At 43.4% G+C, this 144,179-nt stretch overlaps 3 protein-coding genes and 1 long non-coding RNA gene across 10 annotated transcripts in view; 2 read left to right on the top strand and 2 right to left on the bottom strand.

Annotated features, from left to right (window-relative positions):
• The first annotated feature begins 2,970 nt into the window (after window positions 1-2,970).
• On the top strand, window positions 2,971-34,217 carry ZNF131 (zinc finger protein 131). 2 transcript variants are annotated; one of them, XM_054031517.1, is made up of 10 exons: window positions 2,971-3,546; window positions 7,629-7,792; window positions 9,975-10,143; window positions 10,532-10,670; window positions 12,186-12,287; window positions 12,869-13,013; window positions 16,360-16,723; window positions 16,826-17,048; window positions 25,417-25,547; window positions 32,412-34,217. In XM_054031517.1, exons 3-10 carry the CDS (start codon window positions 10,138-10,140, stop codon window positions 33,078-33,080), a joined length of 1,779 nt encoding a protein of 592 aa, XP_053887492.1. In that variant the 5' UTR covers window positions 2,971-3,546; window positions 7,629-7,792; window positions 9,975-10,137; the 3' UTR covers window positions 33,081-34,217. The 2 variants fall into 2 exon arrangements, with proteins under 2 accessions (XP_053887492.1, XP_053887491.1); XM_054031516.1 differs by having other exon boundaries at window positions 16,360-17,048.
• Window positions 34,218-38,876: 4,659 nt separating this feature from the next.
• On the top strand, window positions 38,877-116,725 carry NIM1K (NIM1 serine/threonine protein kinase). Of its 2 annotated transcripts, none has more exons than XM_054031522.1 (4): window positions 38,877-39,151; window positions 95,704-96,866; window positions 110,217-110,485; window positions 111,855-116,725. In XM_054031522.1, the coding sequence occupies exons 2-4, from the start codon at window positions 96,575-96,577 to the stop codon at window positions 112,602-112,604; spliced, it is 1,311 nt and encodes a 436-aa protein (XP_053887497.1). In that variant the 5' UTR covers window positions 38,877-39,151; window positions 95,704-96,574; the 3' UTR covers window positions 112,605-116,725. The 2 variants fall into 2 exon arrangements, with proteins under 2 accessions (XP_053887497.1, XP_053887498.1); XM_054031523.1 differs by lacking the exon at window positions 38,877-39,151 and adding an exon at window positions 95,508-95,539.
• HMGCS1 (3-hydroxy-3-methylglutaryl-CoA synthase 1) lies at window positions 112,630-135,805 on the bottom strand. 4 transcript variants are annotated; one of them, XM_054031520.1, is made up of 10 exons: window positions 135,718-135,805; window positions 124,348-124,805; window positions 123,693-123,818; window positions 121,246-121,410; window positions 120,387-120,555; window positions 120,080-120,250; window positions 118,601-118,707; window positions 117,933-118,058; window positions 117,245-117,408; window positions 112,630-116,826 (listed from the first exon to the last, which is right to left on the bottom strand). In XM_054031520.1, exons 2-10 carry the CDS (start codon window positions 124,793-124,795, stop codon window positions 116,734-116,736), a joined length of 1,569 nt encoding a protein of 522 aa, XP_053887495.1. In that variant the 5' UTR covers window positions 124,796-124,805; window positions 135,718-135,805; the 3' UTR covers window positions 112,630-116,733. The 4 variants fall into 4 exon arrangements, with proteins under 4 accessions (XP_053887495.1, XP_053887493.1, XP_053887494.1 ...); XM_054031518.1 differs by lacking the exon at window positions 135,718-135,805 and adding an exon at window positions 127,651-127,737; XM_054031519.1 differs by lacking the exon at window positions 135,718-135,805 and adding an exon at window positions 126,976-127,220.
• Window positions 135,806-140,888: 5,083 nt separating this feature from the next.
• LOC128839208 (uncharacterized) overlaps window positions 140,889-144,179 on the bottom strand; it is a 17,074-nt gene continuing 13,783 nt past the window's right edge. For both annotated transcript variants that reach the window (XR_008445382.1, XR_008445383.1), the window contains one exon: window positions 140,889-141,224. This is a non-coding gene — a long non-coding RNA (uncharacterized LOC128839208). The remainder of the gene's footprint in view (window positions 141,225-144,179) is intronic.

The raw sequence follows: 144,179 nt of genomic DNA, 5'->3' as shown, positions 1-144,179 counted from the left end.
TGACCACGGAACGTAACCCCAGCGTAAGATGAGACAGACCTGTATGTAAATTGACATAGCTCCAGTAACTTAAATAAAATTATGCCAGTTTACACCCAGCTGAAGATCAGGCCTTTCTGTTTCCCTATGACCACATTTGAAAAATTAATTAGTCAGAGTTTGATTCTTCACTGCTTTCCACCTTGTCTGTCATTTATATCTGGGACAAGTGAGTGCCCAAAGGGTATAAAATACTCCACAGTGAGAACTGCATGGACACTGGTGGTGATATTGCACCAGCATAAACAGGAGTAATTCTACTGAAGCCAATGACAATGGTGTTAAATATATATGTTGAAATGGTGTTAGATCAGAATCTGGCTGTGGTGGAAGTGGGGATGCGCTATAATAATTTATGATTACTGTACTGTGACCAGGTTATTGTGGTGTTTACTGTATGAATATGATGATTTAACTGACTGTTGGGAAAACAAGCAGGAAATGGGAAAATGGCTTGAGAGAGACACCCATCTGCCAAAACTTAAGGGACAATGCAAGAGCTATTCGCTTTGATGTTCTGCCTCTGATCCTCTGCAGAGCTCACCTATCTGGTTTTGGGCAGCAGAGTCCAATCCTGGGAAAGTAAGAAGACAAAGGACTTCTGAGTACTGTATCAACAGACACAGGAAGGTAAGTGGGGAAAAGCAAATACATTTATTTAGTGGCTGTATTTTATGTCATTTATAATTACTCAGGAAAGCAACTACATTCGTTAAGTCAGTTACAAAAGACTGAATTGTTTTTGCTTGTTTGTATATGTATATGTAAAACGTGGAAACTACATATACAAAATAAATGGGGTCCTTTTCAAGACTGAATCCTACTTCATGAGACATTATTTGTAAAGTACCAGTGTCAATTTAGTTGCAGTCACAAATTGTATACAATAATTTGGCCATCAGGAAATGATTAGAGCCATAAAATCATTTCCTTATGGTTGAACTATTGTTGGGTTCGCGTTTTTTCCAGTACAGTGCCAGGAATTGCATCTCTCCTACTGAAAGTTATTAATTTGACATTAAATTACAAATAGTTGGCACAAATAAAGCTATAGCAACCATTCTGTGTTTTTATGTTATGAACAAAACAGGCTACTGAACAGCTGCTGGAAGCTTTGGATACCTAGGAATGCAGGTTTTGCCAAGGACTATTTAAAAATGGTCAGTTGAATTTCACTGAATTTTCATTTTGTTTTATGTTAGTAGGATTTGTTCACTAACACAGTTAAAGTACAAGCAATTATTCCAGCTGTGAATGGGAAGCAGAGCCCCAAAATAAGGGAGCCCAGGCAGCTACTGCCCTTGGGAAAGGAGCAACAGCCAAATGGCCATTAAAGATGAGCTCATTAACATCAATTTTGCAAGTGAGCACATACGAACTTGTCATAATAGCCACGAAGTCTGTGGGAAAGCTTATGAATGTGCTCCTTTTTTGTTAATAGCCTAGATGTGCAGCCTTAATAGCTAGCTTCACATTGCTGGGATTGTGACAGGGTGTGGGATGGTTGGTTGATTGGCGTTTATAGCGCCTGTGATATTGCAATCCTGTGTAGTAGCTTCAGGGACCATTGTAGTACATTTATGAATTATTTATATATGACTGTGTTCTACTCCATGGGGGAGAATTACCGCAACTCCACAGGGATTATTAAACAACAGGGATTACCACAGGGATTATTAAACCACCCTAGAGAAGCACCACCTTTTGGAGTAGTTTATATAGAATCATAGAATATCAGAGTTGGAAGGGACCTCAGGAGGTCATCTAGTCCAACCCCCTGCTCAAAGCAGGACCAATCCCCAACTAAATCAATACACACACACCCCGGTACTGGTTCAGACTAGGTTTTCCAAAACTAGGAAACAAACAAAAAAAACAAAAAAAAAAGGCTTTTGGTGTAAAAGGATGACCTGGAACTGACTTGCAGTCTTCCTTTGATTCAGTAGACAGGACCTTTGGTCCTAAGCAGACCTCAACTCTGAAGAGCTCGAAGGGGTGTTGGACTCCCAGATTCCCCACGTGCAAGTTGGGTGATTTCTGGTATGTTTAGTAAGAGTCCAAGAACTTTTAATTGTATTTTTGTTTTCTCTGCTTTTCTTTGCTTTTGTCCTATGAATAAATATACATTGCTTTGGAAGAGCTGTGTGGTAATTTGTAATGGCTGACCCACACTGGTCATTGTCCTCAGAGAAAGCACAGCCCAGAGTTGGTCTTTAGCAGATTGGCTTGCGGAGGCTATCACAGTGTATGGGACGGGGCTGTGCAGCCCTTAAACCCCAGTCAGAAAGGACTGGAACATAGGCCCTGCCCAGAGACAGGTGACTCCTGGAGGCTTGAGACCTGGCTGGGCACTCCTGGAGGGGGAAAGGGGAATACACATGTTCTTATGCTAAAATTGTGACATTGTCTACTCTTTTTACCCCCTCCTGGGCATTGAAATGTTATGTCCTTTTGAGTCATCTAAGGCCTGGTCTAGACTATGAACTTAGGTTGATATAAGTACATCACTCAGGGGTGTAAAAATCCACATGTCTGAGCGACAGTTAAACCAGCCTAACACCAGGCACAGACAGCACTAGGTTGACAGGAGAGTTCTCCAGTCGACCAAGCTACCACTTTTCACGGAGATGAAGTACCTATACTGACAGGAGAAACTCCCCCATCGGTGTAGGTAGCATCTGCACCCAAGCTGTGCCGCTGCACTACTGCAGCATTTTAAGTGTAGACAAGCTGTCAACAAGGCTTACAACTACTAATAGACGCACCTCGACTCTACCTCCTTCTCCTGGAGGAATAACGTGCTGTTTAATGGGTGTGGTGATGGTGCTACAGGGGAGAGGGTTAGGCACAGATGCCAATGTTGGTAGCAGGCTCATGGGCGGCCAGTGAACTTGGGGAGGCTAGCTCCATACCCTTACCAGAATAAGGGGCAAAACAAAATTAAAGTTAAAAAAAATCAGAGCAGGAAACTTCAAACAAGCTGGAAACACTTTATCACGGGGAAGGTTTTCGGCTCCGCTCACGCAAACGGGCAGCGATGGGGCCGAGACGGCAGCAGGCCGGAGAGCTGGTCGAGTGGGACTAGAACGGGGACTGTGGCCTGTGATGAGACACGTGGACCTTCGCTAGGGAACAGATAGCAGCCCCTGGGGCACATCTAGCCGCCGCCCCGCTTCCCCCGGCACAGCTCTCCCGCACGAACAAGGGCGCGGGTCTGGCAAGGCGGGCGGACGGGCCCCCAGGGAGCCCCGCTCCTCCATCCCATCCCACAGCTCCCAGAATGCAACGCGCCACGCCATTCCTGGCGGAGACTACAACTCCCAGCGTACCCCGGGCCAGCTGGTCCCAAGCGTCCTGTTGTGCTAAAGGTCATCGGTCCGTCACTTCCGGTTCGCGGTGCAGGCCGGGAATGCGAGTCGCGATTGGCCGGCGCCCGCCCCGCTTTTCGGCGAGCTGGGGGAGCAGGAAGCGGCAGAGCCGGCGAGACGGGGCGAGAGGTTCCTCACGGTGAGTACCAGGCGGAACGCCTCTCCCCCTTCGGGGCGCGCGCGTCTCCGGGGTGCGACCCCGGCCGGGAGAGGGATTGAAAAGGGATCGATTTAATGCGCGCTTTGATGACGTAATAACGACTACAGGGCCCGAGGTGCCGCCAGATGCCGGGTTCGGGCCGTTCCTTCCGCCCGCCTCGCGGTGGGGGCCCGGCTGCGTCCAGTCCCCCCTCGTAGTAGGCTGGTAGCCCGTCGTTCTCTCGCCGAGTTATCCGCCACCCGCGGGCGCTCCACACGTCTAGGCCTTCCGCCTTCCCCAGCTTCTGGCTCTTAGCGAAGGCCCATTGGCTCCGTCTCCTGCCGTGGTGTCACCCACTTCCCTGTGATTGGCTGGAGTGTATTTGATTGGCAGCAAGATTTCCCTATTGGGGTCGGGAGTTGAGGCCATGTGACCAGCACTGGGCTGGGGCGCTGAGGTTCGAACCCTGGGAAGCTGCGCTCTTTGGGCACGTGGCAGCCCCACCTGAATGAAGGCACCATAGGGAGAGGATGTGCCTCTTACCCTGCACAATGCTGCAGAGGAGACTGTAATGCATTGCACACTGCCATGTGCTTTCTTGAAGGGTTGCAGGAGGGAATATGGCCTTGTATATGTTAATGCTTAAATGAGGATGGCACAATGAGCTCAGAGTCAAGGTGCTTCCATGAGCTGTACATTCCCATAAAGCAGAGGATGGCTGCAATAAACTGTTCTAGATTTGTTTGACATGGTTCTTTGCCATTGTGACAGCATACACTGGACAGTTTGGTGCAGTGCCCTTCTTTAGGAATAAACATTTGTAATTCTAATTATTTAATCAGAGTGGAATTTGTTTCTTTTCAATTGATTAGCATGCAGCTCTTGGTGAATGACAGTTCAAATAGACCTATGATCAAAAAGTATTTTGTTATTGCTGACAAGATTAATGCTGCACATGCATCCTGGCTTTTGAACTAATAGATAACATAACAAGCTACATCTTTATTTAGTGATCACAAACTGATTTATCCTGCCATCATTACTTCCCTCACTTTTATTTTAGCAGTTTCTATCTATGTGTATTTATAGATTAGATGGTACAGGGATATAAGCAAACACTGAGTTTCAACATATTTCTTGTAATAATGCTGTCCTTCTGTCTTTCAATTTATTAAAAGATTCATTCTTTAGATGAAATATATATATATATATATATTCCAGTATTCCACTTTAGCATATACATATCACTCTAAAACTGTATGAGTCTTAGGGAATGAAGCGAAATATACAAAGTTCTGTTCTTCTATGATTTAGAGAATTTGCCTTCAAAACAATGAGCTGGGAATAAGCCCAGTTTGGAAAGTTTTTTGGGGCTTTCAGACAGTTTTGAAGATAGGAAGCATTCTACCTCTTACCTCCCATTATGGAGATCAATTACTGTTCTTTGTTTCTGGGGATACTTTACATACGTTCTGCACTTTTGCACTTTGGTATCGCTTGGGGATATTTTGCATATAATTTGAACTTCCACAAGAGAAAAACATGGTGCACCATGTAATGGACAAGAACCTTCCAAAGCATGCAGTGAAGCATGATTCCTTTGAGGTAAATTCACTGCTGATGTAGGTTGGTGAAACTCCATTAGTTTCAGTGGAGTTGAGACTGCTTATGGCAGGAAATAATTTGTTCCCATCACTGCATTTTTTCAGTTTGTAAATCTCTGCCGACCTGTGACTATAAAGATAAGAAAAATACTAAATAAAATGCAAAAAAAAAAAAAAAAAAAAAAATCCAAATGAGTTATAATAGTGATCTGATGCCATGTGAGGAAAAGAACATTGTCATTACTGTCCACTCAGGCCAAACATGATAAGGCATTACTATTGTGTTCTGTGTAAGTGGTAAAATATGCACAGAAGTAAGGGGGCAATGGTGTTAAAAAGGGGTTATATTACCTGTTATCTGAGTACAGCAAAGGGACCATTTCTTATTCACTTATCAAGCTGTCAGCTCCCTCCTCCGATCAATCCATGATGTCAGCCTATATTGCCCACTTGCTACATTTTCAAACAAGAATCTCGGTGCTTTCTCCCATGCTGCCCCTTACACCTGGAGGAGTTTCCCATATACATGTGCAAAGTTACTCCATTGTCCTTCTTCAAAACCCTCCTTATGTCTCTCCTTTTCCATGATGCCTATGGGTGTAAGACTCCGCTATCATGCTGACCAATATTGTTTCCTTCTGTTTCCCCATCTGTCTGCATCCATCTTTTGGCTCTTCTTTTAAACTTAGATTGAACTCTTTGGAGCAGGAATTGTCTGTTTTGTTTGTACTGCACCTAGCACAATGAGGTCCTGGTCCATGACTAGGGTTTCTAGTAATAATAATAAAAGTGTTTAAATAAATTTACACCAGCACATACATATTTGACTATAAGTATTTACTTAAGTTATTCTGAGGTGGATTTGAACTACCAATTATTACAAAAGATCTTCAGTCGTACTACTTTGTGGTGAGATTTGATCAGATCATACAAGTTAAGCAGTAGTAAGTAGGTATTTGTTTGGGAGACTTCCTATGAAACCCTGGGTGGGGAAACACAGTAGTTGACACTGATTTTGGAGTCAGTACTCAACACCATGCGGCTTTGTTGAGGAGATACTGCGCTGCTGGAGATGCTGCTGGAGGTGATAGAGAAAAGTCATTAAAGATTCCATCGTGTTTTGTAGCATGAAGCACTGATACATATATCAAATAGACTAATTTAAATCCTTATTAGCTGCATAGGTAGTGCAATGTATAAGGCCCAAGGAGACTCCTGCTGGTTTGTGTGAGGACCTGCAAGCTTCAAAGTCTTGTAGCGGCAGCCTTGCTAACTTGAACTAATTTCCATTTCTGAGATAACAGATAGAGTATGGTGTAATCCCTGTGTAATACACTGCTGCATTTTAATAAACAGTGAGAGGGAATCTGAGTCATAGAACTAGAGATGCAACTGCAGCTGGCAGGAAGACAGAGCGCTGCACCCTAGAATAATCTCCACTTACTGCATAGACACCCCAAATTGTATAGAAATAGGATATTTTTAGCGCCATTATTTAGTTTTTATAGATTCTCCATTGTTTCCTTTGTGTCTGGGAAATATTTGTGTCAGAAAAACCACTGTCACAATTGGCACTAGTTGGCACCCTTACTGGCAGTATCAGCAGTTTGTAAGGATTGAATGGGCATGGAGAATGGACTAATCTCTTACTCTGAGAGGTAGTCTGCCTGATCTGAGGGGTAGCTTTCACTCCCACTATGTTTACTGGACATGCTTTTTGGATAAATCAATGGCTTTTGACTTCCAGGGCTATTGGCCTGACACCTCTCACATAAACTAAATTCACACTTTTTGTGTGTGTGTGTGTAATGTATGAGCTGAGTTTTGCTGATTATCTGTCCTTCCTTTCACAGGAGTGGTGATAAAGAGCATAGTTTTAAGTTCGGATAGCATTTTATCTGTATATTCCCACCACTCCACCTTGGGAAAAATGAATAATAATTTCACCCTGTCAGTTAATTCCATTTCTATTAGACTGTGGTCTAAGAAGAAAAACTGCTGTTTGGAGAATAAATGCGGTATCCTGGGTGTCCTGTCAAAATTTCTGCTTTGATCATTCATTTTGTCTATCTAAATTAAATTTTCCCCCTATTGGTACACTGAATACTTCACTTGGTATTCCAAAGTTTTATTGTTTTGCTGTGTGCTTGTTATACTGTTGCTGTGCTCCAACTCAGAGGTAGAATTTCACTGGTATCATTTGGGATTTGGGATCTTTCAGGATGAAGGTCATTATTATTAGTTTATCTATCTGCTGTGTTTTTGAGTTTACCTGTGAGACACACAATGATTTATGAAAGCCACAACAGACACATTGTTAATGAGGATTAGGAATAATACAAGTTCTTTTCCAAAATAATTTCAAAGCATTGTATTACTTTATGATAAATTATCACTTGCTATCAAATGCATTTCAACCTATGGAAATAAATCCTTCATAAGGTGTGAGTGTGATCACCTGGCTTATGTAATTCACAGGAATTGGGGTACTCCTGACAACTCTGAGAACTAGTAATGGAAGCATGGAGCTAACTTGTCAGACTGATTCTTAACCGTTGAGGCTTGTACTATTACTCCATGGATGAGGAAAATGCAGCAATGAGGAAAAGATACAAAAAGTTTGGAAAAAGCAATTTCTGGAGGTTAAACTGCTTTTGAATATTTGGAAGTTATAAGAGCTGGGATTTGGGGTTTTTTCCTGTGGTTTTACATTAGCAGAATCCTAGTGGAATTTTACCTGTAATTCCAAGTTGCCTGTCTATTTATTATGTATCTTAGTTTCTACTTCTTATAGTAGACCTAGTGATAGCAAACAGAAATAGATTTCTTTAAGCAAACATTTTTATTTTTTCTGTTTGATGAGTTGGACATATTCTAAATAGGGCCTTTTCCTAAAAAAACAAACAAACCCCAAGGAGGGATCTGTTCTATGGAGAAATAGGATAGCAACAGCTTTCCACCAACTGGCATCTGCAAAGCCTAATCCTATGCCTAGAGACAAAATGTCTCCTTATCATAACAATAGAGTTTTGTCCTCAGGCTTCCACTCCACCTTTTTATTTCCATCCCACTCCACTCCAAGACACAAGCATGTTAAATACTTCCTCACCTCCAGCAGCCATGTATGAGGTCTTGTCTATACTTGAAATGCTACAGCACTTCAGTGTAGACGCTACCTATGCCAATGAGAGGGGTTCTCCTGTTGCAATAGGTCTCAAACTGGGGGTCATGACCCCTCAGGGGGTCACGAGGTTATTACATAGGGGATCGCAAACTGTCAGCCCTCAGCCCCTCAGTTATAATAGTGCTAAATATTTTTTTTTTTTTTCAGTATTTTTGATTTATAAGGGGGTCACACTCAGGCTTGCTGTGTGAAAGGGCTCACCAATACAAAAGTTTGAGAACCACTGCAACAGGTAATCTACCTCACTGAGAAGCATTAGCTAGGTCAATGGAAAAAAATTTCTGTTGATCTAGTGCTGTCTACAAGGGGGATTAGGTTGGCTTAACTATGTAACTTGGGTATAAATTTTTCACACCCCTAAGTGATTTGGCTGAGCTAACCTTCCTTCTTAGTGTAGATCAGGCCTGAGAGTTAGCAAGCTTGGTAATGTCAGATGGATAGTAATGGGTAGGCTCAAGGGATCGGCTCATGTTCAAAGGAGGAGGCCCTCTGATTCTAGTTGAGGAAAACCAGGCATTTAGAAGAAAGTCTTCACAATTAATCTAATCTTTCATGGAACTCTGTGGATCTCCACTTTGTGCACCCACACCATATGCTTCTGTTACTGCAGCCACCATGATACATTAAACTAGAGATGCATTGCCAGCTCCAGTAAGATACTCTCTCTTCTGTTGTTCTCCCACATGCTATTCCCCCACGTACTTAGCACCTAAGTACAGATTAATCACTAACTATAGATATGAAATTTCATGAAGGAAACATCTTTGATGTGACTATTGCCTGGCACCCTATCCCCAAGCAGGAGAAAAGGTACAAAGACTCCATAAAGACACATTCAAACTTGGTATCTTTGTCTTCTGTCTGGAACCAATTGTTCTTTGAGCTGAATTAAGTTCACTCAAAAGACATTAAGTTCCTGCATTGGTTCAGATTCGCTTCTGAAGAAAGTTTGGGGCTGCAGCAGAGGGCTTTCCTTTCAACACCCTTCAGTAGAGGGAGTCTTCTTGGGAACTCATTTTGTACAGTTCCACAACACCCTAGGTTAGGTGCAGAGGCTTATTCCAAATTTCTTTGCTGCTGTACCGCACAGAATATTTCTGCTTAAATAGAGCCTAAAAGGACTTAAGAAGGAGATTCTCCTCTCAGATTCACCTGGTTGAATTGAGCAGAATGATTTTATACTTCTAACATATGAAGAGCTCCCATGGGCCTCTGTGTGAGAGCCACACCTGTAGGGAGAATAAAACATCATAGATGGGTACTGCCATGCAGATCTGAAAGAATTTTGCCTAAAGTTATTTGATTGAAATGCTTGCAGTTGTAATTATCTGGAGTGTCTCTCCAAAGGTATTAACACATACCCAGCAGATTAACATCCATTGTCCATGTTTTAGGGTAGATTTTCATGATCTTTTCTGGTTGGTGACCCCTTAAAGTCAAAACCTTTCACAGGCCTCTTCCACTTACTATAAAAGTATCAGATAAGCCTGTATGACTTATTTGTGTGTATATTTTGAGAGGTTGACAGAGAATAGTAGATCCTGAACGGTAGGGTTGTGCGGGAAGTGAGGGAGTGAGATTTTCTTTGCTTTAGATAGTAACCAAATTTTCAATCCTTTGCAACTCCCCTGAACTTGTAGGTGAAGAAACATTTCCTTAGTGGATACCTACTTCCTTCATTCCTCTACCTTCTTTAAACATCTTCTCTTCACTGAATAGAAAATTAACTTAATCTGTGAGAGTATTGAAGAGCCATCCTCCATCAAATGGATTAGCAGAGTTCCTCAAAGTAACCGTATCAAGATGCTGGTAATTAGCTTGCCAAATTTTTGTTGAAATTCCAATAATCAGTTATGTTTCTGCCCCTTCTGATTGCTTTGAGGGAGGCAGATTTCTTTCCAATTTATAGAATGAAGAAGTAAACTTGCAAAAGTTTTAGTCTCTAATGTCTATAATAAAGCCATGTTTCTTTTTTGTTTACCGTAGTACCTCCTATCTGCTAGCTACATTGAGATATACCTATTGTTGATCTAATTTGGTAGTTATTAACAATCACATTACTCTATTTCATGGCCCTTTTTTAAACACTGAATTTAATTAAAGCATTATGCTAATTAGTTCATGTTTGTATGACACATTGAAGAAGTAAAACATTGAGTACCGCAGTATTCTTAACTTCATTAATAATCTTTTGTAGAATGGTCAATTCACTATGGAAGCCGAAGAAACGATGGAATGCATTCAAGAATTCCCAGAACATTATAAAGTTATTTTGGATAGACTGAATGAACAGCGTGAGCAGGATCAGTTTACGGATATCACTCTGATTGTAGATGGTACGTACTATCATACCAAATCTTCTGATACACAGATGCTTTGGAATTCTTCATTTTGATTGACATAGATCAGACAATTGAAAATAAAGCATCAATGTATTTTATTCTCAACCTGGGCAGAACACAAATTAATGTCTTCCAGTTTTATATAGCAGTACTACAAATTGCAAGTAGACGTTCATCCTGAATGATGTAGCAGATGGAACCTTTCCCTAATTTTCAGATGTTATGCTGAAATAATCAACAGCATTGAATAATAGTGGTGTTTGTTTACTAGTGTTCATAGCAAAACAGAAATTCAGAATTAATTTCTTAATGCTTTGTCTAAACCAGCCTAGGCAGGAAGACTTACGCCCACCATCAGCAGATGTAGATAGAAGGGGGGAAATAGCAAAACTCTTGTAACCTCATTTCCCTTCTTCAAAAGGACAGTCTGGTTGAACTCAGTTCTTTTCCTGTCCCTACCAGGTGGAGATAATTCTCTGTTACCAAAGAACTAAGAACTTTGTTTTGTTTTTCCACCATCTTTCTTTTGGTGAATTCCCTGCCTATAATCCAGTCCTTTTCTATCAGGATTAGTGCTTTACAGTGAAGTGTTCAGTTTAAGGTTTTTTTCCTTTTTCACTCACCTGAGCACTCTGAAGGGAGGAGACCGCCTAGCTTTGGTGTGTTTGGCCTCTTAATCAGCAAGCAAAAATGGTCCCACATGTAAACAGTCCTTTGGTTTTGATATATCCTAATATTCATCATTCATACCTACATATTCTGGTCATTGGAACCTTCTCTTTGTTACATGGAAGAAGTTGGAGCTCCGACTTTGGGTGAACAGACCCTTCTACCCTTAGGACTAATGGAAATTAAGTGTGACTGATGTCTTATGAACCACTCTTATTAATCTGAGTAAATAGAGCTTCTTTTCCAAACAAGGGGTTGGGTATACACCTCTACCTCGATATAACGCTGTCCTTGGGAGCCAAAAAATCTTACTGCGTTATAAGTGAAACTGCATTATATCGAAATTGGTTTGATCCTCCAGAGTGTGCAGCCCCACCCCCCCGGCGCGCTGCTTTACCGCATTGTATCTGAATTCGTGTTATATCGGGTCGCGTTATATTGGAGTAGAGGTGTATATTGATAGAAACTATTTTGGAATAATTGTCCTGTTTTTTAATTGTGTTTTATTAATTATTTCCAAATAGTTGTTAAAGATTCTGTTATGGAGGGGGTTGTGTTTACGTTTGTTGGGACTTTCATACCCTAGAACTGGAGGACTCTTGCATAACTCAGCCTGAGGGGAAGCAATTAAACATGCTGAAAGCTATATGGGTCAGTGAAGGCCCAGGAAAATGTCTGCAGTAACATACCATGCAACAAAGGGCATGCTCAGATTGCATTCTGCTACAATGTCTTCACATTCTGAATTCTGCAGCTTTCTTTATTCTGAACCCATTAGCATCTAGCATGAATGCGTGTATGTTGACTCAAAACATTTGATTTTTATCCATTTCCTTTTAGGTCACCATTTCAAAGCTCATAAGGCTGTCCTTGCTGCCTGCAGCCAGTTCTTCTACAAATTCTTCCAAGATTTCACTCAGGAGCCTTTGGTAGAGATAGAAGGTAACCTGTTGATATGACTTGTATGACCAAAATACTTATAGTTCTGTAATGTTAGTGCTACAGATTAATATGCAGGCTTTAGTGGTACTAACCACCTTGTCAAGACTTAGCTCAGTGGCAGTTGTGAGGTAGCTAATGCCACCAGAAGGCAGTTTCTTTCAAAGATAACATCTGAAGGAACAATTTTGAGGGGAGGCTTTTTTCATGGCAATAGACGCACAATGGAGACTGCTGACTCTCTAAACTTCAGTACTAGCCACTTTAGCAGAAGGGGACTAGCAACCTTTCCAGTGATGAAGATAATGATCTGTTTTACATTATGGGACCTATAGTTCTACTATTAAACATGGCACAAACCTGAAGAAGCTGCATCAGACTCCATTGCATGCAGCTGTAGACTTTCTGAAGCCTGTGAGAACATCTCATGAAGGTGATCTACAAAAGGCAATAAGCAGGACATTGTGAACTAAAATCTAGATGGTGAAAGATTTGTTAGCAAAATTTACTTCTTATACATGTGAAATGTAACAACTAAAATCTGAAGAATTGCAAAAAACCAATGTATATTTACTTCTAAACAGGTGTAAGTAACATGGCATTTCGACACTTAATTGAGTTCACCTACACAGCAAAATTAATGGTCCAAGGTGAAGAAGAAGCAAATGATGTTTGGAAAGCAGCTGAGTATCTACAGATGTTAGAAGCTATTAAAGCACTTGAAATCAGGTAAGCATGTCATTTTTCCATTCATATTCTAGAAACATGGAATACAATATCTGAGGAAGATTCTTGGCAGGGTTCGTTGCCAATATTGTACAGCGCTGTTTCTTCTCCTCCTGGAACCTGAGTAGTAGCTGTAGAGTCCTCATCCATCTCTTCTTCCCAAAGTCTGTAGCCTCCTCCTGTGAAGGTGTGATGGAAACCATAAAGGGTAAAACTGAGCCTCAAACTCTGTGAGCTGGAACTTTGTGTCAGGGGACATGGCTCGCAAAGCCTGAGAAGGTATGAGAAAAACAGAGTACAATCCTTGGGTGCCGTTCCCTTCTCACTGCTCTCCGGAGGACCTTCTCTGCCTTCCCATTCTTGGAGTTCTGCTGTAATCTTCCCTTTGGCTATAAGCACTGTTTCTCTCTCTATGAGAAGGAAGCCCATAACAGCCACCCCTACTTCCCATTCTGGAGTTCACACAGGAGTTTCTGCAAGCTTGAGGAACATGAGGGGAAGCTGCTGTTTCCTTCCTATCCCACCACAAGGGTCTTTTCCACACCAGATAACATGTTCATTAACATTCAGCATAGTGGAGAGCAGACATAGGCCTATAATTCCTGCAGTAGTAATATTTACACATCCTGTATTTTAAAAAAAAGTTGAAGTTAAATAAAGCTTGGTCACACTGCAGACTAGAAGCAGGGTTTTCAACATCAATATTTATTTTAAAATATTTGCCCTACGCTTAAACTTTGCTGCCAATAAATATAGGGAAGAAGTATGGTCTTGTGGTAATCGCTGGGATTGGAATCAAGACTGCACAACTTCACTCTTGGATTGAAAAGACACTATCAGGATAAAAATGCATATTAAAGGACAAAAAAGTTACTTATATTGTAAATAGCTGCTGAGATTATTCACACTGAAAATAGTATAAAGCTAATATTACTACAGTAGAACCTCAGAGTTACGAACACCAGAGTTATGAACTGACCAGTCAACCACACATCTCATTTGGAACCGGAAGTATGCAATCAGGCAGCAGCAGAGTCCAAAAAAAAATCAAAAGCAGTATTGTGTTAAGTATAAACTACTAAAGAAATAAAGGGAAAGTAGCATTTTTGTTCTTTATAGTAAAGTTTCAAAGCTGTATTAAGTCAGTGTTCAGTTGTAAACTTTTGAAAGAATCACCAGAACGTTTTGTTCAGTTACAAATGTTTCAGAGTTATGAACAACCTCCATTCCCGAGATGTTTGTCACTCTGAGGTTTTACTGTATTTATAGTTCCTTTACTTATTACAATTCTCTCAGCTTGGAAAATAGAGAGAGTATAGTAGAGTTTTATTTAGGGCCAGTTTCAGGATCTAAGGCAATAATGTAATGTTACAATAATTTGGGTTGCTAAAGTTGCAAGAAAATAACTATTTGCTTTTAAAAAACAAAATTGTTTAATAGTTTTAGGAATATCTTAATTAATCTTGGATTTAGTTTCTTCAAAAATAATTTTTTTACAACGTTTTGGAGCTAAATTTAACTGGACAGTGTCCATTTAATTTCACTGTTTACCCATCTCTAAACAAGGTGTTGAGGCAAAAATAATATTTTATAATGTTACTAAAGCGGGGCTGAATTTTTCAGATGAAACTTTTTTCACTGAAAAATATAGATAATGGGTTGATAAAAGCATTTTGAAAATTCATATACATTTTGGCAAATTGTTCCAGCTAAAATAAAAAAAAAAAAAAAATTGGAAATGTTGAAACAAACCATTTCAACATCAAAAAGGAACATTTTGATTTTTCAGACTACATTCACAAGGGGATATGGACCCATTGATGAAGGTGACATTGTCCTCCTTATGCCATATATTCATTGGAGCAGGGATGGAATATGGATATTCCCCCCCTCCTCCCAGGTGAGTGCCCTAACCACAGGCCACCACCATCACCTCCTCCTCTGTTTGTTTTTTGAATTCCTTTGCTTTTTATTAAAAGGCCCAGACAAAATGTTTCTGACTTCCAATTCACTGAACATTCTGGAAACCTGAACTGATTTTTTTTTTCTGAATTTTCAGAATGGCCAAAAACCCATTATTCGCACAACTCTAATGTTACTATGAGCTAAACTCCTTTGGCTTTAATGGGAGGGGAGTGTGGAGAGGGGATGCATAGTGAGTTCCTTACCTCACAGATCTGCTAGAACCTGCATTTATTGAGCTTCAAGTCATACTAAAAAGCTCCTGTTTTCTCAGGCATTTCTAAGATATTGTTTTCAATTTTATATGGATTTTATTAGTTAAATGCTATATCAAATAAAACAAAGTACATTTAGATTCTCAAATGAAATGTGCTATATAAATGCATCACATTATGATTTAAGCCCTCATTAACATTTTATATAAAGGGGGAAGGGATAGATTGGCCTTCGCTCTTCACTACTCTGTAAGAGACCTGGATGCTCTTGCTTATCCTGGCTTATTACTTGCAGGCTGGGCTGACAGGAATTAGGATTGTGGTAAGGAAGTATCACTGTAACGCTCCACCATGCCAGCACTTACCCCTATGTTATCATTCTGTGGACTTGGAACCAGGACATAACTCGTCTTCTCCCTCTGCAACCAAAATAGTTGAATTGGTATACAACTGAGTGTGGACCAGTCCTAGACACCACATAAATCCCATCCAGTTCCTATTTTGAGAACTAAAGTCCTCGAGAGAACTGGCCCTTTGCATAGGGGTGAATTTCATATTTAGTGCTGGGAGGCTTTGGTGCGCTGGTATAGTATGATGGATTTTGTGCTGCAGGTCTTGCAAACCAAATCTCACCACCACCATCTCCTGCTGGGTCCTTTTGGCTTCTCCACTTGTGTTCATCTACAGCAGCCTGACATTCCTGGGATCCAACACCTTTGCTCAGGCCCCTGGACTGAGGGGGGGTAGTTTTCACAGACATCTTACCAGTTGAAGTGTTTTCTTCTCCTTTGAGACAGAATGCATAAAATATGTGCACAACAGTAGTTCTCTTTAAAAGATGACTTATTAAAATAGAGAAAAAAGTGGAATTATACTGTTTACTCAATATCTCTAGATTTACACTTCACATAACCTAAACTAGATAAGGCATTCTCAGGTACAGAGGTGATGGACAATCTTAATGGTTCAGCAGTAAAGATTAAGGATTAGTGCATTTCTGAATCTACAATGTAACCATCTGCATGGTGTTTCAGAACATGCATTCTCTTCAAACACTTTATTACTGATTTATTACATACTTTGAATAATTTCGTGTAATTTCAGTATATTGCAGGAATTATTACGTAGGTGGTTTTGGATCCTTATTATGTTATATTACACACACTTTACAGGAACAAAGAAAATTCGGCACCACTAGAATCAGATACAACACAAGGTAAAAATAAAACCAAAAAGAGGAAGATAGCCGAAACCTCCAATGTCATCACAGAAACATTGCCATCTGCAGAATCAGAGCCTGTTGAAATTGAGGTGGAGATTGCTGAAGGGACAATTGAAGTGGAAGATGATAGCATTGAAACCCTGGAAGAAGTAGCTTCTGCAGAACAGTCTATAAAGTATATACAGACTACGGGTACGTCAGACGAGTCTGCTTTGGCTCTTTTGGCAGATATCACCAGCAAGTATCGTCAGGGGGAAAGAAAATGCCAGATCCAAGAAGAAGGTGACAATGCAACTGATCCTACATGCAAACAGGTAGAAGGTATTGAAATTGTGGAACTTCAGCTGTCACACATGAACAATTTATTCCACTGTGAGAAATGTAACCGTTCGTTTAAATTGTTTTACCATTTCAAGGAACACATGAAAACACACTCCACTGAGAGTTACAAATGTGACATATGCAATAAAAGGTACCTACGAGAGAGTGCATTGAAACAGCACCTCACCTGTTACCACCTTGACGAAGGTGGAGCCAGCAAGAAGCAAAGACCTGGCAAAAAAATACACGTATGCCAGTACTGTGATAAACAGTTTGACCACTTTGGACATTTTAAAGAGCACCTTCGGAAACACACAGGTAACATTTCTGTATTTCTAGTATACATCTATTCCTTTGGTTTTGTGTTTTCCTGTTTTGTGGGACTGGGGGGAATAAGAGGGGAGTGTGTGCAAGATTTGTTACAAATATTATTTTTCTAATGCTGTATAGAATCGTGAGACTGAAGAATGCTAGAAATGCTGGGCTTCCACGAATGACAAAATGTGAACAATCTATTTACATAGCAGTGAAGGTAGATCTTAATGAATGCAACTTACTTAAAATATTGACTCACAAATTTCACTTAGCCACCTACTGAAAAATAAGCTTCCTAAAGAAATAAATGTGCTTTTAAATTTAGTATATTATATTTGTTTCAAAAATACAACATGCAAAGAGTGACACTCCTCTGAAAAACAAGTATCCAATTCAGGAATAAACTTGTGGAAACAAATTAACTTCCAGTTCATCAAAAAAAGTGATATTCAGTAGAAAATTCATCTGAAAAAAATAAGTCCACTAAGCAAACCTACCACACTGTATCAGAAACCAGCAGAAAATTCTTAAACAAATGCCTATTAATATAGTAGTTTGGGTAAGCAAGTTATGCAAATATAGACAACATACAGTAGAAAATTAACTCTTTTGACACTTGGTATGTGATTACTTAATCCAGTGGAGTTACACTGATTAAAAAAAGCCCTATGTAACTGAGATCAGAATGTTGCTTTTAGACTACAGTGGGTCATTACATTAAAGGTAACTTTTACCTTTTAAATTACTGCTTCATTTTTCCCTTCCTTATACAGAGATTAAGTGCCTCTACCATGCTCCCTGTGGTCCTGCTGTTAAAAGAGTTACATTTTTATTACTTTACCATATTTGCAGTATTGAGTACCATACAAATAATTTATTAGCTCTGAGAACGTGTGACAATTTGCATGGGCCCTGGTCCTTCAAACACTTGAGCATATTTGTAACTTTACCGAAATGAGTAGTCCAGTAACACGTTAGTGGGTAGATGTGGGGTAGCAGAACAGGTCTTCCAAAGCTACTATTCTAGGTTCTGACCTAGAATTTCTTTGCACCCTTATGCGAGATTCCTGGCCAATGGAGTAGTGGCTGCACTCCTGTCTACTTACAACTAATGTAGAAAGGGTTTGAAAAAACCTCTTCCATGTCCAAGCAGTATAGAGAGGGCTTCCATTGCACACAACTCCATCAACACTCTTTTTGCTACCACCCAATGCTGAGCAGAGACATCAGTGGGCTTGTGTAGGCCCTCTGTAGTGTGGTAGATTTCATCCATTATGACCAAGCTATGTATAAACTGATTATAGGTTTCTCTCTTGGAAAATGTTCATGACAGCTTTAAGGACAATATTTGGTCAAAAAGAACAGGAGTACTTGTGGCACCTTAGAGACTAACACATTTATTTGAGCATAAGCTTTCGTGGGCTGAAGCTTATGCTCAAATAAATTTGTTAGTCTCTAAGGTGCCGCAAGTACTCCTGTTCTTTTTGCGGATACAGACTAAAACGGCTGCTACTCTGAAACCTGTCAATATTTGGTCAGATTGCCAGAGTAGCTGGTATGTCGTTACACCTACTTTGGTGTTCTAACAAAAGGGCTTAGTTTAATGCCATTATACAGCAAGTATGTAGAAGGCATTTCCCATTTATTAATTACTGACATATCTTTCTGAATTTTCACATTAACGAAATAATTATTAGAAGGAAAGCAAAGTTGGAATGTAAAAAAGAGGCAAACAAAGTAAAAGTAGTTAAACCCTTATGTACATTGTGCTCAGCTGGATAGTAGCACTCCACTATTGTCCATTGAGATCTGTGAAAAGACTCTAGTTGATTTCAATCATCTTTGAATCAGGCCTAATATTTGGAGAGTACAGTGTGGCACATAGTATAAAAACTGACCTTGAAGCAGAAGATGTAATTTTCTCCCCAAGGTATTTAACACTAATAATGTCGTACATTAACAATGACAAGATAAAAGCATATATAATGAAGTGACAAATTGACTTCAGTTGCTACAAATTAACAAATTTCCAATTAGTACTAATAACTGCATACAACTTAATCATGGAAAAAGCTTTTCCTTTCTAGCTGAAGTTATAAGGCCAGCCATCAGCTGTCTTTGTCATAAGCTTCTAGAATGTGCTCTGTGTATCTCTAAACCTAAACTGTTTTTGTTTAGATTAATCCTGTAAAGTACTAACTTCCAAAATTGTCATGATAACTTATCAGACCAGGAAAAAGAATCCACTCACTCATCTCCTCTTTTATCATGATTTCTGATAAAGCGAAAATAATGAAATTTCAGTTGCCCATCATAAATTGCAATGGAATAGGTTTTTACTGAGCTAAATTAAAGCAATGTATGTATGTATAGTAGGACTAATTTGGTATGACTCAGAATAAGAACAGTAGTTATTTGTTTGAATGAAAAAATGTAGCTTTTGTAACTAAGAGCAGTTAACTCATTATATTTGCCTAAGCATGATCTTGTTGCAAAACATTGGGGTCAGCTGACAAAAAGAGGGACTGAACACCTACAACTCCCACTGCCTTTACTGGGAATTATGGATGCTCAGTGTTTCTCAGCATTGGGGTCTTCCTGAATTTTTAACTAAATAAAATTGATGGGCGTCTCTAAATCAGTTTATCACTTGATTAATAAATGAGAGTTAAATAGTCAGATGCACTGTAACTAGGATTGAAAGAACTTTTTGGAGGCTTTTTTAATTATTTTTTTTAGGATTTAGACTATTTGAAACAACTAAAAGATTTTTGTAAATGAGCCTCTTTGTATCCTATATTTATGTACAATAGCCTTCTAAAAGATTTTTATATAAAAAAACTATAATGTTAATAATTGGGTAGGGCAAAAAAGATAATGCTCAAAATTGGGGAGGAAAGACAGGTAACGCACAAAAGTAGGAAATGAGATTCAGAGAAGCTTTATAATCATGGTGAAAATATTAAAGGCAAAAAAATAGTTCCTGGAGAAGTACTAGAAGCTGACTTATTTTGCTTGCACTGTGGCATTGGTGGGCAACCTGCAGCCCACGGGCTGAACGCAGTCCATCAGGGTAATCTGCTGGTGGGCCGCGAAAGAGTGTTTACATTGACTGTCCGCAGGCACGGCCACCCGCAGCTCCCAGTGGCCGCGGTTTGCCATTACTGGCCAATAGCAGTTGTGGGAAGCGGCCGCCAGCACGTCCCTGTGGCCCACACCGCTTCTCGCAGCTCCCATTGGCCGTGACCACTGGGAGCTGCGGGTGGCCATGCCTGCGGACGGTCAATGTAAACACTGTCCTGCGGCCCACCAGTGGATTACCTTGACGAACCGCAGGTTGCCCACCACTGCTTTTTGCAGAAATAGATCGTATTCAGGGAAAGCTGGTGGAGAGGGCTAATGCTACTGTAACAAAGATTAGACTTCTTGAAGTACAATAATCAGTTTCTGTTTCTACTTCAATAGTGAATCTATATAGTAGTCATAGCACAAGTTGTACTCTGTCAAACTTGGGTAAGATTGTCCATAAAAGCATGTGGGGAAACTGACAGTTTGTGAAAACTTCAATTAATATTCTTAGAAACTTTACTTTATAAATAGTGTCACGTATGTTTCTGAGAAATCCAAAATAACTGGGTTCACTGTAACTTTCCACTATCTAGACCTAATTTAAATATTAATGCAGTAAGTTATTGGTTAAAGATGCATTCCTTTGTATTTTGTAATCTTAAACAAACAAAAAGTCAATGTGTATAGCTACTTGCTTGGGTCAGTTTCATCCTGGCGATGGACAAAGATCAGGTGCTGACTCAAATCTATCAGCTGCCTTTGAATGAGAGCTGATTTGCTGAAGCTCAGTCTAGATGCGACTGAAGTATGCTTGTATGTTGGTTGAAGCAATAGAAAGAAATGACAGTTTGTCATATTTGCGGAAGTTTGGCCACTGTTTTTGTTACTGGGATTTTCAGCCTTGGGGGTCGTGTTGACTCCTTGCCTGCGCTTGGAGGTCCTGGTAGCAGCAATGAGCAAGAGCGCAGTTCTAGTTTCACTTGACAAGCAGGTTGCAAACTTTTGGGGGGGGGGGGGGGAGGCTTACGGGGCATCAGACTTCGCCACAGTTGTCCATGACTATATCATCTTGAGATTATTACTGCAATGTGCTGTACATAAGAATATACTTGAAAGAATAGGACTGCCCACTAATTGAGCGGTGGTTTGTTCCGGGCGCACGTGTAAATGAGTCCTGGATTCGATTGGTTTACAGATGAAGTTCAAAGTGTGGGTTTGGCCTGATTTGATTTTGCTCTTGGTCTCCACTCTGGAACTTACTCTCCTTTCCTACATACGCTCCTGACATTGCTTCTGCAAAGCCCAGAATTGTTGACCTGCAAGACTGATGGCAATTTGCTGCCAGGAACTGCAGTGGAACAGAGGTTCCTTGGTGCAGTCTTTGCACAGGGCCTAGGCATAGGTTATCCCTGACCCCCAACACATCCCCCTACAATCCATATAGCTCTTTGGGCTGAGGATGAATAATGTGCAGATTGTTGGGGTCTATTCCTTGTTTCTCTGGGGTTTCCAATCCTCCTGCAGAAGACACTATTTGGGCTAAAGTTCATGTGCCCATCTCTTTGTGTCCACTGCCATTCTTGTCTGATTAGAGATCCCGGGATTTGGATTGTATGTTGATGGTGAATAGATTCCAACAGTTCCTCTTAATGTTCATAGAAAATTAAAATTTTACTATTTAATATTTCACTATTTTTACTTAATGTTTTCCTTCTGATTGTTCTTATTTTTACTGTGGTTCTCAATCCCATTTTCAAAAATGATTTAGGCACTCCCTGGGACTTGCGCTCCTAAGTCACGTAGGCACTTTTGAAAATGTTTGCCAAGTGACTGACGGCCATTTAAATTTCAGTCCTAGCTAGAGTAACTGCAAATGCTGTTGTACGTGTAAATGTCTTATCCTCTTTGGAATTTTACTGAACAATTTGTTTCAGATATTCTAGAATCATAGAAATGTAGGGCTGGAAGGGATCTTGAGAGGATATCTAGTTCAGGGGTTCTCACACAAATATTTTGGGGGGCCCAGAGTGTGGCCACCAACTCCTGCTGGAGGCTACTCTGACAATTAATTATTTTAGGAAAAACAAATAAATATCCACATATACCTGTCCAAATTATTGTGATGTATTTATGTATGGTGGTTGGTTTTTTTTTTTGAAGACTCAATAATAACAACAATGTGCAGTTGCCTCTATTCTTTACTGGATCGAAACAGAATAGAAACACATAAGGTGGTTTGTCTTTTTTGTTGTTTTCTGTTGCTTTTTTTGGTTGCTTATTATTTTTAGACTTGCTAGCTTGTAAGTCTGCTGCTGTGAAAAGTGATACTTTTATGTTAATATCACTTTTCACAGCTTCCCAGCAAGCTATTAAGTCTGTTGTGAAAAGTGATATTAACAAACATACAAATCTAACATTTCACAGCAGACTTACTCAGCCTCGGAAAGCCCGGGGACAAATTAAGCCCTGGATGGGGAGGTGGGTAGGGAGGCATTGGGGCCAGGGGTAATGGAGGGATGGATGGGAGGACGGGGGAGGCAGCAGGTGCCAGGGGCAATGGCGGGGTGAGCCTTGGCAAGCACTCGCCACCATGGGGCTGGGGTTGGGGGCCGAGCTGAGCCTGGGGCCCGAGCCCGAAACCCCATGGCCAGATCCTGGGGCCCGAGCCTGAAGCCCCGAGCCTGAAGCCCCGCAACTAGATCCAGGGCTGAGCCCAAAGCCCTGTGGCTGGATCCCAGGGCTGGGGCCGAGCCCAAAGCCCTGCAGTCAGGAGACCGAGCCTGCCACCACACGGCTGAAGCCCGGAGACGGAGCAGGCAGCAGGGGCCAGATGAGATGGGGGATGGGGTGGTGAGCCCACGGTTGGAGCCCACCACCACGTAGGCAAGGGATGGAACCTGAAACCCCACAGATGGAATCTGGGACCCAAGGCAGAGTCCAAGGTCCCTGGCTCAGACAGGGAAGATTGGGAACTCGCCGTCTGCCTGCTCCTCCAGAGTTTGTGTCTCCAGGAGGAGGGCAGGGCTCAAAGCCCTGCTGGCAGCCCTGCGGGAGAGGCCACTGCTTCTTCCCCACCCCCCCAGTCACCATCCAGGAGGCTTTGGCCACAAGAAAAACCCCTGGTGGCCATATTTGAGAAATACTCTAGTTCATCCTCCAGCACTGAGGCAGGACCAAGTTAAACCTAAACCATCCTTGACAGGTGTTTGCCTAACCTATTCTTAAAAACTTCCAATGACAAAGATTCCACAACCTCCCTTGGAAGCCAGAATTTAACTATCCTTGTAGTTAGAATTTTTTTCCCCTAATATCTATCCTAAATCTCCTTTGCTACAGATAAAGTCCATTACTTCTTCAGGTCCACTAAAGATAGGACAAGAACAATTGATCACTGTCCTCTATATCAGTGTTTGTCAATGACCAGTCCATGGACCGGCACTGGTCCCTGAGATTTCCCTGACACAGTTTTGGAAGGCAGCAAGCCAGTGCTTGGTATCAAAAATGTTGAAAACCACTGCTCTGTATAACAGCTATCAACTTATTTGAAGACTGTTATCAGGTTCTCAGTCTTCTTTTCTCAAGTCTAAACATGCTCAGTTATTTTAGCCTTTCCTCATAGATCAGGTTTTCTAAACCTTTTATCATTTTTGTTGCCCTCCTCTGGATTCTCTCCAGTTTGTCCACATCTTTCCTAAAGGGTGGTGCCCAGAACTAGACACACTACTCCAGCTGCGGCCTTACCAGTGCTGAGTAGAGTGGAACAATTACTTCCCATGTCTTAGGTACGACTCTCCTATTAATACACCCCAGAATGAAATTAGTCTTCTTCCAGCTGCGTCACATTGTTGGCTCATATTCAATTTGCATGCCACCATAAATCCCAGATCCTTTTTAGCAGTACTGCTGCTAATTAATTATTCCCCAATTTGTATTTGTGCATTTGATTTTTTCCTTCTAAGTGCAGTAATTTTCACTCCTCTTTATTGAATTTCATTTTGTTGATTTCATACCAATTCTCTATTTGTCAGGGTCGTTTTGAATTCTAATCCCATTCTCCAAAGTGCTAGCAACCCCTCTCATCTTGGTGTCATCTGCAGATTTTATAAACATACTCTCCACACCATTATACAACTCATGAATGAAAATATTGAATAGTCCTACCCCCAGGATAGACTCCTGCAGGACCCCACTAGATACATCCTTCCAGTTTGACCGTGAACTGTTGAAAACTAGACTTTTGTCAGCAAGTTTCATGGGTGGATTATCTATTGAGTTTCAGACAATACCTTCTTATTTTAATTTTAAAATTTTCCACTTTTTAACTTCATTGCATGCATATAATTTCACTTCTGTATGACGAGAGAGTCAAATAGGAGCTTCTGATTTTTACCTTCATTGAGACTGATGTTCTTTATGTACCTCAATCCTAGCTTCTCTAATTTTTTTTTTTTTTTCCTTTTCGTGCTGTGCAAGTCTCTAGTCATGTTTTTATTCACTGCTTCTCACTGGATTTTTTTCTGCTGTATCTGGTTGAAAATGAGCTGACCAAACTGTATGTAGCATTGAAGGTTAGGATGACCCATTGTGGAATTTGTTGCTCTTGTTGTTTCCTTCTCCCCCCCCCCCACAAAAATGGTCTCTGCTGCCTGCTCAGTGTATCTTATGGTCTTATTTTCTGATTATCGCTGCATGTTGAGAGATGTCACTCAATGAACTGCCCATGACAGCACCTAGATCTCTTTCCTGGAAGGTTTCAACCAATTTGAGGATCCATACTGACTTCATGTAACTCTAAAACAAAAAATAGTCTTCCCAGTTCTTGGTACATGATGAATATTTCTATATGTTAAACTGGACATGAATGAGTAATGCAGAGTTCTGTATGGTTATTAGTTCCAGTCAGTGCTTATATTTCATCTCAGCAAATCAAGATAATAGTTGAATGTAACCAAGCTCTTATCAAAAATTAGCTTTTCATGAAACTAAAGATTCCATTTAAAATGTAATCAGCAGTTCTGTCAAATTCATCACAACTCCCAGCTGTGGAAAAATTAATCTACTCAACCATTGTTTTCTTTGCCCTTTTGGTTTCTGTATAAAATGCATTCAGTGAAGTGGCTCTTTCTATAAGAACAATCCCAGTGACTGAAGGACTTATACCTTTAAAAGATTATATCCAAATCTTTAAATTATATTTACCAAGTTACTAAAATCTATATACACAAAACAAAAACAAAAAAACAACTCCAGTAGAATTGATTTGTTTTCCTATACCTCTATAAATTCTTATCTGTCTTAACAGGTGAAAAACCATTTGAATGTCCAAATTGCCATGAACGTTTTGCTAGAAATAGCACACTCAAATGTCATTTGACAGCCTGTCAATCCGGTGCTGGAGCTAAAAAGGGAAGAAAGAAGCTGTATGAATGTCAGGTATGTAATGGAAGCAACAGGAGGAGAGAGTCTTGGTGGGCGGGAGGGGAAATTTAAACTGTTGGGTGCCAAGTAATTTTATTTTTAAAATTACTACAGTTGTTTCGTTTAGAGAAGTAAGAAATGGTAGGAATTGTTTCTCTCACTGCCAACACAAGGGTGTGGCTCCCACTGTTTAATCACAGGAGTTTTTACATACCTTAGTGGATACCATTATTAAGACCAAGACCAGCCATCACAGTTATTAACCATGGCTCTTTTATTATTAAAGAAGGGAAAAGAAAACATTAAATAACTCACATGACCGAACACAACTGATAAACTGGTTATTTCCATTACAATGTCTACAGTATGTCTCTCTGTAGAGACCTTTTAACAGAGATTATGTCCTTGAGAGTGAACCACTTCTGGGGGGGTGCTTTTTCTCTTAGTAAGTTAAGACCCAAGTATGTTGTTTCCCAGAACTGTTTTAAATCCATTCACTAGCATATCCTTAGATAGGCAAAAGAATTTTATTTCAGGGCTGGCAGATTTTTTTTAATAATAAATAATCAGCCCATTCATAGTTGGAAAAGTAAGCAATCTTAACTACCGTATATACTCTATCATAAGCTGGTTCGTTTATAAGCTGACCCCCCCCAAGATGGATAAGTAAAAATGGAAAATTTTTATCACCCGTTCATAAGCCAACCCTATAATTCAGGGGTCAGCAAACTTTGGCTCCTGGGCCATCAGGATAAGCCACTGGTGGGCCGAGATGGTTTGTTTACCTCGAGCGTCCCAGTGCGCCAGCTGCTTACCCAGACGGGCCAGGACAACAACTGGTGGGGAAATTTTTGTGGGGGGGAGAAGCTGGGAGTCAGGGGAGTAATCCCTGTGACCACCCCCCACATGACCCCACTCCTAGCCCAGGACCCCCACACTCTCCCCATCCCATCCCACCTTACTTGGGGAGGGCCAAGGGAGGATGTCTCTGACCTGGCTGGAGCTGCTCTGGCAGGCTGGGTAGTGTGGCCGCAGCCTGCTCTGGTGGGCCAGAACGGGTGGCGCGGTCACCGCATGTTCCAGCGGGCTGGGCCGGGTGGCACGGCCGCAGCGTGCTCCGGCGGTATGGCTGCAGCCCGCTCTGGGAGCGGGGCCGAGCGGCACCGCTGCAGCCTGCCAGCCCCAGAGCTGCAGCTGCTTCGGAGGCTGGGGGGAGAGCAGCGTGGCCAGAAGCGGAGAGACTCTGGCCCTGCCTCTTCCTTTCTGGCTGTGCTGCCTCTCATTGCTCCTCTGTTGGGGGGAGGGGCTGTGTCCCACCTCTCCCTCTCTATACCCATTCATAAACCGACCCCCTTCTCTAGTGGGTCCCTTTTTTTACTAAAAAAATTCGGCTTATGAACGAGTACATATATAAAGTACATCCTAGGAAATAAAAAACAGTATTTAAATCAGTTACTTAGAATAAGCCATTTAAGGAGTTGTTTGAAAACAAGCCAATTATGAATATTAATGATCCTAAATCCAATTGAATCTCACTGTTTCATCTCCTATTCAGGAATACATAGTATAAACTTGATTAATGTGAGAAACTGCTAGTATTTTAAATTACAACAGCATTTCAGTATTCCAACAAAATCATCACAAGAGTTTTTTAAATTAAATCCTTTAACAGTGTCTTAGTTAACTTCCTCTCACCAATCCACGTTGAATTCTTGGGGAGCTTTTCCTTGGGTTAGTTTCATCTTTACTCCTGAGGGCATTCTGCGCCAATAATTAAAAATTCTGCTCACAATATTTTAAAATTCTGCAAATTTTATTTGCCAAATAAATGTGGAGGCTCCAGCATGGCATTGGGGAGCACAGGCCACTGGCTGCACAGAGATGGGAGATCACCCTGCATCATCCCCCTGGGACACCTACTCAGTGGTGAGGCTGCACCCAACCCTGACACATCGCAAGGACCAGGCCTACCCCAGAAACACCCCAGGGCCCTGCCCTTCTGTGCCAGGTGCTCCAGGTGTGGGCAGGCAGGTTCAGCAAGGCAGGATCCAAATGTGGAGGGGCTTAGTGTGGAGAGATTCAGGTGTGGGTTGAGAGGGTTCTATGTGTAGCAATCTGGGTGCAGACAGCTCCATGATATGGGGAGAATCTGAATGCACAGGGGCTTGTTGAGGGGTTCTGGATGCAATGGTAATGGGACTCTGCAGGGGGGTCCTGGCGAAGCTGGTTTGGGCTCAGCGAGGGGGGTCTGGCTGTGAGGGGGATGAAGCTCGGCAGGGAGTCTGGGTGTGGTGGGCTCAGGGGTGTGGGTCCAGATCCAGGGAAGTGGGGCTCAATGGGGTGGGGATCCAGGTGCAGCTGGTTGGGACTTGGCGGGGTGGGGATCTGGGTCCAGGTGCAGGAGAGTGGGCTCATCAGGGGGGCTTTGAAGTGCGGGGGGTTGAGGCTCAGCAGGAGGGTCTGGGTATGAGGGGGTCTGGATGGATGGGGGAACAGCTCCCTGTATGGGGATCCTGCAGCTGAGGAGCGATGGGCACAGGAAGTGGACAGGGGGAGTTTGCAGAACTTCCTGCTGCTGGGGGAGAAATCTAGGGGTGGGTCTGACCGGCCCCAGATGCTGTGCAGAGGAAGAGGAAGTCCTGTCCTCCCCAGCCCTGCTGGGAATAGTAGCTGAGCCTGGCGCAGGGTAGGAGCCAGCAGCTGGGTCTTCCCCAGCCCCCCAGTGATTTATCTCTCTGATATCTGCTCTCGACACCCGGAACACGCTGCTGGGGAGGGTCGCATGACTGCTCTTGTGGCTTCCCTTTGCTTCCCCAACAGAGAGTCATTTTTCTGTGGGGAGGCAAAGAAATCAGCTGGGGACATAAATTCTGCCCATGCGCAGTGACGCATAATTCCCCCAGGAGTATGTCTTGAATCTTCTCTGTTTTTCTTATCTGTGGGTGGCAGCTTGCTTGTGGTACGGTGCTGTGCTTGAGTAGGGTAACCGGGGGGGGTGTAAGGGCTGCTCACTTCTGAGTGTTTGGAGCACTTTGGAGTGCTCTTCTTTCTATTTCTACAAAATTATAGTAGAAAACTCCTCTTCTGGGCTTGTTTAGATTCAAGGTTGGTTGCTGTCACCCTTTGATTGGCTTGATGCATTCATTAATGGCTTAGGTGACACATTCAGCTCCTGAATATGCAATGTTTCTTTAATTGCCTTTGTTCTTCTTGTGGTGGAAAAAGTCAGGTCACTTTTTTTTAAAATTTAGTTTTGTCTTTCTTTTCATTCAGTCCATTTTCGCAAAAAAAATTTCAATTTTTTTTAAGAATTAGCCTGGAATTAAAATTCTATTTTCAAAATGTCCAAATACTTCTGTTCTTTGTATACAAGGTTTTAGTTCTCAAAACAGACTTTTAAAATTAAATAACTTTTATAATATCTAGAACTTGAGTGTTGATCCTATATGACAATTTTTGGAATGATTATTTTCTTTTCCTGCGTTATGTGAGGGCTTGCTTGTGCACTGCCATAAATTAATTCCCTAATAATATAAAAATTCTATACTTAAATGGTTTCTTACATTAGCAATTAATTTAGAATCAAATAACCTTGCTCTATTTCTATATAAAATATCTCACTATTCTACTCCTGGTGGAATTCTGCGCCAAAAAAATAAAAATTCTTTCCACAATATTTTAAAATTCTGCAAAATTCTGCATATTTTATTTGTCAAAATAACATAATATAATCACACCAGTTTCAATTATTTTTGGTCATTTATTTCAAAATATCTGTCAGCAAGTATGTCTGCAACAATACAGACAACAAAAAAGATTCAGGAAATGTTTTTTGACAAATTGATTCCTTACTAGCCATATTAATACAGAACTCTGAGTAATAATTTATTTAAACTACAATACAGAGCCATAGTTCCCACACCCCTCAGAAGCAGTGCAAAGGCTTGGGGGAGTCAGGGGTAACGGAGGGAAGTAAATTGCTGGGAAGGAGCCTGGGTGTGAACTTGGAGGGCTGTTGGGTATGGGTGGGAAAAGCATGGAACAGGTTTTTTGGGGGAAGTGGGGAGAGATTGTTAGGGAGCTTCCCCGATGCAGACCCTGGCTGATCTCTAACCTCTCCCATTCAGTCAGGCACATCTTCCCCTGTCCCCAGGTGTCTCTGTGCCCTCACCCAGCCACTCCCCTGTCCCTATGTAGCTCTGCACCCCTCCCCCATCACCATGCGTCTCTGGGCCCTCCTCCAGCCACTCCACTGTCCCTATGTAGCTCTGTCCCACCACCACCTGTCCCCATCTGTCTCTGCATTTCCCTCCCTCCATGGCCCTTTGCCTCTGCTCCCATCCAGCCCCTGCTCGTGTCTGTCCTCTCCCACTAGCCCTTATGAGCACCTGTCTGATACACCCCCCCCCCCCCCACACACACACACACAGTCCCTGTCTCCTGACCTGACCTGACAAGTGCTGTGAAGGCAGCCCTCTCTCTTCCCTCGCTGGCGGGGAGCTGAAACTTTGTTCTATCCCCACTGCACCCTCTGGTGGGCAAAAGGCGGAACTGCAGCAACATTTTGGCAGACGCTTTTTTTCTGTGCAAAAAATTAGAAATCTGCAGGGCTCATTAAATGTGCGCACGCGCAGTGGCACAAATTTCCTCCAGGAGTACTATTCATATAACAATGATATCAGGCAGTTATTGTATGAAAACTTTCGTTTAAATAAAAAAAGATGCTTATGCCATCATAGGAAATAACGAAGGCTTTTATCTTTTAAGTGGAATAATGAGTTGGAAGTATTCAGTATTTTCTATAAAACACTTCCTACTATACATGTTCTCCAGGATTAAAGAGTGGAGACTTTAGTGTGTTTACAAAAGAAGGCTGTTTCTTGAATACTTTGAGAGTTTAAACTCAGGTTTTTCTTTGAAAAGAGAGGTGAGGATTGCTGATACAGGCTCATTTTACAACCTAGATTTATGGCTCTTATAACACACCTTTTTACAATTCGGTTTCTTCCTAAAAGTGTTTCTGAGGTTTGTCTGCTTGATGTTTGCTTGTCCTTGAGAGAGAGAAGCAGAAACCTTTGATTAGGTTTAACATTTGGTAATATGCCTACCTAAATGTATGCATTTGTTGTATTTCCAATCATCCTGGCTGTAACATTCTAGTAGCTATAGTTTAATGTTTAGTAAATGTGCAAACCAACTTTGTAACAACCTAATAAAAATAAGTTTTATAATACATTTATTAATATTTTTGCATCGATATTGAGTTCTCTCCCGCCCAGTCTGAAAATGGTCACCTGATTTGTGAGTTGACTGAGCTCAGAAGGTGGGGAAGGAAATGAGAAAGGGGTAGCGGATCTCCAAGAGGTACTGCAAGTAAAATGGATACAGGTGTCATGTTCAGAGTTCTGTCATGAAACTAACTGAAAAAACAAAAAATCCACTATATAGCATCAGTTGACACTCCAATGATTCATCAGTAGAGTTGAAACCTTTAGATCTACTGCACAGACCTCTGCCTCTTGAACAAATGGAATAACTGATAGCAGTAGTAGTAGTATTATATAGACCAGCACGAGATAGGGATGGGACACTTTGCCAGTGTGTTTCACAGATATTTGCTGATAACGGAGGAATGGTGAGACTCAAGAATCTTGAATTCCTTTCCAGGCTCTGGAGGGGAGTATGTTCTGACATGCACAGATTCTTCTGCCTGTTCCCTTCCCCAAACGTGACATCTTTTCCATCTCTTCCTCACCTCTCGCTCCTGTCTCATTCTCTTTCCCTACCTAGTCCCAGTCTCTGCCTCTCGGATTTCTCCTCCTAGTTTCCTTGCCCAGCCAGTCCCAGTTGAGAGGATAGAGCATGCTCAGATGCCCTGGCGATGGTGCATGTGCAGTCTGGTCAGTTTTAGCAGCTGTGAGAGGCTTGCGTGTGCTCAGTGAGGATAGAAGCTTCTTTGATTTTAGCCATTAAAATGAAGCCTTTACTGACCATTGGTGAACTTAGCCAACTTTGGGCAGATTTTCATGAGGATGACAAAAGGCACATCCTTGACACACAGGCCACCCCCTGCCAAATTTCAGGTCCCTGCTCCAAAGTGTGGGGGTGGTAGAACTTCACAAAGAAAAGGTCATTAGAATTTTTAAACCTGGGCAAAACAATGTACTTTTCCCTAGCTGCATTCTTGGAAACAGCTGAACCACTTTGGCTGAAATTTTCCAAAAAAGTCAACCAGTGACAACTACCCGGCATGGAAAATTTCAGCCCAAATGGTTAAAGTTTGGCAAAGTTATGAGCAACTGAAAACAGGATCTTATGATGCAAAGTGTTAGACAACCTTAATAACGCTGCCAGCCCTGCCTGTAATATCAGTTTAGAAAAAGTGCAACATGCTCACTCTGTTTGGTAACTTTCGCATATAACACTTGTACATATCATTTCTTCATGCAGTATTATAAAACAGATAGCCAGAGCTCTAACATAAGATCTTTGAAGGGGGAGGTGGGATTCAATATAAGAATTGTACATTTTTGTTAAACTGAGGAACATTAAAAACACAGTACCAATCCATAAATCCCAAGGTTGTCTGCATCTTTATGTATATGCACAAGGCCAGAATTAGAGAGTCACTGTCAACGTGAAATATAATCACTTAAAAAAAATTCAGGTACTAGACCTAACCCCGAGTTCTACCAGGTTTTTTTGTTTTTGTTTTTAACAACTTGGATTTTTTTGGCTGATGTCCACGTAACTTGTTCAATCATAATAGCAAGAAACTACATGGTAACAATCTGTAAACTTAATCCAGAATATACAGTGTACTTTGCTTTATCAGATTTTTATTAGCATTATTTAACATATTACATCTTGTTGTTTCAGGTATGTAATAGTGTATTTAACAGCTGGGATCAATTTAAAGATCACTTGGTAATACATACAGGAGACAAACCCAACCATTGTACCTTATGTGACTTGTGGTTTATGCAAGGCAGCGAACTGAGAAGGCATCTCAAAGACATTCATAACATTTCAGAACGAATAGTGACAGAGGAGGTTCTTCCAGTGGAAGACGTGGAAACTGAACCAGTGACATCAATGACTATTATAGAACAAGTGGAGCAAGTCCATGTACTACCAGTAATTCAGGTACAAGTGGATCCAGCACAAGTAACTGTGGAACAGGTGCATCCGGATCTGATTCAAGATAATCACGTGAAAGGCACACAGATGGACGATCTGCAAGAACAGGTACAGATTAGTTACGTAGAAGTGGAACACATTCAGACTGAACAAGGTGCTGATGTACAGATAGAGGAGCTACATGTTGAACATGTAAATCAGATACAAATGGAAGAGGTACAGGCAGAACTTATAGATGAAACAGATCTAGAACAAGTGGAGTCTGAAAACATTAATCAGGGAGAGTTAGAAGAGAGCGAAACTGGTGAAATAGGTGATGTGGAGACAGTTAAAGAAGATCATGAACAAGCTGAAGATTTAAAAACTCAACAAATAGTGGACACACAAGATGAGCAAGTGGATGATTAGGACAAATGACTGTACTGTGCAGGTTTAGAGATGAAATACCAAATTATTTTTGTTAATTTTTACGTTAATTTTTGTACCAACTGTGGTCGGCTCTCCAGCATCGCTGTCCTTAGGAAACCAGAAGGTGGACCAAATTTAGGATATTTCATATACAATTAAAATCATCCTATTGTACTTTAAAAAGAACTTTTCCCCTTTCATGTAATGCCATGGAGCAAAAACTATCCCAGAGATCAGCAGCTTTATGAGAAGTGTAATAGTTGGTTGAATAGACTGTGTCATTTGCCCCATGTGTGTGCAATTGTTGTCACTGAGAGACTCCCATTTACAAGCCCTTGATATATACTTCCAGAGGAAAAGGGATGGGTGGGGGGGTGTGAGTGAGTGAGAGAGATGGCAAAATGCTAGAATATGGGGATTCTAATGTATGCGTGGATATTTAAAGACAGTTGGACCGGACCCACTTAGAAAACACACAGATGTTTGTCATCCAGCAGCAGTTCCTTTATAATAGCAGCAATTCTCAATATACTTTTTCCTAATATGAACAGCCTTCTTTCAGCCCACTTTGAAAATGCCAGACTGATGGTAACAAGTGTTGCCACTAAAGTTCTTGGAGTGCAAAAAGTCTTGTGCCTTTTCAGAATTGACTAAACTTCCACAAAGCTCCTAGAATGTTTAAGAAGCTAGTGCAGTAAAAGGCAATGTAGATAATGCTATAGTGCTTTATATTTTTGCTTATAATTGTCAGCTACCAATTCTTGCTTTAAATTTAGATGGGGGTAGAACGGAACAAATTACACATTGTGACGATTGTTGAAAGGGCCACTTACAATAGGAAAAAATCAGCTGAATCCATGGTAAATGAAGCGGCTGAAAGATTGTACCATCTTACCACTTCAAATTAAAAATGAATGCATTTATAAACAGAAAAAATGTGTGTATGATATATCAGGTTCCTGTTTTAAAATGAAATTTTCTCTGACACTTGACATAAAGATCTTGTGCTAAAAAAGAATTAAAGCCATAGGTATGAGTGCTAAACTGTGGATTTAAAAGTAGGAGTGTAAATATTTTAATCAGTATTATTGAACAATAAAACAATACCAACCATGAAAAAACTGTGACATTACTTGCTTCAGTCACTATATATTAGGAAACAAGTGTTTTAGTTTGAGTACTTGTACAGTACAATATATACAGCAGGTAACAATGCAATTCAGTTTAGCTCCAATGTAAAACATTCCCTCTCTGTGCAGTGTAATAAATAACTGGGCTAGATTGTGATCTTGGTAATAACAGTGGAGTTAGTACAGATCCACTTTGACAGAATAACCCATTACTACACATGGAACTTCATTAAAGGATGTTGGCTTGACTTTTCAAAGGTGGTGGGTACTTTCAGCTACCAATGACTTTAGTGAGATTTGGCACTTCTGAAAATCAGTCCACTTTTTCTCATATCTGAAAATGAAAACTTATACAGATGATTTCTCACAGAATTCTAGCAATCCTGCAGACCCCAAACCTATCTTGTTCATTTTCCTGAAAGTGCAGAATTATTCCCTCTAGTATGCTCTCAAATGCTTTATCTAGTCTCAGTCTAATGCTTGCTATCTGCTACCATTTCCCTTGAGTGAATATTCCACAGTAAACAGGGATATATTTCAGGTTCTGAAACGTAACTTGAGACAACATATAGTGGGTGCATTCTTTCTATTTATGCTGCTTTATACCCCTAACATTATAATTGTCTCTCTTTTTTAAAAAACAGGAGATAATCAGTGGGGTTGTGTAGATATAACTGAGGGTTTCTGTCAAATCACTGCAATCAGCTTCCATTAATTTTTAACTGAAAGTAAGTCATTGATTTTTCTAATGTAAATATTAGGAATATAAAATCTTAGAAACATTAAATAGGTAAGCAGTTAAAACAATCTTCAGAAGTAATCTTTTTGTCAGGATTTATTAAAATACATTGGTGCAGGAGCTTTTAAAATTATTTTCTCGTAACCTCCAGAAAAAAAATACACAGTAAAGAGACAAAAATGAATATTTATAATGGCAGCCTAAATGTTGATTTGTTTGGTAGATATTTGTGCTAGTGCCCAGGACCATGTAAAAATGGCAAAGTGTTTTTTATTTATTTATTTATTTATTTATTTATTTATTTATTTATATATATATATATATATATATATAATCAGCATGTGCAATGTAAGGAGTCTCCCAGTACTGCTAACATGAATTGTATGTTTTTAATTAATGACTGTAGTAGAGAAGTTTGAAATGAAACTAAAATGAATTCAGGTAAATTGTTGGTCCAGTGTAGATTCAAAAGGTGAACAGTATCCAGCGGTGAATTTTGGAGAAAGAGCCTGCATAGGTAAGAGTTGTGGGGAGGGGTTTGTCATACACAGAAAGCAACACTAAGTCCAGAGGTAGATTCTCCATGAGAGAGTGTAGTGTGTATCTACCCTGTAGCAGGCATCCACTGAACACCCACCAGCAGCAGATAGTTTACTAATTTACAGAAATCAAAGGCTGGTCTTGCATGATTTTGTAGGATGTGTAAAAATGACCAGGGCTGCTATCACTTCCCCAGGTCATATGATGCCACCTACCTATATCCTTCACTCACTCCTGCTCTCTAGACCCACATTGCTCTCATTCTTGTTTATCCCCCAGCATAAGCTCTTTGCTAATCAACATGCTCCTCCACAGGGTAGGGAGCAGATCTCCAGTGGGACACCCTGAAATACCTGATTCAATGGTGATGAAGCAGTGCTCTAGTAATAGAGGCAAGAATCAGGGGGGAAGAAGAAGAAAGGGACTGGTTGGGGTGGGGAAAATTTGAGTGGATAAATGTACAGAACAAAGGGTACTCCTACTTACATTTTTCCATAATATAAGAACAAAGAAGATGCATGAAATAAAGGCAGCTAATTTTCAAATTAAGGAAAGGAAATACACTTATGTAATGCATAACCAGTATGGGGAATGGATTAGTACTAGAGCTGAGTTAAAGAACCTAGTAGAATTCAAGAAAAAAATTGACATTAATTTGAAATAACAGACTACAGTCATATTAGGCTAAAACAAAAATTAAAGATGTATAACCTCATCCTGTAGATCAAAAACTGATAATTGAGGGGACTAGGAGAAAGTTCACGTGAGGGAAGGTAATCCATCACATCCCTCTGTCAGGTTTCTTGTATCCTCCTGCAAAGTTACAAAATAACTGTCAACTAGATGGACTACAGTGTGACCCAGTATGGCAATTTGTGTTACTATGTAGGGACAAAGGAAAGATGGGAGAAGAGAGAGATGTCAAGAAAAAAATCTTCAGAGGTGCCTACCTCAACTTAAAACTCCAGTGATATCCCCCACGCCCCTCAACCAAACTTAACATAGATACATTCTCCACCCCTTCTTTCTGTTGTATGTAATTAAAGATTATTGTAATGCAGAAGCACAAGGGGTCTGAATGAAGATTACACAGGCAACCTTAATTCTGGTATTTTTTAACTTTTGGGGGCTTGACTTTGCATCCTTGATGTTCTTTTAAGGTAGGGTTTCAGGTTGGTAGGGTTTTTTTTGTTTTGTTTTATGTAACTTCCTGGGTTTTTAACAAAGCAAATAGAAATTCCATCATAGTAACATGATTCTGTGGCAGGGTTGGAACCTTGAATTCCACCGTACAGAGCACGGCCTGGTGTGATAAGAGTAATGCTAGCAGCAGTAGGCTATTATCCTCTGTGTGGGCCAGTCACTAGAGGGCAATGAGAGCAACATTTTCCCACCGCGTTTCACAAGTGTTTGTTGACAGCAGAGGAATCTTGAGACTCAGGAAAGCTGGGTTCCAGATCAGTTCTGAAGGCAGTGTATTCTAGTGGTTACAGACTCTTCTGCCCCTCTCCCTCCACCCTGTCCGTTTGGTAGGACAAATCGGGGCAACTGCTCCAGGCCCTTTGCTTTGGGTGGCCCCATGGACCAGTGCGATTGGATGGCACAGTGGGTCCTGGAAGAGACGAATCCATCGCTTCTGCCCCGGGCCCCGCACTCGCCTAGGGATGGCCCTGCCCACACCCTATCTAGCTTTTTGGCCCAGCCTTCCCCACAACCCTACTCCCAGGAAAGGCTCCTCACAGCTCTGAATTCCAGTCAGGCTGGGCTCAGCAGATTAGCATTGGGAGCACAGGAGAGAATTTCTCTGCTTTCAATTCTTGTGCCCAGTGCTTGGCTGTTAGGAGGAGCAATTCCAGGATAACTCCTAATTGGCCCCTGCAGCCGTAGGAGGGAGTAAACTGAGCACAGATTGAATCCTCTGAGTATTAAGTCTGAGCATGCGTGAATTGAAATTTTCACAGGGTCATAACTTGGCCAAATGTGGGAGGATTTTCCTGGGCACAGCAAAAGAGCCAACCCTGACGCCAGCGCGCACACATCCCTGCTCTCCCACATCACAACCGCATGTCAAGTCCCTGCTCCAAAGGATGGAGGCAGCAGGCCTTCTCAACAAACTATAAGAATTTTTCTAATATAGCAAAACTATTTTTTCCCCAACATCATTCTGAGAAACAGCTGGCCTGTTTTTGCTGAAATTTTCCAAAAATTTCAGTGTGAGGCAAACACTGAGCATGAGATTCTAAACAGACAGGAGACTGGTGTATTGTTCTTTTCTTTTAACCCCAAAGCTTAACACTTTTATGAGCAACTGAAAACAAGGTCTGAGAAGGTGTTGGACAACTTTAACTGAAAGCATCACTACCTGCTTCACCTATAGTATATACGCTCCCACCATTTATAGAGCCTCAGTGAGCAACCAGGGCTTAAAACTGCAGCAGATACCTGTTACCAGAACTCCTAAAGCTATGCTAGGGCATATGCCTTTGGGGTAGGAATCAGAAAAGAATGATAGACTTACAAGACTTCTGCAACGTAAACCAATCACTCTTTTGTGGGTGCTGTCTAAACCCTCTATTGTATTGTAAACACAAAGTGAACTACATGCACCTGTAACTATGTGATTTGTAGCCCTAGTCAGTAGTGCAAGAATCCTGATTTTGCATACAATGCAAGTGTGAGTGCCAATTTTGTAAACTCAAGTTGTACCCATGAAAACGAGGCCACAATTTTGAAAAAAATTATCTTTGCCTGAGTTTCCTTATCTATAAAATGGGGCTAATATCTATTTATCCATGTTAAGGGATTGTTGCCAGGATGAATTAATTTTTTTTAATGAAAAGTGTTATTTGTTATTAGACCGTTGGGGTGTTTTGGGTTCCCCGAATCAACCCAAAACTGATCTTTAGTCGTAGTCTCTTGATGAAGCCCACTGAGTTAAATGAATGCAGTACCATGCCTACCGTGTTTCCCCTTGCCTAGAAAGAGTTGCCTGTGTAATGTAAAGAGAGCGAGCGGAGCTGTCCAAGGTTGTAGAGGAAAACAGCGGCTCGCTGGCTAATTGCATTGTAGTTTTTTAAAGCACCTGTTTCCCCCACCCCCTGAGTAGCGCTGCCCAGATGCCCCTGATCTTGGTCCTCCTTGAGTCCAACGCGTTTCACCAGCTGCCAGCCGGGGCTCCCCGCGCGGCCAGCGCCCTGCAGTCGCCAGGCGGGCTGTGTGGTATGCTCCTAACCCATCTCGCCGCTCCTGGGCTTGGCTAGGTCCGCCTCCCCCAGCCCGGGGGCCGCCTCCCGCTGCCGCCAATCAAAGCCGAAGGGCGCTGCCCACCGCGGAGCGGGTGCAAAGGCGGCTGGCTCCCCGCTACCTCGGCAGCGGTGCTGCTGCACGGTGCCTCCCCGGGCTCTGCTTCGCCATGTCCCACGCGCTGCCCTCGGCCTTCCCCGGGGGCTGCCGCTCGAGAAGCTAGCCCAGCCCTCCCCAGGGCCCTGCCCCCTGCCGCCCAGAGCTCCTCCCGCCAGCCCTTGTCCCTCGTAGCTCTGGTCCCCTCCCTCCCCGCGGCGCGCGAGCAGCCTGGTGCCCCCACCCGGCAGGGGGCTGCAATGAGTGCCCCGCGCGGAGCCCCGCCTGGGGCAGCCCTGCAGCCTTGCAGCCTCTCTCCGCAGGTAAGGTGACCGGGGGGCAGCGCTCCATTAACCTGGGATGAGAAGGGAGGATGGGTGGAGCAGCCCCCCAAGTGCAGGGAAGGTGAGGGGGCGGGAGGCTGGAGAAGAATGGGTGTGTAGGAGGGGTGCTGGGGCGTGTCTGTAAATGGAGGGGTTGGATAGGTTTGGGGTAGAGGCCGCAAAGGCTGTGGGGGAGCTAAGGGGATGCGTGGGGAGATGTTGGGATATAGGAGGTGTAGAGGATTTGGAAGGGTGTGGGGAGAGACTGAATGGAGAGTTTATGCTGCACCCTGCAAAACTTTCAGATGGATTTCAAACAGTCCATTGTTATGTGTTAGCATATTGAGATGTAATTAATAAAATAAAAAGTTTGCTGCCCTTAGGATGCCCAGACATCCCAATATTAGGGGCTTTGTCTTATATAGGCAGCTATACCCCAGAAAAACAAAGTGTCCAGATTTTTCACACTTGCTATCTGGTCACCCTAGCTGCCCTTATGGGGCTTGCTGATGTCGTTGCCTCTAGTATCCCTGACTGCAGCATGTTCCACAGCCAGTATAACAAGCCAAGCATGCCTAGCATTTGTGGAGTCAGAGGGAGACCAGGTAACCTCTTTCAATGGACCAATTTCTGTTGGTGAGAGAGACAAGCTTTCGAGCATACACGGAGCTCTTCTTCAGGTCATTTGTGAAGTCATGTTTTTCCTACGGAAAACTTAAAGGAGACTGTTGGCCTGATATTGCTTTAGTTCTACAAAGCATTTTTTGAGATGTTTATTCATCTGCAGTCTTGGGCCCACTTGTTCTGGTGGAGTGTGGCGGCTGCTTTGCACTGTCCCATCAGTACAAAGCAGCCTAAAGCTCGCAGAGCCAACCCAGGTGGGAGGATGGAATATCTCCCTAGCATAGGGGGAAATCTCTGATGGCCTAGAGCTGGCATAGTTGCTGCTGTCCTGTCCTCCTTCCCTGATGCTGACATCAAGGGCATGATCAAGGTTTTCTTACCCCCCTCCGACTCCCGCTGCAGTATGGGATCCGTAGAGTAGTTATGGACTCCCCCAATAGATAACAAAGGGTCTGAACCAGCACACAGCCAGCCTAGTATTGGAGGAGCACAAAGGCCACCTTTTGCATGTCCTCCTCCTGAGCTGAGCTGTGTCCCTCTCAGACATAGTTGAGGATCTGGGCCTATAAATGTATCAAAGAAGAAAAGTGTGTTTATGTTGTAGCAGCGGGTGGCTGCAATCATTATAGAAGAGTTCTTTAATCGTTTCCATTCTCAACCTCTGTCTTCATCTTACACCTTTCTGTAAGTTCCACCTTTTCGGCTGAAATATCAGGGCATCGCCTCTGCCCCCCATTGATTTTCTGTGCAAAATATTTGAGCAAAAACAGTTCAGCTGTATTTGAAAATGAGAATGAAAATACTACTTTCCTCACTATTAAAATAGAACAGTACTACATTTGGAACCTGCACCTGAAATGTGACATGCAAATAGACCCGCTTGAGGAGAAATGCCTTTGGGCGTTCCTGGGAAATTTGGTTTTGATCAAAAATTGTTTTTTCATGTGACTGAGTTAAAACCCTTTTAAGGTCACATCCTGCTCAGGCACACATTGGCTGTTTCTTGAGTGTTGGCTTTTCCTTTGCTAATCTTGTAAAATGAACATTTGAGGAAGCAGGCTATGTGTTCTGCATGGCTAACTTAGCTGCCTATTGAAAAGAATATTAAATCTGTACATAAAACAAGGAAGGAGCTCCACATTATCCCTTCTCCAGCTACTTGTGCAATGCCTTGCTAAAGTGCACCATAAGGGAGTGAGCTGCTATAGTCCCTCGCAGCTTTCCCCCTGGAGTAGGATCCTGTCAACAGGACTTGGAACTCTGCTGGACAAGCACTTTCTTGCGAGAGCCTCCCATTCCCACAGTCTCCTCACTGTCTCACCATAGGGAGAGTTCCTGTGACAGTGGCAAAGGACGGCTTCTGTGAGCCATATAAGGGGCACTGGATGAATCCTTGCTCTGCCATACCTTAAGGTCTCTCCATCTGACAAAGGCATAAGGTTCCTTGAATATGCAAGAGAGGGGCTCTCCCAAGGTGTATGGGACGGACTGTTCCAGCAGGCTTCTGCTAACTTGTTTCAGATAGTGGATTTTACCCACATTATTGTCAGTTTTCATTGACCCAATAGAGCTAGTCAGTTTTGAAAATCCTGGCCACAATACATTAGTGTTTATGAAAATATGAATGTAAATACCATAGAATTAAGAGAAAGTATCTTATACAAGGTTTAAGTCAATAATGACATAGAGCAGGATTATGAGAATGAAGCTAATGAAAGAAGAATGAAAAACAATTGCAAGATAATATCTGTGAGAATCTACAGTTGGAGGGAAAATGGCACTGTATATTGTCTGTGATGCGGTATATGATTTAATTACAGATTATACTGTAATGCGTACAAGGGGGCAGTAACTTTAGAGTGCTTAATCGTGAATCTTTAATGGTCTAACATGGTATTTTTTGTGTGTAATAGCAATCCTTCCCCCTACGTTTCTATTTTAATTTTCTTAGTCGTGTAAAATAACTTAGGGGGTGAACCAAAGCTCCTTGAAATTATTGGAAAGATTCCTGTTCACTTCAATAGGCATTGGATCAACTTCCTTTTGTCTGTTCATCTGGAGACTCTGGACAATGGAAATACTTTGTTGTTTTAGTAGTTGTTTGGTGCTGTCACAAAAAAAAGAAAGATCTGTAGTAAAACCTTTTTTCTAAAGGGTACCTAACAATTTTATGTCAAATTTCTAATGACTCACATAAGACTAATACCTTACTCCACAAGTAGTCCTGCTGATTAAATGGAACTATTTTATGCAATAAGGTGGCACTCTAGTTCTCAGATTTTTCTTTCACAACTCTGAGGTTGTGTTATGAATCCTCCTTGTTAGGCGGAGCAGGATTAAAAGTAAATATTGTCTAAAACAAACTGAACAAAAATATCTTTCCCTTTGCCCTATGCCAACCTGAGTTTTTAAAAAAAAAAACTGCTGCAAAGAATCTGACCATGGGTACTTAAAAAAATCTGTACAATATATTCCCACATGCTGTGCTTAACTTTAGAATCCAGTACTATAATCTATAATAAACACATTTCTAGGTTGCTCAGTTTTCATCTACAATCTAAGTATTTTGGGGTAGCATTCCTTTATCTCTTATAGAATTACTGATCTTTGGCCCCTGTAAACCAGATAAAATGATTGTTCTCCTGACAAGATTTGCCTCTTCTGTTTCTGCAAGGTGACTGGTATATACGTTTCCTTTGTATTACAGTACATGATATCATAATGCAATATTTCTACATTTTTCATTTGTATCCACATTTATCTATTTATAATGGTTATACTGTCTCTGCTTGAGGCTTTATCCAGCACTTCAATTCCCTTCCTCCTTCCTTTCCCCTGACATTTTCTGAGTTACAGAACAATTTAGGAGATTGGCCAATCGCATTCAGAGCATCGCTTCATTTACAATTGACATTCTGAAGAGACATCTAAGCAGTGTTCTTTGACTGTGGCTTATACTTTGCTTTTACTGTTGTTCATATGGAGAAAAAGAAAGTGCACCCAAATCTCTTCAAGCTATCTGTGATGTAATATTCCAGAGAGTGGACAGAATCATTTTTGGATGTTTTTCTACATTTTTAAATATTGATTTCAATTACAACACAGAATACAAAGTGTACAGTGCTCACTTTATATTATTATTTTTGATTACAAATATTTGGACTGTAAAAAGGATAAAAGAAATAGTATTTTTCAATTCACCTCATACAAGTAACATAGTGCAATCTCTTGTATCGTGAAAGTGCAGCTTACAAATGTAGAATTATTATTATTATTATTATTTTTACAAAACTGCACTTAGAAACAAAACAATGTAAATCTTTAGAGCCTACAAGTCCACTCAGTCCTACTTTTTGTTCAACCAATCACTAAGACAAATGAGTTTGTTTACATTTACGGGAGATAATGCTGCTTGCTTCTTATTGACAATGTCACCTGAAAGTGAGAACAGGCATTTGCATGACACTGTTGTAGCCGGTGTTGCAAAGTATTTACTTGCCAGATATGCTAAACATTTGTATGCCCCTTGATGCTTTGAGTGGAGGCTCTAAAGTTTTACATTGTTTTGTTTTTGAGTGCATTGTTTTGTTTTTGAGTTATATAACAACAAAAAAATTCTACATTTGTAAATTGCACTTTCATGATAAAGAGATTGCACTACAGTACTTGTATGACGTTTATTGAAAAATACTATTTGTTTTGTTGATCTTTTTTTCAGTGCAAATATTTGTAATCTGAAATAATAATATAAAGTGAGCACTGAACACTTTGTATTCTGTGTTGTAATAGAAATCAATACATTTGAAAATGTAGAAAAACATCCTGATTAGATTTATAAAATGATAAGAGCCTGTCTGAATGCTCTATTTCAAAATACGAATAATCTCATGGAAGTGAATTATAAATATACATTTCAAATAATAACCAAAGATCTCTTTCCTTCCAGTGTTGCTCTTCTCACTGATTGTTAATTGCAATGCATTTGCAAGTACTTTGCTATTTATTAAGGTGTAAAGGGGGCTAGAGATTATACCTATCTAGGTATCTGAAATAAAATCATCCTAAGTATGTCAGTGCTGGTGATAAATCCTGGTAAAGATACATGGAGACAGACTTGTTGAGAGAGGATTAGCAGGATACATTTTCTATTGGTTGTCGTGACAACCATGACTCCATGCAGCTGTAAAGCGGCATGTTAATCCATGCAGGTTAATCTAGTTTCAAGATTAGCTCATCAATATCAAGCCACTAAATAACAGGTGGGTTAAATGCCTTTTATTCTTTTTCTTAAAAAAAAAAAAAAAAACAGCCCCAAAAACCTATACAAATAACAAATAAATTATATGACCCAGGAAGGTATTTACACTTTGAATTAATTTGTTGATCCAAATTATTATTATTATTATTAATTACAGCAGTAACCAAAATGTGCTAGGTATTGTACATATATATGTGAAGACACAGTTCTCTCCCACCCCCAAAGAGTTTACAATATAAAATGTCCAGGGTTGGGGGATACGCATAAAATCTACTAGAAACATGGTGAGAGAAAAGATGACTGGTTTATGTCTTCTTACTACCATGATTGCCTGTTGTTTGTTTTGTTCAGTTATTAGATTTTTCATAAATGAATGTCTGGCTCATTTCTTATAGATGTCATGGCAGAAGTGGATGTTGAAAAACGATTTGATATCCTGATACAGCACAGCACATAAGCATATGTTTAACTTTAAATTTGCGAACAGTTTACTTCAATGGGATTACTCACATGCATAAAAGTAAGCATATACTTAAGTGCTTATTCAAGGATGGAATGAGGAATGGCCTGGTGTATAAGCTCAGGAAGAGTGCTCTGTTCATAGTGCTAGTGGAGAAAAGGGGGTGGCAGGCAACATAACAAATACCATCTAAACAATAGGGTGGAGCAGAGTTACGTAGCATCTGGAAGGCCAGGACAAAAAACTTCAAGTCAAGTGGCTCAATTTATGTGATGAAAATTGAAAATAAAGCACTTTGTTTCTATGTGAAGCAAAAGAAAATAAGAGTGTGAGAAAAGGTTCTTAGACTAATTAGTCTGGTGGTTTGGCAAAGTTGCAGACTTTGCCAAAGTTAGAACAGCCATCTAGGAATCTAGATTCTTGGGTTTATTCCTGTCTTGGTCACTGGCTTGCTTTTTATCCTTGAACACATCACTTAGGCCATGTCTACGTTACAGGTGCTACAGCGGCACAGCTCTGGCACCATACCTATGCCACTATAGCACTGTATTGTAAATGCACACTACAGCAACGGAAGGGATTTTCCCATTTCTGTAATAACTCCACCTCACCTAGTGACGATAAGTGGGTCGACTGAAGCATTCTTCCATTGACCTAGCCGTGTCTACACTGTGGATTCAAGGGCTTTATCTATGGTGCTCAGGGGTGTGGATTTTTCACACCGCTGAGCATGGTACCTATGTCAACCTGAGCTTTTAAGCATAGACCAGGCTTTAGTAGCTCCATTTCCCCATATGTGAAGTGGGTGTATTAATACTTATTGTACCTCACAGGAGTGTTTTAAGGCTTTATTAATGTTTACAAAGCTCTTTGCAATTCTTTGGTACAAAAGACCCTGCAGATATGTACGTTGTTGTTTGTTGTTATTATTATTTTATTAGTTAATAGTCTGATATAACAATGGCACTACTTAAAAATGATCTGAGCTGTCGGCATGGTCTTGACTATAATCATAACAGTTGAATGCAATAAGCATTAATAATTTAGGCTAAATACAACCTAATTTTCTGAAATGTAGAATACGTATGAGTTTTTCAATAAGATAAAATGTATAAAAAGTTTGAAGAGTCTGTGCTATTCTGTTATTCAAATCATTCAAGTCAATGAGTGCTGATTTTTTTAAAAAATATATATTTTTAAATGTTTATCATGGAAAAGTAAGAAAGTTTGTCATCCAGAAAATGAATTAGAAAATTCAGTTGTCCTCGGAGGCGCAATTATAACAAATTTCATATGAAATTCATTAATTAACCTATAAAGTATGGGTATTTTAGTCTTGTTTTAAGTAGAAATCTCAACTCAGCCTTAACTGTTTCATTTTTCTTTTTAAATCCAGCTTCATGAAGAAGAGGAAGACAAGGGCCTAGATTTTGTGTGGTAAAATGGCCACTTTATGCCACCCCCTTGGTGTAAAGAAGCCACGAGGGACCCCCACAGAATACACTCATTAAAGCCATAGAGCAGTTCTCCATAACAACTCTATGCCAGCCCTTCTCCAGTGCTGCTCTATATTGTCCAACTGGTAACTGCCCTCTGTGGCCTGTTCTGCCAGCAAAGAAAAGGTTGATCATATTGCATTCCAGTCACACTTCAGCCCCCTTCTACACTGCCGGTGGGGGACAGTGTAGGGCCACTGGGCCAGCTGTATGCTATATTGAGAAGCACCCTTCAATGGAGGGATTCTGCAAGGACCATTTAAGCCCCCCCGGTTATGGCCCCTTTATATGGTGGAGAGTCTGTTTTGCCATATTGAAACTGAGCACTTGTTTTCCTGTCTTCAGACAAAAAAATTCATTTCACTGAAGTCAAGGTTAAAAGTATTGTCAGTCCAGGAGGTGCAAAAGTAGGAACAGAGCACTGCAGAATTTAGAACAAGGTCCCTGCTTGAAGGGGACAACTCACTGTGGATAAGGATGGCACACTGTGTCCATGGCGTGTAGATCATTTTGCAACATCAATTAAATTAATTGTTAGCTTTTTTGACCCAAGTAGGTCTTTCGGGTTGGTACTGTTAGGTGGAGAAATTGATGATGGAGTCAGGTATTTCTTTGGTACAGTCCTGTTTATTTACAAAGCATGTACAAAGTCCCGTTTCCCTGAACAAATCAAATGGCAGGAGACTGTTTCTTTGCTCACACTTCCAAGCCTCTTTCAACCAGCACTCTACCCAAAAGCTTTCTTCTCAGGTTCATGGTGCAAGTGGTTCTCCAGGGCGTCCTTGCTTCCTTCTCTGTGTGCTTCTGTGGTGTTTCTGCTGCTTTTCTCCACACACATCCAGCCACTCTGTATTTGCATTCAGCCCCCAGTGAAACCCCTTTGCCTGCATAGCTGAGATTCTTCACCACCCTTGCATGTGGCCTGTATTTTGTGAGAGGGCTCCCATTATCTCAACTGTCTATTCCATAAAGGAGCTTAATTGTATTTTTACATTTATCCTGAATAACAAATGGTTGTCACAAACCCCAGCTTCAGCAAGGTTTCACCCACAGCATAGGAACATAAGAATTGCCATACTGGATCAGACCAAAGGTCCATCTAGGCCAGTATCCTGTCTTCCAACAGTGGCCAATGTCAGGTGCCCCAGAGGGAATGAACAGAATACATAATCATCAAGTGATCCATCCCCTGTCACTCATTCCCAGCTTCTGGCAAACAGAGGCTAGGGAATCCATCGCTGCCCATCCTGGCTAATACCATTGATGGGCACAGCAATATATTTATAATAATAATAATAATAATGGAGATATCCCATCTCCTAGAACTGGAAGGGACCTTGAAAGGTCATCGAGTCCAGCCCCCTGCCTTCCTTAGCAGGACCAAGGCACATAATTTAGAGCCATAGAGTGAAATGGGAGTTTTGCCACTGACCTCAACAGAGCCAGGATTTCACCCATAATTTCTTTTTTGCCGTAGGAGCAAGGCTCAATGTTTTGTTTTTCAAAGGTTTATGTTTTCATAATCCAAAGTATTTTGGAGTCATTTTACAAACAGTACAGTTCAAACTATATTACTCTTTATGTTTCAGACATGTTAGTGTAGAATTTCTTAATTTTCCATCCATTTTACTTGAACAGAATTGATGCTCAATGCAGGTTTTAATGATAGATTTGATCTCTTGTAAGGTACCTGCTCTGCTAAATGATTGTACCCCACTAGAGTTGTGATGTGCTGGTCAGTGTAGTGACTAGCCCCTGTGCTTGTGTGCTAGCTGGAAATCCTGCCCTGATGCTGTACTCTTCTTCCTCCAACCCCTCTGCAGAACAGGGTAGGTTTTAACACTAGGACACTTGTGTTCTTGTTACAATTAAAGTAAATGTGACTTAAAGGGGTGATCATATTACTACTTATATCTCTTTCCAGATGCTGTAGGTTATTAACATTTCATGGCCTTGGTGCCCAATTTTGTGATTGCCTGTTTATTGTTTCAGTGTAGCATTCTTTGGAGAGAGCTCTGCATGTCTAATTGTGTAAAGAGCAGGTAAGTTGGGCAATAGTTTTCTTTCTTTTAAGGCACTATATTTATTAATGATTTAATCCATTTCTGCATATCTATTCTGCCAGGAGTGCAGGGGACTGGACTAGATGACCTCTCAAGGTCCCTTCCAGCTCTATGATTCTATTGCTAATAAATTAATCATGGTCACATTATATAGATGCATGCGCACAGACACCATATTCCTTTCTTTTATGTTTTGTATTTATGACATTTTAAAATATACTAAACACAATCCAGGGTCTGGTAATCAAGAAGACTTTACCCTCCACACCCTATATGCCTCAAAAAAAGTAATAATGAGAAGATACAACTATCCATTGCTTAATGACTTCAGTGTGCAGAGATAGGAGTTCAAGAAAGAAAAGGTTTACCTTTTAGAACAGGGAGCAAGGGGTGGAAGGGAGAGGTCTATATCGAGTTTATTCTGGGCCCATTTTATACTCTTCAGTAATGCATATAGCCTGGTTGGATAGAAAAGCTGATCTTCAGTGCCAATGGCCAAGTACCTCTTCCTCTCTTTTTACATTACTCTGTTGAGTCCCCTGCAATATGTTCTCTCAGGAAGCATGGACTTAAGATGAGTCAGGCAGTAAATCTCTTGAGTGTTAGTAATTACTCTCTCAGCTGTGTATCAGAATTGGCCTTTTTGCTGCTTAAACATGCTAAAGGCATAAGGTTATAGCAACTTCATCATGGTTATGGGAATTTTTCAGTGTCTCCTTCACTGTATACCCTTCATTCGAATGCCCAGACTTTGCAATGCGAAAGGCCCTACTGACAAGTTGCCAGGAATCCAAAGGCTGCGGCTGATTTACATGTAATTGCATTGCACACTTATGGCACCATAAATAAACACTAAATAATAATCGTACTACATGTGCATGTCTTTTTAAAAATAGCTAGTGCTCATGGGCATATCCTTGTACCTTTCTGACAGAGCAATACGAACTTCTTCCTGTTTGAATTCATCAACAATAAACCCTTACCCAACACTGTGCTGTTACAGCACAAGGAAAGCTGATTTCTCATTTTAGGATGCTGCAAGCCATATTTGTCACTAGGGCTGCATTTGAGCAGCCCTAATCTAGGGACTGATCCTGCAGGGTGCTGAGACCTGGAGCTCCCGTCAATTTAAAGGGAGTGGAGAGCTCACAACATCTCTCAAGAGGTGTTCAGTACCTTGAAGAATTGGCCACCTAATAAACATCAAAGAAAAGCATCTATCTAAAAGGCATCCTAATACAAACTGTGTGCTGCCACCCATTAGATAAGCAGCTGTCTGATTTATATCATCTTAATTTTGAAGCATAATCAGAGTTTCACGTGAGGAGGAGTTTTATCTTAGTAGCAATTCAGCGGTAATTAACTCTGACATGTTCTTGCTTCAGTACTAAAGATTTCCTTGTCTATTTTTCTCTCAGGCCTTCCCACCAATTCCCTTCCTGCTCACCATTTTATCTCCCCGCTTCATTTGGCTACTAGATGCCATTGAAACAACTGATGTCCTGCTAGGTTAGGAGAATGATGCAGGGACTCCCTCCAGAGTCAAAGAGCCAGAGCTCTTGTAAGAGGTAGGGTTGGCAACTTTCCCAGACACAGATTACATCCCCTCTTTGGTGTTCTTGGCCTCTAGTGACCCAGCATTTGATGAGCTTCTGAATGCTTGTTTGGCAGAACAATGAAAGTGCTGATTTGCTTGGCCACCACAAACTGGCCCCACATTTTACATGAAAATACAGACTTCAAGAAAAAAAATATAAATGCAGGTTGTGAGGCGGGACTAAGCTGGGCATTGCTAATATTCATTATACATATTGGACATGTCAAAAGAAGCAAATTAGTGATTCATTTTATTTCTAAATAGGTACTGGGATCATCCCAGCCCATATCCTCACAGAGAGCCATTCTTGCAGTCCTTTGGCTGCAGGCAAAACTGATGACTTCAAAGGGAATTTTCTTATGTGAGGACTGTAGAATCTGGCCCATAAATGCTGCTGAAGAATTGTTATAATTAGATTGAACTGAAATCACATGATTAGATCATCCTTTTGGAAACTCTGTCTGATGGCTGGAAAGAAACAGGCTTGTATGTGTGTGAATTACCATAAATCACAGCACATAACATAAATCACAACATGAATCGAAGGCACAAAAAGATATTTTCAAGCAATAAGCTCTCTTAGAGCTCTGTTTCTTTTTCACTACCCACAGGGAAAAGGCAGTCACACTACCAGTACAGACAGCATTCGTCCTTTTGTCATCAAATAGCAAATCTAGTCCTGGTTCTCTCTATATCAAGTTCCCAGTCTATAACTAGGAAATAGCTCCCTTTACAAGTGTGTTGCAGAACATCATTTCCTTCAGAGAAAACCCTGTTTTGACAGTTCTTTATTCTTCTTTGACATCTTCTGCTATCCTGTGTTATCTGAGAGCTTCTGATTTTACTGGTTAAATTATACTTTGCTCCTTCTTAGAGAATCTTGTGTGAATTGTAAATCCCTAATTGGTTGTATGGTTCCCTGAATACTTGAAAGAGCTGCATACATGCTGAGCTTTATTTGCCCACTGTGACAGAATGACCTTTAATGAAAAGGTGTTGTAACTGTAAATGCCACAAAATCCTGGGATTAGTAGTATAGCATTTTTCTCTAGTAGAGCTCAAAGTGCTTTAAAAAGGAGATGAGTATCATATCCCCATCCTTCACTCCCTGTATTCAAATGAAGAACGATGATTCAGAAGCTCTGGCAGGATCCATATTTTGACATTACTAGCCAAAGGGAAGGAAACTGGGAAGCTTCAGTCTTGAGTCTTCAGTCAGGAGCAGAAGGAAGAATCCCAGTGGATGCCATCTTTCCATGATTGGTGGCTTTCCTTGGCCGTCATGCACTCCTATGTATAAATTTGGGTATCTAGACAGTAAATTATATATTTTCATGAATTATGTATCTTAAGCGGTTTTTTAATTAAAATTTAGGGTTGGAATAATGCATATTTTAAATACCTAAAAACCAGAATTGTATACAGGTATGTTAAAAAAAACCTGACCAAGAACTCCTTCAGTCACAGCCTTTCTACTCACTCTCATATGACATCTTTGGTCCTTTGGTATCAGTTAATGCTGAAATAAAGGGAGCATACATTTTTCTTGTGTACTGTATTCATACCTGGGAAAAGCTTTCTTTCAGCTTGCTGTTATCATTTAGGACATCTTATAGATGATCAATTGTTTATTGTCAAACAAGTGTAATTGACTGGAAAACTACACGAGAAAGAGAATGATCAGATATTCTGTACTAGTTTGGGAACCCATATAAACTCAAAACTAGGGCTGGGCAAATGGTTCAGCACATAGATGACATTGTTGCAGGCTGGAGTTCAGCAAATTGTAATCTGTGATATGTCTATGTTGTGATATGATGCCAGTTGTGTCATTACACCATCTCATTGGAACAACATCCCACAAGAGCCTACACTCTGAGAATTGAGCCCTAAAGCATGAAGAGAGGAAGGTCAGTCCCTTCCCCAGGCTGCAGGCTTTCTCCACTCTAGAGCTGAGATTTAGTGGGTAGGCATTATGACATCATGATAGTTAGTCTAAACCTGGCTTGGATACTGATTCTCTCTGCAGTCTTAGGCAACTCTGTCCATCTCATTACCTCTTTTTCCCTATCTGTAAAATGGAGATAACTAACATATCTGCTTGTAGTGCCAATCTGAGGATTAATCAGTGTGTTTTAAAGTATTTCAATACCTAAGTGCTAAGTGGCATGAGGAGGCACAAAAGCATGCTTATATTTTATCTGATTCTCATAACAAACACATCCTTCCAAATAACTGGATTATGTGAGCCCATTTAAGAGAGGCTTGGGGAGGGGGAGCCTTCTCTCTATTTTTTATTGTGAGTTATTTCCGTCATTCTATCTTGCTTGAAACGGTATTTCAAAAATGTCCAAAATTTAATATACTTTTTTTTTTATTTCAAAGAGACTTTTGCTGAAACTGTTAAGACTGGGATTCCTAAAATGGGGCTGAGGGAGTTAAGGGCCCATCTCCCACTGCAAGTCAATGGGTGTTAGGCACCCAGCTCTTTCAGGTCCCATTCAAAGTCCCAATCTAAGGGTATGTCTACACTACGAAATTAGGTCGATTTTATAGAAGTCGGTTTTTAGAAATCAATTTTATACAGTCAATTGCGTATGTCCACACTAAGCGCATTAAGTCGGCAGAGTGCATCCTCACTACCATGGCTAGCATTGACTTACGGAGCAGTGCACTGTGGGTATCTATCCCACAGTTCCTACAGTCTTCGCCACCCATTGGAATTCTGGGTTAAGCTCCCAATGCCTGATGGGGCAAAAAACATTGTCACGGGTGGTTTTGGGTACATGTTGTCAGTCGCCCCTCCCCCCGTGAAAGCAACGGCAGACAATTGTTTTGCGCCTTTTTTCCTGGGTTACCCGTGCAGACGCCAAACCACGGCAAGCATGGAGCCCAGTCAGCTCACCGTCACCGCTGCTGTTGCATCAAAGAGGCTTTGAAAACCAGTTTCATGACTGGCCAGGCTTCGGAGTGACAGTTGTGTGTGTTTCTCCTTGATACAAACCCGCCCCCTTTGTTGATTTTAATTCCTTGTAAGCCAACTACCCTCCCCCCTTCGAAATAAAGTAACTATTGTTTTGAAACTATGCATTCTTTCTTTATTAATTTAAAAAAAGAGACAGATAACGGACAAGGTAGCCCGGGTGGGATGCGGGAGGAGGGATTGACAAGGCCACATTGCTTATTGTAGCCATACCAATAATCAAACTGTTTGAATGACAGCCTTCTGTTGCTTGGGCCATCCTCTGGAGTGGAGTGGGTGGGTTCCCGAAGCCTCTCCCACCCCCCCATTTCCCCTCCCCCCCCGTGTTCTTGGGCATCTGGGTGAGAAGGCTGTGGAACATGGGGAGGAGGGTAGGTGGTTATACAGTGGATGCAGCGGGGGTCTGTGCTCTTGTTGGCTTTCTTGCAGCTCCAAGAGATGCTTCATCATGTCCATTTCCTCCCCCATTAGCCTCAGCATCGCGTCCTGCCTCTGTTCTTCGCTCTCACTTAATTCTTTCCTGGCCTCTGCCACTGAATTAAGCTGTGCCCTATCAGTGTGGGAGGACTGCAAGAGCTCGGAAAATATGGCATCGCGAGTGTGTTTTTTTTCACCTTCTAATCTGCGATAACCTCAGGGACGGAGATGATAGGGGGAGCGTAGAAACATTCTACGCTCTACGATTCTGGGGGGACTGCACAATCACCTGTGCTGCTGAATTCACCACGCTGACCAAACAGGATATGAAATTCAAAAGTTCCCGGGGATTTTCCTGTGTACCTGGCTAGTGCATCGGAGTTCAAAGTGCTGTCCAAAGCGGTCACAATGGAGCACTCTGGGATAGCTCCCAGAGGCCAATACCGTTGATTTGTGTCCGTACTACCCCAAATTGAACCCAGCAAAGTCGATTTTAGCGCTACTCCCCTCGCCGGGGAGGAGTACAGAAGTCGATTTTAAGAGCCCTTTAGGTCGACGGAATGGGGTTGGTTGTCTGGACGCATTAATTTTTAAATTGACCTAACGCAGCTAAATTCGACCTAACCCCGTAGTGTAGACCAGGCCTAAATGCTTTGGGACAACCTTAATAGGATTGCAGTTGGTTTCTAAGAAAGCCCAGGATTTACTTTTAAATCTAGAGTGAAGCAGCCAACATTAGCAAATTTTCTGGGGCCTCATTGACGCTGAGATACATGCAAATGAGATTTATATGCTAGTGTTAAAACAAGTTACTCAGGGAAAAGGTAAAGGGATTTCCTTCTCCTAAATAATGAGACTGTGTCTATGAGCCAGGTATCAAACTAGTAACCTCATGCTCACACTCTGAATATTAAGGAACCAAGATCTCCATGATAGTCATGGGAAGGGTATACAGTTTTTTATATATATTTGCAAACGGTTCACTGAAGCCATTAGTATAACCCAGTTATTTTTCTGGAGGTAAATATGTTTTTTTGTCTGGATGATATGTATTTTGTTTTGCTGGAAAGATATCAGAAAACACAAAAGCTGACTATGTTGGAAGGAAGAGAGAGCATCATGTGAGGAGAAAGTTAATATGCAAACTAACAAAAAACAGTAACCATCTCTACTGCAATCACTGCTGTGCACCTTGTTAGCATGGAACCCTTTTTCAGTGCATTCCCTTTAAGCCCAGTGAATCTGATCAATGTGCATATATAGAAATTGCATCTTATCTCCTTTTCTAAGAAACAAGACAATATAGGCTTTGGGATCAGATTTTTTTCTGGTTTCACCTGCTACATATACCCTAGATTTCTAACTTTTGGGTTGATTCACTAGTGTGTTATTCCAGTTTTACATTGGTGTAACTAAATTAAGTTCAGTGAGGATACACCGAAGTCAAACTTGAGTAATGCAAGGGTGAAGCAGATATTATGCTTCTACCATACTTACTTAACAATAGGTCAAAATAGAAAAGTGCAGAAAGAGAACTGTTTAATTCCTGGCATATCTCCATCAACTAGTATACAAGGTAATGGATGGAGAATGGATCCAATGTCCATTAAATTCAAGGAGACTCTTCCCATTGACTGCAATGAATATTGGATTTGACCCTAAGTATGTATGTAGTGACTCCATAAAGCAAGAAACTAGCACAATGTGGAAGCAGGCATTTTTTTTGTTTGTTTTTGTGAAGTCTACAATCTGTAGAAACTTCCTGTTCTGTTATGTATTTAGCAAAATTCTTCTGCGTTATCCATAAAAAAGTGTGATCCACTGCTCCAGCTTTGACACTGAAACAAACTTCCACAATAATGGTTTCACATTTCTCTGGTTTTCTTTGTTTAATTCTCCCTCTCTCCTTTTAATCTGTAATCACTCCTGGATGTTCTCATTGCGAAACAGAATTCCCATTAACTTGTGCTATTAACATCAATATCTTGCCTAAATAGTTAACCAGAAATTTAAACTTATGCTAAACCTGACTTTCTTTCCTTTAATCCTATTGCATGAAAAACAATAGGATTCTGCAAAAGACAGCACAACAAAAAAGTTTCTTAACTTTTGATTACAGATTAAAACACAGTTGCCAGAGTAACTGTTGTTCTTGGATTGGATCGTTTGTATGGATCTACGCTCTTGGGACAGGTGCAGCTAGGCGTAAAATCTCAGAATCATTTAAAAAGCAGTGCCCCTTCATCCCTTGTGTAAATTTCCAAGCGTATAAAAAGGGGGAATAGGGAGTTGTCCTAACTGCCCTCCAGTTCCTTCCATTAATTCGGGCCTTCATAACCCAAAGCTCCAAAGAAATGGAAAAGGTGGATCGATACAGGTCATAATCTTGAGAACATGGCAGTTGCTATCTGTTTCACAGAGTTTTAGGGCCAGAAGGGGACCTATTAAATCATCTAATCTGACCTCCTGTATATCACAAACCATTAATTTAACCCAATTACCCCGGTATTGAGCCCAGTAACTTGTGTTAGGTTATAAAGCATTTCAGTGCTCAGGAGACTAAACTGACAGATTCAGGAGAGACAAAGGTGCCAAGGCCCTGCAGGTGAGGTAATCCTAGATGAGTCTAGCAGGTGATCCTTCCCAACCACAAATCTGGTGATCAATTTGATCCTGAGCATGTGAACAAGACCCACCAGCCAAGTATCTAAGGCCTAGTCAAAACTAGTAATTTACTTTGGCATAGCTACGTCTCTTAGGGGTGTGAAAAATCCACTCCCCTGAGAGAGACAGCTATACCAACCTAACCCCCGATGTAGACCAGTGCTGGGTCAACAGGAGAATTCTCCTGTCAACCTAGCTACCATCTCTCAAGGAGGTGGATTACCTACACCAATGGGAAAACCCTGCTGTTGGCATAGGTAGAGTCTTTTCTGAATCACTGCAGCTGTGCCTTTGCAGTATTTTAAGTGTAGACAAGTCCTAAGAAAAAGGATTCTCTGTGCCAACTCAGAGCACTGGTCCACCCCATCGGGTATCCTGTCTCCAGCTCTGGCCAATCCCTGATGTGTTAGAGGAAGGAAAAAAACTAGCAAACAAAATACATCTGGCCAATTGTGCATTAGGCGGGAAAAAAGTCCTTCCTGACCCCACACATGCCTGGCTGAAGCCCTGAAGCATTACATTTGATTATAGTCATTGTATTATTGAAGAGCTGCAAGTATTATGAGCTTGTTCGGGGCAGTGCAGAGCTTTCTGTTCCTCCCATGGCCTGTGAACAGAGGGGATGAACCAAGGAATTCACAGATTCCAAGATCAAAAGAGCACACCACAACCATCCAGCAGACCCACCCCACCCTCTAGTCATAGAATTTCTCCAAGAAGCTGGATTAAAGCATATCTTTTAGAAAGATATCGACTCTTGGTTTTTAAACTCCAAGCAATAGTGAGTCCACCACCATGTCCCCTGGCAAGCTGTTCCAGTATTAATTACCCTCACTGCTATTTCAAGGTTGAATTTAGCTGACTTCAACTTCCAGCCACTGGATCTTGTTATGGTTTTGTCTGCAAGATTGGAAAGGCCCCCACTATCAAATATCTCTCCCATGCGTAAGCCCCTATACATAGTAATCAAGGCTCCTCCCAACCTTCTCTTCTGAATAAGCTGAATGGGTTGAGCTCCATAAACCTCACATTATAAGGCCTGTTTTCAAGCTCCTGGATCATTTTCGTGGCTCTTCTTTGAACTCTCTCCAGTATTTCCACATCCTTTGTGAAGTGCCACCAGACCTGGACACAGTATTCTAGTAGAGGTCTTACCAATGCTGTGTACAGAGGCAAGAGCACTGCCCTATCTCTGCTTGCTATTCCCATTTTTCTGCATCCAAACATCCCATTAGCCCTTTTTGCCACAGTGGTGTACTGAGCTCATATTGAGGCAATTATCTATGATGATCCCCAAGTCCTCCTCCTTTCCAAGAGAGAGTCTCCCATCCTGTAAGAATAACCTTCATTCTTTGTTCCCAGATGTATTCCCTGGCATTTGGCTGTATTAAATATTATTTTGTTGGATTGTGAACATTTAGCCAGGTGGTTCAGATGAGTCTGTAACAGCACCTTGTCCACCCCACCAATCTTTGTGTCATCTTCAAACTTTACCAGCAAAGATTTTATATAATCATTTAGATCGTTGATAAAAATATTAAACAGCATTGAACCAAAAATGTATCCCGGGGGGACTTCGCTAGAAATGGTCCCACTCATTGTTATCTCTCCATTAACTACTACATTTTGAGAACTGTCACTGAGTCAGTTTTTAATCTACTTAATGTGTTCACTGTTGGTTCCATATAATGCAAGTTTCTTGATCAAAATATGATGTGGTACTAGATCAAATGCCTTAGTGAAATCCAAGTTTACTATACCAACATAGTTGCTTTTCACAACCACACTTGTAATCCTATCAAAACTATTTATGGCCTCTGAAAATTGCTTGTATGGCTTCCCAGTTTGAGGAACAAGTTGCACTAAAATGGTGTGAGTTCTTGGAGGGACAGACCCAGAGCGTACAAATGGTAAACTGCACCTTCACCACTAGACGAACACCCCTTTTGGAGTCCCACAAGGATCAATTCTCTCTCTGATCCTCTTTAATGCCTACACATAGCCATTAGGTGAACTGATCAGATGGCATGGACTCAAGTGCCAGTAATATGCAGATGAGCACCGCTCTATTTATCATTCACCACATGTTCATACCACCATCACCATGATGGCCCAGGGCTTGGACAAGATCAGCGCATGGATGAAGAACAGCTGGCACAAGCTGAACTCGAGCAAAATAGAGGTGATGATGGTGAGCAGAGGACAGCATTTTGAATAGTCCACATACACAGAAAAATCTCCTTTGGCTGAAGGTGCACATCTAAACAACAGACTGAACAGACCTATTGTGGAAGTGCTCTTTGATTCCTCACTGACCCAAGCTCTCACATAGCAGCATCCACACATAATACTTTCTGCCATCCCTAGGTGGCTAGGAGACTCCATCCCATCCTGGTAGATGATGTACTGGCCTCAGTTATTCATGCTTTCATCACCTCTTGTCTGGACTATAGCAATGTGACATACCTGGACATGCAGCCTTCAGCCCTTAGGAAACTCCACCTAGTACAGAATCCTGCAGCATGTCTCCTCATTAGCATTGGATTGTGCAAACTCATCAGACCTCTCCTCCACTCACTACACTGGCTTCCCGTAGACCAGGGGTTCCCAAACTTTTTGCCAGCATCACCCCATTTTAATTAATTATTTCCTCTTGGGACCCCAGACAGCATGGAGGATGCCATTTTGAAGAGCAAAATGGCAATCTCTGCACAGGGTGATCTCACTCACTGTATGTATGAGGTCACATTGTGTGGAGGAAGCCATTTTGCTCTACAAAATAGTATCCTCCACACCGCGTGATCTTGTATGTATGGTGTGTGCGAGGTCATGCTGTGTGGGAGATGCTATTGTGTAGAGCTAACTGGTGTCCTCCATGTGTCGTGACCTCACACACACCATGTCAGGGTTCCCTCCCCACTCTGAACTCTGGGGTACAGATGTGGGGACCCGCATGAAAGACCCCCTATGCTTATTTCTACCAGCTTAGGTTAAAAACTGCCCCAAGGCATAAATTCCTTCCTTGCCCTTGGTATCGCTGCCACCACCAAGTGATTTAAACAGAAGATTCCCCTCTAGTTACAAAAAAAAACCAACCAGGAATATCCCTCTTAACCTAGGGAAAATTCACAAGCTAAAACAAAAGATAATCTAACACATTTCCTTGCTATTACTTACTATTTCTGTAATATTAAATGTATCATTTCAGTAGGAGCTGGATTACATGTTTGGTCTCTCTCTTTGTCTCAGAGAGAACAACAACACAGAGCACAAAGCAAAAACCTTTCCCCACAGATTTGGAAGTATCTTCTCCCCTTATTGGTCCTTTTGGTCAGATGCCAACCAGGTTATTTGAGCTTCTTAACCCTTTACAGGTAAAGGAGAGATTTTATGTTCCCTTTAGCTGTATGTTCATGACACACCATAAGTGCAAGGTCACTCTGTGAGGAGCAAAGTGACATCTTCTGCACACTCAGGATTGTAGCAACCTCATTCACTGATGGCGCAACCCCAGTTGGGGCATGACAAAGGATGAATATAAAAAAATAACTCAAGAATGTAGGGACAAAATTGGAAATGCCAAGGCACAAAACAAGATCCAACTAGCTAGAGACATAAAGGGTAACAAGAAAACATTCTACAAATACATTAGAAGCAAGAGGAAGACCAAGGTCAGGGTAAGCCCATTACTCAATGAGAGGGGGGAATAATAACAGAAAATGTGGAAATGGCAGAGGTGCTGAATGACTTCTTTGTTTCAGTTTTCACCAAGAAAGTTGGTGGTGATTGGACGTCTAACATAGTGAATGCCAGTGAAAATGAGGTAGAATCAGAAGAGGCTAAAATAGGGAAAGAACAAGTTAAAAATTACTTTGACAAATTAGATGTCCTCAAGTCACCAGGGCCTGATGAAATGCATCATAGAATACTCAAGGAGCTGACTGAGGAGATAGCTGAGCTATTAGCGATTATCTTTGAGAAGTCATGGAAGACTGCAGAGATTCCAGAAGACTGGAAAAGGGCAAATATAGTGCTCATCTATAAAAAGGGAATTAAGAACAACCCAGGGAATTACAGACCAGTCAGTTTAGCTTAGTTTAGCTTAATTTAGACTCTCATTGACTTCAGTGGGCTTGGGGTCAGCCCACAGTGCTTTCTAGCACCTAACTGGGATATTGGTTTAATCTGACCCAGGGCCTGTCTACACTACACAATTAAGTTGATCCATGTTAGGTTAATTTACAGCCACCACATGTCCACTCTGCCCTCCATAGGCGACGTGTGGGGGGGCATGTAGGGTCAAATGCCCCCCAGATTTCTGCTCGGCCTGCTGGGGGGCAGGGAGAGGGGCTCTGTCCTTCTCCCGCTGCTCCTACCCCACACCCCCGGGCATGTTTGGCTCCTGTCCTTGGCAGCTGGGCCCTGGCAGCGCATGGAAGGTGCAGGACAGAACTGCTTCTGACGCCAGCTGAAGGTGGATGCTCAGGGTCACTGCTCTGTGCAGCACAGTGGCTGCCTGTGAGAAACCTGCTGGGATGCAGGGACAGCCTGCCCCCTCCTTTCTCCATTTGGGCAGCAGCCAGGCTCCCAGCTGGCATTGGGGAGCTGAGAGCCAGGCTCACAGCTGGGGCTGTCACCCAGTGGTGGGGGGCATTGACTCCAGCTGTGAGCCTGGTGCCCACTTGACAGCTGTGGGGGGCAGCTGTGAGGCACATGCCAGGCTCAATTTCATAGGAGGGAGGCTATCAACCTTTCCTGTCAATTTCAGGGCTCCAGCTGTGAGCTGGGTAGCAGAGCTGAGCTATGAAATTGACAAGAATGACAGCCAACAGCTGATATAAGTAATGCAGTGTTTACAAGGACACTGCTTTGCCCTAACTACACCAACATAAGCCCTATGCCTCGTGGAGGTGGAGTTATTATGTTGGTGTAGTAGGGCACTTACATGGGCAGGAGCAAGGCTGTAGTGTAGACACTGACATAATTAGGTCCATGTAAGACAACTAACTCTGTAGTGTAGACCAAGCCTCAGAAGGAAGAACACCACCTACTGAATTACAAGCACCACTACTTGCAGCTTCCAGATTATGCTTAGAAGTTCCTCAGTTCATTTGATCTCATTGGCCTTGTGTGACCCTACTTAGCTGTGAATGTAAAGGGGTTATCCACCCCTATTTTCCAAATTTTCACCTGTTCACAGATTCAACCTAAAATCCCAGTCAGATTGAAAATGCTGATATATGTTTAGATATATCTACATTGCTGGTAGTACTGAAATGAGCATTGCTTTTAAACCCACCACAATAAGTGGTTTAGTTCTTTGCTTTAATATTTAAAGAAACAGAATTTCCACCTATACCTTTATGTTGCTGTGGGCATGTAGCTTTGTGCGAATACATTTTAAACAGCTGTTCTACTCATCTGTGACCTCAGCTGCACCCACACCTATGGCTTTCACATGTTGTTCTCCAGTTTCTAATTTAGTAAATTATAAACATTTTCTTAGTGTTGTATGTTTCTAAACAGTTGCCATCATGGTAACTTTATATATCTTTTTAATATTATGACTTTAAAACCCACATGGTAAAAAGTATATAAAAAACTAGTATGTATAATTGCATTGCATATTTTGTCAGATTATTTTCTCAGAAACTAAAGTGAAACTAGAGAGGGTTTTTTTTTTCTTGATTTTTGTTTTGTTTTGTTTTCCCTTGCAACTTCTCTCCATCTAAATCTGCTCCACTCATGCAGCTGCCTTTCCGTGTGTTGGTGGCAGGTTGCTTTGAAGAGGCACAGCATTAAGGAAATCCAGGATGGATTAGTCAGTGAATGAAGTGCCAGAAGCACTGTTAATATCTACGTAAAAATAGCTTTGGCTATTTCAGAACTTCCATCAAGCAGTATTAGCTTGTAGATTCTACTGCACTTAAAAGACTATGCCTCAGTTCTCACAATTTCCTTTGAAGTCTGGATTGTTAGCCACAACTTTTATTCAAGATCCTGGGGAGCAAGGGATTCCGAGTGACTTTTTTAAAAAAAATGTTTACACAAACTTTTGATATTGGGTCTGTGGTACTAGCAGTGGTTCTGCAATTACAAAATATTGCTTATAACTTCATCAGGTAAGTGCAAATATTGGCAAGAATAAAATGTAAGGATCTTGAGTGTTTGTAGAAGAATTGGAGGTGAAGTACGGTAAATTTAAACATACTAGTGTGAATCTCTCCTACCCAGAAGTAAGTGTATACTGTTCATAGGCTGATCAATAAGAAACTTTAGTCTCCTAAAGGAACTGATTTTGATTTCACTTGTAACTCTATAGATTCAGTCAATGGATTTACTCCTAATCTACACTCTTGCAAATGAGATCAGAATCTGCCCCCAAACCTTTAGGAAGAGATTGTATTTTATTTTCAGTGTAAAAGTTTAAACAAGTATCATCTGTCTTACCCTCTAGAAAAACATACCTTCTGGGGGTTTTTATTGTCTTCTTTTTTGTGGCAGTTCAAATACTCTATTGTACAAATTTAGCAGCTCCAACATCCTTTGGAATAATATACATAATCTATGTGTTTAATTAGAAATGGCTAGTCTCCTACAGATTACCCCATTATTGCAAGATATTCAGGCCAGTGTTGCTCTTTAAGGATGGAAATGTGTAAGAGTCTTCAGTTTATCCAAAAATATTATTGGACTTTTGAGTTTCTAGGCTAGATACTCAGCTGTTGTAAATAGGTGTTACTCATTGAAATCAATAGAGCTGCAGCTATTAGTAGTAGCTAAGTATCTGGCACTCTGTTTTGTTTGCTTATGTTTTTTGGCTGCTCCTTTTTATTGTTAATCAAAAATCTCATTCAGATAAAGCAAACTGTTTTATTGGGCTTTTTAAAGTGTGACATGGGGAAACTGGATGTCTGTAGGGATTGGTACTGGAATATGGAGCGTTTAATCTTTAGTTACTACTCTAGTTTATAGGTATATCTAATTGTATGCCATTCTAGTTTATAGCTGTACCTCTGATTGGTACTTTCTGATGGTTCATCTTTGGCATATGTGCAACAGTGACTCTTTGGTGGCCAACAGAGAAAACGTTTTTGGCACTCCTGCCCCTACCCCAGAGCTGCACAGGAGAAAACACATGCACACATACCTACAGCGCCCCCTGAAAGATAGCGCCCAGAGTGACTGCTCTGCTTGCCCACCCCAGAACTAGCCCTATCTGTGTAAAGTAAGTTCCAAGGTCTCAGTCCAAGTTCAAGTTCAAGTCCAAGTTCAGTTTGGAAACTGAACCTTCAGAAGTGCTCAAACCTTCAGAAGTGCTCCAGTCAGGACAGAGGGAGGCACAGTGGCAGGGCAGTGTGAGCAAGCTTTCATCACTGCTGAGGTGCAGAGTTTGTTCTGTGGATAAATACAGGTCTCCAGTCTCCAGGGCCATCAATTCAGCATCTCTTTGAAAAGAAGTAAAAAATGTCAGATGTGAGACTTCTGTTGAACTTATGACTGAGGCAAGTTATATATTTCAGTATTTTCCTAACACTGGAAAGAATAAAATTAATGTTTACGTCCAATCTGATGAAATGAGACTAGTGTCCTCTTGGAGGTCAAACGTGAAATTATATGTTGATTAATGCAAAGGTGCAGTATTTGATCTCCCTGCTTGGACATTATTAGAAATTAAATGGGGAAGTTAATCTAATTCTTTGATGGATGGAATATATATTATTATATAATAAATGGTGATCAGATTCTGATAATCTTTTCTCATGTTGAATTATTTCGTGAATAGCCCCATTGAAGTTAATGAGTCAAATTGCCAGGCCCTTACCCACACTGATGCTCAGTTATTCAGATGTAAGGAAGGGGTTGCTGTCTGGACCATTGGGACTACTTGTGAAATCAGAAACTACTCAACATGAACAAGGCTATCAGAATCTGGTCCCTAAGAACTGAAAGGCAACAATTCAAAAAATGTAGTGGAAGTCATCTTCACACATTGATACTCACCAGATAAAATAATAGTTTCTTCCTTCATCCTCTATTTACTTCACTTCTTTCTTCTTTTGAGTATTAATCATTATCTCCTCACTCTCCTTAAAAATTTTTTGCAGACAGGTCAATCAGCTAGCATAGCAGTTGTCTTAAACATACAGCTAAGGGTAGCATAAAATCCCTCCTTTACCTGGGTTAAGAATCTCAAATAACCTGGTTGGCACCTGATCAAAAGAACCCATAAGGGAAGAAAATACTTTCAAATCTGTGGGGGGAGGTTTTGTTTGTGCTCTCTTTGTTGTTCTCTCCGGGACAGAGAGGGACCAGGGCAGGAAAAACATCTCCTAAAACCCTACCTGAAATAAGCATCCAAGATTACAAAAATTGTAAGTACTGTAATAGCAAGGAAATGCATTAGCCTATCTTTTGTTTTAGCTTGTGAATTTTCCCTATGCTAAGAGGGAGGTTTATTCCTGTATTTTGTAACTTTGAAGTTTTGCCTAGAGGGGAATCCTCTGTGTTTTAAATCTTATTACCCTGTAAAATTACCTTCCATCCTGATTTTACAGAGGTACTTCTTTTACTTTTTTTCTTTATAATAAAGTTCTGCTTTTAAGAACCTGATTGGTTTTCAATGTCCTAAAAACCCAAGGGTCTGGTCTGTGCTCACCTTGTTTACTTATTTAGTTGGTATATTATTCTCAAACCTCCCCAGGAAAGGAGATGAAGGGGCTTGGGAGGATATTTTGGGGAAACAGGAACTCCAAGTGGTCCTTTTCCTGAATCTTTGTCTAACTCACTTGGAGGTGGCAGTGATACCGTCCAAAGACAAGGAAGAATTTGTGCCTTGGGGAAGTTTTTAACCTAAGCTGGTAGAAATAAGCGTAGGGGGTCTTTCATGCGGGTCCCCACATCTGTACCCCAGAGTTCAGAGTGGGGAGGGAACCCTGACAGCAGTACATTGCATAATGCCAAGAAGAGCCATTCTAAAGAACTTGGAAGTAACATGGCATTACTTTCCTTTCAGGGAACACTTAAATATTTAACATGCACCCACATTAAGTTGCACAGTTATTATTCATTGCTAAACCAGCTGCTGCTTCTGGGGAGCAAAGCAAGCTATACCTTGGTTTGCTCATTTTGGGGAGTGTTTCTCATTGTCACATTAAAAAGATTCTAATCAGATTTGTTTTTACCAACCCAGAAGTTTCCAAGCATAATCAAATCTCAAGTCATGGACATAGAATTCCTTTGAAATTAAACTGCTTCTTTGATATTTGTTTTGTAGGCTTTTAAAAATGTACAGAATACCTAACCGTGATAGAGTCTTTTGTTTATAATCTCTTGTTATTATGTTTTATTAAATATGTCTAAATTTAGCTCTTGAGAGAAGGCCTGGGGTGTGAAGTCCTCAGTCACAGAAGAGGTACAGCCTGGGTATTAGCAGCACAAGCTCCCCCTCACTACCTGTTAATGTGTCCCAGCCCTGCTATAGAGGCATTATCTGTAGGGATGAGATAACAGTTCTAGCTAGCTAAGGTACTTAGGTGGATCCCATTATCATAGTACTGGGACTTCTAACAATCTTTTTTAATATATGTATCCTCACTATGCCCCTGTGAGGTAGGGAAGTACCGATATTCCCGTTTCACCGGTGGGGAACTGAGGCACAGAGGGACAGACTTTGAAAGGTATTTAGGCACTTTAGGATGCAGTTAAGGGACTAGTCGGGTTTTCAAATGGGTGTTTAGGCACCTAACTCCCATTGATTTGAAACCAATGGGAGTTAGGCACCTAGGCTCATTTGAAAATCCCACCAGGTACCAATCAGCATCTTTAAGTACCTAAATACTTTTACAAATCTGGCCCAGAGAGACTCCAATTGAAGTCAATGGGGCTTAAGCACCTCACTTGCTTAGGTGTTTTTGAAAATCCCTCTAGATGCCTATCTGCATCTTTAGGCACCTAAATACCTTTGAAAATCTGGCCCTAAATGTTTTGCCCAAGGTCACACAGGAAAGTCTGTGGCAGAGCTGGGAATTGAGTCCAGGTCTCCCAGGTTCCAAGCTAGCACCTCAACTACTTCCTCTCTGTTCAGTCTCTATAACCCCTTCAGCCTTTGGACTCCATATTGCTACAGGCTCCCTGTCAGTGCTAAGCACCAAGCATGGTGATGGTTATTGCGATTTGTCCACTAATAAGTATTGGTCTGAAACCACCAACTCATTTTGTGAAGGCAATTGATTGATAATCAGTTAATAACAACTTAATACTGGACTGGGATGGAATAAGACCCCAAGATGAGAAGGATTCCGTATTTAAGGTGATCATATATTTGGTTTTACTGGGACAGACCTGGTTTTTAATATGATATCTTGATGTTTATATTTACATCTTGTGTTTGTATTTACATCTGTCAAGCCATGTAATAGCAAATTAGGAATAATGGGACCACACCAACTTGAAATAACACCAGGATGAAAGAAAATAGTGCATTAATGTTTTCTCTTATTATCCAGTCATTGCAAATCACTGCAGTAAATTAGCATTGTATGTTTTCTTCTTCTCGCTTGCATTGTCTGTTAAATGCACTATCATTTCCTTGAATAAAAACTGTTCTTATTAAAAGTTAAGTTTCTTTTTTAATAGCAGGTAAAGTGTCCACTATGTTCTCTACCTGAATGATTTGGAATGGACTCATAGAATTCTGTAACCTCCATTTGTTCTGAGATGTCATTCTTTGTCCTGAGTCCTTATTTTCTCATTTGAAGCCATGGGCTAAATTAATGCCTGGTATAAGTCTCGAGATGAAATGGAGCCAGGTGTAAGTTTGGTCCATTACTTAAAAGGCTAACAAAGATTTTTATTATATGTCTGTTCCCTTTTGGATATATGTTTAATAGAAGCTACTTTTATGTTACAGAGCAATTCCATTGCAGACTGACTAAGGTACAATTTAAAGCAAAAAGCAAAATGACTGTCAAGGTTAAAGTTTGAGGAGAGTAAAGGACATTTTAAAATGCAGTGGACACTTCCTTTTATTAAAATTAGCATTGATTCCCGTCATGTATTTCAAAGACCTGGAAAATCAATGGATTTTGTTAACAAAGACTAGAAAGGTATTGGGTTTTAATGCACATGTATGAGCAGCTCAAACATTAATTAATGCTGTGCCTAGTCATTTTAATCACGTAAATAAAAAACAACACAATAAAAGGGATTTTTCCATATTTTAGTTTCTAGTTTACAAGTTTATAAGGCAAAATAAATCAGTCTAACATCGTTTTGATCATCTATCTTCAGTTTGCATGTAGTCAATCCTGTATCCATTAAAGATTTTGGACCAGATTTTCAGATGCAGTGCAGCTACAGCTGATGGAGCCGGTGTAACTGGCCATGGGAGGATCACCCCTGTGCAGGGAGATTCTTGTGGTTGTATACACCCAGTATAGAAGCTACTATGCCACCTATCCTCCTTGCTGCCATGGTAGGGAATGTGGCCAGAACAAAGGGAGCATACCTGGAGCTTACCTATTTTCTGCTGATCTCTGACTCCTATTTTGGTCCTTTGGGGCCATGGGCAACTAGTGTAACTTATCTCTGAGGCTTAGCCTGGCACACAGATGGCCCAGGAATGGGAAAGTGCAAAGGTGAGCTTTATGCCACTTTTGTAGCCCCCCTGCCGCAGCTCAGACACAGCCAAGAAATGGCCTTAAGTAGGCTGATGGTTCAGAGACTTTGGTTGTTAAGGGGAAGAAGCATAGTCTAGAGGAAAGGTTTATTTATCAAAACTAGACCAGGACACTTTTGAATCAACATGAAGGACTCCACAGCAATTTTCATAAGAAAAATGGGATTTGTCAATTAATTTTCACCCCAAATTTTTCTTCTAAAGGGTTTTCATCTCAATGATCTTTCTTGGGGGTGGGGAGAAAGAACTCTTCATCTCACAACTCTGCAGCATGTTGAGTTAGCTTGCCGTCCATCACAGAGGTGGCTGCATTTTAGTGGGACTTTCTGTGTATGGGGCTCAGTCCTGCAATCACTTGGGTATTGAACTCAATGGGACTATGTCAGCAGCAAAGTAAGGGTGAAAGTTAATTGCCAAATCCCACTTTTTATAAAAAAAAGTGCTGTGGAATAGTTGAAGAGCAAGAGAAGCCTCTCTTTTTCTTTCTTTCTTGGTTCCATCTGAATAAATAGCTTTCATTCCTACCTTTAAAGGGAAAATAATAGAAATTGTTGAACAGGAAAAGACTTGAGTTCTGAGCAATAAATCACCAGGAGGCACTGAACTAGGGAAACTTATGGTGCTATTATTAAGTTTGCCCAGCACTTATTATTATAAGACCTTATTTTTTCAGTTGCTTATAATTTTTTTTTGTCTTGAACCATTTGGACTGGAATTTTTTATGCCAGTTGTCTGCCACAAGTTGATTTCCCCCCCCCCCCCCCAAAATTTCAGCCAATATGGTTCAACTATTTCTAAGAACAAGGTTAGAGAAAAATAGGTTTCTTTGCCCAGGTCTTACTCCTCCTCATTCTTTGGAATTTAGCTGGCGATGGTCTTTTTGGCAGAGATGTCCCTTTGCCATCCCTGTCAAAATCAAGTTATACATCTTTGAAACATCAAGTTATACATCTTTGAAACACCAAAGGGGCAGGGCTGGGAGCAGTACAGCAGCCGCGCCGGAGGAGCTGCTGGCATGGGGCAGCCCAGCGGCCCCACTTTCTGCTTCTTTCCCCACTGCAGTTCCTGGGAGAGCCCTGCAGTTTTCTGAGTCCTCCTGCCTGGGGTCTGTACAGCAGAAGTTTCCAGCACAGCGGGAGGAGGACAGAGGCCCCCCTCCCAGGTTACATGGGATGGATGTGGATCGGGGGAGGGGATGGGGAGAGTGGAGGCGAGGGCATGTAGGAGTTATGTGGGGAGGTCATGTGCCCCACTTTGTGTCCCACCCATGAGTGCAGCGTACCAGCAAGAAATTATTTCTACTTGTACCACCGCCAGACACTCTTACAAGAAGCAATTCAAAATGAATATTTTGTAATGTTTACGTCTCCAATTTCTCACATTATCTCATTCAAGTTTGAAAATCTATCCCTTGGATGAGGCAACAAACAGAAGTCCCTTCTGCTTCTGATTGGTCACTATCCAGGCAGAGGTTAAAACTGCTATTGCACTTTTAAAAAGAGTGGAGGGTATCACTGGTAGCCTAGCAAATATTTTCTCTCTCAGTGAAACAGGTTCTAATGCCCCAGGCCATGCCTGTGTAATAGGGTTGCCAACTTTCTAATTGCACAAAACCGAACACCCCTCCCTCACTCCTTCTCTAAGGCCCCGCCCCTGCTTGCTCCATCCCCCCTCCCTCCATCGCTCACTATCCCCCCACCCTCACTCACTTTAACTTGGCTGGGTGTTGGGGTGTGGGAGGGGGGTGAGGGCTCCGGCAGGGGGTGTGGGCTCTGTGGAGGAGTTCAGGGTGCGGGAGAGGGCTCTGGGCTGGCGAGAGGGTTGGGGCACAGAGGGGGGGTGAGGACTCCGGATGGGGGTGCAGGCTCTGGGGTGGGGCTGGGGATGAGGGATTTGGGGTGCAGGAGGGGGCTCTGGGCTGGGGCCAAGGGGTTCGGAGTGTGGGAGGGGGTGCGGACTCTGGCTGAGGGTGTGAGATTTGGGGTGGGGCTGGGGATGAGGGGTTTGGAGTGGAGGAGGGGTCTCAGGCCTGGGGCAGGGTGTTGGGGTGTGGGAGAGGGCTTGGGATATGGGAGAGGGTTTGCAGAGTCCCGACAGCGCTTACCGCGGCTCCCAGAAAGCGGTCTCCAGGTCCCTGCAGTGCAACCCCTAGGCACATGGGCGGCTAGGGAGGCTCCACGTACTGCCCTTGTGCCCATAGGTGTCGCTGCTGCAGCTCCTATTGGTCACGGTTCCCAGCCAATAGGAGCTGCGGAGCCTGCACTAGGGGTGAGGGCAGTGTGCGGAGCCTCCCTAGCCGCCCATGCAACTAGGGGCCACAAGGACCTGGCAGGCACTTCCGGGAGCTGCGTGGAGGTAGGGTAGGCAGGGACCCTGCCTTAGCCCCAGGCCCCACTGTGCCGCCGACCGGACTTTTAACAGCCCAGTCAGCGGTGCCAACCAGAGCTGCCAGGGTCCCTTTTCGATTGGGAGTTCCAGTCAAAAACCGGACCCCTGGCAACCCTACTGTGTGAGTTATTGTTGGTTGCATGATATCTCTACAGCCTTTGGTCTACAGTCTCAACACTGCCAATATGTTATTGCTTTGTAAAGCACCTTGGGAATTTATAGTGTAATAAGTGTATGGTCAAACCTGATTACAGATATCACACTTGTCAGCTAAACTGCACACATGAAATATTGAAAATAGAGCAGGTCTGAGCCAGTCCAGTAGAACGCAATGTCATGCAGTCCCAGTGTTTTATATCTTTAGTATGAATGGTGCTACGTGAAATGATATTCAGGATTTTTTCAGTTCCAGTGTTAACCCGGAGTTACCTGAACCGAAAGCTATGGTAACTAATCTGTTTTCCTGGCAGTGTCAGGAAATAAATCAGTGGGGAATGCAGCACCTCCGTCTGATAAATGATTGGTACACACCAGAGTGCTTCTACTCAAAAATCCTTGTTTTTATTGAGTACAAAGTACATATCAAAACTAGCAATACTCTAGAAGCACGTATAGTTACCCAAAGTCTGAGGTGGTGTCGAGTGACAGCAGCAGGATTCCAGTGGCCAGCCTTTCTCCTACCCGATTGGGAGTTTGATGCCAGTCTCCTTGCTTGTAAAAAATCTAAACTTCTGCAAAGTACACTAACTAAACTCTGTATAGATTTTCTCCAAACTGGCCACACAACTCTCATAATGGCCCCAATATGCTAACAGTCACCCTAGTAACAGCAAATAAAAATGTATTATTCTACTCATCAGCAAAGCAACTTTAACAAAAAAAAAATGTATAGACATAGGCACCCAGACCAAGGTCAGTTTTCCACCCCCTCCTCATGAATCTGTCCTTTCACTGCATCTATCCTGTTAGTAATAGTACAGCTTTGTGCAACTGTTTTTGTTCTGTCTGCCTAAGCCAAGGCCAGATTTTCTGACTCTGTGGCATCCCCGTTTCCAGTTTTAAGTGCATAAAATGGCTGCAGGTTATGTCAAATCCAGTTCTCTCATAACACTGATAGCTGGCTCTATGGATCAGAAAATAGTCCAGAACCGATGTACAGCTGCCATGGTTGTTCCATCCACTATAGATCCAGGGACAGTGCTGAGCCACAATGTTCCCCTTGCTATGCTTCAAAGGGAATTGTAAACGTTAGTTTCTACTGTGAGTGCGTTTTCAATTTCCTGCTGATCCAGAGCATATGTAATGGAGCTGCCTTACCGGTAGCTAGGAATTGCATTATGTGTAACTGGAAGAAAAAATCAATGCCATCAGTAGAGAAGCAGATGCATGTCCTTGATGTTTGAACTCTTGGAGTAGGTTATTTATAAAGTAAAAAGTTCTCCTGAGACTTTTGAGAAAATACAGAATCCTGCTTGCGGCTTCATTGCTCAAGTTCCATGTGTGATGAATATTGATTCAGAGGGGAGAACATTTGTTTGTAAGAATATTTAGTCTAAAGGTTTTTAATATTTTATGTCTCTTATATCTTCCTGTTTGGATTGTTGTTGATGATAATATGTGAGTCCGTAAGCATGCTTTGTATAAAGAGCTATTTCTATGAAAACGATTGGCTCTGCGTAAAACTATGCTGTCTGGTGTTCTAATTCCAAATAATTTCAGATTAATCTCCATGCCTCTTACCACCACCCTCCTTATCTGACTGTTTTTAAATGGTTTTTGAAACACTATCTTTCATGCTTCAATTTAGCTCAGAAATAGATAAATAGATTTTCTTCAAACTTTACAAAACAATTCTGAGCCTAAAAAAATCTCAGTCCGAAAGGTAATTTGTGAAGAAACTGATGAAATTGAAAATCGGGCTTGAATTTAATGTCCCATCTTGGTTGTAGGCATAGTGTGACTTTCTTGTAATTCCTGTGGAATAATCTGTTTTATTGTTTTCAGACAAAACATTTTTATCCAAGCGAAAAGGATAAAATGTTTTGAAAATCAAGACATGAAAAGTACCACTGAGAATTTATGCTAGACAGGGAAATTAAACTGCAATGCAATGATACAGCCAAAGTATGAATGGCTGCAGGATAGCCAGCAGATTCAAATGTGTATGTACACCCTGGCTGATCCATTGTCTTCAGGCACTCATCAGAGTATACCTATAGTTTTGCAGGGTGGGTATACTGTTGTGTACAATGTATGAAATTCATCCTTGGGTAGAAGACCCACACAAGGGTCTATGTACCATTTAAATCCCCAAAATAGGGGTTACGTGGGATTTAATTTGTTCATAACTAGATCTCAATGAAATTTTTTGACTGAAACTTTTTTGGCAAAAAATGCAGATTCAGCAACCTGTCTGGGCCAGGGGGAGCATGGCCTCTGTGGGGTAGGGGATGTGAGTGTCTGGGCCGGGGAGGGCCCCACAGTGGGGGAGGAAGGGTGAGTGTCTGGCCTCCCCGGGTGGGCTGTGGGGGTGAGGGGGCAGAGAAACAGGAAATGGGTTGTAATTGGGGTTTCTTTAACTCTCTACTCCTGGGGGGAAATTTGTGTGTGTCTGTATTGTTACAGACATACTTGCTGACAGGTATTTTGAAATAAATTTCCAAAATAATTGAAACTGGTATGATTATATAGTGTTATTTAGACAAATTAAATTTGCAGAATTTTGCAGAATTTTAAAATATTGTGTGCAGGATTTTTAATTTTTTGGCACAGAATTCCCCCAGGAGTAACATTAACAGTTTGTTAATGCACTTTGATCTAGTCCTGTTTCAAAGAGGACTTGATCAAAGCACATTAACAAACTGTTAATGCACGTCAGCGGGGTCCACATGGACAGTTAGTCCACTGCAGGCTAACGCAGGCAGGGTAGATTCACACCCTAGTTTGCCACAAACTAATTGTTCATGTAGACAAGCCCATACATTCCAAGTCCAGAAGGGACCATTGTGATCATCTGGTTTGACCTCCTGTATAACAAAGGTCATAGAATTTCCCCCAAAATAATTCCTAGAACAAATATTTTTAGAAAAACATCCAATCTTGATTTAAAATTTGTCAGTGATGGAGAATCCACCATGACCCTTGGTAAAGTGTTTCAATGTTTAATGACTGTTCAAAAATGTACACCTTATTTCCAGTCAGAATTTGTCTAGCTTCAACTTCCAGCTCCTGGATTGTTTTATACCTTTCTCTGCTAGAATGAAGAGCCTATAATGAAATATTTGTTCCTCAACTAGGTACTCATAAACGGTGATCAAGTCACCCCTTACCCTTCTCTTTGTTAAGCTAAATAATTTGGGGTCCTTGAGTCCCTCAATATAATAACATGTTTTTCTAATTCTTTAATGATTCTCATGGCTTTTCGCTGAACTTTCTCCAGTTTATCAACATCTTTCTTGAATTGTGGACACCAGCCTGGACACAGTGTTCCAACAGCGGTCACGCCAGTGCCAAATACAGAGGTAAAATAACCTCTCTACTCTGAATCGAGATTCCCCTGTTTGTGCATCCAAGGATCGCATTAGTCCTTTTGACCATAGTATCGGACTGGCAGATCATGTTCAGCTGATTATCCACCATGACCCCCAAAGCTTTTTCAGAGTCTCTGCTTCCTAGGAGTGTGTGGCCTACATTCTTTGTTCCTAGATGTATACATTTACCAAGTTATCCAGATCACCCTGTATCAGTGACCTGTCCTCTTTATTATTTACCATTCCCCCATTTTTGTGTTGTCTACAAACTCTCTACATTACTTATTCATGATGATTTTTTTTCGCAGGTCATTGATAAAAATGTTGAATAGTGTAGGTCCAAGTACTGATCCACGTGGGACCCCATGAATGCACACCCACTCTGTGATGATTCCCCATTTACAATTACCTTTTGAGACCTATCAGTTAGCCAGTTTTTAATCCATTTAATAAATGCCATGTTAATTTTATATAGTTCTATTTTTAAATCAAATGTGTGTTACCAAGTCAAATGCTCTATAAAAGTCTAAGTATATTATATCAATACTATATCCTTTGTTAATTTGTAATCTCATCAAAAATAGGCTAGTTTGACAGGATTAATTTTCCATAAACCCATGTTCATTGGCATTAATTATATTACCCTCCTTTAATTCTTTATTAATCGAGTCCTGGATCAGCCACTTCATTATCTTTTCTGGGACTGATGTCAAACCCCAGTGTCCCAGGAGTTACTGAAAATCAACATTAATGGTCCAGCAAGCTCCTCAACCAGCTCTTTTAAAACTTTCAGGTGCAAGTTATCTGGACCTACTCATTAATAAATGTCTAACTTTGGCAGCCGCTGTTTAACAATATCCTTAGTTACTGTTAGAGTAGAAAGTATTTCATTATCATCATATGATATGATTACATTATCTGTTTTTCCCCCCAAATACAGAACAGAAATACTGATTGAACACTTCCACCTTTTCTGTATTATTATTGATAATTCTATCATTTCCATCTAGTAATGGACCAATACCATTGGTAGGATTCCTTTTGTTCCCAGTATACTTAAATAACTCCTTATTGTGCTTAACTCTACTGGCTATAAGATTTCGCCTTGTATTCCTTTGCTTCTCTTATCAAATTTCTACAATTCCTAGCTTCTGGTTTATATTCCTTACTATCAATTTCTCCTTTATTTCATTTTTATATATTATTTTTTAATATTTTAGCTGGCTTCACTTCCCCTCTAAACCAGGTTAATTTTTAACGGGTACAGCCTTCTTAATCAATTGTGGCTTTTTGGATATCAAGTAAAGTGTTCTTAAACAATTCCCAATTATCATTCACCTTTTTCTGATTAAACGCTTCCTCCCAGCTGATTTGGCTTGTAATTGTTTTCAGCTTTGTGAAATTGGCCCTTTTAAATCTCTAAATGTACCGTATTTTCCGGCGTATAAGACGACTGGGCTATAAGACGACCCCCAACTTTTCCAGTTAAAATATAGAGTTTGGGATATACTCGCCGTATAAGACTACCCCTCTTCCAACGCACACCAAATAAAAATTAAAAAAACATCAGATTTGATTTCAATATGGTAATTTTAATTCAAATGCTTATGACATGCAGGTACTTAGCAGGAAAACTGTCACTTATAAACATAAGGCTGTTTGTCATCAAACATGTAAACATAAAACAGTGCAAGTGGATTAAACTTTTCCTAATTCACTCTAAAGCTGAAAGGAAGGATAAGACAATAAACCCATGGGAGCTGCCATGCTGTTTGTTTTCTAAGCTGTCAACCAAACTGGAACTGATGATGATAGGAGGAAGATAACAAACAATAGAGAGAGAGCAAGTGCCGGGCAAGTCCCTGGCGAGTTAGCAACGCCCATCATAACTGCAAGCTACGGTATTTTTACAGGTTTTGCTGGCGTGACAGTTTCCCTTTAAAAGCCTTCAAAATCCTCCTGTTCGTCATCTGATATCATAAGTACATCAATGACATCTTGTGATACATTTGTAAGGCAGTCATCGTATGGATCGAATTCCGTATCAGATGGTGTGGTCTCAGCTTCGGCTTCCTCTTCATCTTGCCACAAGTAGTCGTCCTCCATACCATCTAATGAATTTGATATGCCACACTTCTTGAAAGACTTGATTACTGTTTCTGCATCAATATCATTCCAGGCTTTTATGACAAACTTGCACAAAACATCCAACTGTGGAGCACGCATGTTTCCTCCTTTTGTGAATGACTTTTCGCCGCTAACCATCCATTCACTCCACTGTTCTCGAATGCGATCTTTAAATGGCTTGTTTAGGCACACATCCAGTGGCTGTACCAACGATGTCAATCCTGCAGGAATAACTGCCGCATCTGTGTTTAGTCTTGCAAGCCTTTGCTTGGTGCTGGGAGTTAAATGAGCCCTGAACATATCCCACACCAGTAGACTACATTTTTGAATAAGTCCACCTGGTCGCCTGCTCCATACATTATCAAGCCATAGCTTTACCCCTTCTTCATCCATCCAGCCTTTTTCATTCACATGTACAAAACAACCAACAGGGAACTTGAGTTTCGGCATTGTTTTTCTTTTAAAAATAATCATTGGTCTCAGTTTGGCGCCATCAGCTGTGCATCCTAGTACCACTGTAAAACTGGACTTCTCATGTCCTGTTGTTTTAATTAAAATTGTTTTTTCACCTTTTTGATGGACAGTTTTATTTCCAACCATATCAAAATTCATTGGAGTTTCATCCATATTTCCAATACTACTTAACGCATAGCCATGTTTAGTGCGCTGTTGTATTATGTATCGATGGAAACTATTTACTTTGCTATCAAGATCTGCAGGTAATTTTTGGGCAATTTTCGTCTTTTGCCTCAGTACCATATTATGCCTTTCCATGAATCTAGTACACCAGGATACAGTGGCCTTAAATCTGTTGCTGTGATCTGGGTTAGATTTGGCCCACTGAAGTGCAAACAAACGTATTTTATTTCGTGTCACTACATAACCGTTTTGGCGATGCTCATTCACCATGTCTGCTACATGTTTTTCGAGTTCTGGCCAATGTGGGGTGCCTCTTCTTAATGCACACTTACCCCTTGGCATACTCTTTAATGCTTTTTCATTTGCTTTCCAGTCCTGAACCATCTTTTCTGTTACTCCATATTGTCTTGCAGCAGCGCAGTTATTCTGTTCCATGGCAAAGTTTACAACTTTAAGTTTGAAACTGGCTTCATATTTCTTTCTTCTTGCTGGTGGAGCCATGATGGGGTTTTGACTGTTGGACATTTGTATACTGTACTGTATGTACTGGTGCTATACTGTATGAACAGGTACAGATACTGGTGCTGTACTGTATGAACAGGTACAGATACTGGTGCTGTACTGTATGTGGTACCCAGTATACAACAACCAGCCAATCACGGCAAGCGATGTACCTTACCGGTGATTGGCTGGTTGTTGTATACAAAGCCTGCTTGGATTGGTCAGCTCTCCCTGCCTGCCCAGCCCTCCCTGTCTCCAAGACTATCAGAGCGGTAGCGCAAACACGCCTCTTTCACCCGTCTGGCCCGCCCTTGTATCCTATTACCTCCTTCTCTGCCTCTCAGCTCTCGCACATGCGCGCCTGCGCCGCTTCACTGCAGTCCTCAGGAGCGAGATCTGAGAGGCAGAGAAGGAGGTAATAGGATACAAGGGCGGGCCAGACGGGTGAAAGAGGCGTGTTTTTCTGGGCACAGCACCGCTCTCTCTCTTTTTGACATACCCCGGGCGTCCCGGACGCCTGCAGCTTGCTCCGCCCTTGCTGCTTTCATGCGGCCACGGCCGTTTTTGAGCTCCTCCCACCATATGCGGTGACCGCAGATTCTCCAGTCCGGCTCGGAAGTTTCAGCACCCGGCGTATAAGACGACCCTGATTTTTGAGAAGATTTTCCTGGGTTACAAGGTCGTCTTATACACCGGAAAATACGGTATATATTACGTGTTTAGGCTTTATTCTGTTTGCATATTATAAATATGATTAAGTCATTATTGCTTATACCTAAGCTACCATTAATTTTTAGTTCATTTCTTCTTTATCTGTCAGAGTGAGGTCTAACGTAGATTTCCCCCATGTTGGATGCAACACTTTTTGAGTTAGCAAACTGTCATCTATAATATTTTGAAAATTCCAAGGATGTTTTAGTTCTGGCACCATGAGACCTCCAGCATATGTCACTCAAACTGAAGTCCCCATGATCACACAGCTTTTTTTTCCTACACGTCATAAATAGGTACTTAAGGAGCCAGTCATCCTGTTCCCTAGCGTGATTTGATGGTTTGTAGCAGACACCAATTAATACAGCATCACATGCTTTATCTGTTAGGACATTGATCCATAAGTACTCAAGTCATTTTCTTCTGAGTTGTCAGTGACTCGGAAATAGGTAATACTATTTTAACACAGAGTGCCTCCCCCCCCCCTTTGGCCCACTTGATGCTTTCTAAATAGGTTATAACCATTGATTTTAACATTCCGATCATACGAATTACCCCACGAAGTCTCAGTAATTCCAACTAGATCCAATTACGCTCATAAATGAGCAATAATAATTCCTCTTGTTTGTTCCCCCAGCTCCTAGCACTGGTGCATAGGCAATTAAAGAATTTCTTCTCTTCATGTCCTTTGATTAATTTTGTTATGAACATCTTGATATTGTGCTAAATGAGTGCTCTTATTTTCCCTCTTTTTACACTCCCCTTTTGTTATTAGTTTACCCCCCTCCTGACTACGCTAGCCTGCTGTCCCTGAAGAGATTGGTTCCCTTTCTGTGGAGGTGGAGACCATCCAAACTATACAGACCCCTTTCCCTATAGAGAATAGACCAATATTCCATAAAACCAAAGCCCTCCACCACTTACCTAGCCAGCAGTTCACTTCCACATCCTCCTTCTTCTGTCTTCCTTTGTTTGTGGGACAGGCAGGATATCAGAGAACATTGCTTAGTCATTATTATTCTTTAGCACACTTTCTGAGTTTCTTGAAGTCCTCTGTTATCTGTGAGATGTCTTGTGATGCAGTGTCATTGGAATGTTCTCTTCTTAAGTTGCTTTGAAACTTTTTGTATGTAGGAGTTGTCTTCTAATCTTGATCTTTAACAGCATATTGTACTGCTCTAGCGCTGGTGTCTGCAATCTTCTGCAGCCTGCTCAGCTCACGGAGCTGACATAACGTTGGGTTGGCTGGGACCTTAGGGTCTTAACCACATAGTTATTTAAAACTATTAATTTTTTTATATCATGTATCCTCAAACTGAACACTCATGTAAAGAATGTGACTAGTTTGCTCTACATGTTTCACTTAGAGAATAGAATCCTAGTCAAAAGTTTGAGTCTGAAGTGGATAATCTGTGGAAACCAAGAATGGTGCCATTTAATCTGCCTCCCAAACCCCACCCCCATCAAAATGGGTGAGAAAGGTCTGACACTAATGACTAGTGATATCTGTAGTTAGGCAGGCAAAGCAATTAAAACCAGTGTTTATCCTGTGTTTTAAGTGGTCTTAAAGAGCTGCCAGTCATTTCCTACTGATGGAATTTCGTCGGTTTGTAACACTGATGGGGCTCCCATGGCTTGTTTAAACTCATGTGTAATGCTTCCTCACCAGCAATGAGTTGGTCTAACACCCACCTCAGAGATGTCCATTTATTTTCCCTGATGGCCCTGTGACCCTGTATGACCCAGTCTACTTTCAATCTTCCATTGAAGCTCAGAGCCGCTTTGCCAGCAATCAGTAAAGATTGTACAATATCTGACTCTCCCTTGAGTGGCCTCCACTGCAGTCAGAGTTTTACTAAATAAGACAAATCTCTTCCCTGTTTCCAGACGTTAGAAAGAAGTTTTGAAGAAGGGTTTGTCCTTTATGTGATGTCAGAAGCCAACATCACTGTGCAACTTACTATATGGAGAACTTTATGCCACTGCTGCCCTTTATCATATCAGCAGCTGACTGATTTCAGCCCTCTTCTACCATTTAAAAATCAAAAGGATTTTGAGAAGCAGATTAGTTTTAATATATCCTCTCACTAATTCACATTGATTAAGGAGGAAGGATGGGTTTTTTTTTGGAAGGATGGGCAGATCATTTAAGGAGATTAGTCTTTTATGCCCACTGTTGTGTCTTCTGCTCTTTACACAACATATGTTATATGAACAGATTACTAAGTATATATACCATACAAGGACAACCTATGTATACACACTGCTTCTCTGGCAGGGTTTGTGTGGCTTCTGAAACATAGTGAGGGCCACTAGAAGGCTCATAAACTATTTAAAGAGACACTGACCAATTCTTTTACACTTCACCTGCCTGTCAGTTGTTTCAGACAGGCCTTTTGCCATGTTTGAATATGTTTGGAGCAAGGAGGGTGGTGGTTTAAAAATGTATGCCTCTGTTATATAAAGTTGATACAAAAATTCAGTTGGGAGCAAATATGATGAGGAAGACCTAAGCAAATCTCACTGGGGATGGCAGCCTGTGACCTTACCCAGAGTACAATCTAGACTGTTCTCCAACCTGGGGTGCCTTTTATTCTGCTTCGCTGTGAGAGCAACCACTCCTGGCCTGCTCCCACACAGCCCCCAGCATGTAAATTACCCCCAGCTTAGGGTAACCAGATGAGATGAAGAAAATATCGGGACACCGGGGGGAGGAAGGGGGCAAAAAAAAAAAAAGCCGAGTGCTGCCAGCCGAGCAAAATATCGGGACAAATTGCATCCCGACCAGAGATCGGTCAGGACGTGGGACAAACAGCTAAAAATCTTTCAGCCAGCATTAACCTCCAGTCCAATGATGCTTCCTTTGTCTTTCAAGTGTCATTGATGCCATGAGTAGAGATGAAGGGAGAGATTATTGTGTCCTCTGTTCTCAATTTTTATAGATATTTTCTTCTTTGAAAATCATCTCCAGCTGAGGTTCAGTAGACAGAGAGTCTATTTGTACAGGAATTTCTAGCTGTTCCATTGCCAAAGAATGTTCTTCCTGCCAAAGAATAGTCGCTTAATCAGGTGATAGTCCATTTGATTTTGTTGACACCTGGTTGAGGCATCAGTTTACTTTTTGTCTCTGAGGAACTGGTCTGTGCCTGCTTTTCTAAACTTGGAACATGTCTCAGTAAAGTCCTATAGTAGAATCTTATAACTTTACAAACAATGTTGCCACACATATTTTACCAGGACAATAATGACCAGCAAATTATGAGTTTTCAGATGATACCTCCCAAGGCATACTTTGTAAAAAAATGCATCATAGCCTTATAAAAAGGGTGAACGTAAGGGTACAGACACACAGCCCTAAAGTTCATCTTTAGATGGAAGGCCAGTGGGAAGAGTGTGTTAGCCCACAGTAGAATCTATGAGCCAAATTGCATTGGACTAGGTTGGTAAGATTTTAACGGATCTGTGGACAGTTAGCACCTTAGCCACCCAAAATCCACAGAAGTGAGCAGGGATAGGACTTCTGTCTTTCTGCTAACACACAGGCTCCTAACACAAGATCTAAAAATGAATCTTATTGAGGATTCAATCCTGCAAGGTGCTGAGCAGTATGGCCCTGATCCAGCAAATTGCTTAAACAAATTTCCCACTGTCTTCATTGAGATCAGGAAGGGCCCTTTGCCCAGTGGTGATGATACTTGGTTTATTGAAGGGGCTTCAAATTTGTCTAGGAAACACTTCCTTCTAAAAATGAAGGGCCTGGTCCTGGCTACAGCCAGAGAGCATTGTGGGTTGTTGTTTTGTTTTGTTTTTTTGTAGATTCATAGAGTATAAGGCCAGAAGAGTCCACTGGATCATCTAGTCTGAATACCTGTATATCACAGACTGTTAAATCTCATACAGTTCCTCCTCTACTGGACGCAATAATTTGTCTTTGACTAAAGTATAACTCATATTTGGCTAGCACATATTTTCCAGAAAGGCATCCCTTCTTGTTCTGAAGACATCTAGAGATGGGGAATCCATCATTTCCTTTGCTAGCTTGTTCCAATAAAAATGTGTGCCCTATTTCTAATTTGAATTTGTCTGGCTGCAGTTCCCATTACATTACATCTGCGCAATTACCTTAATGAACCAAACTTGTAATTTCTTCAGAGAATGAAATCAGGTTTTTTTGACAAGACCCATTTTCCATAAAACTATGTTGACTGGATTTATTATATTTCTATCCTTTAATTTTTCATTAATTGAATTTTATATCAGCTTTCCGTTATTTTGCCTGGGAATGATGTCAGGCTAACTGGCCTGGTCATTCCACTTGTCCTTTTAGAATACTGACACAACATTAGCACTCTTCTAGTCTTCTGGAATTTCCCTGGTATTCCAAGATCTATAAATAATTAATATCAGTGAGCTAGAGAACTTATCAGCCAACTGTTTTAAGACTCTTGGGTGCAAGTTATCGAGGCATCCTGATTTGAAAAATGTTAATCCTAGTAGATGTTGTTTAACATCCTCCTTGGTTATTAATGGATTGGAAAGTATTTCATCCTCGTGTGATAAGAGTACATCATCCTGTTTCTTTCCAAATACAGAACAGAAATATTTACTAAACACTTCTGTCTTTTCTGCATCATTATTATCAATTTTAGTATCTCCATCTAGTAATGGATCTATACCATGCTAGGATTTCCCCGCCCCCCAATATACTTAAAAAAAAATCCTTTTTATTGTCCATAACCCTGCCAACCATGGATTTTCCCCTTGATGTCTTTAGCATCTCTTATCAATTTTCTACACTTCCTAACTTTTAATTTATATTGATTTCTGTCTATTTCTCCTTTATTCCATTTGACATATATTGCTTTTTGATTTCTAATTGCTGTCTTCACTTCACCACTGAACCAGGATGGGATTTTAGCCAAAGATGTCCTCTTTCTTGAGTGTGGAATCATGGCTTTTTGGCCATCTAATAAACTCTTCTTAAGGAACTCCCAATTTTCATTCACATTTTTCTCTCTAAACTATTCCTCCCAATCAACTTCACTCATTTTCACAACAATTACTTAGCTCTTTTGCCCATTGCACCCCCCCCACACACACACATATCTCTGATTGGAACTGTCTTCTGTTTGCCCATATTGGATGTAATATTACTGGTCCCTAAGCAACCACCAACTTCCAGTCCAGTGATTAATTCATCTTCATACCGCTTGGCACAGCTCAGAAGGGATGGCACAAAGATGTTCTTATTGTTCCCCTAATTCTAGGTTGTCTGGGTGCCAGAGTGGGTCCCAGCATGAGTTAGGACAGTCTGAAGGCTGCTGTAATTTATGCAAGCTATCTACAGCCCAGTGGGTTTTCTTGTCAGCCATGGATTGATGAGGCACAGAGATGGACCGTGCTCCTTTCCCACTTTTCTCAGGAAGAAGTGACTCCCATTGAGCATGCTATGTACTAATAAACAAGACAGTTATGTACTGTACATATGACATATGCTGTGAAAAATACACAAGATCAGAGTAACTACCAGGAGATAAAACCAGAAAATTCCCACTGAGCGGCTCCAATTCAAGGACACAGAGATTAGCCAAATCCAGGTACTCTGCTAATCCTTCCTTAGCGTCGTCCGTCTTATTCTTGGATAAATTCTTTGCTAAACAAATCATAGGTAAGTGGACTAATGAATCTGCTTATTAAGACATTTCTTTCTTACATGCATGCCAAATGCTTAGGATTTGCAGCTTCCTGAATTAGGAAAACCTTCATTTTATATTTTTAGTGAGCTGGGTTGTATTGGATAGTGGAAGATGGGGTGGGTCCTCTCCAATTACAGCAGGCCAGAGCCAATTCTGGAGCCCAGTACACAATACACATAGCCAGACTATGCATAGTGGTCTCTGTGAGACCAGTGGAGAAAGGAATAATCTTTTAGCAAGCCATGAAGCAGCAGGAAAGCCACCCCATGATCACTACTGCATCTTCAGGACAGCAGTCTGTCTGCATGCCCCTTATATGGAAGAGACTGGCTAACAGACCTCCGGGGCCATGTGGCCACTCTCCACTCCATGCACTGCATTTGTAAAGGGCAATTTTGTTTATCCCATGCGCTCTGCATCAGAATATTCAATACACTACTAGAAGTTTCACTTTCTATTAAATCACAATGTTACAGTTGTGTTACACAATGATGAGTTACATCAGTGAAAGCCAGGATTAATGTTACAGGCTGCTTTAAAGCAGATCTTGCCAACAACAACCAGAGATTAAAAGATTGTCAGAGAGATATCACTTGAGGTTTAATAATTGCTATATGAAGTCAAGACAAACTAATGGCTATTTTTCTTAATATTTTCGCAGCTGGGTACAAGTGGATAAAAACAAGTCACACAAGAAAGCTCAGTTTTCTTTGATTTTGATTAGTTTTCTGGCTACATACTTGTTTCTTGAAAATTGGAGTGAAAGAGCAAACAAAATCAGTAAAGGCAAAATTACCCTTTCCATCTTTTACATAATCTGCATTCAATCTGAATTAAATTCATCATGTCTGTAGAGAGCCAGAACAAGACCAATACACTATTTTAGCTCTTAAATGGGTCTTATGTGTGATGCATAGTCCTTGTGCTGTTAGGGATATTCACACTGTACAGAGAACCAATCTGTGGGCAGAAATGCCATTGACACCAATGGAAGCCACATATATGGAACAAGTGCTGAGGAATGTACTGTGCAGGGATAAAAAAAGTTCTCTGCAACAACAACAACATCAAATAATGATTCCAGCCTGTGCCCCATGTCGAACCAGGTGATTAGATTATTCCTGGTCCTGACCTTTGGCAGAGGTCTTTATTAGACAGTTGTGGTAAGGTAAGTCAAAGAGCAATCTAGTGGTACACCAAATGTAGACCAGTTTTGCCTCATGTTTCAGTCATTCTTCTTTGAGGAAGGTGTCTAACTCATGTTTAGCACTTGCGTTGTGGAGGTGGAAGATGCTCAAAACTGTCTTAGTCACAGCTTGTGGATAAGCTGCTCTAGGACTTTGAAGATGACACATAGCAGAGAGATTGGTCAGTAGCTTGCCACATTGTATGGGTCTTTTCCAAGTTTTAAAAGGACAATCACTTTTCTTTACATTTTCCAGATCCTTGGCAGGTCACCCTCATTGACAACCTAAATCAGGAATTTGGATAACCATTGATGGGCATTGGTTCCAAGATGTTTCAGAAATTCTGGTACAACGTTGTCATATCTTTCTGCCATTCTGGGTTTGATGTTGCTCAGTACAGTATCTAATTCAGTACTTGTGAATGGTGCTATGCACAGACAAAGCCAGAAGTCATTGAAAGCCATTTGTTTACATCTAAGAGCAGAATTTGTCCTAGAGTCAATTAATATATGATAGTCACAAAATCATGTTTATAGACTTATTTTAAAAAAAAATGTCTTCCCATCCACTCCTCCAAATGTAAGGTTTTCCTGTGCCCTGATGTGTGCTTGTGGTACTTGTTAATGTGAGGTACATGTGCACATTGAGGGTGTGTCTATACTGCAATTAGCATAATAGCTAACTCGGGCTCAGGGAACTCGGGGTAAGGGGTTGTTTAATTGTGGTGTAGACGTTCAGGCTCAGGTTACAGCCTGAGCTCTGGGACCCACCGACTTTGCAGGGTCCTAGAGTCTGGGTTCCAGCCCAAGCCAAAACATCTACACCGCAATTAAACAGCCCCTTTGCCCAAGCCCAAGTCAGCTGGCACCAGCCAGCTGTGGGTTTTTAATTGCAGTGTAGACATACCCTAAGGGGCCAGCAGACTGCTTTGATTTGACTCAGAGTTTGGGTATGAATCAGAGAACTGTTGTTTGATGTTAGGGTCTGTGTATACTGTAGACTAAGCATAGTCGTTCTAGGAGGTTTACAGCTTGACTGGGCAAAGCATTAGTTAATCGGCTGTAAAGATCACTCCTGCATGGACAGGAGGGTAGAGGATGTTTCCAGCTCCATTTTTTTGTTATTCTTTGATTCCAAGTTAGGGGCATAGTCATGCTGTCACGGCTGCTTCCCCCCTCTGAACTTTAGGGTACAAATGTGGGGGCCTGCATGAAACTTCTAAGCTTAACTACCAGCTTAGATCTGGTCCGCTGCCACCACTCCCAAAGTGCTAATTCCCTTCCCTGGGTAGCCTTGAGAGACTCTTCACCAATTCCCTGGTGAATACAGATCCAAACCCCTTGGATCTTAAAACAAGGAGAAATTAACCATCCCCCTCCTTTCTCCCACCAACTCCTGGTGGATCAAGATCCAACCCCCTTGGATCTAAAAACAAGGAAAAATCAATCAGGTTCTTAAAAAGAAGGCTTTTAATTAAAGAAAAAGGTAAAAATCATCTCTGTAAAATCAGGATGGAAAATAACTTTACCGGGTAATCAAACTTAAAGAGCCCAGAGGAATCCCCTCTAGCCTTAGGTTCAAAGTTACAGCAAACAGAGATAAACACTCTAGCAAAAAAAAAACATTTACAAGTTGAGAAAACAAAGATAAAAACTAACACGTCTTGCCTGGCTGTTTACTTACAAGTTTGAAATATGAGAGACTTGTTCAGAAAGATTTGGAGAGCCTGGATTGATGTCTGGTCCCTCTCAGTCCCAAGAGCGAACAACTACCAAAACAAAGAGCACAAACAAAAGCCTTCCCCCCATCAAGATTTGAAAGTATCTTGTCCCCTTATTGGTCCTTTGGGTCAGGTGTCAGCCAGGTTACCTGAGCTTCTTAACCCTTTACAGGTAAAAGGATTTTGGAGTCTCTGGCCAGGAGGGATTTTATAGTATGGTACACAGGAGGGCTGTTACCCTTCCCTTTATAGTTATGACACCTGCTATTACGTTTTTAGCAAAACTCCCCAGGCTGACAGTGTTGCTATCTAATATTTATAGTGTGGTAGCACCCAGAGGGCCCCAGCCAGGGATCAAGCCACCATTGTGCCAGGCGCTGTGAGACCATAGGAAGTTCTGCTTAAAAATTAATGGTACGTTCTGGCCCATAGTTGCATACATGTTGCTGTTATAAACCTGATACCCGAGTCTTTGTCAGAATTGCAAATATATGTTCAGTTATATAACAGGAGAGTGAATGCTATAATGCAGTGCACATGATGTACATTATTATAAATTAATATGGCACACACATTGTGTTGACTGACTGGACTTACATGAATTAGTGAACAAGAAATGAGAATAGAGCATGTGATCAATCTGCTATAAAGGGCCTATCTCCCAGGCCACAACAGTCTAATTAATTCTTATATTCACCTGGCATGACATACCTATAGTATGGATAAAGCTTCGTGTTTTTGAAAGCTCTATGCTATTGTCTTAAATTGCATTACCCAATAGGCATGTCTGCTATGTATATTAACCTTATATACGGGGAAAGCCAATATATAGTGATGGGTTTGGTTTTGGATTTTTTAAATCACAGGGCCTCATCTGTGTCCCAGCAAATACTGAGTCACAGAGCGATAGCTCTGTGCTAAATATAAAAGCAGTACTTATTCTGGGGTGTGGTTAAGTTGGCAGCATGTGGACCTGCGCAAAAGAGCTAGCTTAGTTATTGCTGTAGGCTCTTCCAGCTGCACTCAGAACATTGTAAATATTTTCTCCTACTTAGGTTGGCAACGTACAGCAATCTGAGTTCAAAGACTGAAGTTGTGCCCATACTGTCTTTTTAAAATTACCCACCAAACTGTCTCCCTACTCCCTAGTTTCATATCTTGCATTTGGGATGTTACCTTGGAGCATCCCAACTGGCTCTGAGGTGTTTCCTGTTGCTTGGATTTTTTGGATTTAAATAAGGTGCTTAGCAAAGTTGGAGGACAAACATTCAGCAACGGGGGGTTTATGTGGCTTGTTCTGGCTACTTCAGCCATGAACTGAATCAATATAACACAAGAAAAAGAGCAAAATTGGGCTGTTTAAAATACTTTCCCTCCACTTAGAAGAACATGCTGTGTGGTAACACAAGAGAGTTTTTGTGATGCTCTCAGCAGGTCTGGTACCTCTGCTAGTGTGCTTTCACCTTCTGTAAAAGCTAGGCCTTCAAAAATATAAACAAACTAAGGAATCAGTATTTTCTCAAATTACTCAAATCTGGAATGCTGAATTTGGAAAATGGAACCAGTGTTTTCTTATTAATCCCATCAAAAACTGCTATTTGGAGTTCAGTTCCATTCCTAACTTGGTTCACAGTAAATAGAGGGACAACTTCTGCAGCAGCAGAAAGAAGTCCATTTGGCAGGGGTCAGATAGCTAAATCTTAATCTCTTGCTCTCTGGGAAATACCTCCAGGATCCTGCTATCTTTAGAGACTGTGGTGAAGGACACTTGTGAAGTTAGCCTTCAAACCTGTGATCTCTGAAGGAGGGGAGCCAATCACCAGTGACCTTCCAAAGATCTCTCTGGCACCAAAAGCCTGTGCTGTATTAGGCCATCTTGTGTATTCTTATTTACAGTTTAAAAATATATCTGTGCAGAAACCGCTTCATTTTCATTATACAACAAGCACTTTACATGCCGTGAAATTAAAAAACAGTGACCAAAATTTTCAGACTGGGTGTGACAGATATGGCAATTTCTTCTTCTAGTGCTTGCTCACGTCGATTCCATTTTAGGTGTGTGTGCGCCCATGTGCACAGTTGTTGGAGATTTCTATCTTAGCAATATCCATACGGCTGGCTGTGGCGCCCTCTGGAGTGGCACTCCCATGTGGCGGTATATCAGGCACCGCTGGCCCTGCGCCCTCTCAGTTCCTTCTTACCGCCCGTGATGGTTAGTTGGAGCGTCTTGCCTTGCTTTGCAAGAGTAGTAGCCGTTTTTCCATCGACTTTGTTTCGTTATTGTACATAGTTTCATTGTAGTTAGTTGATAGTGTTAGTTAGTCAGTGGAGTCCCAGTTGGGACTTTTGCTTTAAGCCGTGTGCATCATGCAGGAGGCTCATGCCGATCAGTGAGCCTCACGAAAGCTGTCTTCAGTGTCTCGGAGAAAGCCATAGAAAAGACAGGTGCTGCATCTATAAAAACTTTTGCCCGCAGACTCAGAAGGAGCGAGATATCTGCTTGAGGGCGTCATTAATGGCGGCCGCTCTTTGTCCGGTGTCGGAACCCTCCACTGCAGCACCCACGCCCAGCATTTCAGCCTCAGCGCGCAGTGCACCGCCAGCACCGGACTCAGCCCACCACCGTTCCATCTCGCCTACGCCAAAGAAGAGGCAGAAGAAGCAAAGCCCCTCGGCACTGAAGGACAGAGGGGCTTCAGGCAAAGGACCTATGTCAGGCCATGCATCCGCTACAGGATTTCACGGGGGTACCGCTGAGGTCAGACCCCCCCGCCCAGCCGGGGACCCGCACCCCACCCCGGGCAGTGGCAAGGGCTCCCAGCCAGTTATGGGGCCTTCAGTGCCTGAAGTGGTTCTGGCAGCTAAAGAGCAAGGCCGACTGGCACCACAGGTGACCGAAACAGCTCAGCTCGCGGCACCAAAGGGGAAAACCATCGGGGTGCTGGAGAAACATAGACTGGCAGAACAACCCAGGTCGCTGGACCGCAGGTGCAAGTCCCTGTCACTGCGACCTTGGACCCCAGCAGCATCGCAACCTAGTTCCCCGGCCACATGGTATGCCCACATCTTGAATACTGCGTACAGATGTGGTCTCCTCATCTCAAAAAAGATACACTGGCATTAGAAAAGGTTCAGAGAAGGGCAACTAAAATGATTTGGGGTTTGGAACGGGTCCCATATGAGGAGAGATTAAAGAGGATAAGACTTTTCAGCTTGGAAAAGAGGAGACTAAGGGGGGGATATGATAGAGGTATATAAAATCATGAGTGATGTGGACAAAGTGAATAAGGAAAAGTTATTTACTTGTTCCCATAATATAAGAACTAGGGGCCACCAAATGAAATTAATGGGCAGCAGGTTTAAAACAAATAAAAGGAAGTTCTTCTTCACACAGTGCAAAGGCAACATGTGGAACTCCTTGCCTGAGGAGGTTATGAAGGCTAGGACTATAACAGGGTTTAAAAGAGAACCCAATAAATTCATGGTGGTGAAGTCCATTAATGGCTATTAGCGAGGATGGGTAAGGAATGGTGTCCCTACCCTCTGTTTGTCAGAGGGTGGAGATGGATGGCAGGAAAGAGATCACTTGATCATTACCTGTTAGGTTCACTCCCTCTGGGGCACCTGGCATTGGCCACTGTCGGTAGACAGGATACTGGGCTGGATGGACCTTTGATCTGACCCAGTATAGCCGTTCTTATGTTCTGATGTTCTAAGGCCTAGGTCTCCATTGAGATCCCCTCCTACTATGCGAGGGACTCTGGACTCGTGGTGCTGCTCCCTGTACCCTCATTATTAATCAACGTCTTGGAGGGGGTCATTCAGGATCTCAGCCTCGTTCATGCTCACCCCAATACTGTTCCTCCAGCAGGTGGTGCTACTTTCCATCTCCCTGCCGATTGCCTACCAGGGTCAGTAGGGAAACCTAGGCCTCAACGGCCCCGCTGTAGTCACTAGAAGGACAGTAGTCAGGGTGTGACCACAATTTCAGCCCCTCCCCAGTATCGTGGGAGACTGGGGCGGCACCGGCCATGGTGCCGATGCAGCAGAGACAGTGCCTCCCAGCCAGTGGCCAGACTGGTACCCCTGGGGGTGCTAGTGATGCCTGTCCAGTACTCCCAGCCCTCCCTGGCTGCATCTGACAAACCGCCAGGTCACCGCCGGTACTGCAGTCAGAACATGGCACCGAGGCGGAGGCTGAGCCTGCGCACCAGACCCCGCACTGAGGGAGCCCTCCCCCGATAAGGAAGGGGAGAACACTCTCCCTCAGGTGGCTGGACCCTCCCACACCAGCAGTCCCCCGGGTGATTTTAAGGAGCACCAGGCCCTCCTTAAACGGGTGGCTGAAAACCTTGGCCTGCAGATCGAGGAGGTCTCTGAGGAGGCCAACAACCTCTTCAGTGTCATCTCAGCCACCACACAGGCAAGAATTGCATTGCCAGGAGTGCTCAAGATAGCCAAATCTTTGTGACTTTGTGGCAAACCCCTTCTTCTATTTCACCGATGTCAAAGAAAGCAGAAAAGAAGTACTGTATCCGTGCAAAGGGCTTTAAGTATCTATATACTCATCCCCCTGCAGCATCGCTGGTCACGTCTGCAGTGAGTGAAAGGGGCAGACAGGGCCATGCCACCACAACACTACAAAGTAAAGATGCCAAAAGACTAGACTTGTTTGGCAGGAAAGTTTATTCAATGGCCAGCTTACAGTTTAGGGTCTCTAATTACCAGGCCCTGCTGGTACATTATAATTCTAACCTGTGGGACTCCCTTAATAAGTTCACGGATGCCCTCCCACAGGATCATGCCCAAGAGTTTGCTGCGTTGGTGAGCGAAGGCACGGTGGTGGCCCGGGGAGTTCTCCAGATGGTCGCATCGGTGGTGGCCATGAGATGCAGCTCATGGTTGCAGGCTTCTGGGCTGTCCCAGAAGAAAGCAGGCCACTGTCCAGTACCTCCCATTTGAGGGTTCGGGGCTCTTTTACGAGCTGACTCCAGGCTCCAGGCATGCCAACACTGGTCCAACATGCTGCTGGACCTCTCGGTGACAACCGTGTTCAAGCTACTGCTCAGGTTGAGTGAACAATGGCCCGACAGATGGCAGCAGTGGCATGAATGATGGTTCAGCAGCATGAATGATGGTACAGAAGCAGCAGCAGCAGGCAGCGACGCAGAGCAAACGGCGGCAACTGTGAGCCAGTTGCGGTGGCAGCAGCAGCTGAGGCATTGCTCGACATTTCTTCCCCCTGCATCCTGGGCGGGAGGTGAACTCACATGAACGCACCTCTGAACTCTGGGTCTTCGCTGAATAAGGACAGCAGCTGTGAATGGGGTGCGGTGAAGGGAGAGAGAAGTGGCGTGTGAAAGGAACATTTGTTTGTTGAACTATCACACCGCAAAGTGAGAAATGGAGGCAAAGGACACTGCCTAATGTACTATGGGTGGAAGGAATGGGGGACTTTTGCTCATGGTCAGTTATGTTAAAATCATGGTTATGGTGTTTTCCCAAATTAATGGCAGGTTCCTCTCCCCTTTTTAGGGGGGGAGGGATAGCTCAGTGGCCTACTAAACCCAGGGTTGTGAGTTCAATCCTTGATGGGGCCACTTAGGGATCTGGGGCAAAATCAGTATTTGGTCCTGCTAGTGAAGGCAGGGGGCTGGACTCAATGACCTTTCAAGGTCCCTTCCAGTTCTAGGAGAGAGGATATCTCCATTAATTTAAAAAAATATATATTTATTTTATTAAAAGTTTTCTCTGCTATACACAGATTCAGTGCTTGCAAGTGGGGAAGTATTGCCTCTTAGAGGCACCATGGAATGGTGTTTAATTTTCCCAGATTGCTGGGTGGGGGCTCGAGCTGGTTCTGTGTTGTATTGTTCAGAGGAACCCCTGGATATTGAATCCATCCCTTGTTGCTGCCAACTCCACCTAACAGAAGGAATTACAGATGCCAATATATGGATTTAGAAACTTACATTTATGCATCCAAGTCTGAAAAATATTGACCTACATAGTATTTGCAAGTTAAAAATATTCTCATTCTTGGCTTTCTCCTTCTTCCATTCATTCTAATGTGTTTCCCAAGTCTGTGACGTAAGGCTTGAGCTGAACCCTCAAATGCCAGTGGTGTCATTGATTGAGGGTGTAGATTAGGGTTACCATATCTCATAAATAAAAAAAGAGGACCCTCCACGGGCCCTGGCCCCGCCCATTTCCCCACCCCCTAGCCCCGCCCCGACTCCGCCCCTTCCCCACCCTAACTCCGCCCCCTCCTCCCTTCCACTCCCAGCCAGGGGGAAAGGGCTGCCCCAGTGCTACCGGCTTCAGGGTTTGCCGGGCAGCCCCCAGACCCTGTGCCCCCAGCCGGCGCTTCCCCAGCGCAGCTGGAGCCCGGGAGGGGAAGCGCCCAGCCGGGGGCGCAGGGTCTGGAGGCTGCCCGGCAAACCGTGAAGCCGGTAGCGCTTGGGCTTTGGGCAGCCCCTATGCCTCCGGACCCTGCGCCCCCAGCCGGGCACTTCCCCTCCCGGGCTCCGGCGGCGCAGGGTCTGGAGGCACGGGGGCTGCCCGAAGCCGGTAGCGCTCGGGCAGCCCGGCTCTTAAACAGAGCGGAAGAGGAGCAGAGCCTCCAGCCTCGGGGGCTCTGCGTAACTTACACTGTGTCAGTTACACAGAGCCGAAGAGGAGCAGAGCCTCCAGCCGCGGCTCCTCCCCGACTCTTCGGCTCTGTTTAAGAGCCGGGCTGCCCGAGCGCTACCGGCTTCGGGCAGCCCCCGTGCCTCCAGACCCTGCGCCCCCAGCAGGGCACTTCCCCTCCCGGGCTCCGGCGGTGCAAGGTCTGGAGGCACGGGGCTGCCCGAAGCCGGTAGCGCTCGGGCAGCCCGGCTCTTAAACAGAGCCGAAGAGTCGGGGAGGAGCAGAGCCGCCATTTTCCCGGACATGTTCCGCTTTTTGGCAATTCCCCCCGGACGGGGGTTTGACTGCCAAAAAGCCGGACATATCCGGGAAAAAGAGGACGTATGGTAACCCTAGTGTAGATGTTTTGAATAATGGGGTCAAACACTAACACAACAGCAATGTTGGCTTTGAAGATTTCCTAAAGTTTTGATGCCTTCATTCCTTTTGTCTTGCTGGTGGCTCTAATATCACTAGTATTGTTTCTTAGCAATGAGCTTAATCAGACAGACAGCAGGCAGGCCAACTGTTGTGGGTCACTAATAAGCCAGGTGAGTTACAAAACTGAAATACTTTGGGGCATAAGTTGCCCTTCAGTACATGTGGCTCCTGGCTGTGGTAATGTCAATCTCTCCAGTCTGTCTGTCTCGCTCCTGGAATTAGTATTATTTATTATTAAGGCATCTGTGAAGTACCCTTCACCACAGTATTTGGGTGCATTCTACATCAGTGGTTTTCAACCTGTGGTCTGCAGACCCCGGGGGGTCCACAGACTATGCCTAAGGGGTCCATGAAAGGTTGCCATTGCAGACCACAGGTTGAAAACCACTGTTTTATGGCAGACCCTTGGAAGTCTGCAGACTATATCTAAGATTTCCAAAAGAGTTTGCACCTCCATTCAACATTTTTTAGAGCTCTGCAAATGAAAAAAGGTTGAAAACCACTGTTCTACATGATTTAGATTAAAGAGTAAGACAACATTGCCCACAGAGGGAGAGCATATTACTCCATTAGCTCCTGCAGCACTGAAATAGCTCATCTTAAAGGACTGAGGAAACCTAGCCAGTGGGCTAAGTGCCAGGAGATTGCAGGGCCTGCAATTAGCAGGAGGGCTGGAAAAAGAAATTAATCTGAGGCTGTGTTCTAAAAGTGGCCATCTTTGGGCTCAAGCAAATATTTGGTAAGCATAAATTCCAGAAGGACCTGGTGCTGAGAATGCCTTGACCCAGTTTCCTCTTTGTCTGGACAGACAGAGAGATCTGGGTTAAAGCATTCTCATAGCCATGATATTGAGCTTCCATATACACCCCTCTAGCTGGCCTCTTTGCCCATAATGAATATTACACAAGAACTGTTCACATAGGTCTATGTGACAGGCCACAAGAAGGATTTTCTTCAGCCCTTTGTACAGCTGATTGGTGCAAAGGCATAGGTAATTCTTGCAGAAAATGGCCTTTACTGTTGAGTATCCTCTGTGTGCCCCATCAGTATAAGTAGGCTGATTCTTTCACACAGGCTACCGAATGAGCTGACAGGCATAATGACGAGCTAGATTTCTGTGGTTAATTTTCTTTGCCATTAGCACTACCTTAGTGAATCTTTTTTTTGCATTTCTGGTTTCTGCTCTCTGACTCCAACAAACATAACTTTGACAGCAAAGCAGAACTTCATGTTGGCAGCCTCAGATAGCAGAAATATCCAGGGTAGAGCCTGGGTGCTGAGGGGAGCATACTTAAAATGGTTTTGCACCTCTGTTTAAAGGCTCAGAAAGTGCTTTTTAAAAGGGAGCAAGTCCTACTGGTGCAGCATATGCATCAGACCTACAGCTGATTCAGGGTGGGCTGGGCCCTAGCTATGCCCCATCTAGGGTATGTCTGCAGACTTCCAAGGGTCAAAAACCTGCAGCTGGCCTGTGCCAGCTGACTTGGGCTAAGGGGCTGTTTAATTGTGGTGTAGATGCTTGGGCTCAGGCTGGAGCCTGTGAGGTGGGATGCTCCCAAAGCTTGGCCTGCAGCCCAAGCCCAAATGTCTACACTGCAATTAGATAGCCCCTTAGCCTGAGCTCCACAAACCCAAGTCAGCTGGTAGAAGCCAGCCATGGGTGTTTTATTGCAATGTAGAGATACCTCTAGTCACTCCCTATTCGGCAAACCCTGTGTTAGCTTGTGCTCCTGAAGTGCAAGCCCCGACACCTTGGCTGCTCCCATAGCACTTGCACAAGGGAAGGAAGGGTGGGTTATCTGTGCCCTCTCACCACTCTTGTGCACCCATGCTGGAGAGCCAGAACCTAGTGATGAACAGCACCTATACTGCTGTGATATAGTAAAGACTTTGGTTGGGTTACTGTCAGGAGTTTAATTAAATAATAATACTTAGCTCTTATTGCGCATTTCAGCTCTTCACAAAGGAAGGTGAGTATCGTTTCTGGGGCACAGAGAGATGATGTGGCTTTGTCTAAGGTCTAACAGCAAAGCAGGAAGAGAAACCAGGTCTCCTGACTCCCAGTCTAATGCCTTATTCACAATACCTTCCATTTCTCCACCTATCCCCAGTGGCACAGGGAACTTGTCTTTGAGCCAGCCAGCTTCATCCTGCAATATATGCAGGACATGAGTGGTAACATCCCTTTAAATGTGATACCGTAGATAACTATCTGCCAAAACTCAAGGCCTTGAGTCATTGAGATGTCTTCACCATCTTTACGTATCTCACAGACTCCACATACTTAAAGTGATAATCATTTTGTTGGTCTAATTCTATTTAATCAGTTATGTAAGGATATTGCACCTGTGTCTGTGCATGGGCGAGGGAGGCTAGAGGCAGCAGCTTCTTTAACATTTCCACGCCTTCTGTGCACAAACTGGTACTGCTGGATATACAAATGATTAACAGTGTCTGATAAAATTCCTCTTCCTGCCCAGTTATCAGCAGGTAGAGGGGAAAGAACATCTTACTATTATCATGTTAAGTGATTGCTTGTAAGTATGTTTTAGTTCAAGCTGTAATTTGTATGTGTGCCAAAACCAAACAGTGTGGACTGTGGAAATAAAACTGGTAAATGATCTATGCTATAATGTAACTCAGTGAAACATGAGGCTATTTATATAAAGGGTTTAATGACTTTCTTCATCTCTCTTCTTAGGAAGACAACGCGTCTTGCAAAATTTTGAGAAGGCTCAAGGCTTTAAAGAAGGCTCGTCTAAATAAAGGAGGGTTAAAGTGACATTGCAGTTACTTAATCCTGTGCTTTCCTTCCATGTGACTCGAACAAGACTGAGGTGCAGCTTTTCTTTTTCCCGGTGCAGAGATTATACTGCTCCTAGCATCCTCCAGCAGCAATTCTGCACATCAAAGTAGCAATGGAAATTAAACAAAGCAGTGGCAAGCATTTTACAGCAGGGCTGCAAGGTAAAGGTCAGGCATTTCCAAATCACAGTGAAAAGCTTGCTGGCTGAAAAATGAATCAAAGGAAAATCCAACTTTCAGCTTTTGGACTGAGCACTGAACCAAGAAGGACTGCATCAAATCCTACCGAAGGTTAGCTGTTCAAAGTGATCTGACAGCTTTTGGACTTATTCAAAGTAGTTATTGAGCTACCAGTCTGAGGTGTGCCTGTCAGTGTTTTCAGGGCAGCAAACTAGAACCTGAAAGTTAAAGAAGTGTCAAATGTACTGCATTTGTTTGCACTCCATTGAAAATGGACTCTTTGCTTTTGTATGTGTACAGTTTACAGCTTACAGCTTTAATTATCAAGCCTTTTTTTATCTTACAGATAAGGATTTAAAATTGCTCACTGGAGAGTAAAAGCCAATTGGCTTGTAATTTTACTTCTGATTTTGGACAGAACCAGCAATAGATATATGATGGCAAATTTGGTTTTTAAGTCATTTCCACATTGATCTTTGGACCTCTGGCAATTTTTGTTCAGGTTATCACAATTCTGTTATGTCCAGGATTGTATTCCACTGGAACAGCTTGTTAAACCAAATGGAAATGTGATTGCTCTGTGGACTATGACAACAAGCTATATGAATGGCGGAGGTCTTGGAAACCACCGATATGCCAGGTGGAATCGTGAGGACAGTGGAGAGGACTACGGGCGGGCTGAGTGCTATGGAGAAGATGAGGAGGGCAGGAAGCGCAGGCTGACCCCATTTGAGAAGCTAACCCAGGATATGTCCCAGGATGAAAAGGTGGTGAAGGAATTAACTCTGGGGAAGAGGATTGGATTCTATCGAGTGAGAGGGGAAATAGGGAGTGGGAATTTCTCACAAGTGAAGCTTGGAATTCATTCTCTAACCAAAGGTAGGCAATGCCAGTTGCAACACATGTTATGATTGTGGTGGTGCTGTGTATATATATGGTGCAGGGTTCTTTGGAATGAAAGGGACTGTGTGAATCCTACATACCTATACAGTTGTGGCAACATGTATTTATAGGCAGGGACACAGGTAAATGCTTAGGACTAGATTATCCCTTGCCCTTGAAAGGGGGAAGGATCTTTCCTCTATCTAGCACCTCCTGTGCCAGATTCAAGGAAAATTACAGTCTCTGTGTTCCAGGGCTTGCACAGGTTGTATCCCTTGGCTTTCAACCACCCCAAATAAAATGGAGCCTTGGGCCTGCCCCAACATCACACAATACAGCTCATTAAAGGGTGGTTCTGTGTGCACATACCCCTGAATTCCTTGGAGCACTTGGAAGGATTGTGCCTGTCCCCAGCGTCCTCCTGATCAGTATTGCTCTGCAACCCTTGCTCCAAACCAGCGGAGCTAGTGTTAGCAACAGCAGGAATGTTTTAAAGAAAATTTCCTTAGTGTAGGCGAGGCTGTTGCATGCAGGTAATGATGATCCTGCTGGGAAATGTTATGTGTGTTTTGCTAACTCAGTACTGCAAGTTGCTCATTCCCCCAGCCACAAGTGAGGGAGATGGGAGTGGCCTTCTAGGAAGAGACAACCTAATGTGCAGGCCCAGCCATTCTCAGAGAGGAATGCTAGGAGCATCCAGGCCTGGGGCAGAGACTTCAGCTAGGTTTTCATAATTCATAGATTTTAAGACCAGAAGGGACTGTAATGAGACCTACTCTAACCTCCTGCATAACTCAGACCAAAGAATCTCATCCAGTAATTCCTGTGTTACTTCATTTTGAATTAATGTTATGAATAAAACCAAACCCTCAGAAGGGGTAAGTTTTTTGACCTGCTGCAGCTTGTGTGGGCTGTGTAGGGAGCAAGGTGGGAAAACCACCGGCCCAAACCCCAGTGGCATCTGCAGCCACGTGAGAGCTGAATTAAGCCCCAAATGTCAATGCTAACCTCAGCTTTCCTTCTTTTTTGTTTTGAGTGGATGTGTCCATTTTAATCCCTTTTTATTGTGACGTTAGCCCCCAGCACTAGGGCTGTATGTCTGCATGGGGAAGCCACAGGTTGCTGTCTTTGCCACAGTGCAATGTGACCAATGCTACAGCAGTGAAAAATAGCCCATTTGGAGAAAAACAGTCCTTTCAATTGTGTTTTGGTCAAAGCCAAAGGTCTCCATTTTTTCTCTTGGGCCCCATCTTACTGTTCTTGCTTCCTGCACCAGTCCACATGAGTAGCTGGGTAATACCCTTAGAGCATCTAGCTCTATAACAAAGTCTACACTGCAGTTGAACACCCGTGACTGGCCTGTGTCAGCTGACTCGGGCTCGCAGAGCTCAGGCTACAGGGCTGTTTAATTGCAGTATAGATGTTCGGACTCAGGCTGGATGGAGTCCAGGCTCTGGGAGCCAGTGAGCAGGGAGGGTCCCAGAGCCTCGGCTTCAGTCCAAGCCCAAACGTCTACACCACAATTAAACAGCCTCATAGCCTGAGCCCCATGAGACCGAGTCAGCTGACTCGGGCCAGCTATGGATGTTCAGTTGCAGTGTAGACGTACCCTCAGCGGCAGTTGCGTGTTGTGCAGCAGATCTTGCGGATGGGCACTTTTCTGTGTGCACAGGATGATGCCTATTTTCTCCTTTAGGGAGAGAGTCATAGAATGTAAGGCCAGAAGGGACCACAAGGCCATCTAAACTGACCTCCTGTATATCACAGGCCACCAACACTACCCAGCACCCACACACTAAACCCAACAACTGAAATTAGACCAAGGAATTACAGCCCTCAGGAGACACAACTATTATGAGCCACAAACTGTTATAGGCACATTCAAGCAAGTTGTAAATGAACCCTGTTGAGAATGTATCCAAGGTCTGGGTCCACACAAGCTTTGGATACACGCGGAGTGCACTGATTTGGAAAAGAGGATTCAGTTTGTCAGGCTGTGTCTGCACCGCTCTACTTCCCCCTTCCCCCCTCCCAGTTCTGGCAGGCCTGAGAAAGGTGGTATTTAGTAGACAAGAGATCATCAGTGTCATGCTGTGTAGGGTTGGGGGGCAGAAAGGCAACAGTGCCCCTCTGCAGCCTCTCCACAACTGTGACTCCAATTCCTAGCCTGGACTAGGGGCTGTGACTTCTGCACAATCCCAACATAGGGGTTTGTGTCCACTGGATCTATGTAACCCTGCCCCTTAATGTCCTGTCCACAATGGTGAATTCAGAACAGGCCCTGGGCCCACCTTTGCTACACTCAGGGGTGCTGAGTCCCTTTGTGTGTCCACTCTCTAGCTGCCAACATCCAGTATAATAGAACTACCATAGTCCACTACAGCGGAGGCCTACTACAGTCCTTACGTTCTTAGGTGAATGTCACCCAAGTATCAGTTATGCCCCAGGTTTTAATATGTTTTCTTAGACCAATATCCTCTGCTGTGCATTGCAAAATCAAACCTCACCTTACCCCCACACTGCAATGTAGGTGGGGATCATTAGCATTTATACTGCAGAATTCACTCCTGGTGGAACTGTGCCCCCATGCTTTGACTTCCAAATCAACAGCTGCATGAAAACCTGGAATAGGGGCTATTACTCAGTCACTCTCAGGAGTCATTTATGGGCCGAGATACAAAAAATGCCAAACTGCATCAGCTTTTAAATTCAAGTTTATGGAAATATATACAAAGAACAGGCTTTAACAATGTTCATTGTAGTTTTCTAGTCTTTCTAATTTCTGGTAAATAAAAAGTAGATACCACAATCAGTGGATACTGATTTCTGCCGTGTGACAAAGGTAAGAACCTTTTGAAACACTGATCTGTGTCAGGTGACTTGTGCAGGGAAACAAAGACAAATCTCTCACCAGGATTCCTGAATGTCACAACTTTAGTATAAAACCTATGACACACGTATGTAAATTTCAATTAGGATTCAATCAATGTTCATAAAAAAGAGTTCACCCTACCATTGCCTGAAAACAATGGGAAGAGACACCACTTTCCCTGCCTGACTTCCCATTTTTCTCTGTGCCCTTTTATCCCTTTCTCCTCTTTTTGATCTTCATTTCCATCTCTTTCTCATAGCCCATCTCTTTCCTTCTTGCATTCACTCTCCATCCACTCCAATAAATGTTTTAAAGACCCAAGCCCTTCCCTTTTTTTATTCTTCTCTTCTCTATACATATACAGAATACATACATATTCTAAAGGTTTGCAAACCCTCCATATTTCCCCATGCATGAGGCTTTTGTTCTATTTTCTTAGCTCTCCTGCTACCAGTGAACAGTGTATCTGCTGCATGTGACCCACAATATGTTGCTTGCTTTGTTGGTTCATCAGTGAGTTTGCTTTCCAGGAGAAGCAGTATCTTGTCATTGATATTAAAGATGTTGCTCAATCACACAGCAATAAAGGGAATACCTAGGAAAGGAAGGAGCAGGGAGGACATCAGGGTCAGAGGTTGGTCTGGGCCTGCATGTATGTTACTGAATCCTGGAGAGATATCACTTTGGCCTACAAATAGGGCTTGCTGAAAATTTTCCACTGAAGCTTTGTATTTATGGAAAATTGGGGTTCAAGTAAACAAAAATTTTTGTGGGAAATCTGCTTTCCTTGAACCATTTGGGATTTTTTTTCCACCACAAAACTGAATTTTTTGGGCTCTCTTTGGCTGACAATTTTCATTCTTTAATTTTCAACTCTAAAGGGGGTTACAAATTTGGATGAAAAGTCAACATTCTGCAGGAGCATTTTTCAACTAATTCTACTTATTAGCTCATGTATTCTCATAAATTAAGCAGAGTCAGGTCAGGTTAGTATTTGGATGAGAGACCAACACAAATACACTTACATGCTTCAGGAAGGGGTGTTAGTAATTCCACCTTGCTGAACCAATGTGCCATCATGGTGTTAGGTGGCACTGGCCTATTGGAAGAGTTGTCTTTTGACTAAGACATAAATCAGATGTCCACATTATTTATGGCTTATAAAAATTCTCATGATCTTTTTGCAAGAGTTCTGGTGTTATCCTGATGTCCTGGACAAATTCTAATTATATTCTGCCTCTTGAAATTCCACTCATTATGAAAATTGGAAATAATGTTACTCTTCACCCTCTGTTAAAAAATGCTAAAAGGTTCTTTTGCTCAGCAAGGACAACAAAACAAAGATCATTTGGCGTTCACAAGCCAAGCAAGTTTGGAGGTGCGGGAAGGCCTCCAAAAAAGAAGAGAAAATGATGTTTTTCAAAAGTTAAGAGAAAATTTTCAAAACGCTGTGGGGCTTAGTCTCCTTTCACTTTACAACTGTGTAACTGCAGCAGCTTAAGTCAGTTTATGTCTGAATTACACCAATGTGAGAGAGGAATCAGGCACTTCAGCTTTAAAATGGCTTTTCTGTTGTTGTTTTTTTTAAGCAATGTTCTCAGTAAATTTGTATCCTGTAATGAGATGTGGCACACGCAATGTGCAGGTGGATTAGTTACTTTTTAAAAAAAAAGTCATGAGAGAGACTGAAAAATCAGCTTGTAATAAGAAGCACGCTTCAATCTTAACTGCTATAATAGAATATCAGTCACTATAGTATCTGAACACTTATATTGGTCATGAAAAAGGATATACTGTAAGCTTTGCGTATGGCAGTATTTCTATTGATTTAATTGTTGCCCAGTAAAATGCCAAAGTAATAAGGATTCTCTATTCTAGGATTTTTAAATTGCATTTTTGTGAGTGTAATGTATAATTACATTTCCTCACTGGGGACAGGGTGGACCAGGCAGTTAATAATAGGATAAGGAGCCTTTCACGTCTAGATCACCAATCTGAATCCTGCCAAGGCCGTTATTAACGATAAATTAACATTGGATAGCTGGTGTGTTGTTACATGAAATGATTTGGTGATTTCTGGCTGTTTCAGACCAGGCAGGCGTCCACATCATTGAACCACTTACCAGTACCAGAGCTGGATTAGTCAGCAAAAAAGGACTTAACAGATCAGGTTGGAAGCTTGTCCTGCCATGGCTCATGTTGCACATACTTGTTCTGTGCATTTCAAAAAAATTCCTCATATGTTGGGCTAAAATTGCAGCATCTTTTAGAAGCATCACATTAACTAATATATATAATTCCAGTTTTGATATCTGGATGGTTTTATGCATTTTAAATTACTAGGAAACATAAATGATGCAAAATGTGGACATTTCTTAACATGTACAGTGACAAATTTATATCTGTTAGAATGATATTTCACCCAGACATATTGCAGTGGTTAACTGAAGTTAAAGAATGTTGCAATAATAGCAATATTCAAGACAAAGGTTTTTTTTTCAGATTGCTTTATTAACACACACGTATGCCCCCTCCCCCCAGAGTAAGGCCTGCTCATGTGCTACCATTGAAGTAACTAGGGGCTCCTAGATGTAGACAATGGTGATACTTCTGTTACCTTAGGATCCAAAGTGCTGAGTTCCTAGGTACAGGATTTGGAGCTATAATGAAGATTCAAGGTTTTAACTTTTGACCTAACTCAAAATGTAAGATGATCAACTATTAGAAAATTAATTGACTGGGGCTAAAGTTGCACTTAAAGTACATCCTGGCTTCTTTGTTGCTTTGCAAAGCAATTCCTTCATGCCTATTTTAAGCTTTGTTTCAGACATTTACATCGGCAGCAAAGATTAGACTCTGTCTGATACCATGGACAAGCTTAAAGTAACCTTATCTTACAAAAATAGCAGATTTAATTTCCAGAATGATCCATTGATCCAATGATCCTGATTCAAAGGTGGGTCTGAGAAGAAGAGTGACTGTGGGAATAAGTGGTGAATAAGATTCCTTAAATAGTAATTGGGCCAACAAGAAAGTTAAATGATGCTATAGCTCAGTGGTAGGCCACTGAGCAACAATGGGGGGCAAATCAAGTTCAAGCCCCTGCTCTAATGACACTATTTAGGCATTGATACAAAGTGGAACAGCTGCAGTAGGAAAGAATAAGAGAGCCACACCCCACTACCCTGGTTGTTTGAGCATTTAACTTAGAGGTAGGAGAGCTGGGTTCAAGCTGCTACTCCTCAGCTGGGGGGTCTGAACCTGGGTCTCCCATGTCCTGAGTGAGTGCTCGGAGTAGTGGGCTATTGCATTCAAGGGAGGCACCACCTCCTTCTTGGTTTTTGTGAGAAAGGACTGATCGAGCTTAGGTTAACTTTAGGAGAGGGTTTCCAGCGTGAATCCCAAATCGAGGGAGATACCTCTCTCACTTTCAGTGGTGGGGCTTAGGCCCATCCCTCTCCACAGCATTTCTTATCGATTAGCTTAGCTTGCTCCCTGCTCAATATGCTGGCTTTTGTCAATCCCATTCGTAGGCACCTAACACTCCCTATGCGTTGTATAGGGAGCTGGGCAACGAACTCAGGGCTGTGGAGTCCATTAGGCAGCTGGGCATCTAAAAGTTAGGTGTTGCAATGCTGAGTGTAAGCCCCGTTAGGGATTCAGCCCCGGGTGACTTTGGGTGCCTACAGAGAGTAGCAGCAGCTGAGTAGTGGTTGTGTGAATGCCAGTGGTGCCTAAAGAAGCAGTTTGGTGCCTAACCCCCCCTTGTCAATTTAGCCTTAAGATTCTAGCCTCTTGTACCAACCTGATCATATGATAACATACATTGTTGAGGCAGGTGCAAAATACCAAGGGGTTAGTCACCCTTGTGAATGGACAGACAATGGACAAAACGAAGAGGGATAAGCAGAAAGGGAATGTGATGGATCCCTAGCAAGTAGCATTGATTTTGCCAGTGTTTGCATCCAAACCAGTTAGGCTTTTAACAAGCTTGTCTTTGGGGTGTTTCCACTGCCCATTTCCAGTGCAGTAGCTGTCCATGCTCCAGCTATTGCTGTAATTCCTGCTTTTTCCACTGAAGCCTCTTGAAGCCACAATGGTTACCTAGTGGATTGAGGACTGGAGAATGTAAAGTTATAACCTGGAAAGAACTAACTTTGCTACTCAACTAGATGAAAACAAAGGTACTTAGGCCGTTGCACAAAATTCTTGCTTGGCTGCCACCAACACAGTGGGTGCTTAAATGCACTTGGCAGCTAAATTTTTGCTGTAAACTCACTTGGCCCCCAAAGTTTTTGCAGGCCAAAACTGCCCATACATACTGCTACCATACATACTGCTACCATACTTTAGGCAACTGGATGCCTGTCTCCACCTGGAACTCAGAGTGATCCACAAAGCCCAGGATTGTCTACCTTACTCACCTCTGGGGCCCAATCCAGTACATGTGCTCAGGAGCCACCTACCAGATCAAGTACCTACTGCTAAGTATGACTATACCAATGAACTGCTCCTGCTTAGGGTTACCATACGTCTGGATTTTCCCGGACATGTCCGGCTTTTGGGGGCTCAAATCCCCGTCCGTGGGGAAATCCCCAAAAGCCGGGCATGTCCGGGAAAATCGGGAGGGCTCGGCCGGGGCCTCTTTGGCCGGGGCCGGTGCAGGGCCGGGGGCATGGTGCGGGGCCGGGAGCCGGGCCGGGCGCGTGGTGCCGGGCCAGGGTCGCGGGGCCGGGCGGGGAGCCGGGGGCGCGGGGCCAGTCCAGGGTCCGGGAGCCGGGGGGGTCCGCTGGGCCGCGGGGCCGGGAGCCGGGGGGTCCGCTGGGCCGCGAGCCGGGGGGTCCGCTGGGCTGCGGGGCCGGGAGCCGGGGGGTCCGCTGGGCCGCGAGCCGGGGGGTCCGCTGGGCCGCGGGGCCGGGAGCCGGGGGGTCCGCTGGGCCGCGGGGCCGGGGGGTCCGCGGGGCCGGGAGCCGGGGGGTGCGCCGGGCCGCCGGGGGCCGGCAGTGCTGGGCGGGCCGGGGGTGGTCGGCCGGGGGCCGGGGCCGGCACCCCAGGGCCCCAGCCGACCCAGGCTGGAGCCGCCGGGGGGCCAGCCTGGGCCGCGCCTCCTCCCCCCACACTCCCCCTTACATGCTTCAGGCTTCCCGCGAATTAAATGTTCGCGGGAAGCAGGGGAGGGGGCAGAGACTTTGGGGAAGGGGCGGAGTTGGGGCATGGGCATGGGCGGGGCTGGGGGCAGGGCCGGGGCCCCGTGGAGTGTCCTCCATTTGGAGGCACAAAATATGGTAACCCTACTCCTGCTGCTTGGTGCTACTCTGGTGATGCAAAGCAGCCATGCTTACATACATATCATCAGTAGACTGTGACCCCATTTCTTCACCACAGTGAACATGTTGTATACATAAATGGATAACTGGTTAAACTTAGTGTAGCAGCAGCTTTGTGTCACTGGAATAGCATAAAAAAAGCAGGATTTGTTTACAGATGAATCTCATTCTGAGTGACTGTTTTAGATCTACATTAAGCAGTGGGTTATGTGCCCTTTGATGAACCACAATGAAGACATTTTATTCTCAATGCATAGGTGCTGACTCCGTGGGCTGGAGCACCCATGGAAAAAAATTAGTGGGTGCTGAGCATTCATGGGCAGCCACGCTCCCCTCCCCCCCAGTGCCTCTGCTGATCAACTTCTCCCCCTCCCTCCCAGTGCCTCCCGCCTGCCTGCGATCAGCTGTTCTGAGGTGTGCAGGAGGCACTGGGGGGGAGGGAGGAGCAGAGACGGGACGCACTCAGGGGAGGGGGCGGAACTGGGGGGAAAGAGGTGGGGCGGGGATGGGGACTGGGGGGGAAGAGGTCAGCGGTGCCTGGGGCAGAGCGGAGCTGGGGGTTTGAACACTCCTGGGGCCCAGAGGAATCTGTTGCCTGTGTCTCAACATACAGGCTCTTTGGGACAGAGACCAGACCTTCCTCTATGTTCAGCATTGTAGAAAGCACAATCATAGAAATGTAGGACTGGAAGGGACCTCGACAGGTCGTCTAGTCCGGTCCCCTGCACTGAGATAGGACCAAGTATTAGCTAGATCATCCCTGACAAGTTTGTCCACTCTGTTCTTTAAAACCTCCTTTACGGTGACCAGATGTCCCGATTTAATAGGGACAGTCCCAATTTTTGGGTCTTTTTCTTATATAGGCTCCTATTACGCCCAACCCCCATCCTGATTTTTCACACTTGCTGTCTGGTCACCCTAACCTCCTTTGATGGAGCTTCCACAGCTTAACTACCCTGACAGTTAGGAAGTTTTTCCTAATGTCTAACCTAAAATCGCCCTTGTTGCAATTTAAGTCCATTGCTTTGTGTCCTGTCCTCAGTGGCTAAGGAGAACAATTAGGTGTGTACACGCCACGTGCACAGTCATCTGAAAGTTTTCCCTTAGCCGCTCACGTCGGGTCAGCTGTGGAGCCCCATGGAGTGGCGCCTTCCTGGCGCTGAATATATGCCCCTGCCGACATGGGCCCTCCTCACTTCCTTCTTGCCGGCTACTCCGATAGAGGGGTAGGTGGGTAGGTATTGGAATGGATATGAGCAACACATTTCGAAGAACAGTTACGAGAAGGTGAGTAACTGTTTTTTCTTCTTCGAATGAGTGCTCATGTCGATTCCAATTCGGTGACTCCCAAGCCTTACCTAAGCGGTGGGGTCGGAGTTATGGAGTTGCTGACTGGAGCACTGCTCTGCCGAAAGCTGCATCATCTCTGGCGTGCTGGACCGTGGCATAATGAGAGGTGAACGTATGCACCAAGGACCAAGTTGCTGCCCTGCAGATTTCTTGTATTAGGACCTGAGCCAGGAATGCCGACGACAAGGCCTGTGCCCTTGTGGAGTGTGCCTTAAGTGCCGAGGCCAGTATCTTGGCCAGCTCTTAGCATGTGCGGATGCAGGATGTGATCCAGGAAGATATTCTTTGAGAAGAGACCAGGAGACCTTTCCTCTGGTCTGCCACTGCTACAAACAATTGGTTCGATTTCCTGAACGGCTTAGTGCATTCGATGTAACAGGTTAGCGCCTGCTGAACACCCAGAGAGTGCAGCCTCTGCTCCTGACTACTGGCATGAGGCTTAGGATAAAAAACAGGCAGGAATATGTGACACAACCTTAGGAAGAAAGGCTGGGTGAGGCCTGAGTTACACCTTATCCTTGTGGAAAACCGTATAAGGTGGGTCAGAGGTGAGGGCTTTCAACTCAGACACCCTCCTTGCTGATGTAATGGCGACCAGGAAGTCTACCTCCCACAACAGGTAGAGAAGGGAGCAAGTTGCCAGTGGTTCAAACGGAGGCCCCATTAGTTTGGAGAGGATCAAGTTAAGGTCCAGCACAGGAAAAGGCTGTCTAACGTGCGAATGTAGCCGTTCCAGACCCTTGAGGAATCGGCCAACCATGGGGTTGGCAAAGACGGAGCATCCAGATGCTCCCAGGTGGAAGGCCGAGATAGCAGCGAGGTGTACCTTTATGGATGCTGCTGCCAGACCTTGCTGTTTCAGGTGCAAAAGGTACTCTAGGACAGTGTTTCTCAAATGAGGCCACCGTGGCCACATGCAGCCACCAGGGGGTTTCCCTGCGATCACGACAGCTTCCTGAGTGGTGATGGGGTGGGGGGAAAAGCAAAGCATCTGCATCGCCCCTCTTCCTCCTGTTCCTCCTAGATGCACAGCCCTGCATGGCCCCTGGAGACATGTGGGGCACAACACTGCAGGAGCACAGTGAGTTCTCTACCTGGGGCGGGGCATGGAGGCAGCCCTGGGGCGATTGGGAGGCGGGCTCCAGCGGTGGGACTTAGGGAGCCTGGCTGCGCAGACCAGGGTTCCAGCCAGGAGGCTTCAGGTGCCAACACCCAGCTCCGGCTGCAGGATTTCAGGTGCTGACCCCTAGCTCTGGCCCCCGGCCCTGGCCTGTGGCCATGGGGCTTCAATTCAGGCTCCAACCCCTGGCCACGTGGCAGCAGGCTCCATTCCCTGTCTCTGGCCATGCGGTGACGGCCCCGGGACTGCCCCACCCCCCCCAATCCCTCAGCTGCTGCTGGCCCTGGGCACCAACCTCTGACCCCAGCAGCAGCCGCTGGCCCTGGGCACCAAACCCCAGTCGCGTGCTCTGACCCCCAGTCCTAGCCGCTGATCCCAGGTGCCGACTTGTAGTCCCAGCCATGCGACAACAGGCGCCGGCTCTGGGTGCCAATCCCCAGCCCCGGGCGCACAGCGGCAGGCAGCGCTGGCCTCTGGCGCCAATCGCTGGCCCCAGGCGTGCGGCAGCAGGCACCGATCCCTGACCCCGGGTGTGCACTGATCCCTGACCCCGGGCACGCAGCAGTGGGTGCTGGTTTCAGCCTCATGGCGGGTGGGCACTGACCCCCGGATCTGGCCACGCGGCCCCAGGCTCCAGCACCCAGCTCCAGGGTCTGGCTGCGTGGCAGTGGGCACTGGCCCTGGGCTCCAACTCTCTGCCCTGGAGGTGCAGCTCCTGCCCCCAGCGCCGGGCTCTGCGCCCTGGCTACCCAACACCAGGTGCCAACCCCCGGCTCCAGCTACAGGCCTTACCACCCACCCTCCTCTGTCCTGGCCCCACATATCCATATCCCCCTACCCCTCACCCATTCAGTCCATCGCATCTACATCTGACACACACACACACTCTCACTCTCTCTCTTCCCCCCCCCCCCCAACCCAGGGCTTAAATTGTCCTGGGCCTTGCTGAGAAAAGTGATCTTAACAAACATGCAAGTATCACCGCTCACAGCCTTCCAAATAGCTACTAAGTGTCCTGTGAAAAGTGATTGATAGTAACGAACACAAATATCACTTTTCACAGTAATGTTTTTATTATTGAGTCTGCCAAAAAAATCCTACGTGAATAAATTACAGTTATGTGGATGTATATATGTGCTATTTATTTGTTTTTCCTAAAGTTAATCAAGTATTTTAGGAAGAAGTGTCAGGGCAGCCACCAGCAAGAGTTAGTGGCCACACTCTCCGGCCACCAAAACACTTGTTGCGAGAACCCCTGCTCTAAGGTGAGAGATATAGGCGCCTGAAGTGGGGATGTACAATGCTGGTCACACCAGCAAGTAAACCTTTTCCACTTTGTGACCCTAGTGGAGCGTTTCCTGCTGCCGAGTAAGACCTCCCTTACCTGTTCCAAGCACAGAATCTCTATGGGGTTCAGCCAGGAAGCTTCCAGGCGGTGAGTTGGAGGGACTGGAGGTTGGGGGTGATGAAGACGACCATGGTCCTGAGTGATCAGGTTGGGGAGGAGTGGCAACGTGATCAAGGCATCTACTGACAGCTCCAGGAGCGTGGTGTACCAACATTGGCGAGGCCATGCTAGTGCCAGCAGAATTATCTCTGCCCCGCCCCGGGGCCCTTGCGTAGGACCTTGTGCACGAGAGGGATCGGGAAAAAGGTGTACAGTAGATGGTCGTCCCCCCCAGGGTAGCAGGAATGCATCCGTGATTGAGTCAGGGCTGTGTTTCTGTAAGGAGCAGAACATTGTGCACTTTCTGTTGCTCTTGGTGGCGAACAGATCAACCTGGGGAAACCCCCACCTTTGGAAGATGGAGTGTATGACATGCGGCTGGATGGACCACTCATGATTGCAGAAAGATCTGCTGAGGTGGTCCGTCAGTGTGTTCTGAACTCCTGGTAGATAGGATGCTTCCAGGTGAATGGAGTGGGCTATGCAGAACTCCCACAGCCAGAGGGGTTCCCGGCCTAGGGGAGAGGAACGGGCTTCACCCTGCTAGTTGATGTTCCCCCATCATAACTGCCACACACACTGGCCTTGTAGCTGGGCCTGAAAGGTTTTGCATGCTAGTTGTATGGTCCTTAACTCCTTGATATTGATATGGAGAGAGAGCTCATCCTGCAACCTCCAGCCACTTCAGACAAGAGTCGTGGAGGTCGCTGATTGGTATTGGTTTGCTGCAGGCTCTGCGGGGTTTGAACCCTTGAGCTCGTGGCATGCCCCGGAGCCCAAGGAGGGAAGGGTTAGGGATTGGGGGGAAAACCCACTCCCCAACCTTATCTATCACTATATACACTATTACTACTAACTAAGAACTAAAGTACAACTATCAGAAAGTATGCTAAGGGAAGCACTTGCTAGGCAAGCGACTGTAGTTCCAATGACCGTCACCGGCGGTAAGAAGGACTGAGGAGGGACCGGGTTGGCTGGGGCATATATTCAGCACCATGAAGGCACCACTCCAGGGGGCTCCACAGCCTACCTGAAGGGAGCTGCCAAGGGAAAACTTTCTGACAACTGTGCACACAGTGTGCACACACCTAATTGGACCCGATGTGAGCAATCACTCGAAGAAGAATTGAGATTTTTAAAAGTTTTCAGTTAAATGAGGATTGTTTTAAATTAAGAGTGTTGCTATAAATATTTGTTTGCCTAACACATTCAAATACATTTTTCTCTCCAGAAAAAGTAGCAATTAAAATTTTGGACAAGACCAAGTTAGACCAGAAGACTCAACGTTTACTGTCCCGTGAAATTTCCAGCATGGAAAAACTGCACCACCCAAACATTATCAGACTTTACGAAGTGGTGGAAACACTGTCGAAACTGCACCTCGTGATGGAGTATGCAGGAGGTGGGGAACTCTTTGTTAAAATCAGCACAGAGGGAAAGTTAGCAGAAATGGAAAGTAAATTAATTTTCTCCCAGATTGCATCTGCTGTGAAGCACATGGTAAGTTGTTTTTCTGTAGGCCTAAGTTACCCTTCGTTACTTTAGCAGACTTCATGTAGGTATTTTTCTTTTGTTTTGCACCAAGTAGGAGTAGTGCTAATGAAAGATTCCTGAAAGGCAGCTCTGGACACTAAAGTCCCCGTAGAACAGATACCCCGTAGACTTCCCCAAATCACTGTTCTTCAGCCTTTGTCTAGGGATACCACTTTTAGGGAGAGACACTACTGCGGTCTCCATGCCCATTCAGCTCTTGGCCTCTCTGTTTAATGCCTAACTATGCTGCCTTTGTGGTGGTTTTTTTTCTGATATTGTCACCGCTTCTTTGGGTATTGGACTGGAAGCACAAAACTCATTTCACATACAGCAACACACCAGTATGACAACTTTCCTTGCTCTTGTGCAGCGCTCTCATCCACATGTAAAGTCATGACCCAGGTGTTACATCTGTAAGCACACTGAAAGAGAGAGTCTATATCATGCCAACTATTGGAACCAAGAATCAGCATGTTAGAGCAGGTTTCTGTTTTTGTAGGTAATGGAAGTGCTAATACTGGGGAGAGAGAACACAGCAGCTGAGAGGGAATAGCATAATGGCACCTGTTAGCATTGCCATAGTTTTAGAGTAAGTCAAGGTCTAAAAAGTGATCATAGTCCCACTTAGAAGATCTTTATGGATCGAATTCAACCCTGGCCTAAACTTCAATAGAAGTCAATGGGAGTTTGGTCTGCTTTTTATAAAGACTAAAGACTAGAGGCTGCTGTGGTATTATCCACAGAAACATTCAAAAAGAGATCAAAGGATGTTCTGTTCGGATACAGGATAGGCCTTTATGCACTATCGCATGCCTTGTGGCATTAAATTCTAGCCCCACACAAACACAGTAGTAAGATGGAGGTATGGTTAAAAGTACTTATCAGTAACATAAAGTAAAAAACATGAAAGATGTTGTAATTATTGCAAAAACAGTGTTATAAACTCCTTAAAAGAACTCTAAATATTAGGGTTAGGAAATGCAGGTAGGTTGTTTAGGCACTTTTAAACATACAGCTATGATTAATGCATGTGTTGTTATGGCGTCAGATTATACTAAAGACACCTTACATCTTTTTCTCCCCCACCCCTTTGGTGTTAGCACAGGGCAAAATTAAGTTTGTTTGGGCACCTTAACTGCATTTCCATACTTTACATCTAGACTTTCCTATTCCAACTATAGGGAAACAGTGGAGGACCTCAGACCCACTGTGTGGTAATTTGGCAAATGTTGACTTTTTAAATGGCAACTTCTGTATAGCAAAGAGAAAAAAAAATGAGCTGGAAAAGCCTTCGCATATATACTAATACTTAGTTTGCTTTCCTTTTGCTCTATAGCATGATAACAATATCATTCACCGGGACCTGAAAGCAGAAAATGTATTCTATACCAGTAACACCTGTGTGAAGGTGGGAGACTTTGGATTCAGCACAATAAGTAAAAAAGAGGAAACTTTAAACACTTTCTGTGGGTCTCCTCCTTATGCTGCCCCTGAGCTCTTCCGAGATGAAAACTATGTTGGTGTTTATGTTGACATATGGGCACTAGGCATCCTTTTATATTTTATGACAACTGGTACAATGCCATTTCGTGCGGACACAGTGGCCAAACTGAAGAAGTGCATTCTTGATGGGACATATAGCTTGCCTCCATACCTTTCAGACACTTGCCAGAAACTGATCAGAGGAGTTCTTCAGCCAGTCCCAACTGCACGATACTCTGTTGAATGTATTATGAAGAACGAATGGATGCAAGGGATACGGTATCCAAAAGCCTTGGATCCATTTAAACTGGATCCAAAGTATTTAGCAGAGACTAGTACCCTCAAAGAGGAGGAAATTGAAGTGAAAAATACCTTGGAAGATTTGGGAATCACAGAAGAACACATTCAAAATAACCATGGAAGAGATTCTCGAAGCTCAATAACTGGTATCTACCGAATTGTTTTGCACAGAGTGCAAAAGAAAAGAGCCCTGGAGACTGTTCCTATAGTCACGCAACCAGAATCCAAAGAGCAGGATTTAAAGAAAGGTCACAGTTCATACCGTGGTATCAGACATACATCTAAGTTGTGTTCAATTTTATGAATTGCATATAGCAGACTACATTCAGTAACTTTAACAAGGGGTTTTATTCATTTCACAGTAAGCTTTGATGTTACATTTTTGTAATTTTTAAATAAACCAAAACTGCCTTAACTCTCAAAATGTATTAGTTCATCCGGAGGACTGATGTGCTCAAACAGACTCGTTTGTGTTTGCACTTTGGCCCACAGACCTCACATGTAAAATGGAAGATATACTAATTGATTAACAAATACAAGTTGTTTAATGGATGTTGTCTTTTAATAATTGACTAGAATTACTCAATATACTTGGGCTGATCTTTTAGGACAGCTATTTATAATATGTGGCCACTTGCAGAAATATTACATTATTAGCCTGATGTTAAGTCACAACAGTACAGGAATCTAAATGATAACCAGATTTTGTCCATTGCAAATTGGCAATTTAAAGAGACTGATTCCTGAACAGCTGTGAATATTTATTTACAAGGAATCTATAAACTATTACTTAAGACTATTAGGTATTAAATGTTAGCGCTTCATTTTTAGCTATTACACCTTGACTGATAAAGAGGCTCTAACCTTTTTTTCCCTTTCTCATCATTAGTCCAGGATCAGCTTTTGAAAAATCCTGAAAATTGCTGTAATGTATCACAAGTTATCCTATATTTAAAGTCAAACCCTAACATGATGCTCCACTAACTCAAATCAAACATTTTTCACCTTTGTCTTAGTACCACTGTGAGAAATGCTGCGACTCCTGGATACAGTCAGCTATGCTGCCATCTACTGGACCTAGTATGGTTTGATCCTTGAGTGAATGAATAAGTAAGGCTACGATTTTGTCATGGATATTTTTAGTAAACGTCATGGGCAGGTCACGGGCAATGAACAAAAATTCACAGAAGCCGTGACCCGTCCTTGACTTTTACTAAAAACATCCCTGACAAAATGGTTGGCAGGAGGGTCCACCACCCTGCCCCGCTGCATGCAGTGGCAGGGAGCTGCAGCCCCTCACCCCTGTCCAGTGGCTGGGAGCTTGGGCGGGTGGCTGGGAACTGAGGGGGGGTCTCTCCTGCAGCTGGACTGCTGGGGGAGAGAGTCCGACTGCTGGCAGCAGTGGCTGGGCTGCTACAGGGCCCCAGTGTCATGAAGGTTGGAGAAAAAGTCACAGAATCTGTGATTTCTGCTACTCCATGACATACTTATAAGGCTATGAGTAAGGAGATGAGGCATCAAGAATGCAGAACTACAGCATACCTAGTCCTGCTCCAAATGAAGGCCACGGGCTATTGCTAACAGGACCAGACTCCAAGTTCATCTGGCTTTAGCTTCACTTATAGATTCAACACTAATGTCCTTGCATAGGGCATTAAGGAAACATACCACAATGCAGTGCTTCTGGCTCATGTTACTTCAGCAGTAAAGATTAGCACCAACAGCCAAAACAGTTTGTTTTTGTTTTACTTCTAATGGTCACTAGTATCAAAATCAATCACCAAATACCACAACCCATACACAAGAGTGGGATAGGGTGGGTTGTTTGTTTGGGGGGGGGGGGTTCTGATAGCCTAGTATTTTGTAGTAGTGGTCTCCTTGCTTTATTCACATTGCTATGTACCCTTTTAAGAGACAGATGCCCTATGCAATCCTTGTGTGTAAGATAGGAGACAAAGTTACCCCTACTTCTGCTTACATCAGAAGTTTGGGCTCTGCTCCCCCTACATCAATTTAAATACAAACTGTAAGAAAGTTTTCCTAATAGTTATATCACTATGAGCTGGAACAGTTAAAATAGCTACTTTGACAGCTAGAGGTAAGTCTGTTAGGCTGTGTAAAAACTGAAGTTGCACAGCTTCAGTTTGTATTACTACCAGAACTTCAGTTGCAGCTTTTCCATGTTTACACTGGCCTGGTAGGTTTTTAAATAGCTCTTTTTATACATTAAAAATGAAGAGGGGTGGTTCAATATTCCTTCATTTGCTTTTATGTAGTAAAGAGGAGCTTGGATTTTTAAACAAAGTAACAGAAAATTGACTGCATCGTAGTCAGAGATGAGTTCAGAGCAAGAAGGCCGTCAAGAAAAATTAAGCTATCAAGTCTTTTTCAAAATATTGAAGGAAAGGGGATGGGAATAGAACCGTTGCAGACTACAGATGCGTTAGAAATGGTTTGGGTTTAAAGAACAAGCAGTACAGAATATTGAAAGATACAGTCCTAACACATGATTCTAAATATTTTTGGGTTAGAGTGCCAACTAGACAGTCTGATTAATTTTCCTCTTAACAGTCCACTACAGAACAGAAAAGGGAAGCATTTATACTAGAACACTGCATAGGTTGGGTTCCCTGATCAGTAACCTGTAAACTCTCCAGTATTTGCTGGGTCATTAGATTCTTCCTAATCCATTTAAGAGATGTATTCCAGAGCAGTTCAGCACTACACCAACACCGGTTTCAAATATCTCTAAAACTTTATTTACAAAAGCAGCTGCTTCAGTGTTAGTGAGGATGGCAAGTAAATTTCTTTGTGCCAGTAGTTCTTGGCCTGTCCATTGCCAGCAATGGACTTTATTCTGTGATAAATTTGTCTTCTGGCAGCAAGTAGAGTTGCTCTTATGAAACTAAAAACCCAAACACTTGCAAAAGTATCTTCATGCATCATTTCTCCATCACTTTCCATAAAAGCACTTAGACCATTAGTCCACATCAGTTCATATTAAATGAAATTTTAGAAAGTTGACTGTACAAGTCCAACAAAAAAAGTTATCAAATCCTAGTGAGTGACATACGGTGTATTATACAAACACTACATTACACAAAAACCTGCATTTCGCAACATGTCATTTCTGCAAGTTTATATTAGACAATGAAGTTTTGAAGTGGACAGTGAAATAAAATTAAACAAGAGACTCAGTCCTGTACATTAGAACAATTGAAATATATTTTACAAGCTAGCAAGGCTCTTCATAGCTCAGAATGGTCTCCCCACTAGTTTCGGACATTTACTCCTTGCATGATGAACAGCTTTCAGACTGGAAGGATGGAAAAAGGTTTTTGTGTTTTCCTGCAACAGTCTTGTTATAGAAGTACAAGAAGTACAAGTGAAATATGAAGCCAATCATGAGTTCAGAGTTAAAAATTGCCATTAAGAAAAATATAGTAGAAGCAAGAGCTAGGAGTCAAGAATGAACTGTCACTTTTCCCTTTGTGGTTTGTCAGTTTGAATAAACTCCCCATAGTATTTGGAAATTGAGGACTAGAAGTCTGCTCTGTGATTATTCTGACAAAAAATTAAACCTAAATGCTTTTTAAAAGCCAGATTGAAAGAATTAGGGAATTAAACCCTTTATTTGACAAATATCGCTTTCTTCCCACTGCCCTGCCAAGAACTGCTCAGTGGAAGGACAACAAAAGACTCCAACTTCATTCAGTCCTGGGCCTCTGCTAATGTTGCCAAAACAGTATAGCGGTGGGCTTTAAGGATGTGGATAAAAGTGATGTGATATGGACACTGGGAGTTAGATGGAGACCAAATCTATAAGGTGGTCACAGATTTTTGATCACTTAATACCTATTCCTATCTTAATTTTTTTAGCAGGGGAAGTAATGGGTATATTGTATTTAGAAAACTGACAGTTTATTGTCAAGGCACTGAGGACCCCAACATTAAAAAGCAAAGTGACTTCTGAAAAAGAGCAAGAGAACGGCTTTTGGTCAGTTTTTGGGGAGAGGAAGGAACCAGTGTGTTCCTCCCTCCTCCATTTAGAAAATTTTACTCCCAGGGTGGGAGTTTGTGCATGCACATTTAAACCTATTTTAGGTTTCACTAAAAAAATTGGGAAGTCAAGCAAAATTCCTGTTTTTCTGTGTCCAGTTACCAAGATCTTGTAATTGGTACACCCATTCCTGAACCTTTTTTTTAAAACCACACCAACATCAAGAGTTATGAAAGCCCTCCAAACCTTTGCCTTTTTCTTTTCCAATACATTCATGCTTTAGTGTTATGAAACCACATTAAACAAAGCCTCTCAAGGAGTTTAAACAGTTTTCCATGCTCCAATTAGAATATTTCTGTACAGTGAAATTTAGATATTTAATCCCTTTTCCACCACGCCCATTTTGATTAATTTCACACCTCACAGAGGTATATTAATGCTCTCCATTGGAAACAGAGACAGCAACAGCTTCAGATTCTGTGGTTGCAGGGATTCTTGGCACTTTCTTAGCAGGACTCGGGATAAGCTGAGGAGGAAAAAAAAAAAGTTAAAAAAAAAAAAAAAAAACAGAAGTTTCCAGTTCCTGCTCTTAGATTTCATTGCTTCTTCCTAGACTCCCAGCATTATCTCCCAGACAAAATTCACGCTACACTAGTTAGAAAGTTTGGTTTTAGGTATTCACGTTTGATTGGATGTTTCTGCAGTCTTGGTTTATATACAAACTGACTCAGTCTCTCTTGCACCAAAACTTACATTCTGCAGGTGGGATTTTTTTAAATGTCTATCTTTGATTTTTTGGCTCCTATTTTACCTATTTTAACTTATTTCCATCTAATTTGTTATCAGCCCCTTGTCTTCCTTTTACAGGGGATTTGCATAGCACCACTATATAGAAATAGTTTTGCTATTTACATCAATTATTAACAAAAATACAGAAATTTCACCTCATGAACTATGCTTGGATGGACAACCTCAGCTCCGGCTTCCAAAAGCCCATCACCCAGCACTGGACGTCGAGCATAAGTTCTTCTGTGTTTTTCATCCACCCGCACTAGGTACCATGTTCCCTCAAAGAGATCATCCACTGAACACTGTGGAATGTAGTTGGCTATGAGGAAACCAGTAAAATATTATTAACTGATTGTTGATGGTTAAGAATGAGGAGTCTTGTGGCATCTTAAAGATGGTAAGGCAACTTTTCTTGTGCTATATATTTATGCCTGCCTACTGTAATTTTCTCTCATACATCTGAAGAAGTGGGTCATAGCCCATGAAAGCTAAGCTCTAACAAATTTATTAGTCTTTAATGTGCCACAAGACTCCTTGTTTTTGCTGAAACAGACTAACACGGCTACCCCTCTGAAACTTGATGGTTAATGTTTATTGTAATATTCACTGCCTCTTTCCAAATTGCAATAGCAGAAGAGCATGTGTACTAATACCAAAGTACGGCCTTCACTTTAGCTCAAATTGTGCCATGAATACTTAACTGCTGCAGTGCTTGATTGAAATTATGTAAAACTAGAAAGCCCTGGACTTCGATCCTTAACTGAATTCACGGATTTGATAACAATATCAGGAATTTACTTTGTTAAGCATATTGTAATTTACTTTATATGAAAATGCTTTTACCCAAGTGATGCGTTTCCTGTCTAATCTTCATGTTTTCAGCAAAGACATCTGGTGCAATACACTTTCTTGAGTCAAGTCTTGTTTTCAGATCAGATAGGCTAGCAGTTATTTTATCCAGAGAAGAACCTGGAACACAAGACCGCCACTAAGTCAATGCTAACATCATAAGTAAATGTCAATGCACTAGTATTTCAAAAGGACTTTCGTACAAACTGGAAGACTATAGTTGTCTTTTAATATGCAATTTTCATGATCTCTGGGAAACAAGATTACATTATTATAGCTTTAGTCATTATCACAGAATAACAGGGTTAGAAGGGACCTCAGGAGGTCATCTAGTCCAACCCCCTGCTCAAAGCAGGACCAATCCCCAGACAGATTTTTGGCCCAGATCCCTAAATGGCCCCCTCAAGGATTGAACTCACAGCCCTGGATTTAGCAGGCCAATGCTCAAACCACTGAGCTATTCCTCCCTTATAAAGCTAGCCTTTTGAGAGTTAGAACATGGTGAGACCGCATCTTGTATTTTAGTCTTTTCCCTATGGTACAGAAATACTTCTATCACTATTAGCCAGTCTGTTGCATTTCTGCTTATACCAATGTTTTAGTGTAGCCAACTTTTCAGGTGAACTGTCCAAATGAGAAATGCTATAGTCAAATTAACTTACCAGGTGTGGCATCCTGTGTAACTCTAATGGAGTAGAGTGTAGCAGCAAAACCAGAGCCATAGGAGAACACACCAATTCTTTGTCCTGCTAGCTGCTGTGGGGAGTACCTGTACATCAAACAACAGTTAAGAAAAATTAAGAGAACTACGCTTACGTGCCAATTTTAAATAACCAAGTGTGATATTTAGCTTCCAGGGAGAAGCCTGCTAAGACCAAAGTTTATTGGAACGGTGCAGCTGACATCTCAGACTACAAGCCATACATAGTTCCTATACATAAAACAAGTAACACAAAGAGTGCTCCTCACTCCTTGTTTTTTCACTTCTCATGATGAGGCATCTACACATTGCATTGCCTGTATTAGACTGTATGCATCTCAGGGAAGGGGTCTTTCTCACTTTCTAACTGAGAAGTGCCACATACATCTACAGCACTAGAGAATGATCTTTGAAACAAGATTTAGGACTCTGCAGTGCAGCTACCATCAAACTAATTTAAATGGAATGAGGTTAAATAATGTCCAGAACATTACAATCCTCAGGTTATTTGCTTTTTCCATGCCTAAAGGGTATCACCACCTCTAAGAAAACTCAAAAGCCCAGGCCGAGAGAAAGTCAATGCTAAAAAGAGTGGGCTTGCTAGAGTTCCCTTTGGTGCTGTCAGTCTCAGTGGCTGCACCACAGCTGATGCTAGCTGGAACGGTCTGCAAAGAAACAAAGGAAGTTGCTCTTTTGGTATGCTTGTTTTGGTGGAGGAAGAGAAGATGTCTTGATTTCTCTCCTCTTAACTTGTTTGGAGGCTGGGAGCGGTGTGTGCTAGTAAATGAGAAGTTTAGTCAGTGGCTAATTAGTTTGGATAGTAGGGAAGCAGCTATTTCTGGATGCAATTCACGAAAGATGGACGGATGAAGTATGTGAGACAAGAGTACATACAAATTAGTTATTGTGTAGGCTGGTTTTCTTTATTAAGTGTGCATGCAGAACCATTTGAGCTGCAACTAGCCTCTAGTAATCATCTAATCAACCCTGCATAACCTGTGGCAGGATAAGAAAGGCTTCTGATCCCTAATTCAGCAACCGTGTGTGCTTGTTCAGGTTAAGACTGCAACTAGGTGGGGGGTTGTTAGTTTACAAGGATTATCTAAAATGTTGTTTTGCTAATCCAAGGCATAGATACTTGATGCAACTATGTTTATTCACCATCAACTGTTAGTATGCTGTCTTGCACAAGACAAGAATCAGGACAACCCCTTCCCTGGAATGTGTACAGCCTGCTTAATGTATCTAGAGCACTTTGCTAAACTTATGTTTGGGTTTTTAAAAAAAGATTGCTACCTGAACTTCATCCAAGGGAAAAGATTTTTGGGGGATAGTTTGTTTTGGTTACAGTAAGCCTGTTGGGAATAAGTTCTGTTTCTAGAGCTTTTTAAGAGTTAACATGTCAAGTACCAATTTCTTACTTTTCTGGCTTTATACTTACTGTGCTAGAAGAGAAGCAAGGCAGCCATAGACTGAAGGGGTGTACATGTTTCCATTTTGATTGGATACAAGTAAAGAAGCTTTGGTTTTCTGATTAAAGAGTTCAGCACTAGCTTTCATAAAGGCCTTCTCCACATCTCTATCAAAATAGGTATCCTCCAGTTTTACATCCCTATTTAAAAAATAATGAGGTTTAGAAACTGCTGCTACTCACTAAAACAGCTGAAAGGGAGAAGCATATGGGATGTGTAGCACATTTTAGATTCCCTTCTTCCTCAGGCTAATTAAGTGATAGTAGCAGTTCTCACCTGAAAGCTTCCAAGCCACTATAGATACCATTTTCTGTTTTAGAGTTCTGGTCACTAAGAAAGTCATTCAACAACAGTCGAGCCACAGATTTCTGTACAAGTTTACAGTATGGAGAATGGAAGATCATGAAGCCGAAGTCATTCAAGGTAAAGTCTCTGTCACTTCCTTCTGGCAAAGGCAAAAGAAGGCACAGTAAGTTGTAACAATGTGTGTACAATTGCTCACATTAGCCCCCCCCCCTTTTTTTAAAAAGCAAACTATAGTATGGTAGCATCCAGGAAGTTACTGTAAAACCTAGCCTTTGCTGGCAAGTTACTAGAAGCACTGCAGTTATTTGCATTTCAAAATATAAGGTTATTTCTGGCAATCAAAGAAGCTCTTCAGATAACAATTGGCAAGTTGTGCCTGTACTGTAAATTGACATATGATTGTAGTGCTACACACAAAAAAAGCACAATGGTATTTTGGCCCATTGGTAAGATTTAGCAGTGGCAGGAGGTAGTTATTTATCTCCAAAACAGTGCTGCTCAATAAATATGAAACAAAATGCTTATATTTATTCTGTATAATTGTTGAACAATTGAATATAAATCTCAGTGTCACAGGATTAAGGGATCATTAAAAAAGCAAATACACACTTACATCCCACTGGGCAAGTTACACTGGAGGTATAAACTAGCCAAAGTCCTGGTGACAATGTTGCTTCCCTGAGGTTTATTTAATATTTATTTAAAATTTCTTTAGGCTGGATATACAGATATATGCGGTTGTACAGATACTGCATTCTCATTATGTGCTCTGGCAAATAGCATTTTAGATTGCCACCGATGCCTGTAAACATTTTACAGTAATACATACCTTTTTGCCACTGAGCACGGATTTTGTTGCGGTAGACAAAATAGCAGCGATCTAATGCACTGAGGTAGCACTGAATAGATAGTTTACCATCAACTACAGGATATTCAGACACCATATCTGGCTTATAAAAGTCATAGGCATGCTGCATATGGGTCCCACGCAGTCCTATTTAAATAAAGAAAGAAAGATTGCTTAAGAGTCACTTTATAAGTCAACCTGAATACATGTCACCCCAGCTTAGTGGCATACAGATAAGATCTGGTGCTGGCCAGATAGCTTAGTAGTGAATTCTCACATCCATGGTGGTTTGACATACAGCTCCCGATCACTCACTACCAAGGTGAGAATGGAAGTGCTGGCAAAACACCAGGCTAGATTCACAAAAGGATTTAGGTGCCTTAGTCCCAGAATCAGGCCCCAGTGATTCACAAAACTTTCACCTCAGCTGCTGCTGAACCGTCTAGATGTCTAAACTCACTTAGCACCTGAATTTGTGCAGTAAAAAGTTCCCTAGGTGCCTATGTTTCTGTTTGAGCATGTGAACTGCAGCCCCACTCTAGACCTTTTGACACCTAAGCCCCAATGCGATTCATGAACTAGGGGAAAAATAGGCATTTCTCCACCTAACTCCCCTGTGGGGTCAAACTCAGCAGGTGTCCTCAGACCTCACCTACCACATCAGGCCCATATAAGCAGGCATACACCAATCAGGCATTGGGAATAGGGGATGACCTCCCTCATTACTTTTGGCCCAATGGTTAGGGTACTCACTGGGGTTGTGAGGGACCTCAGTTCAAAGTCCCACCTCCAACAGAAGGGGAGAAAAGGGATTTGAACATGGATCTGGCCCCTCTCAGGTGAGTTCCCTAACTACTGGGCTATTCTAATGTACAACTCCCTTAGTCTCTCCTACTGAAGGTATTCCACTGAGGATAAATAATTAGAATAATTGCTGTAGAGGGACTGGATGCTGGGTCTGTCACCTCCTAGGTGAGAACTCTAATCACCAGGCTACAGAGTCATTCTTATATTTAGCTGCTCTCTCTGGCCCAATTACTCTTATTATTTATCCAAACTGGAACAATTTCAACAGGAGAGATGCCCACATCAGAATATCCCAAAATACAGGAGTTTAGGGCACTCATCTGACAGGTGGCAGATGCCTGTTCAAATCTCTTTTCCCACTCAGGGGAAAGGGGTTTCCACACTCCAGGTGTGTACCCAGACCGCTGGGCTAAGAATCATAGGACTGGAAGGGACCTTGAAAGGTCATCTAGTCCAGTCCCCTGCACTCATGGCAGGACTAAGTATTATATAGACCACCACTCTAGTATTATCTAGACAGGTGTTTGTCTAACCTCCTCTTAAAAATCTCCAATGATGGAGATTCCACAACCACCCTGGGCAATTTATTCCAATGCTTAACCACCCTGACAGTTAGGAAGTTTTTCCTAATGTCCAACCTAAACCACCCCTGCTTCAATTTAAGCCCATTGCTTCTTGTCCTATCCTCAGAAGTTAAGAACTATTTTTCTCCCTCCTCCTTGTAACAACCTTTTATGTACTTGAAAACTGTTATGTCCCCACTGTCTTCTCTTTTCCAGACTAAAACCTAATTTTTTCACCCTTCCCTCATAGGTCATGTTTTCTAGACCTTTAATCATTTTTGTTGCTCTTCTCTAGACTTTCAATTTGTCCACGTTTCCTGAAATGTGTTGCTCAGAACTGGACACACTGTTCCAGTTGAGGCCTAATCAGCACGGAGTAGAACTTGCTTACATTCATGCTAATACATCCCAGAATGATGTTTGCTTTTTTTGCAACAGTGTTAGACTGTTGACTCATATTTAGTTGTGGTCCATTATGACCCCCAGATCCCTTTCTGCAGTACTCCTTCCTAGGCAGTCATTTCCCATTTTGTATCTGTGCAACTGATTATTCCACTTGGGAAGGAACACTTCGCATTTGTCCTTATTGAATTTCATCCTATTTACTTCAGACCATATCTCCAGAGGTGCCTAACCCAGGTTTTGTTAATCCCAGTAATTTTCAAGGCTCCTAGAAATTGGGTGTGCTGACGCTCAGCGTCACTATGCTTAAGTTCCTTCATGAATCTAGCCTATCCTGCCTGTAACAAGTCGATTTTCATCATCCCTGTGAGAAAACTGCGCTGATACAAGGACTGCACAGTCTTGTCTAGTGCCTATTTCACATTGGTGAAGGCAGGCAGTACCTCCTACTCCACCCACAGGTGAATCCCGCTAGAGGCAGCAACAGGTCAGTTTAGACCGAGATAGAAGGTGCAAGTTCTAACACCAGAAAAGTTAATCTGGCTCCCCGGAGGCCTGGAATGACAGTAACTACAGTACAGGACATCCTGGAGTTCAGAGTGTTCTGCAGGCCCCATATATGGTATCCGTTTTAAAATCTTTCCACATAAGACTAACCTCGCTCAAAAATTAAAGGAGCATTTGGACCAATTAACATAGCAACAGCACCAGCTCCACCGGTTGGCCTGGCATTTCCAGTGGCATATACAGCTATGTCTCCAGCAACAACAAGCGCATAACGACCTGGAAAAGATAAGAAATAACTATGGAAAGAAGTCCCAGGGAAACTTTATTTTTAGCTTGCAATGCTTAGTTTTCCAGTTTACAGGAAGATATGGTTGCAGGATTGTGCGAGCTCTCATCAGCTGACACTTCTCCAAATTTATTTCCGCCTTTTATTTTCATCCCTTGGAGCATTCCAGATTTCCAAGAAAAGATCAATGATAAGTAGGTGTCTCAGAATCACTTTGTAAAGCATATACAATACATTCTAATTTCACATTTACACAAGGTGTAACCTAGACGTGCAAGTCATCTTGGAAGTATACATTTTCTGTCTAGCGTATTTCCCAGGAAACCTCTCTCAAGTCCAGTGCCTGTTTTACTTAGCATTTTTTAACTATAGAAAACGAAATCTTATATCTTATAAAGTATTTTTAAAAGGCTTACTATCCAAGCATAAAGTTATGTGCTGTGTATTTAAGGTGGTTACTAGGAAGACTACTGGACAAAGACTTAAGATGTAGCTTTCGAACAAAGACAACAAACTTACCATCCCAAGAACTGGACTCAACCCAGTTAACAGCATTAAAGATAGCAGCAGTGCCTCCATAGCATGCATTTGTTGTGTCAATCCCTTCTACGTCTGTATTACCAGAATCCTCAAAGAGCTGCATCAGGACAGTCTTTACCGATTTTGACTTGTCAATGATTGTCTCTGTTCCAACTTCTAATCTCCCAATGCAATCATAGGAGAGACTGTTCCTCTCCATAAGCTTCTGTACCACAGTCAAGCAGAGTGAGTTGATATCCTCTCTATCGGAGCAGAATCCCATCTTCGATTGACCCAAGCCAATGGTGTACTTCCCAGCATCCACACCATCAAATGTTTCCAATTCTGTCTGGTCAACATACTGAGAAGGAAAATAGATCTCCAGGGCAACAATTCCCACATCTTTTGGCCAACAGGCTTCAGCATTCACAGGAAGAGACCCAGGCATTGTTGTAGAGCTTGGAAGAGGAGAAAAAAAACAAACCACCACCAAAGCTTATTTAGACACATTCACTTTAATAAGTAATTGTGCAGTAGACTTCTAATTTCCTACAAACTCCTTGAAAAACTATTTCATACATATTCTATCTAATGCTGTTTGCTCTGACATGTCCTACCCTCTCATACCAATATGGAGTACTCATCTTCCTTAGAGGTGCACTTCACAAACATGCTTAACTCCCCGATATTCTCTTTTTTTTTTTTTTTTAAGTGTAATTATTTTAAATTTAAGGGGAAAAATTAAAGTTTCTATTTATGTATTGCTAGTTATTTTCTTCCCATTTTATTAGTGGATGCTTTGTACTTGTTTCTTTGATTTCATAATTGTCAGTTGAATTTCTGGTTTGACACCACTAAGAATTTTTGAACAGGAGTACTTGTGGCACCTTAGAGACTAACAAATTTATTAGAGCATAAGCTTTCGTGGACTACAGCCCACTTCTTCGGATGCATAAGAAGTTTTGTAATTATTAAAAATACAGATTTAGTCCTGATGATGCAAACACTTATGCATATTAGTAAGCCCACTGAAGTCAATTGGATGATTCAGGTGAGGACAAGTCTACCAACAGAAGGTGGGTACCAAGTAGAGGTCTGCCATAGAGATCTAGGCTCAGAGATCTACCCATAGGGCAACTACTACATGTAGAAATTTTTGAAGTGAAATCTAGGTTAAGTAAATGTGACACAGAATGTAACTATGCTGGTATTCTAATCTGTCTACTCAGGAGCAGAAACCCTTTCAGTTAGTCACTTCCTGAAGAATGCAAATCAGGGGATCTTTGCAGTATCGATGTCACCTTTATTGTGGAAAGTGTTTCCCTGATAAATTAATAAAATAGAATAGTGCACTGCAGTGACAATAGGTACCAATGTTTAATTTGAGATCTTGGTCTTTTGAATTGCACATCCCTCCTGGAGACCTGTCATTACCCCTTACAGGCACTTAGATCAAGATGTGCATTGTGGGATGGGACCGATCAGCTCTCAGTGTCTAAAAAAATAAACATGGGACCCCTTCATAATCAGGAAGATGACCAAAGCAACCAATTCCATGAAGGTCTCTGGATCCCAGCCACCTGCCTACACACTGCCTGTAATAAATAAAGTGGGGGGATAGCTCCCTTTAATGGACACCCAGCCAGCCAGTTAGTTGTAAAATCCCTTTTGGTAGCTGTTCTTTACTTGCTTTACCTGTAAAGGGTTAAAAAGAAAGTCCCCCAGATAAAGAAAAAAAAAAAAAAAGAAGTGGGCACCTGACCAAAAGAGCCAACGGGAAGGTAGAACTTTTTAAAATTGGGAAAAACTTTCCCTTTGTCTCTCTGGGCTGAAGGGACAGGGCAACCATGCTATAATCAACTAAGCCAGGTATGATTATAAGTCATCAGATTGTGCCTAGAAGTACTTATCTGAATTCCAATGTGTAAGTAGATCAGAATGTTTAGCTAGATGTGATTAGGGTTATTTCTTTTATTTCTTATTGGCTTGTGGACTCCACTGTGTTAACCCAGATGCTTCTGTTTCCTTGTAACCTTTAAGCTGACCCCCAAGAAAGCTATTTTGGGTGCTTGATTTTTGGAATTGCTCTTTTAAAATCTAGCAAAAGCTTAAGTTCCAGATATATTTTCTTTTTTGTTTTTAATAAAAATTTACCTTTAAGAACAGGATTGGATTTTTGGTGTCCTTAGATGTTTGTGCATGTTGTTTGATTAGCTGGTAGCCACAGCTAATTTCCTTTGTTTCCTTTCTCAGCTTTTTTTTTTTTGGGGGAGGGGGGGTGTCTTGAGGGCACCCGACAGGGAGGAATTCCCAAGTGCTCCTTCCTGGGTTCAAAGGGGGTTTTGTTGCATTTGGGTGGTGGCATTTACCAAGCCAAGATCAGAGAAAAGCTGTAACCTTGGGAGTTTAATACAAGCTTGCAGTAGTAAGTATTAATTTTTAAAATCCTTGCAGGCCCCACTTCTGCACTCTGACTGACAGTCTTGATGCTGCCTAAGCTAAATTAAGTCAAAGCTGAGGTTTTGCTGGCAGGATGTCAGAAAGACAAAATACTTCAACCAAAAAACAAACCACCACCCATACCCTGCCTCCTCTACAAAAACCCCACTACTAATAAATAATTCATACCTAGCACTTTCCATCACTAGTTCTCACAGCGCTTTACAAGAGGAATCAGTGTCATTAGCCCTATTTTACAGAGAAACTGAGGCAGAGTGGTGGACTTTCTTGCCCAAGGTCATTCAGCACTCTGAGGTCCTGAGTCTAAGCACGGCGCTCTGTCCACTAGGCACTCAGACAGTCTAGTCAGTATCCAGCCTCGGGGTCCTTCTGACTCAGGGTTACTGGATGCCCCCAAATGGAGGCAACACCCCGCCCCTCCCCACAGGCACTGCCATCTGCACAGGGCAGAAAAGAACACCACCAGCCTCCCCCCGCCTCCCGACACCGGCTCCGCACCCCCAGCGTCACGGCCCGCTCCTGCCCCGGAGCCATGCGGCCAAGCCCAGCCGGGACAAGCCGCAGCGCGGCGCGGTATCAGCCCGGCGCTCGGCTCCGCGCAGCACGGGGCAGGTCCCGGCCCATGACCGCAGCCCTCCCTGCGAGCGCGAGGCCCAGAGCAGCCGGAGGGGGGCTGTGGTCTCAGCCGCCCCCCAGCAGGGCCCGGGGGCTCCCGCGCATCGGGCTCTCGGGCCGGGAGCAGCCCCCGCCTAGGACAGGGAGCGGCTCCTCAGCCACCCCCGGGGGCGGCTCCCGTCGCCTACCGACCCCCCCCCCCCCCCCGCAGCGGTCCCCCTCGCTTACACGTTACGGAATCCCATAGCCGTCCCGCGGAACGGGCCAGGCGGGTAGACCCGAGTGCGCAAGTGCGCACTCGGCTGTCACCTTGAGGGTCACCCAAATGCGCACGCGCGCTACTGCAGCAACCCACGCGGCAGCCCCCAGCTGGCTACTCCACCCCTCGTAGTGCTGTGACGTAGCGCCGGTTAGTGCTGCAGTGCAGACTCTGCCCAGCCCAACCCGCGCGTGGAGGAGAGTACAGCGCCTGCTCCTTTTGGGGGGCGAGGGGCCGTGCTGCAGAGCTGCGCTGGGAGCGGGCAAACACAGCGCCGCGGGGGCGAGAAGAGACAAGCCCCGGCCCTGCCCGGCAGCCTTCCCTTTGTTCGAGGTCATGGGAATGGAGAGAGACAATAGTAGCTGCCGCCCCAGGGGTGGGTCGGCTTGAGTAGCTATTACCCAACCACATCTGGTATTTCTGCTGCAGCCTGTGGGTCACTACACCTGATCCGTGTTGTGAGGTGGGAGGGGATCCCCAGATACCTGAGGCTGAAGCTTTCCCTAGCAGTAGGGCCCGCAGTGGAGGAAGCTTTTTTATTTTCATGGAAATAGAGGCTATGGATGCAGCCTGCAGTTTCCAATAAAAAGTCATCCATAGGAACAACAGACAATAGCGCCTGTGGTACACTCACATGTTGAGTACTGTGTGCAAATGCGGTCCCTCCATCTCAAAAAAGATGTATTGGAATTGGAAGAGGTTCAGAAAGAGGCAATGAAAATGATTAGGGGTAGAGAATGGCTGCCATCTGAGGAGAGATTAATAAAACGGGGACTTTTCAGCTTGGAAAAAGATGACTAACAGGGATATGATAGAGGTCTACAAAATCATGACTGGTGTGGAGGAAGTAAATAAGGAAGTGTTCTTTTACTCCTCATAACAAAAACTAGGGGCCACCAAATTAAATTAATAGGCAGCAGGTTTAAACAAAAAGGAAGTATTTTTTACACACAACACACAATCAACCTATGAACCTCCTTGCCCGAGGCTGTTGTGAAGGCCAAGACTACAACAGGGATCAAAAAAGAACTAGATAAGTTCATGGAGGATAGGTTCATCCATGGCTATTAGCCAGGATGGGCAGGGATGGTGTCCTTAGCCTCTGTTTGCCAGAAGGTGGGAATGGGTGACAGGGGATGGCTCACTTGATGATTACCTGTTTTGTTCATTCCCTCTGGAGCACCTGGCATTGGCCCCAGTACTGCTGTTTTTATGTATGTCCAGGATTTAATGCTATGCTGTGAAGTGTAGGCTACACCTGGATCCTACAGAAACATGGGGTGTAGATGAGCCACCACTGTGTAGTAGGGGCAAGGATCAGCACATGTTTTCTTCCTCCCCTGCCTTCATTCCAAGAAGGAAATAGTAGCCTGACCTGAACAGGCTAGGATGTGACAAGGTAATTAGGCACAGTACAAGTTAGAGGTAGGCTAGGTCTATGTTTCTCAGGCTTTTTGATACCAGGGACTGGCTTGTTGCTTTCCTAAACTGTATCAGGGAGATCACTGATTGGCGTTGGTCCATAGCCCAGACGTTGAGAAACATTGGGCTAGGTCCCTGACCACCTAAATAAAAAAGGTGTAGTTCCTGCTGTGAGGTGCTAACACTCCATTAGACAGAGAGGGCAAGTAGGAATAAACAGGGAGGGGAAAGGCTGAGGTATAACAGGTTACAACAAGATTTTTTTGTTTAGCTGAAATGAATTTAATCACACAGTACAGGTAGGTGTTACTACATAAAGGGAAGGCACAGACTTGTCTTTATGAGAAAGTTGCATGGATAGAATCCAATTTGTTAATTTAAACCTATAGTGCCCCATTTAGGCCTAATTTATATTAGATGGTTAGATTGACATAAGCTGCGTCACGTTAACCTAGATGTGGAAGCATCTTCACTTAAATTTGGCTCCTGCCCAAGGAAGTGCCTCTCTACACTGCTTTAGAAACAGCACCTCTCTGAGCATCCCAGAATCACAGTCAAGGTAATTAGGTCTACACAATGTCAGTGTAGACACTACATTGCTTATGTCAACTGTTACTGGCCTCCAGGAGCCATCCTACAATGCCCCACGCTGACAATACAATTGATACAAGCACTCCTGCTGAGGGCATGCACTGTGGACACAAAGAGTTAAGCCTGCACACACACAAGCAATTTAATAAATTGTTGTGGCTGTATGCCGACATAAGTTAGGTCAACACAATTTTGTAGTGTAGATATGGCCTTTGGCCATGATCCTGCAACCATTTATACAGGTTCTGAATTTAACTACTTAATTTGAATAGTCCCCTTTAAGTCAATAGTTCTACTGGAAGTATGTGTTTGCAGCATTAGGATTTCAGTTTAGAGTGGCTTTGTTATACACAGACTGGGAGCAGGTTGAGTTAAATGACAACACAAAACCGAACGAAAGAAAACTACTCAAACCAAAACAGGAGTGGCCACAGAGGGATCTAGAGAAGTTATACTCGTTCAATTTGCCCATTTAGTTGCTACCTAAAAGACAGATATAAATACTCAGATGCATTTATTACTGTGTAAACATGAAGCCAGAGGATTGTTACTTAACAACTGGTTGGTTTTATGATTAGAAGCAACTGCATAAGGATACCTGGAAAAGAAAGTGCATCAGGGCAAAGTTATTTTAAAGTGATACTAACTAGTACCAACTGTTTAATAGTGTTGTTTTCCACCTGCTAAGTTTGCTTGGCATACATTTTGGAAGCACTAAAATAATGTAAAAAGAAGAACAGGAGTACTTGTGGCACCTTAGAGACTAACAAATTTATTAGAGCATAAGCTTTCGTGGACTACAGCCCACTTCTTTGGATGCATATAGAATGGAACATATATTGAGGAGATATATATACACACATACAGAGAGCATAAACAGGTGGGAGTTGTCTTACCAACTCTGAGAAGCCAATTAATTAAGAGAAAAAAAAAACTTTTGAAGTGATAATCAAGCTAGCCCAGTACAGACCGTTAAGAAGTGTGAGAATACTTACAAGGGGAGATACAAACATTGAATCTAATGGCTCAGCCATTCCCAGTCCTTATTCAAACCGGAGTTGATTGTGTCTAGTTTGCATATCAATTCTAGCTCAGCAGTCTCTCGTTGGAGTCTGTTTTTGAAGTTTTTCTGTTGTAATATAGCCACCCGCAGGTCTGTCACTGAATGACCAGACAGGTTAAAGTGTTCTCTCACTGGTTTTTGAGTAGGCATTGGCACCCTAACATCAGGCTTGTCTGGTTATGTAGACTCTCTCCTCAGACCCTACGCTACCAGCACTCCCAGCTATCTTCGAGACACCACTGACTTCCTGAGGAAACTACAATCCATCGGTGATCTTCCAGAAAACACCATCCTGGCCACTATGGACGTAGAAGCCCTCTACACCAATATTCCACACAAAGATGGACTACAAGCTATCCGGAACAGTATCCCTGATAATGTCACAGCTAACCTGTGAACTAAGTTCAGCCACCATATTTTTGCGGATACAGACTAACACGGCTGCTACTCTGAAAACTGAAATAATGTAGTTATTACTTTTATTTAAGTTTCTAATCAGTCTAAATTACTCAAGTTTTATTCAACAGGTTTAAAATGAGTCTGTCAGTAGTTCAGATATTGTTCCTTTAGCTTATCCTTGAAGTGCTTGCTAGTACTGCAGTAAGATCAGATTTATATTTCTGTGTTCCAGCAAAATGAAATAGGACACTGGCTTCATCTCAGTGAAAGATTGTCCCCTAGTCTGAAATATTAATTGGCATGTTTATGCTATAAGAATGCAAAGCAAAAGCAGGTTGCATACACTAGATATACTACAAAGACAGTGATTTTTATTAATCTGACAAACCCCAGATTGAAATTAATAATTAACGGTTAATTAGGTCCTCTATCAGAAGAGATTCGGAATAGACAGTTTACAAGCAAACTGGTCCTAGCCCAATGGGGACAACTGAGGATGGATAAACATTGGTTTGATTGAAACCTACCACGTAACAAAATGCCATTTCCTCAGTTGTAACACTGAGTAGGAACAAGACTCCTTTAATAGGAAATGTCAGTGGTAAAATAAATTTCAGTTGCAAAACTGTCCGAATCAAAAGCAATGCAATGACTATTAACAGTATTGCAGTCCTTCCATCTGAAGTGAGTCCATGCCTTGAAGTTGTATGGTCATGGATAAAGAGCATTTAAAAGACAAAACACTATACAAAAGATGGAGCTCAAATTACTCCCCTTGTTGTAGTTTAAGTTATCAAGATAAACAGCTAAAATGCTGTTTCATGTCAAAGACAAGAATATTTTGATACCAGAGTCGTCACTATAACAATTCCAAGAAGCCTGCACATCTCAGAGGATTGAAAGGTCATAAATCCAGCTTTCACTTCTGTTCAAATCCCACATACATTGATAGTGACCAAAAAGTCTTTGCCATCTGACATGTCTGCAGTGGAAGGAACTGGCAAAACAGTCCATTTCCAGTTTCTGTTGCACCGATCTCCACATCACAATTGGTACTCTTATTGATAATATCAGCAAAGATCATAAGGCAGACTAGCCAGGGTGGTTGGCAAGTGGCCTGTGTTTTTCTCTGGATGGGCACAATTGAAAAATAAAATCATTTATAAGATAGATGGAGACCAGTGGAAATCTGTACCAGTGAAAAATCATGTTTAGTGTAACCTGCACTTGTAGCATAGCTTCCTGGCCATGACCCAGTCAGTCAACCCTTGAGAAAGGCCAAAGTATGAGTTATGGAAACTGAGCTACCCTCTAACTCAGGGGTGGGCAAACTTTTGGCCCAAGGGCCACATCTGGTATGGAAATTGTATGGCGGGTCATGAATCCTCACAAAATTGGGGGTTGAGGTGCAGGAGGGGGTGAGGGCTCCAGCTGGAGCTGTGGAGTGGGGCCAGAAATGAGTTCAGGGTGCAGAAGGGGGAGCTCCAGGCTGGGGCAGAGAGTTTGGGTGCAGGGCGGAAGGGCAGGAGGGGAGGGCTCTGGGGTGGGGCTGAGGGGTTTGGGGTGCCGGAGGGTGCTCCGAGCTGAGACCAAGCGGTTTGGAGGGTAGGAGGGAGATCAGGGCTGGGCCAGGGGGTTGGGGCGCAGGGCATCAGGGGTGCAGGCTCTGGGCAGCGCTTACCTCAAGCAGCCCCAGAAGCAGCAGCATGTCCCCCCTCCGGCTCCTATGCAGAGGCGCAGCCAGGCGGCTCTGCGTGCTGCCCTGTCCACAGGCGCTGCCCCGCAACTCCCATTGGTCACAGTTCCCAGGGAACTGTGGGAGCGGCTCTTGGGGTGGGGGCAACGTGCGGAGCCCCCTGGCTACCCCTACACGTAGGAGCCAGAGGGGGGACATGCCCCACTCAGTGCAGCCCCCAGAAGCAGGGGCAAGTTCTCTATCCCACTCCCCGGCTGGAGCGCCAGAGTGGGGCAAGCCCCAGACTCTGCTCCCTGACGGGAGCTCGAGGGCCAGATTAAAACATCTGGAGGGCTGTAGTTTGCCCATCCCTGCTCTAACTCCTACTACAAGCATTCCCTTCAGGAATGGAATGAGGCCCATTAACAGGAAAGTATGGGTAGGGTTGGGAAGATTATAGTGCTGCTTGTAATGTTCCTATTCTATGGTAGAAAGACTTCAGCCTTCATGAGTGAATGTTCAGCATCCTTCAAACCAGCTTTATTCACAGTGACAGCAATATTAAATTAACTCTAACTTTTGTATTAATAGGCCAGGAAGACAAGATGCCATAACTGACACCAAAACTGATGCATGTAATAACCCTTAGAACAATTCTAAAACAGGCAGCCAAATGAGTTTTTAGAAAGATTAATGCCATCAGTATCAAAAGGAATTTGTGGCATTGATGATAATTAGTTATGTTCCCTCACACTACTGGAAAGCCTTTTTTAAAGAGTCTCTCAGAGGCATAATGTGCAAATTACAGCAGTCCTTGCATTGGTTGCAAAATGCTACTAGCTCAGTTTTTCCATTATGGGAGAGACATCATATGGTGGCACACACAGTTTTGTTTTTTAAATTAGAGCGAGCGCTGCTAGTTTGCTTGAGATCATTCTCTAGACTTTTCAGATTTTTTTTTAAATTTCTTTTTTTCACAGGACAGAGTCTGCTGAAAGCTACAAAACAGAATAAGAATTCATATCTTTGGTTCTTGCAGGCAACAAAATTGGTCATTCACTTTTTTCCTTTTATTCCTGAAATGTTTCATAAATAAAACACTGAATAAAAATTTTAATTTCTGAAGAAATACTGCTATGATGAATTTGATAATCAGTTAGTATGCCCTTTAACTTAATGTAGTTCCTTTCTCCACTTATTTTAAAATATGTTTAATCAGTGTGCATTGAATACAGCATGTACTAAGCACTGAACAGACCACCAGTTGATATTTCTACCAAACATATGAGAAAGGTTATCTGAAGATATCCAAAGATTTTAAGAAGGCTGCTGCTAAACCATGAAGTGTTCATGAGGTGCAGCACTCTTCTGGTTACAGCTCAGGTTTTAGGCAGCAATATGCACTTATAAAAAGAAATGCAGTGCATGTACAATTTCACATCTTTTCAAGAAGCTCAGAAAGTAATTAGGAAATAAGAATTTCTCAGAGAAATATTCTCTCTTCCCATATCAGGTTTTACATTGCTAATGTAGCAAATACAGGATTTCGGTTATTAAAAAGCCGCTTGCATAGTAATGCACAGGCTCAATTCTGTGATTGGGTTTGATCCTGCAAAGCACTGGGCACTTGCCAGAGTTAGAAGAAAAGCAAGGGAGAGAGACTTAGTAGTAAGCCTACTATATGATTAAGAGGGCTGAAGTAAGGAGATGAAAAAAAATTGGTTTTGGGATCTGGAGTTCTGACCACAATGAAGTGGAGCAATAACAAATGAATTTAATGCACACACCAGGCTAATAGGATAGGAAGTGGCAGTGACATTATCCACTAAAGTCATGCCTTGCACTCATTCCTGCTTTTGGTTACCTGGTCAGTTCAGTTCCTGAATCACTGAAGCCAGATACATTTTTAGAGTTTGTGTAGAAAAAACATTCAGGGGAAAAAATAGTTAAGCTACATGTTTTAATGTGTGACTGAATTTCAGTAGGACAGTGCCTCCGACTCCTTTGATTTATTTCTTTTTCTTCTTTAAGACATACAAAATCCCTTCAATTTTCTGCCTCCAAAAGCCCCATACATATGCAGGCAAAATTCCCAGTGACATCAGTGACATTCACACCCAGATGGATCAAAGATAGCGTATGGCAGTCTCTAGAGTTTTATTAGCTGAAAAGCATTCTGCAGAGATTCTGGTTGCACAAACACCATGCAGTAAAAGACTGTCCTATACCAAGGCGGATACTAGGGCAGTGACTGCTGTCCTATATGCCTGTACAAGCCTGGCACATTTTGTATAGTACTAGAATACACAAAAACAACCACTAAAGCCTCGTTGGCATATAGCCCTTATTTTCATAGTATCTCTCTATAGCTGCCTTGTTCCGCTAGTGAGACACAGACTAAATCTACGAAGGATGCCTTTTACTGACAAGTCCAAGTATCTGGGTACCTGGGCTGGGCAGGCACCGCGGGGTGAGCACCACATTCTGGGCTACCGGCTCCTTGGCATGCCAGACACGGGGAGTCCCCGTTTAATCCAGCCACGGACCCCGCAGCCAAACGCAGGGCAGCGCCCACCCCTGTGCGATGCAGCTGGGCGCCCCTGGCCAGCCTTGCGCACTCCGCGCAGCCAAGGAGATGTGACCCAGGCGCCTGCACCCAGCCCACCACCGCAGCTCCGGGGCCGCTCGCTCCCCTCGGCCCCTGCCCAGCCCGCCGGGGGGCTGGTCTCACTGAACGCCAGGCAGCCGCCAGCCCCGCCGCACGGATGTCGCAGCTCCCCAGCAAGCCCCTGCGCGGGTCCCAGCCCCGAGCGGAGGCGGAGATCTCAGTATCGCCCCCCGCGAGCGGCTGGGGTGGCCGAGGATGCGCCTCTGCCCAGCTCTCACCTGCGTGATGCGCCGGTCCCGCTAGCCGCTTCGTTCTCTCTCCCTCAGCCACTGGATGGGGCACGGGAGCAGGAGCGGCGCCTTTAAACCAGCCCCGCCGCCCAAGCGGCCGCTTGAAACGTGAGCGACAGCTCGTCCGCCCAATCAGAGTCCCTCCGTCGCTGGGCCCCCTTTTGTCACCACTCCCAACCAGTCAGCGGACGGGGAGGCGGGCGGTGCTGGCGCATGGTGTGAGAACGTGACGCGGCCTGGGCAGATTGCTGTTCGCCAATGGGAGCGCGCCAGTGGGAACTCCGCGCAGGGCCCAGCTGACCAATGGGAGGCGTGCTGCCGACTGCGGGTGAGGGTAGTGTGGCCGCGCGGGTCCCTGGCGCACAGAGGAGGATGTTGCCTAGCAACGGGAGTGAGTCTCGGCCCAGGCAGAGGGTAACCAGAGCCTCATGTTACTTTAAGGGGAGAGGCGCGCCCCTGGGGGGTTAGGGGAGCTATGGAAGCTCTAGGGTGCCAGAGCAGGGCCCTGGGTGGAGAGAGGCTGCTATGGGGGAAAAGGGGAAAGACATAAAGGTGGACAGGGTCAGGAGGTGGCAGGCAGGGGGATGGATGGAGGTTCTCATGGAGATGGATGGGCACAGGCTTCCTTAGCGAAGGGATGGACTAGGGACTCCCAAAGGTGAGAGGAATAGCAGTGGGTGGGGGAAGAGACAGGTGCCAAGCATAATTTCTGTGAGTTTAACATTAGGGTCATTAGGCACCTAAATGCCCTAAATCTTATAAAAAAACAACAAGGAGTCTGGTGGCACCTTAAAGACTAACAGATTTATTAGGGCATAAGCTTTCGTGGGTAAAAACCTCACTTCTTCAGATGCAGGAAGTTGCATCCGAAGAAGTGAGGTTTTTACCCACGAAAACTTATGCCCAAATAAATCTGTTAGTCTTTAAGGTGCCACCAGACTCCTTGTTGTTTTTGTAGATACAGACTAACATGGCTACCCCCTGATACTAAATCTTATAGGCACCTAAGTCCCCATTTCAATCCGCAGAACTCCTGCCGCACCTTGTAGGTGTCTAAATATAGTCAGAGTCTAAGTTTTTCAGAGTAAAAGTTCCCTAAGTGTTTATGTTCTTGCCTCTGGGCCTGCGTACTGCTGCTTCCCTCTAGACATCCCTGCCTAAGTCCCAAAGTTAGGGTTACCATACGTCTGGTTTTCCCCGGACATGTCCGGCTTTTTGGCAATCAAACCCCCGTCCGGGGGGAATTGCCAAAAAGCCTAACATGTCTGGGAAAAAGACCGCCGGCCAGGCACTTCCCCTCCCGCGGCTGCTGTGCTCCCTACCTTGACTCTTCTGCTCTGTTTAAAGCCGAGCTGCCCAAGTGCTACTGGCTTCGGGCAGCCTCCATGCTTCCAGACCCTGAGCCGCCGGCCGGGCACTTCCCCTCCCGGGCTCCGGCTGCTGTGCTCCTCCCCTGACTCTTCGGCTCTGTTTAAGAGCCGAGCTGCCCGAGCGCTACCGGCTTCAGGCAGCCCCCATGCCTCCGGACCCTGAGCCGCCGGCCAGGCACTTCCCCTACCGGGCTCCGGGGGCGCAGGGTCCAGAGGCATGGGGGCTGCCTGAAGCCGGTAGCGCTTGGGCAGCTCGGCTCTTAAACAGAGCCGAAGAGTCAGGGGAGGAGCACAGCAGCTGGAGCCCGGGAGGGGAAGAGCCCGGCCGGGGGCGCAGGGTCCAGAGGCATGGGGGCTGCCCGAAGCCCAAGCGCTACCGGCTTCACGGTTTGCCGGGCAGCCTCCAGACCCTACGCCCCTGGCTGGGTGCTTACCCTCCCGGGCTGCAGCTGCGCTGGGGAAGCGCCGGCTGGGGGCGCAGGGTCTGGGGGCTGCCCGGCAAACCGTGAAGCCAGTAGCGCTCGGGCAGTCCTTTTTGCGTGGCTGGGAGGGAGGAGGGGGAATGCGGGGTGCTCATGGAAGGGGGTGGAGTTAGGGTGGAGTTGGGGCGGGGCCAGGCCCCCGTGGAGTGTCCTCTTTTTTTATTTTTTAAAAATGGTAACCCTACCCAAAGTAATTCACAAACTGGGGGAAGACAGGCATTTGGCTGCCTAACTCACATGCAAGGCCCAATTTGACATGCTTAGAGGTCACCTATCAGATCAGCACCCAGTCATAATACTAGGGTGGAGGGGAAGAGGTGGTGCACATACCATAACTTTTAGCCCAGCAGTTAGAGCATTTACTGGGAATGTGGGAAACCCAAGTTCAATTCCGCCCTTCTCTTCCTGAGGGGGTGAAAGCATTTGAACCAGCAGTCTCCTGCTGCGCTACTTAAAAGTGCTGTCTAACCATTGAGCTATGGGATATTCTGATGCAGAGTTCCCCCAGTCCCTCCTGTTGAAGCTGTTGCACTCTGGATATATAATGAAAGAGTGATTGGAACAGGGAGACTGGACTCTGGGTCTCCCAACTCTCTGATGGATTACAGAGTCACTTTCTCTCCCAATGACTGATCCACTGTGGATAAATACTTAAATAATCATTAGGCTAGAGAGAGAGAGAATGACTCCCAACTTTTGCATCAGTGGTAAACATCCATGCAAGATTCAGAATTTGTAATACCACTCTTCCCACCAGGGCCGGCTCCAGGCACCAGCTTGCCAAGCAGGTGTTTGGGGCGGCCACTCCGGAGAGGGGCGGCACGTCCAGCTATTCGGCGGCAATTCGGCGGACGGTCCCTCATTCCCGCTCGGAGCGAAGGACTTCCCGCCGAATTGCCGCTGCAGATCGCGATCGCGGCTTTTTTTTTTTTTTTGCACCGCTTGGGGCGGCAAAAACCCTGGAGCTGGCCCTGCTTCCCACATAAATTGCATATCACCTGTTGCACTAATATTTTTTCCAAATGCAATCTTCTGCTTCTTTAGTCCAAGAACTGAAAACAACTGAGGTGAAAGCTCACTGTGACACTAAGCACCCCTGTATTCACACTCAACATGCTGTTGTAATAATCTTTGTACATAGGGTTACCAGACAGCAACTGTGAAAAAATGGGTCAGGGGGTAATAGGCGCCTGTGACGGGGCAGCCCCACCCCGTACTGGCCCCAATGACGTCAGACCAGTAGCTCTGACAGAGGAAGTCCTGCCCGTTCATACTGGGCATGCTCCAGGTGCTCACTGAGTATAAAAGGAGGGAATTCAGCTCACTTGGGGTGGGTGGCTGCAGGGGAAGGACCTAACTGGGAAGCTCACGCAAAGGACCAGCTGACACTCTTGGAGCTGTCAGGAATAGAGGCTTTTATTGGCTGGCACGAACCCCTACTGTAGGAGGAACCAGAGGAGGTGACGGATCCGGAGACTCACGGAGAACCCTGGGATCCGTGGGAGGCCCCAACTCCCCAGCTAGTAGAGAGTGACCTGGGGAAGGTGATGGACTGGTACCTTGACCCTGTAAGCCTCAGCGTGTTGCGGTAGGACCCCCTTGCTGAGCCAGTAGTAATGTCCTACAGCCCTGCAACCAGGGGTGCTTATATGGACTCTGGCCATTAGGCTGTGCTGCCCTGCAACCAGGGGTGCTTATATGGACTCTGGCCATTAGGCTGTGCTGCCCTGTAAGGAGGGGCGTAAACCCTCACAGCGCCTATATAAGAAAAAGTCCCCAAAAATGGGACTGTCCCTTTAAAAATGGGACATCTGGTCACCCTATTTGTACAAAATTTGACTTGTGTGGTATCATTTGAAAACTAACAACTCACTGATCATTAATATTTTTGCATGATGTACCTACATGGTGGGTCTCAAGAGTTATGGAATATGCTGAAATTATGACTGAAGTGTGTGTAAACCAGGTATGTCGGGGGAGCTGGTAAACAGGTCAGCACTAAACAAAGACATGTGTTTTCCCCAGCTAGCAATTGCTTCCAAAGTATTTTGAAGGACAAGGAGAATGTATTTACATATCATGTAAACAGACCCATCAAGCTAACAAGGGAGGAGGCAAACCTCAAACTAACACATGGAGGAAAAGACAGCATGGCGTCTACACCCAGCAGGAGAGAGAGAAGCTTGGTCTGGGTTTTACTTTTCAAATAATGCATTGCAAAGGTTTCCTGGTCTAAAAAGACGGGAGGGCTGAACCTCAACTGATAAATTATTGTATACAATATTACTGAATTTATATACCTTTAAGCCAGATTTGGGCTGTATACAGGCTCCTGGGGTCAGAGCTGCTGAACTAGGAATGTCTCACATAGGGTTGCAACCCTCACGGTTTCGCCAGGAGGCTCCTGGAATTGGGCTCTATCTCCCGGAGGCTACTGATGCCAAACCAGGAGATTTTAGGCTGCTAAAAGTCTGGCAGCACAGAAGAGGTAAAGCCTGCCTGTCCTCCTGGCCCCGTGCCATTCCCGGAAGTGGGTGGCATGCCCCTGTGAGGGGACCAGGGGTCTCCGCGCACTCCCCAAGTGCCGACTCCACAGCTCCCATTGGCCGGGAACTGCGGCCAGTGGGAGCTGCAGGGGTGGTGCCTGCAGGCAGGGGCAGCATGTGGAGTCCCATGCTCCTCCTCGCCCCTCCACCCCAGGGGCTGCAGGGACATGCTGGCCGCTTCCAGGAGCAGCGCGTGGACGGGGCAGCACGCGAAGCCTCCTGGCCCCATTTACCTCAGGTGGCTCCCGGGCAGCAGCACAGTAGGGCTAAGGCAGGCTCTGCCCCAGGCTCAGCCCAGAGCCCCCTCTCACACTCCAAATCCCTTGGCCCCAGCCCAGAGCCCACACCCCCTCCTGCATCCCTGCCCCAGCCCGGTGAAAGTGAATGAGGGTAGGTGAGAGCAAGTGACAGAGGGAGGGGGTATGGAGTGAGCAGGGCGGGGCCTTGGAGAAGGGGTGGCGCCTAAGGGAAGGGACAGGGCAGGGGGCAGGGCAAGGTAGTTTGGGTTTGTGTGGTTAAACATTTGGCAACCCTAGTTTGGCACTCCGACGCTCATCCTGGTAGGCTGGTTGTGAGCAGCCCAGGTTGGGAGCTACAGCAGCAAAGCATTGTGTAGCACCCAGGGTTACAGGGCAATTGTTGACACAATCCCTCACTGGTCTGGGTTACACCCTGCACCCAACTCTGTGACATTCACACAGAACGTTTCCATTTTCTGTAGGTTCCTTTGGTGGACTTAGTTCACACTTGTATGGAGAAGATCAAATTCCATTTTTAATTATGTTCCATAAATAGGTAAAAAATAGAAACTTTCATTCAAAAAATAGTTTAGATTCTGAAAACGCCATGCAGACCACAGATATATCTCGCAGGTTGTATTATACCTACAGGCTATATGTTTGACAACTCATTTAGTTACTTCTGATAGGATGACTGCCTAGTCAGGAACATTCCGTTTTTTCATACTTTCTTTTAGCTTTTAAAAAAGGAAACCTGTTTTTTCAGCCTGGACTTCAGCATCTCATCATACACTTCAGTAATGTGGGTTCCTTCACTTTCAAACACTTTAATTGATATGGTTACAAATTCTCATGTACCTGTGAAAGAAAAACATTAGACATTCAGCAAGAGTAGAATAGTTGTCATAGTTGAATTCAAGAAGAGAGAGTGATGCTTTTTTTCAGTTCATGGATGCATTGCCAGCAATATGTGCAGTTTTGTTGTGCAGTTTTAAGGGTTTTCTTTTCTAGTTTTGGTTGAATCTTTATGGATTTCATTTGAAAGAGGTGTTTTATATGTGAGATAGGGAGCTGGGTGCCAAGTAATTTCAACTCAAAAAGACTAAAGTTACAACCTAGACCAAGAGGAACAGAGATCAGGAAGTCCAAATTATTATTTATTGTTTTTCTGCTATACGTTTCTTTCTAGGCCTTCGGGGCTGCCATGACTTAAATGAGCAAGAGAACTCAAAATGATTTATTATATTGAATTTATTTTGCAAATAAATTAATAAAACCAGGAAATAGAATAGTGTTAGTTCAGTTACACTTTTTCTATTGTCACTCTGCAACTTCAACTAAAATTACACCCAGCTGCCATTGGGAAACTTTTTCAGAAATAGTAATTAATTATATCCAAAAAACAATAGGTGGATCCTGTAATAGATAGTTTTTACAGTTGATTGATGAGGAAATATACTGTTACTAAATCTTACACTACAAGAAAATTTCAATATCTAATTACAGTCCGTTTCAGTAACAAAGTTAGCCAACCCTTGACAGCTGTATTGCAAGATTTTATCTCATAATTTTAGGTGGCATCTTCTTGCAGCTGTGATAAATTTGGCCTACTGAGTCCAAAAGAGACAGGAAGTCCAAATTATGTTCAATTTACAAATACAAAGTTTTTTTTGTTTTATTTAATTGTAATTTAACCATGTAAATTCAGCCTGGTATCTGAACATCATACTGCTCTCCAGTAATAAAAGATCAGATGTACAAAGGGACTTGAGAGCCTAAAGCCCAGTTTTAGACATGTGTGTGTACAACAACCCCTATTCTGCAGCAACCTCACCCTATAAGTATGTGAACTCACTCAGTGCTTACATTTTCACTGTAAAAGTTCCCTGGGTGCCTAATTTTCTGTCACTGGGCATGTGCATTGCTGCTTCAGGCAGGAGCTTGGTCACTAGTCTCATGCCTAGGTCCCAGCATGTTTCTAAACCAGGTGAAGATAAGCATTATGCCACCTAGCTTGCCTGCGGGGTAGATTTTGCTCAGAGCATACCTAGCTCCGCACAAAATGGCCACTTGGGATGGGGGCCATCCATATAACCTTTAGCCCAGCAGTTAATATATTTATCTGGGATGTGTGAGGCCCATGTTCAATTCCCCCATCTACTTGATGAGGAGAAAGGATTTGAACAGAGATCTCCCACCTCTCAAGTGAGTGCCATAGCCACTAGACTTAGGATATTCTGATGTGGTTCTCTCTCAACCAATAGCGTAGCTAGGGGGGTTCAGGGGAAGCAGCCGCTTCCCCTCAGTACATTTTTCAAAAGCGGCGCCTGCCAGGCCGCTGCTGGGGTTCTGGAGGCAAGTGTGGGGGGGGGCAGCACGGTCGGACTCCGGAGGAGCCATGGGAGGAGGGGGGGCAGCGGGCGCAGCCAGAGGAGCGAAGGGGCTGGCTCCTCGGCCATTGCGCCCCACGCTCAGCACGGCCCCAACATCGTGGCCGCCTCCTACAGCGGCTCAGGGCTCGGCGACCGAGCACTCCGCAGCTGGCAGGCAGATCCCCTCTCCCAGGCAGCGTCCTGCTTCCAGGCCGAGGGACTCCCCCCGTCCCGTCCCCCCACGGCGCAGCTCGATTCCTGGGGGCGGGGCTTGCAGAAAGCCCCGCCCCCCAGGAATCAGGCCCCGCTCTTGCTAAAGCCGGCCCTGGTGAGCAGCGCCCGCCCGCCACCCCTTCCCCCGTGCCTGGCCCCCCCCCCCCACCGAGCCCCTCCAAGGGGGGGCACAGCATGGCTGCAGCGTGGCCGGAGGAGCCAAGGGGGGGGCGCGGAGTGGCCAGAGGAGGAGCCAAGGAGGGGCGTAGTCAGAGGAGGAGCCAAGGGGGGGCGCCTTTTTTATGGTTGCTCCCCCTGCACTAAGAAGCTGGCTACGCCACTGCTCTCAACCTCTCTTGTTGAAGCCATTCCACCTTAATTAAATATTAATTGAGCCAGAGACAGTGTAAAACACTGTATAGTCCAGTGGTTAGGACACTCATCTGTTCAGAACCCTTCTCCTCAGGCTGAGGTGGGAACTGAACCAAGGCCTCTCCCCTCTGAGGTGAGTTCCCTAACCGCTTGGTTCAAGTTTATAAGGAAGGCTGGTGTTGCCTTTCCCCCCAATCCTCCTTTTTGCATGGAATCAAATATCATGTCATGGAGTCTATAGACCGCATGCTAGCTGGGTGGCACCAGCCAGTGCCAAATGGCAGCCTCACAGCATCTGGGAGAATGAAAAGAGCTGAGAAGCAGAGGGGTGGGATCAGGGCCGGCTCTGGCTTTTTTGCCGCCCAAGGCAAAAAAGCCTCCCGCAGCCCCCTGCCCCAGTGCGGCAGGAGAGGGCGCCGAGCCCGGTCGTGGGCTGCTCTCCCCGACCGGCCAGAGCGCCGGGGGAGGGTGGCGAGCCCACTGCGGCTCCGCTCTCCCCAGCGGCCGGAGACGGAGCGCCGCACCGTGCCGCCCCCCTCCAGGTGCCGCCCCAAGCACAAGCTTGGTGGGCTGGTGCCTGGAGCCGGCCCTGGGTGGGATGGCTGTTAGGAGAGCAAGCAGGCTGGAGAAGGAAAGTCCTGCCAGCAAGCTGGTGAGAAGACACCCAGAGACAACACCCCAGAGAAGAGATGACTGCATCCACAGGCTGGAGAAGCCTACAGAACTAAGAGAGAGAGGAAGGAGATTGGGGCACAGCAGAAGTTGTTGAGGCTTGATTCCATTTGCCCAGTTTAAGGCCCCTGAGCTGGAACCAAGTGGAGTGGGTGGACCTGGGTTCCCCTACAAATCCCTCAGA

Source organism: Malaclemys terrapin, chromosome 6, assembly GCF_027887155.1.
Source record: "Malaclemys terrapin pileata isolate rMalTer1 chromosome 6, rMalTer1.hap1, whole genome shotgun sequence".
In the NCBI taxonomy this organism is placed as follows: Eukaryota; Metazoa; Chordata; order Testudines; family Emydidae; genus Malaclemys; species Malaclemys terrapin.
This window is presented reverse-complemented; position numbering and strand designations above follow the sequence as displayed.

What these genes read in the sequence shown, in the direction of transcription:
- ZNF131 (XM_054031516.1), top strand. An exon ending in TATCACTCTGATTGTAGATG is followed by an intron (nt 10,671 to 12,185) that starts GTACGTACTATC and finishes ATTTCCTTTTAG; the next exon opens with GTCACCATTTCAAAGCTCAT. An exon ending in AGAAGCTGTATGAATGTCAG is followed by an intron (nt 25,548 to 32,411) that starts GTATGTAATGGA and finishes TTGTTGTTTCAG; the next exon opens with GTATGTAATAGTGTATTTAA.
- NIM1K (XM_054031522.1), top strand. Translation starts at nt 96,575, where the DNA reads ATGACAACAAGCTATATGAATGGCGGAGGTCTTGGAAACCACCGATAT. An exon ending in AATTCATTCTCTAACCAAAG is followed by an intron (nt 96,867 to 110,216) that starts GTAGGCAATGCC and finishes TTTTCTCTCCAG; the next exon opens with AAAAAGTAGCAATTAAAATT. An exon ending in CATCTGCTGTGAAGCACATG is followed by an intron (nt 110,486 to 111,854) that starts GTAAGTTGTTTT and finishes TTTGCTCTATAG; the next exon opens with CATGATAACAATATCATTCA.
- HMGCS1 (XM_054031518.1), bottom strand. An exon ending in CTTGCTTCTCTTCTAGCACA is followed by an intron (nt 118,708 to 120,079) that starts GTAAGTATAAAG and finishes TTTGATGTACAG; the next exon opens with GTACTCCCCACAGCAGCTAG. An exon ending in TACACAGGATGCCACACCTG is followed by an intron (nt 118,059 to 118,600) that starts GTAAGTTAATTT and finishes CTTGTGTTCCAG; the next exon opens with GTTCTTCTCTGGATAAAATA.